Source organism: Colias eurytheme, chromosome 7, assembly GCF_061535395.1.
Source record: "Colias eurytheme isolate Ceu_HAF_F1 chromosome 7, ilColEury1 Martin Lab GWU primary, whole genome shotgun sequence".
In the NCBI taxonomy this organism is placed as follows: Eukaryota; Metazoa; Arthropoda; class Insecta; order Lepidoptera; family Pieridae; genus Colias; species Colias eurytheme.
The window spans coordinates 10,623,300-10,751,206 of NC_142986.1; the positions used below are offsets into that span (position 1 = coordinate 10,623,300).

At 32.1% G+C, this 127,907-nt stretch overlaps 4 protein-coding genes and 2 non-coding genes across 6 annotated transcripts; 1 reads left to right on the forward strand and 5 right to left on the reverse strand.

Annotated features, from left to right (window-relative positions):
* Nucleotides 1–1,371: 1,371 nt before the first annotated feature.
* On the reverse strand, nt 1,372–1,443 carry TRNAP-AGG (transfer RNA proline (anticodon AGG)). The gene has a single exon. It is a non-coding gene; the product is annotated as a tRNA-Pro (tRNA).
* Nucleotides 1,444–4,463: 3,020 nt separating this feature from the next.
* TRNAP-UGG (transfer RNA proline (anticodon UGG)) lies at nt 4,464–4,535 on the reverse strand. The gene has a single exon. It is a non-coding gene; the product is annotated as a tRNA-Pro (tRNA).
* Nucleotides 4,536–14,610: 10,075 nt separating this feature from the next.
* LOC149907315 (uncharacterized) lies at nt 14,611–22,587 on the reverse strand. Its single transcript, XM_090103666.1, has 4 exons — nt 22,501–22,587; nt 19,699–19,876; nt 15,414–15,503; nt 14,611–15,061 (listed from the first exon to the last, which is right to left on the reverse strand). The coding sequence occupies exons 1-4, from the start codon at nt 22,510–22,512 to the stop codon at nt 14,925–14,927; spliced, it is 417 nt and encodes a 138-aa protein (XP_089959792.1). The 5' UTR covers nt 22,513–22,587; the 3' UTR covers nt 14,611–14,924.
* A 29,474-nt stretch (nt 22,588–52,061) lies between these two features.
* Nucleotides 52,062–59,793, reverse strand: LOC149907316 (uncharacterized). The gene is made up of 17 exons (XM_090103779.1): nt 59,650–59,793; nt 59,227–59,387; nt 58,717–58,848; nt 57,904–58,136; nt 57,562–57,782; nt 57,326–57,428; nt 56,962–57,089; nt 56,292–56,579; nt 55,990–56,151; nt 55,775–55,903; nt 55,186–55,661; nt 54,889–55,072; nt 54,237–54,432; nt 53,382–54,148; nt 53,024–53,216; nt 52,754–52,867; nt 52,062–52,498 (listed from the first exon to the last, which is right to left on the reverse strand). Exons 1-17 carry the CDS (start codon nt 59,725–59,727, stop codon nt 52,428–52,430), a joined length of 3,636 nt encoding a protein of 1,211 aa, XP_089959905.1. The 5' UTR covers nt 59,728–59,793; the 3' UTR covers nt 52,062–52,427.
* Nucleotides 59,794–62,728: 2,935 nt separating this feature from the next.
* Nucleotides 62,729–85,021, forward strand: LOC149907317 (uncharacterized). The gene is made up of 17 exons (XM_090103667.1): nt 62,729–62,838; nt 69,045–69,202; nt 71,550–71,710; nt 72,379–72,761; nt 73,029–73,249; nt 73,530–73,632; nt 74,135–74,262; nt 74,625–74,915; nt 75,228–75,389; nt 76,249–76,377; nt 76,519–77,003; nt 77,103–77,286; nt 82,288–82,483; nt 82,554–83,320; nt 83,423–83,612; nt 83,736–83,849; nt 84,908–85,021. The coding sequence occupies exons 1-17, from the start codon at nt 62,796–62,798 to the stop codon at nt 84,976–84,978; spliced, it is 3,786 nt and encodes a 1,261-aa protein (XP_089959793.1). The 5' UTR covers nt 62,729–62,795; the 3' UTR covers nt 84,979–85,021.
* A 4,730-nt stretch (nt 85,022–89,751) lies between these two features.
* On the reverse strand, nt 89,752–108,573 carry LOC149907318 (uncharacterized). Its single transcript, XM_090103669.1, has 17 exons — nt 108,425–108,573; nt 100,701–100,858; nt 100,312–100,472; nt 99,653–100,035; nt 98,530–98,750; nt 98,210–98,312; nt 97,919–98,046; nt 97,417–97,707; nt 97,071–97,232; nt 96,647–96,775; nt 95,939–96,423; nt 95,586–95,769; nt 95,289–95,484; nt 93,487–94,256; nt 93,034–93,226; nt 92,533–92,646; nt 89,752–89,935 (listed from the first exon to the last, which is right to left on the reverse strand). The coding sequence occupies exons 1-17, from the start codon at nt 108,465–108,467 to the stop codon at nt 89,865–89,867; spliced, it is 3,792 nt and encodes a 1,263-aa protein (XP_089959795.1). The 5' UTR covers nt 108,468–108,573; the 3' UTR covers nt 89,752–89,864.
* Nucleotides 108,574–127,907: the final 19,334 nt, after the last annotated feature.

Below are 127,907 nucleotides of genomic sequence, written 5' to 3' on the forward strand. Positions count from 1 at the left end.
TGCTGCGCGAAGCTCTACAGTCTGGTAGCTGGCTTAATCGAGGAAAATGGCGGCATACGCGCTTTCGTATAAACGAAACTTATACAAAAATGTATACAAAATGCATATTAATATGAAATGAACACACTCGGTACTTATATGTGGACGATCAAAAATAATGAAACTGTGATAGTGACGTGTGCTGTTATTTTCGACCGAGCTAATTCATGCATTTATTCGCGATGCTGTTCGCTCTGTGTGGACCCGCCTAAGCAGTAATTACGGACACATCAATCTGAGAAAAGAAAGCAATTATTAGGTTAATTTATAGCTAATAAAATATCGTAGAAATGTGGATTAATAGTTCTTTTGGTTTTATGTCTCGTATAAGCCTACAAGTTACCATCTAAAGCTAATGTACATCTGATTAACATTATAATTTATAACTTTTCATACGTCATGTTATTATTTGGTGTACAAACAATATATATTACGCCAATGGACACAAAATACAAATAAATATAAAATGAAGTGAACATTCAGTGAATTATAATAAAGTCGAAGCACGTACAAGGAATTAGATTCACACTGATTTTCAGTGGATACGAAACGAATTCATTAACTGAAGCAATTTAAACCAGAATGACTAAAAGCATAATATTATGTCGGTTCATTTTAGATCTATCAATGGGTATGTAGTATAAAAGAAAGTCGTGTTAGTTACACCACAAAATCTCTATTGGACACATTGGCAAAATTATGAAAAAGAACTAACGACCAGTCGAACCCGGGGAGAACGGCTAGCCTAAAATGCAATAGCCAATATCTTAATATCACAGTAGCTTTTTTTAATACCTAACACTTTTAAATTAAATTTGTTACAACCTTTTTTACCACAAGAACCTCAAAGCATACTAAAGTTTAAAATTTCCGTCTAATGTGTCCCTCAGCCCTTACCCATAGGGTTGACACGTTTCTTAAACTCGTGAATAATATATGCCCTTCTCAAAAACAGAACGAAATACGTTATAAACCCTAACTAGAATATGTAATTGGATACTCAGATGCCGAATATACAGGGAATAGAATATTTTCTAAAATTAGATTAGAAATATTTAATGTAAGAAGAACCATGTTTTATGTCGTTTCTTTTGATTTAATTATTTAAATTTTTTGCCTTTCGTTATTTAAAAATATAATAAAATTATATATTTAAAATATAAACAATTTTTTTTCTAGACAGATATATCTGCTACTGCTTATTGGAATTAACGTTAAAAATATTAGCCATTGTAAAATATGTATATTAACTACCATTATTTGTCTTCCATTAAACTAAGCATAAAGCCCCATCTATGTCAACAATGTAAAAAAACCAAAAAAAGGATATCCGGGCTCGTCCGGGATTTGAACCCGGGACCTCTCGCACCCTAAGCGAAAATCATACCCCTAGACCAACGAGCCGGTTGACATTACTTTGTAAATACAATTTCACATTATCACAAATACCTTTCACATATTACTCAAAATTACGTATTTACTATCCAATTACTAGCTTTCACCTGCAGTTTTGTTCACGAGTATTATCACTACATAGAATAAACAAAATCGCTTTCGGCCGTATGTGTCTGTATCTTTAAAATTAAGGAACAGAATTTGATGAGGTTTTTTAATAGAAATAGAAAGCGTTTTATTGGCCACCATGTAAAAAAAATATAAACACACAAAACAGAAAAAAAAGATAGCAATGGAGGCAAACAGGACTCCCCGTCAGCAAAGCAGCAACCATTATTTAAAATGTATTGCTGCACTGATTTTCAGAGGAGACCACGATAATAGATAGAGTTATTCAAGAGGAAGGTTTTAATAAATGATTTTGTAAGTTTTAGCGCAGCGCAGGAATAAATAAAACTACACATGCATGCATTCAACGTTTATTAATTCATCTATTAATTTTGTTTGACTTTAGCTTTGTGAATGCTCATGGGCGGCGGTGATCCCCTCATCAGGCGAACTTTCTGCTCGATTTCCACTTAAGGTGACCTACCTGGTCGATTTCTACTCTTTTTTTAAAATAAAACTAAAAAGAAGGGCTTTTGAATCGTAATAATGCATAGAAATTATTTACGACTCTATCAAAAATTTCCTGTAATTTTATAGCCCATTTATCAGTCTGAAGATTTCATTTGGTTTTGGTATAAAAAATAATAACTGACTCTTCTTTTAGTAAGCATAGTTTTTCCATTTACCACTATAGCAAATTTCATTAATATAATATTTTCGATTAAGGAAATGTAACTCTACCTCAGTACTCAGTAGGTAAGTATTATTTCTTTTTTTTATGCAATAGGAGGCAACAGAGCAGACGTGTCACCTGGTGGTAAGTGCTCCACGTCGCCCATATGTACGCACAGTGCCAGAGACATTGTGAGTATGTTGCCAGCCTTTCAGGTAGGAATATGCTCTCTTCTTGAAGGTCCCCAGTTCATAGCCGTTTGGAAAAGCCGCATGCGGCATGAGGGAGTTTGTTCCAGGTGTCTGTAGTGCGCGGGAAAAAAGATCTTTTCTAAATCTACAAAGATATTCTGGAGTAGTATATTATTTATTTATTCAAGTTATTTATTATCATTAAGACTTATTTTCTGAAATAAATTTCCGCCAGTTCGATCTACGGAACGCCACAAGGGCGGAATTCCATCTTGAAGGGCACATGGCCGCAAACCATTACGGAATTTCCTTGCGGTCGCCAGCAGCCGTTCCTTAAATGGCCCTTGTGGTCTTTAGGCTGATTGTACATGAGCGTTTTATAGTAGAGCAATAATTATAAGCAGTTAAATGAAACCGATTATAAATAATTTCGCAGAAGGAAATCTACTTATCATAAAATATTATAATCATGAATGTTTGTGTTCCTTCGTGGACTTTCGTTATTCTTTCAAATAAGTGTGATTTTTTTATGACACTAAACCGTAAACTTATAAATCCCATCAAAAACATCCTGTAAAAAACCCAAGTCTCGCAGCTCAGTCTTTCTACCGTCAAAAGTTGTGAGATCCATGTAATACCAAGTCGGTTAATCTATTTAGTGTCTACTTGAAGGACCTTCTGTCTTAAGTTATTACATAAGTTATTATCATGCCAATATTAAAAATATTTAACGTTTTAAACAAATAGATCGACTTGGACATCGCTGTGTGAGTGACAAAATTTAGAAACTTTAACAAGTTGTCATTCTTAAACTACTGGTTCAAATTGACTGAAATTTTAAATATTCCGTGTTTATACAATGCCGGATTAGTTACTGAAGATTCAGGTTTCTTGCTTTATCCACAACCAAATTATAGGGGGTCGAAAAAGGCCCGAATTGCTTCGAGAAAAGGATGGTACGGCCGTGCCGCTTTTTTTTTGCTCGACTTGGCGGGGGCACTGCCGTGCCCCCAGATCGAACTATCGTACCTACATCATAGCGCTTCGCTTCACTACTAATAAAATACTGGCTTACGTACTTACATAAAAAATGTGTGATGTAAAAATATGTTACTACCTACATGAGTTTAATTAAAGTTATTATTTTTTTTTAGAAAACGCTGCGTTTCGTGTAAAAACGCCTAAAGTTTTGTTGATTAAAATTTCTGTTTCAATTAAACACAGTGGTTTTGAATTTACAAGAATTAGATACTTCCTTAATAATTAATTATAATAATACTTTAATAATTTTGTTTGCTGAATTCTTAAATAATATAAATATTTGGGTTTACCTATATTATATATTATTTTATAAGACAAGTCAGGTTGGGTTTATCTTATATCCTATTTTCTAAGACAGGTCAGTCAATTAAAATATTTATAAGGCTCTATTGCACGCCTCGCGAAGCGTTGAGGTGGGTACTACTGTCACTTCGCGCAAAACATCTGATTTTTCAAACTTAAAATGTCTTTATGTATCATACATTGCACTTGTAAGATAATACATACACACACATATTAAGAAAAAACACTATTTTTAACATTCATGATATTTTTGATGTCTTTTTTGTTATTTAAACTAGTTAAAAAACAGTTTAAAAAAGTTCTGTCTTGGACGTCCGTGTGTCTGTATGTGCGGAGGATTTTCTTGTTAACACGATAGCGACCGAAATACTTTACTAATCGAGTCTTTTTTTTTCTCTTACGCTTGAGTATGCTCAGGAATAGAACCCTTTCATTTTTCAGGGTCTGATTCGATGTGGTTTAATTGTTATTAAATAAACAAAAATAATAATTATTAAAAAAAATTATGAGGCGTGCACTTTTGGATTTTCCAAATTATTTTAATCTTGACCACTAAGCGTCACTTGCAAAAGTGTAAAATGAGTCCGGAACTATTATTGTTGTATTAGCCATGAGAAATAATATAATGATCAAAACGCAGCCTCCTAAAATTATTCTCTGTTATAATATTCAGAATTAATTTCTGTTATAAAATTGACACAAAAAGCATATCCGGGCTCGTCCGGGATTTGAACCCGGGACCTCTCGCACCCAAAGCGAGAATCATACCCCTAGACCAACGAGCCAGTTGACTTTCAATCAAATTAATATGCTATATTTTTTACAATATTTTCTCAACTCATTATAAAAGTATTACTAGCTACCCCCCGCGGTTTTACCCGCAGTGCTCCGCACTCCGCTTCCCAGTGCATTTTAGTTATAGTAGAGCAAATTAGAATCTAACCTATTTATTGCAAAATAAAAAACAAAATAACGAGGTTAAAAAGAGAGAACGACTAAACCAAACAAAGCAATACTGTATCCTGAAATGTCTTCTCTTTGTCTTCTCAATACACCAAATACACCATAATTAACATGTCAAGATATCGAATAATAACAGCATCTAATTCAAAACGTAGTATTATTTGAACACTGCGCAGTTTCCTATACAATATCAATTAAGAAGACATTACAAGCAATTAGAGCTTTCTGATATTGGCAGATACATTAGGACCGTTTGTTTTGGCAAAGTTTAAATGGTTAGACAATAGATTATAGAAAATTATGGTAATATCACTTGTTTGACATTGGTATCAACTGTTGAGATAGGACTAATACTTTTAATGGTTCCTAACACTAAGAAAGTCAGCTGTGGTTCTCAGAAGTAGGCAATTTTCTTATTAAAGACTAGCTGCGCCCCGCGATTTTACCCGCAGTGCTCCGCTCCTGTTGGTCTTAGCGTGATGATTCTGAGTCTATAGCCTTCCTCGATAAATGGGCTATCTAACACCGAAATAATGTATTTATTGTATGTATTGTATGTAAGTGTATGTATAAATATTTATTATAATTATTATCGTATTTATGTATTTATTTATTTCATTATTTTTATGTATTTTATATTACTATTAGTAAGTAGTTAAGTACTTATGTTTGCTTTGTATAAGTATGTTTATTTTGTACGTTTTTCAATGTGTAAGTATTGCCTTATTTTTGCTCACCCACATCATATTGTTAAATTTCCTCTGATTGTTGGGTTGCCTGGTAGAGATATAGACCTAGCGATAAGGCCGCCCTTTGCTGTTTCTGTAGTATTGTCTTTGTTATATGTATTTATGTATTTTCAATGCAATAAAGTAAAATAAATAAATAAAATAATTTTTCAAATCGGACCAGTAGTTCCTGAGATTAGCGCCTTCAAACAAACAAACTCTTCAAGCTTTATAATACATATTAGTATGCAAGATGAGATTTTCATATTAGTAAGAAAAAACATAACGTAATGTAACTATTATATAATAATTAATTTAAACCTTTTCAATATAACAATATTTAAACAGTTTAGTTTTAAGTAAGTATACGTCAAACGTGGTCAAATTTTTAAGATTTGTGTTATAACACCTGATTACACAGTTTGATTAAACAATTGGCTTATACTTCTGTTACAATTATAATTTTCTAAAAAAAAAACAAAATCCCACAAATATTTTATAAAACGGGATTTAGACTAGGTACACGATAAGTTACATTCTCAAAGGTTACAAGTTTAATACATCTTATGAAGTCGCGATTTCTCCTGGGGCAGAAATTCTATTCCTAATTCCTACAGCATTCCTAGAGCTTCCCTGGAGACCCGCTAAGCTGAGACTTGGTATTAAAGTATTTCAGATTTTAAATCAGGTCTGTTATATCTTTATTCGTATAGAATACGTTTTATAAATGAATGAAAAAATAAATGAATAATGAATGTGGTTAGCGTCATATTTTTAAGATTAGTAATTTTGGGAGTGATTTTGTCAATCTTTTAACTTATCATGGCCATATATGGTTATATATTTTCTTGTATAAGTACTTTACATTATTCAAAATTAATTTAAAAAGCAGAGCGACGATGAATGGTCATTTTTTTCACATAACAATAACAATTTCAATTCACATAACAATTTAGTGGAAACCATTATGGAAGGAAAGGTGGATGAAAATTGTGAAAAAGGGAGGCCAAATTAAAGAAAATGCATGCATTCACCTATGAAAAAGAAGATTTATTATATAGATCTCATTTCATAAATTGTGTTAAAAGCTCATGTCACATTGCTCAATAGCATTGCTCAACTTTTTCACAATGTCTTTAAAAATATACCGAAAAATGTATCGATATAGGTACTTAAGAAATTAGCATAAACCTGACCTAAAAGACAATATCACAAGCGACAGCTCACATAAATTCGTATACACCACTATCTATATAGCTTGTCTATACAGGGTGCAATCGTTAAGTGTGCACAGGCGATTATTCCGTAACTATTGCAGATATCAAAAAACTTTAAACTGATATTGAAAGTGCTGTACCTAATGAGTAAAATGACAATTAACTTTGAAAATTAAAACGAGAAATATCCAAAAATGCAGCTTAGTTACTATGAAACGCTCCCACTTAACGATTACACCCGGTATAGTTCTCCGTCTTGACAACATAAAGTCAGGTTGCGGAAAAATGCAATGCATTTTGGCAGCTTCACTGCTCTGGTAAGCTGACTTGTGCTCATCTTATCAAGCTTCTGGTATTATAGTTTAACCTTCGTATCTTTAGATAAAGTATGTTTTATACATTACTAGCGACCCGCCCCGGCTTCGCACGGGTGCAATGCTGATACTAAATAAACTACAGAAAAACTGTGAACGTTGTATGTGGTTGTATATAAAAACATAGCGGCCCGGCGCGGCGCGGCCGGCCGGTACCGCCGCAAACGCTACGTCCCGCAATTTTTAAATCTGTAATATCTTCGAAAATATTCACTTAAATCATACGGTGTAAAGTGCCATATAGATCTATATTAAATGAACAATGTATTCAAGGTATTTAATTGGTTAAGGATTAATGCTGTATTGGTGAAAATCGCTTCGAAAATTAGCTATTATTTGTCGTAAAAAGTAAATGACAAAAAAATGTTATTGTGGGTTATCCATAAGAGATAGACATATACCATCGCGGACTTTTCTGTAGACATTTTCAATGTGTATAATACTTAGTACATTATTTTGATAAGACTCGTAGGGTTCAGCCTGCGTTTGCAATATAAGCGGAAACAATCTAATTTTTTACGACATCACATTAGAAACCTCAAAAATAATAGTACTTCTCCACTATTTAATGGATGTTATTATACATATAAACCTTCCTCTTGAATCACTCTATCTATTAAAAAAAACCGCATCAAAATCCGTTGCGTAGTTTCAAAGATTTAAGCGTACAAAGGGACATAGGGACATAGGGACAGGGAAAGCGACTTTGTTTTATACTATGTAGTGATAGTGATATAAACTCAAACTCAAACTCAAACATTCATTTATTCAATTAGACTACTATTTAGTAGCACTTTCGAATCGTCATTACATAAGTATTTTTAACATTTACCAACTTTTTTATAGGTACTTGCAGTTTATTGGGATTATAATTATTTTATATTTGTGGGTGTGTGTTACTCTAGGACTCATCAGATATACCTAACTAGGAAATATAATCCATACTAATATTATAAATGCGAAAGTAACTCTGTCTGTCTGTCTGTTACTCAACCACGCCTAAACTACTGAACCAATTTGCATGAAATTTGGTATGGAGATATTTTGATACCCGAGTCCCGACATAGGCTACCTTTTACCGTTATGGACATAGGCTACCTTTTATTGCGAAATATGTACCACGGGCGAAGCCGGGGCGGACCACTAGTAACAAAATATAGCTCTATTCGTCTTTTCACTACATTACTAGCTAATACATCGGAAACGTTAAATTTCGTATTGTGAGAGACTGGTGCCTGAAATAGGGTTCAAAAGATGATTCACAAAAGGGTACCTACAAGTTAACAGCCCCTCCCATGTACCGATAACAAACTGTATACAATATACGAATAAATTCAGATCGATCTGATGATATTCGCATACAAACATAAACTTTCAAAATGCTAGTACGTAGGTAAGCCCGAAAAACTTCGTATCTGTAAACATTTTCTTCACGGTATTTTTATTTACAACAAGCGGTCCGCCCCGGCTTCGACCGTGGTACATATTTACGTTTTCTCTACATAAAAACCATCCTCGTACTTTAAGGAATATAATAAAAAGAGAATTATCGAAATCGGTTCAGCCGTTCTCGAGTTATGCGCTTACCAACACATTTTGCGATTCATTTTTATATATAAGAATATTTGATTCGTGTATTTATATAGTAAGCTGTCATATTATATGTATACACATGTATAAATTTGTCGCAGGTAACAAACTTTTAGTATATCGATTGAACATCATGTTCCTGAGTCCTTTGAACTCTAGAGAAATATAAGTAGGTACATTATGGTAGCAAATCAACAAGAATAAAATAATATAATTACATACATATGTTTTATAAAATTCGCAGCGTTGTCTTTCAGTATCCAGAAAGCTATATAAAAGTCTTGTATATTTTTCTCAATCGCATATAATCAAAAGTCACAGTATAAAATGTAGAGTTACGCCAAAATAATTCACAAACTTCACAATTACTTCACTATAGTAGGGGAGGCCAAGAGGGGATTTTGGGATTTACTCGAGCGCGTCAGATTACTATAAGGGACGGTACCTTAGCTATTCATTAGTACCTCTAGTCAATATGAGCAGTTATGGTTGGTGGGTGCGCTCAGGGGCCCCGCTGGAAAATTTGAATAATCCATAATTCCCTAAGGTTGAGCTCGAATCGTCAGATTAGCGAAATGGGGACTTCTTATATTGTAATTAACCCCCCCATATATTAATCTGACGCGCTCGAATAATATTACTTTAATTTTTTACCCTTTCTTCATAGCGATTAAATCGCCACTTAAATCGTCAGATTAACGTATACTTTTTTTCAGTGACGTCCTGGAGCATGCAAAATATCAATATCTAACGCGCTTGAGTATTTCCAAGCCAATTTTTTTCCTTTTTAAATTAAAAAAAATCAAAAAACCCTTCCCTACCGCTAAAAGTGAAAACATTATAGGACCTTTTTTTCTCGGTATGGTCTAATCTACCAATTCTAATAGGTTCCCGTGACGCTCGAGTAAATCCACATTTAGCATCCTGGGCTCCCCTACTACTACTTCTTACGTATATTGTGTATATTATATAGCATACCTCTAAATGAAATAAATAAAATATATCAGTAGAAAGACACGCTCATCGTTTCAACATTAATAAAAAGTAGACCCATAGAGCTGAAATCTTGTTAAATTTAAATATATTCAACTATTGTATTCAGACGCTGATATCTTCATTGTGTCGCCGACAAAGGCTTTTCAGGCATTCCCTTTGCGCCCTAAATACTAAATTTACAATAAGGTGAAACGTGTTTATAGAAAAAATATTATTTACATAATATATTTCTTTGAAATTGAACTCACCTTGGTATGAATTGTGCTACCTAACAAAACACGGTGGGTGAAAAGAATATTAGTAATAATATAGGTATTAATAATATAGGTATCAAGAGAAACAGCAAAAATAAGCATATTTTCAAAATTTAAAATTTTCTGCCGTTTTGTAAGTAGGGACGTACTCCGAATTTCAAATTTTAACTAGCAAGCAACCCTTATATTACTAAATACAAATACAAATACTAATAATACCTAATACCTAGGTAATATTATATTTATATGTAAGTAAAAATTATAAACGACACAACGTTTGCCGTTCATTCTAACTATCAATACCTCAAAATCCCCAATTCCTTTCCGTACCGCGTTATTTTCGAAGGGTTCACAAAGGGCCACTTTTATAATATCTTCTTTGAATATTTAACATAATAATCTTTTGTAAGTATACATTGGTAGAATGCTTACCCTTATCCAGAAACACGCAAAATATTCCACTATCATAATATCTAAAGTTAACCAGTTTCTATATGATAACAAAAACAACCCGAGCTTTTAAGGTAACTTCGTATCATTTGGAATATTTTTACGTTTTTGCTAGGTACCTATTTTTTTATTTTTTACTAGATTGTTAGAAATTGAGTGTGGTGATAGTTAGGGAAAAAACAGCACTTTTCCATAGATTACTGTTAAATAAATATGTTTGGTTTTTAAGCCTTAATGGAATCAACACATATTTTCAAGATATAGATGTAGTATTTATTACATATCTAGTAAAAGTTTGTCTTCTTTTTATAAGATAAAAAAACCCACAAGCAAAGACGGTAAAAATACCTAGTTAAACAAAGGCACAGAGTATATTACTTGACATTTATAAATCACCGCATTACACGTGCTTTTGTTCACTTAATTAAAATTAAGATTAATTCTTTACGGCAGGTAAAGGGTTGTAATATAAATGGCTGCCGTTCTTCATGACATACATTATTTACAGTTTTAAATAACTTCTGCTCCATATTTTAAAGTGTCACTTTGTGGGTAGCTGTATTATATACAATTTTAGGTCGTTAGAAATTGGTCTGTTTACGTAACTATGTTTTTTTTCTTTAGAGGTAAACATGTAAAATATGCTGTACCTGTTAAATAGGCGTTATATTTTTATCAAACAATGTGTTAATGATTTCTTTATACTTTATAGTATAAGATACATGACTAGGTATTAATTCTACCTACCTTGTGTAAATGAAAATGAAATGTATACGTGAAAATTACCTATAACCCTGAATTAGGGTGTGGCCATATCCTTGAAGATAACAAGGAGGAAATAAAAGGATATTTACTTTAAAATCATCCAATGATAACAAAATTTGATCAAACACGAATGAATGAATAGGGACGTAATTTGTATTCCCTTTTTAAAATTTGTTAAAATTTGTGTTTTCCTAAAACAATAGGTACTCTCCATTTCTTCTCTTCTTATGTTTGAAATGACTGAGTAGGTTATATTTTTTGTTTTGAATAATCACAATTGTACAAACATTAATCGATCTAGATTAAACTAACGAACACCAATTAGTCTAATATTAACAAGCACACATACACAGATATAGGTCACACACACACATGTATCGGTTTATTGGAAGAGGTTCCGCTGTACTGGCGAAGACGATAGAGGTTTAGAGTTTAGGGTGGCTCCTAAACACGCGTTAGAATAAGTATTTATTTATTTTACCAAGTATAAATATTTGTGAAGTAGTTAAATTATTAAACGTATGAATTTGATCTTGCTATGGGTGAAAAGTGAAATTATTTAATATGAAAAAAAAAAATATGCAGATTTTATTTTAATCTTATTGTCTATTTAGTGTGTGTTTACGTACTAGTTTAGACACTAAAATACTTATCGTCGTTTGTGTTTCAATTCAAAATTTTGAATTGAGATATTCATGGAATAACAGGCACATACGAGTCTATGTGTATCAGTTTCTCGGATGCGTAGAAGTTTGAATGAATTATCAATCAACAGAGTTTTCTTTTGAAGAGTTCGCTGAGGCCTGAGACAGCGCCATTATTGCGTATTAATTCTAGTGAAGAATGTTTCTGCTAAATTTGTGTACAATATGACTAGAAGCCGTCGTAGAAAATGCGAAAAATTACTTATGATTATTTCTTTCTACTGTTTCCGAAATACAATCTCTTAAACTCGTTACTAACTTACCAACGAAATTGTATTTATTACTGATAATGATAATTCTTCCAATAAACGCTTGTTTTATGGCCCCAATGTCGTGTAGATGAGATGTCGTGAAATGCATTCATCGCGACCACAAGCTCGCTGTGCTGTTCCAATATGTTGCACGGTTCAGCTTTCTGGAGTTACTCGCTACATTATATTGTACATATGTGTTATAATATTATTGTAGTTAACATTGCAAGGGAAAAAGTGCTTTAGCAGGAAAAATGTTATGGTCATTTGAAAATATATATTCATTTTAACACGCCTACGTTAGTTTCACCTTTGTATATTAATGACACTTTTCGAACGAGTTGATTTTGACCGTCTTTAAAAGTACAGATATAGATATTATACATTTTATACTCTTCATGACCCACCATTTATGATCCACATAGTTACTTAAAAAAAATATTTTGATTTGTTATTCTAATGGTTATTCAGCTTTACATATTTTTGAGATAAGGTGCAGATAAAGGCAGTCAGTCTATAATTAGTGGTGAGTGTTGTCATTTTTACACTAAACGGACGATAATAATTCAATCACTCAATACAAATGTAAGTATATATTTAGTTTAGAAACAACGAAAAATTATCCGAATTTAAACAATTAGACTCCTTTCAAAAAAAACACCAAATAAAAATAACTCGCTATAAAATTGTTTCTCACTTTAGTAACATGCAAATTATAAAAATATTTCAAAATTTGCGCGATCGGCGATACGAACTTACTTCAAAGCTCTATTTGCCTTTGTGCAGTTCAATACTTTGTACAAGAATATTGTTGTAGTTAGGATAAGTTTCCTAACGATACATATATTATTGGAGCTAGTTTGTTGTAGCAAAAATGTTGTAACGTATTATATACTAGCACTTTATAGCTAGCTTTTGCCCACGACTTCGCTCGCGTTACGAAGTATTGTTTTAAATTAGGTATCGTTTTTTTTATTAGCACCTTGGGGTTAGAATTGATCAAAATCCTTTCTTAGCGGATACCTACGTCCTAACATCTACATGCATGCTAAATTTCAGCCTGATCCGTTTATGTTATTCAAATACTGTAAGATCCTGCATAATCCTGATATTTCTTGAGAATATATTTTTTTATTTATTAGTTAGTTAGCTAGTATTTATTTACCTTAATTTACAATTAAGGGCTGATTTTTCAAACTTATTCGTCGTATAATGTATAAAACTACTATTTTAAAAACGTATTCTAATTGCCCGTATTTGACAGTTTACGTGACATTTTAATATTATCGTGTAATACTTTATTGGACGGATATAAGTTTTATCCAAGCATTGAAAAATCTGCCCTTAGTAAATCTACAAATTATAAACAGTTAGATATCATCCTAATCCAACCAATAAATCTATTATTTGATACCCGTTGATTGTATTTGCGCTATAAGTTGTGTTAACACCACTTTCTTTTATATATTTTATAGATTTCGTACATTAACAAATCTTAAGCAAATCCATATATATACAGTTAGTACATATAAGACCATTAATTATTATAATTATATTATACGCGGCGTGAAGAGCGACGAAGTAACTAGGTTATCTCAAGAGCCTGGAGCTTAGTCATTTCATTATATAACTTGCCAGAATGTGCTTTTTTTATAAGTAGGACTGTTTGTGTAATCTTGGTACAGTGGTGTCTAGTACTGGGTTCGATTCCCTGTGACAAAAAAAATCAGTTTAATAAAAGGGTAAAATATACACCTTACTTTTTATAGCAAAGAAGTAAAGTTGTCCATAAAAATTTTGATTTCGATTTCGCATCATAGGTAAAAAATTAACTGTATTATAAAACTTTCACATGAATTTCTATTGTAGCATTATTTTTTCAGTTGCACTTGCAAAGAAACGTCCAACATGGAAGTTTTCAAAGTTACAGAATTGAGCATTTACATACATAAACTGTATGTACATTTCACATATCTAACAATCAATCTAGTTTCTAATTAAATCAATTTATATCAGGACATCGGATCTAAACTGCATTCTATTAAATTATATTGTAATTAATTGACTAGACATGACATCGTCGGATTAGCAGCTAATATCATTAATTGCTTTACTGTTGTATGCCATTTCGTGTATTCAAGACAAAGCCTTCATAAAGTCAAACATACAAAATTAGAGCAATTAATAATATTAATTTTATGCAGTGTTCATAACGCACTTATCTAATAAAAAAAAATTATGAAACTAACATGAATATATAGTTGAGAAGCTAAAAAGTCAGACTCGGTAAGTATAGATAATGCCTTAAAAAGACTCCACTAATTTCTACTACAACAATCGTAATGAAATAGGCTTATTAAAATTTATTTTTCTACGCCTTTCATTATGGCTCTGAATTTAGCTCTACTATTTGGATTAAAATTTTATTTTTCAATGTTTTATTCAGTTCTATTAAATCAATTTTGAAACTTAAATGCAATCTTAAACTCAGTAAGGTCCAGAAAAAAGATTAGTCAATAATTTAGTGGGTAAAAATATATGAAAATAAATGAAAATAAAATACCGAAATATGTATAGATAGCATATTTATTACATATTTACAAAGTTATACATAAAATCATTGTACAAAATATCACAAAAGGGGAGTTGTGAAGATGTTGAAATGTCATGGAAAGCTCTCCCATAGAGTATTTGAAATGAACACAAGTTATAGACTTTAAACACTAGATGGCGCTGGTAATACTCTACGTTTTAACAGTATTAAAATAAGAATTTAAAATAGCCTTATTTATGAAGAATTTAACATTAAGTAACAAATCATAAACAGTAGAATATTCGAAAGTATATATCAGCGCCATCTAGTTTCACAGCACGGTTATGGCTCAGTGGTAACCGTAGCCGATACCGTGACCGTAACCGCCGTAACCAAGACCGGAGTAGCCGGAATAACCGGAGTAACCGACCGGGGAACCGTAGTAACCGCCGTGGCTGCCGTAACCGCCATATCCTCCATAACCACCTGGAATTAGACACAAACGATTAATATAAATGTATAAAAAATAATGATCGTGTTATTGTTGCAAGTGAAGGTAAAACATTACGAACTTCATGGTTTAATCCTCAAAGGTAAAAAAACAAATTCGGTTTGAAAATATAAGTTGTTCTAATTTGTAAGAAAATACATTTATTCATGTGGATACGAATGCATATAATCCATCACTTACTTTGGTTGAAAATCGATGAATAAAACAGGTTTAATTAACAACATAGCTACCAAATTATGCCTTAGAACAAAACACGCTCACAAACATTATGAATGACTTAGTATAGGTAGGTTAGGTAGTAGTATAGGTATATAAAATTATAATTACCAAGGCCGGAGTATCCACCATAACCGCCATAACCGCCAAGACCGCCGTAACCGTGAGAGGTGGTGTACCCAACCTTGCTTACGACTGGGACTGGAATAACAATTAAAAAATACAATTGTGTTAAAATGTTTATTGTTATCATAGATCTGTAGTTAAGGATGTACGAATTTTTGGTGAAAATTACGGTTAAACAACTACTCTTTGACTGACCGGTTGGCTTGGTTGGTAGTGGCCCTGCCTTCCAAGCCAGAGGTCGTGGGTTCGATTCCCACCTGGGGCAAATATTTGTGTGATGAACATAGATGTTTGCTCTGTGTCTGGGTGTTAATTATCAATATAAGTATTTATTTAAAATTTATATATGTATGTTTATCAGCCATCTGGTTTCCATAACACAAGCGAAAGCTTAGTATGGGATCAGTTTGTGCCGTGTATGAAAATTTTCCTGAAATATTTATTATTTATTATTTACTCTTGAAATAAAATAGGTACGTCACATTACACTGAGCGAAACGAAGGAATAAACATAGACATTATTGTACTTAAAGTTAATTAATCGTAATTCTGATTATCGAATTACTTTCGTTAATTATCGCTATTAAGGCGCTCATCGGAATATGTCTCTATTTCGACGAATTATAGATTGAAATTTAGCCATAAACGACATTCTAAAAGAAAAATGTCACCTCGTATTCTATTCCTAACTCGATCAACTCAAGTAACTTTATCCGAACCGAAAAGAATTAGAATAATTTATTCCAAAAATGTCGAACAAGGAAAGTAACCGATAAAGTCCATAAAAGATTCAAGTCAATTTAGAGTATTTTAAATCGATTTTCATTATAATTTGGTCGAAAAAGACGTTAAATTTTTTACAAAGATTCAATCTCAAACCGGAATTAGGAATGTTTTATTCAAATACTTAGGTACTAGCACTTCTCAGCCCTTTACTTTTAAACTTTTTTAATCAATGCTTGAACTAATCACTATTTTGTTTCTTTTCTCCTTATATAAAATAGCACGAGAGTGAAGGAGACGAAACACCGTTTAAATTAATGACATCCATTTTTGTAATGGCTGCCTTAATTGGTAATCATTTATTAAGCTTCCTCTTGTTTGAAGGTTTGATCACTATGTATAAGTAATTAATTAAAAAAGCAGGAAGAGATGCTTCTTAATTATGATCGTCCTCGCCAAAATGAACTCATAGATTGTATATAGAAGATTATATAAATATGTCTCAATTGTAATAAAAACTATTGGTCATTGGTCAGTGACCACGCTTCACGCATCAGCGGTACATTGTCAATGCTAAGGTCAAATCAAATCTACAAAAAATCAATTTAGTTGCATGATTGCAATAAGTACGTACCTACTTCCGAGATATTTTTTAAATTGTTTTGTATAAGGGCATTATTTTTATGTCTGCATTAAAAACTCATAAAAGTATCAAATGCAGGGAGTGAATTTTGATAATATTTTACGGACTATAGCATAAATAACTAAGATTTTGACATTTTGAACAGTGAATTCACGGATTACATTTAAACATCCAATCCCTTTATTAAAATTGCAAGCTTAATTTTGATATTATCTCGTAAAAACATGAAAATTTCAATTTCATACTTGTTAAGTATGTAGATGTTTGGAAAATTAAAAAAATTCCAAATAAAACTTCTACCTGCTGTAAACTTTCGATATGAAACTGTTGAATTTTTCATTACTGTTGCTTTAGGATTCTTGTTGTTACAAACTGAATATTTTTCTTGTGGTATTCAAATTATAAGAGATACACAAATACAATACTTAAATAATAAAAAGGTGGGAATTTTTTGCTATCTTTTTAAGTTCAACAGTCTTAAATATAGAAAGAGGTCTTATTATGAACTATTTTCTATAATTTACTTACCTATAATAATAAATATCTGTTCTTTTTAATAGCAGTAACAGTAAGAGGAATTAATTTTCGTCTTAATTCCGTACCGAAAAATACTTCACGCTTTGTTGAATAAGTACAAAATGTTTTCTTAGAAATTTAAAAATTACAGATACAAAAAATTCAATAAATGTCCTTCAAATCCCTTAACGAAAATATAAGAAATATAATAATTACTTTTTGTAGCGATTTTTTTTTATTGATTTCTAACTAGCGATCCGTCCCGTCTTTGTCCGTGGTATTATAATATTATAAAGCCTATAGAACTCTCAACTCAGTAATCACTAATCACGTACATATCTAATGACGAAAGATTTTTTTAAAATGGTCCATTACTTCCTGAGATTATCGCGTTCAAACAAACAAACCCTTCAGGCCTTTAGCTTATTATTAGTAGGTATAGATGTAATATTTAATATTGTTGTATTGATAATTAATTCAACTTATAAACACCGTCATCTACGGCTGATTAACATAAAAAGCAATGTCCCTTGACAATTGGCGTGAGCAATTATTCTTGCCCTCACGTAAATTACAGCTATAAGAAATAACACCGGGATATTAATATAATCACTATGTGTATGTGTGTCAAGGGTGAGTTTCCCACGTTAGTATTGACGGTTGAATTTAAACTGTTGTTTGTCGTATGCGTATTATAAAATGTGTACTTCTTGCATTTATTGTCTGACAAATGAGTCAAATTGTTTTGCAAAGGTCTCAGGGATTGTCTGATAAAGACTCAACAATATTTTCCCGTGAAATTCTCAGCTTATACCAATTTTGAACTATAGTATAATAATTATGTTAAGAATGCTTTAAGTCATCTACTTGTATCAATGAGTCCGTTAAAACCATATATTATAGTTCTGAAAATTATTTGCTGTAAAAAATTATTGGTTATAAGAAAATATATAGGTTCCAAAACTAAGTCTCCATTTAATACGTAAAGATCGCAAGCGCAGATCTCACAAATAACACTAATTCTAACCGATCGGAGCAAGACATTTTATTGCAAAATGCTCCTCTTTGTTTCCAATTTATACGACAGTTTGAGCTTAATCGGTTCCTAGCTTTGGATTTAAGGGTAACTATGTATTGGCGACTAATCTTCTTAGTTATTGGAAGGCTATTTAATTATTTATACACCAATGATTATATAAATTTAAATAGACCTCATCAAATGAATAATAAAAACCTAACGATAAGATAATGTCTACAACAACAATCAACATCCAATTTATTTACGTCGTTCTCCTTATACTTAATTCCCATCATATTTAACTCAGCTATAGGCTCAGAAATTTATCTTTAAAACACATACTTGTAGCACATACACTAGTCTTTAATATAACAACATGATCGATGATCTTTAATAGTCCTATTAGTTGTGATTAAACCTAAATGCGCCCATTAATAGTAATAACCACTAATTTCATCAATTACGTTCTAGATTCTAAATATTTTGTAACTTTAGATGCTATGTTAGACTAATATTAAACAATTTTCTGTGCTCTTGATAAATATCAATGTCAAGATACGTAAATACGTATTTTATACGTACATTAAAAAAAGGCCGTGAAAAGGAATTTAAATACATGTGGCAAAACGACTTTTAAATTTGCAATTTTCACATAGTCGTTCGCGTATAAACAGCCTGTTTGCTAAAACGTTATTGCTTTTAATTGGCAATGAATAAAATTAGTAGTTCGTTAGTGTTCGCAAATCGAGGAGTTGAATCGATTCTAAAGGATTGTTATTTTAAATGAGATCTACGAGATTTAGCGATAGGACTTTTGGGTGCTTTTGTATTGGATTAAGTATCTATATTTAAATATAAGGAACCCTATTGTTTGTAGACATTTCGTACATTTTCTTATTCATGCTTTGAATTAAACAGGTATACTTTAAAATTATGAACACTACTTAACCGGTCTCTAGTCGATACTAAAAAACTTAGCATATGCAATTTTTTTACTATGACCACAGACTAATAATAATATACTACGTATCTATGACATAATCAAGTCAACCACAACAACATTTTTAATGCTTAAACTTTTATGTTGTTTATTATAATTTTTACCGTTAATCAATAGAGTTACGAATTGATTCCCTATACCTAATATTTATTGAACGATTATCTTAACATACAAAACGGATTACTTATAACTTCTTATAGAACAGTCCTTATATTAACAGAACGTTTCTAGTTTAAGAGTACATAATGTGTAATTATTCTCAAAAGTGTATTAGTTACAAGTGAAAAATTGTTATTAAGTATTTGTGATTACACGTACTTTGGCAAAATAAAGGTTTATATTTTTTCTTACAGCACAGTAAGTTTCTTACCGGAGTATCCACTGTAACCGCCGTAGCCTCCGTAACCGAGACCGCTGTAACCGCCGTAACCGCCATAACCTCCGTAACCACCGTAACCGCCGTAACCGAGACCGCTGATTCCGCGCTTCTCAGTCTTTTTGGCGGCATCTTCAGCAGCGACTGCTGCGATGGCAAGAGCGGCTACAATCTGTATTGGAAAATATTTATTAAAACAGGAAAGATGGGATTTCGGTTCTGACTCTATGACGAAATGTTTGAAATTTTAAAATACGATGTAAATGTATTCATGTACTTTTTATAAGATTACCTTAATGTAGTAAAAGTTGATTTTGTTAATACTTAAAAATGTACTTATTATGATCTTATGAATTATGGTGTAACTAATATTTTTATTGAAATAAATAATTTTAATTTGAACGCGGAGTTTTTTTCTACATTTTTTCTTTCCGCTAAACTTTTAAGCAGTGTTTTTGAATAAATTTAGATCAATTAATTTAGAAATATATATTCTGATGTTGAATAATGTATCTATTTAATTACCGATTTTTCCCCAAACATAGAGCCAAACCGGTACTACTAACAAGTCATTCGTCTTCAAGCTCAGTTGAGTGAACTAATTATATATTAGTTTTTTGAAATGGATATATTATGGTCATTTAGTTATCTGTTACTCACATTGTGATAAATGTTTTGATTTAATTTAATGGTATTTTTGTTTATGATTATTTATTTAATGTTTTATGGTTAATCCAGTTATGCAATAAAATATGTTGAATTAGTTTTCATTATTTCTTTGACATTTGTGTTTATCTGTCTATATGTCTGGATCGTATCAATATTTTACCAACAATACAAAAAATAGACGAAAGAGGTATCATTTTTTTTTTATTTCAATACCATTGAAATCGATTGTCCGGAAAATTGTACGTCTTGCACAAAGTAAGCCTTGAGTTTTCCTATCGCAGGATATCCTTTGAGTAAATACAGTGTTTTAGTATTTCCCAAGCAGCCATTAACCATTTTAGGGCACCTATTCAAACTAACATTTGTTACACGACTTTACATGCCACTTTATTCATTGAGTGGAATATTTCTTAACGTTTCCTTTTGAGTTGTTTTTAGGGTTCCGTAGCCAAAATGGCAAAAACGGAACCCTTATAGTTTCGTCATGTCCGTCTGTCCGTCTGTCCGTCTGTCCGTCTGTCACAGCCGATTTACTCGGAAACTATAAGTACTACAGTGATGAAATTTGATGGGAATATGTGTTGTATGAACCGCTACAAAAATATGACACTAAATAGTAAAAAAAAGAATTGGGGGTGGGGCCCCCCATACATGTAACTGAGGGATGAAATTTTTTTTTTCGATGTACATACCCGTGTGGGGTATCAATGGAAAGGTCTTTTAAAATGATATAAAGTTTTCTAAAAAACATTTTTCTTAAAGTGAACGGTTTTTGAGATATCAGCTCTCAAAGTCGTAAAAAGTATGTCCCCCCCCCTCTATTTTTATAACTACGGGGTATAAAATTCTAAAAAAAATAGAGGTGATGCATGCTAATTAACTCTTTCAACGATTTTTGGTTTGATCAAAGTATCTCTTATAGTTTTTGAGATAGGTTGATTTAACTGTAATTTATTATATTTGCTGCTACGGAACCCTTTGTGCGCGAGCCCGACTCGCACTTGGCCGGTTTTATTTGTTTCTATTATTTCCCGAATTAGACGCTTTAGAAAACTTTAAGACTGCATTTTTGTAACTAAGTAAGAATCTCATTTTCGTAAAGTTTAATTTTTTATTATACCTGTCTACTTTTAAATTAATTGAGAACATGACGTTTTGATTAAATTATGCTGGATAAACAACCTTAAATTTTGGCCTAATTGAAAAACAACATTAATATTATTCAAAAAAAGCAATAAACGATTTATATCCGTTTACATGTTGTTTATATTTTTAATTTTTAGAGTACTAAAGTCTTTTTAAATATTCTCCTAATTTTATGAACAATTCATTTCGGAGTTAATTATAATGTAATATTTTGCCTAATAAAGACAGTTAAAAAATGTTTACAAAATAATCAGCCACGCATAACTTCCTACTATAAAATAAAGAATTAAACTGTACTTTTATTGAATGAGATTTTAAAATGTTAAAGCAAATACTTTACAAGAGTTTATTAAATTATTAATTTTAATGTTAATGTCACAAGTAAATGGTTTTTTTTTTTAATTTTACAATTATATTATAAAAAATCTAGTTATTATAGATTTTTTCTGAAAAAATCATTAAATCGATACTGATTAATTACCATAGAAGTATTCCTGTAATTATAGCAATTAATACAAATATATAATAGTTAGATACGCTAGATAATGAACTTACAATAGCAATTGTTACAGTTGCTACATCTTATTGTTTGAAAGTATTCGTGTTATTTACAATACCGCCTTCACTTCGCTTCGCTTCATTTGTAAAAGTACTAATCAATATTAATAAGTTGGACTTTGACAAATTTTGACGGATTGCAAACGTTTTATTTTTTCACCAAACACAATTTTTTATGTAATTTTAAGGATCAATTATTTTTAGGTTAAAATGGAAAAATATTTATGTTTATTATTTTGTAGGATTTAAAAATTTAAAGTTAAAATTAAGTTGTAATAGTCCGAAATATAAAATGAATATAATTTAGAAAAAATAAACTTATGATTATTATATAATTATGATTGATAAATTATTATCGATCTATCAACTCTATCAAAACTAGTAAATCCATATCCAAGGTGGTAAATAAACAAAAATCCTTACCAGGAATTTCATGTTGTCTGTATTTTCACTGTCAAGTGACTGATGCTTAAGCAAGTTATGTAGCGCTTATATACTACGGTATGGGCATTCCTTCAAGGTCCAACTTATTGTTATTATTTCAGTTTGTGGGAACTTCGGAGTTTATTACACTTAAAGGTTTTAAGGTCCAGAATAGTTGGGGTTAATGGTGTTATAAAAGTATGTATTTGTAAAATGTAGGAACCTAGCTGTGGGATGTTTGAATATTTTTTGGTGGTAAATTTATATGTTGTTTATAGAATTTTCAAAAAAATGGATAGTGTTTTTTATGATACATATTCTTAATTTTTTATATATTTTTAATTAGAAAATGTTATTAATCACACATAAATAAACTTTTATTCGTTTAAGTCAGGATTTTTATTGCGTAATTTGCGTTTTTTTGTGAAGCAAAATATAATATGCCTACATAGAACATCATTGTGGAATTGTCCAATTTTTTAATTATTAATAAATTAAAACCTATAATTATTGTTTTTCATTTTCATTCACTCATGTTGTGCAATATTTATTTACTTGAATATTGCAATAAAAGTAGACCTTATTATTTTATTATCTAATTATTATAATTAATAAATACTTTGACTTAAATATTATATTATAGCTGTGATTTATTATCGTATAGATATAATATAATATTTATAAATATAACAATAAGTATAAGTTTTATTCTAATTTATTATAAAATGAATACTTTGGGTTACAACGGTATAAATTAATCGAACAAACTTGATAGACATTATTTTAAAATATAAATAACAGTAAATTATTTTAACACCATGATGTAGGCAGACTCGTATATATAATAGGTAAATAGTACATTGACCCCTTTTGAGGTATGGGGCTGATGCATTTCATATAATTCACAAATCGATTATAGAAGAATAAAGAAAAAGAATAAAGGGACAAAAGGTATCTTACACTACTTTCTTCAAATAAATAATCTCTGTTTTATGTTAAGTTTGTTTCGTAATATTTGGGAAACGAACCCAGTAATTTCTTTTTCTGCATCTTTCTCCGGGTATAATTAAGCCTATGAGAGGATGTGATGATGTTTTTGAATATTAATTTTTTGTCTATGCCATATTATTTCAAAGATTGGCTTTTTTGTGAAAGAGTTACAATCATCCGTATTTATTGAAATGAAATGAAATGAAATGTATTTCATACAAACATACATTTATCTGTCCTTAGAACCATGCTCACAATCTTTAACGTTTACGTTTACGTTATTATTATTTTAATAGATTAGGACACGAATATAAAGAGAATAGAGGTCACAAAAAATAAAAATGCGTTCCTTCAGGAAATAAAATATTTTTACTTAGGTATTATAACCATAATAGGCGTGTTTAAAATATATTTAGTAACTATATTATCAGACTTAATTTTAAATTTATCTCCATTAACGGTTGGTTGCCTCTTGCTGTATGAAATTTTGAAATTAAGGCATGCTACAACGATATGAATGTTCTGACCTGCTCCTTGCAACAATGGTTAAGTGTTGTAATAAAAATAAAAGTATGAATAATTACGTATTTAATTGCAGAGAAAATAAATTAAAATAAACATTAACTATATCATTCATGTAGGTTTATAAATCAGACCGGTTGTCTATTTACTGGACTGGCTAAATAAATTTAATTTAGCCAGTCGCGCTAACCACACGCGGCTTCGCCCGCTTTGTCTCAAACCTAATAAATTAAACACTAAAACCTTCCTATTGAATCACTCTATGTATTTAAAAAATCCGCATCAAGATCCGTTCCGTAGTTTTAAAGATTTAAGCATACAAAGGGACATAGGGACAGAAAAAGCGACTTTGTTTTATACTATGTAGTGATAAGAAAATTTTCTTCTTCTTCACTTTCTGAAATGGTAATTCCCAGTTAGAAGAAATTTTTAATAATACCTACTGTTTTATTTAAATTTTACAAGTACAAGTATTTATTATTGCCTCATAAATTGAAACACGACCTTTTCTTACGAGACACAATATTTTTTGTATTTAATGTATTTTGAAAATGGTTTATTTATATTTTCCTCATAAATAAATGTTTCTTGGTTATATAATCAAAAGGACATAAATCATAATTTAATGCACAAAATTGGCCAAGATTTAAGTGACCCAAAGTGACCTTATGTACGTGAATGAGTTGTATGAACTTTAAGTTTTTGTGCAGGATCTAAATCTAGACATCATTTATTACCTGAAGTCTATTAGGCCTATTATGAACTTCTCCATAAAAAAATATACTGATCGAATCGAGAGCCTCCTCCTTTTTTTTGAAGTCAGTTAAAAATGACTATAAAAGATAATAATTGTATTTTTCCTTGCATTAGAGTTCAAAAATAGGTCACAAGTTTTGACTATGTATATATGTAATGCAGTCATAGGCGAAATATATATAAAATACATTTTTTTCTGATGATAAACGTGTAAATTAAGTTCCAATTTATCAAAATATGTACCCAATTTTAATCAAACCGGCTCGGTAATTTTTGCGCTATTGAAAAATAAACTGGGCGACACCTTAGCGGCGACACACATATTTTAATCTATACATATATATATATAAATGAAACCCGTTTCGCGTTGTCACGGCATCACTTGTGAACGGGTGGACCGATTTCGATAATTCTTTTTTGGGTGTCTCATAAGTACCCAACGATTTCAAAAGCGTGTCTAGACTAGCCGGCGCAACTGATGGGAGCGGTGAGTGCGGCATTAGCTAGCGCGTTCCAAGGATTTTTAGTTGCCGCCATGTCGTTCACGGGAGAGCAACGCGGTTTTTGCGTTCGCGCCTATTTTTAAAACAATATATCGACGGCGCCTGTATCGTCTCAATTATCGATTGAGGCATATTGATGAAACGCCCAGCAACTCTACCATACTCTCATGGATCCGGAGTTTCAACACTACCGGAAACACAACAGGAAGCAAGAAATCTGGGCGCCCAAGAAGTGTAAGAACGGATGAAAACATTGAGTTGGTGGCAAGTTCGGTGCGACGTCAACCTCAAATAAGCATTAGGTGGCCATGCTACGCAACTTTTTCGAGCCAGAGCTTCAAGAATGTGAGCATTATAATGTCAGGACATGGTTCCAACAGGATGGAGCCAAATCCTATACAACTAACCACTCAACTGAAGCCCTACACCAATTGTTTCCCGAAAAAGTCATTTCAAGAAGGGGTGACATTGAATGGCTCCCCAGAAGCCCGGATTTGACGCCACCCGATTTTTTTATGGGGGTATCTGAAGTCAAATGTGTATGAAAATTCTTCGCAAACTTTGAACGACTTGAAGACCAACATCGGAGAAAAAATTGCGTCCGTAGATAGACCTCTTCTTCAGAAAGTTTTCAGAAACTTTCACCAAAGACTCGAAGAATGTCGGCATCGTAATGGACGCCATCTCAACGATGTAATCTTCAAAAAATAAAAATTCCTTTTGTTTTCTATTAAATTTGTCAATATTATATTTTAAAACCAATAATTAGTTAAATTTTTTGCATCATGAAATCGTTGGGTACTTATGAGACACCCTGTATTATATTCCTTGAAGTACGAGGATGATTCTTATGTAGAGAAAGCATAAATATGTACCACGGGCGAAGCCGGGGCGGACCGCTAGTTTTTAATAAAAATGATCTTTCATATTTGAAACGATTTGACTATAACTTTTATATTAGTGATAGAGAGAAATTGATATATCGTAATTTCCATAATATTTTATCACAATAATGAGATATAGAGAAAATATTATCATTTTCTATACGCTTTCAAAATATTAAATACATACATAAATTTGGTGAACGCCGTAGTAAACATTGTTTTTAATTGGACAGGTTTTCATTATTTTTATTACGTAAAAAATTATGTAAAAGATCTGTTAAGTAGTACATATTGGAGTAATTGGGTAACAAACGTGCATATGTATTGTATCGGTCTTGTCATTTCAATTAATCGATAAAATTGTGTAGGTATGTACGTTTATAAACTCTGATATTATGCTGTCAAGAGTAAACGGCTTGATGAAAATTGACTCAAAAGGTTTATAAATTTAACTAAATAATTTAGTTAAATTAACTACTCTGCAAAAAATGGGAATGGGCTTCTTTTGAATTTCAAGTTTTCAAAATTTGGCCATTTTTTTATTAGACAACTAGCTCCTCTCCCGACTTGGCTGGCTTCATCTAAAACCTTATAAATTATGTACTTAAACTTTCACAGAGAATCACTCTATCTATTAAAAATAAACCCATCAAAATCTGTTGCGTAATTTTGAAGATGACAAACGGCAGAAAGCGATTTTGTTTTATAGTCCGTAGTGATGATATTCTACGTATGAGTTTCCCATAATATTGACGACTTCTATCAAACCTAGCCATACCGCCAATCTCCGATATCCATACTTTACCAGCAACTCATAATTATACCGCGTCGCAGCTAAAGAGGGAAATTGGTCAACATCCTTCGCCGGAAGCAATCAGTGGTGTTATATTTCGACAAATCTTTAGATCAATTTTCGTATGGCATGTGAATGTTTTTCTTGAAGGACATTATGTTGGTCAGTTAGTACCTATAGCATGTTGAATGGATATTGCTAATTCACTAGTATATGAATGTCATAGGCTTTATAGTACTTAAGCCCTTTACTATGGCAATGTTACTGCTAATAATATAGTACTTTAGTAGGAAACAATATTCTATATTGTATAATAATAATTACTCTGTGATTTTGGTGTACGACGCACTAGAATTAGCCTATACAATTTATATTTATTTTTTACATATGTGATATATTTAAAGATTTCCTAGCTAGCTTTCCATTGTTATAATTTCACTTTATTTTATTTAACCACTGTACCATGGTTCACTGTGTAACACAACTGTTAATTAGTATGATCGATCGGAATTATTTCACAGCAATACTAAGTAATGCCACAGTCCACAGATAATATAATACAGGTAATACTATAATAACAGGTATAGGTAATACCTAGGTAATAGTCTAGTATAGTGTATCGTAATAGACTCTAGCTTGTAGCAATCCTCTTACTGCATGTAATTCCGGGTGAGATATATTATTACGTATCCTTTGATATTAATTAAACTAGTTGTGATACTGTTTTCGTTCACATGGTAGAATTAAGTTGAATAAGGGCCGATTTTTCAATGCTTGGATAAAACTTATCCGTCCAATAAAGTATTACACGATAATATTAAAATGTCTCGTAAACTGTCAAATACGGGCAATTAGAATACGTTCTTGAAATGGTAGTTTTATGCATTATTCGACGAAAAAGTTTTATCCAAGCATTGAAAAATCGGCCCTAAAATAAATAATTAATAATAATAAGTTATGAAACATATTGTTTTTACATGTAAATTAAAAGTAACATGAAACACGACTCCATTTTTTGCGGACAAAATCTTTGGCCAAATTTCATGAAATCTAAGAACACATGTCACCTTCCAGCTAAAAAAAACTAAACTAAATCGGTTCATCCGTTCAGGGCCTATGATGACACACACACACAAAGAGACAACAAGATTTTACAATAAATTTCAACACCAGCAAATAATATTATGTAAAAAATATCGATAGCAAAGATCCCCATTGATAAAGCAGTAACATTATAGTTTTAATGTCATCCAAATAATGTTTTTTTTGCTCTTTGACAAAGTACAATGATAAATTACACACTTTTTAATTGTCTAAAGATCACGTTCTTTCTTTCTTTCTTATGTAAAATAGCTTGAGAGCAAAAGAGTCAGACTACTGTTTATAGTAATCTCAAATTATTTTTTGAGATCTGTAGTTGAGATATTATAATCTTATTAAAAAACTAAAGCCTAATTTAAGCCTGTGAAATAAATTCCAACATACATTCTAAAATAATTGTTATAACTTTATGCAATACAAGAAGAAGCTTCTTATTTTAATATATTATTTGCTGGTTATTTACTTCATCAAATCACACTCTATAACAAATTGAACATCAATAAAGTAATTATTTTTCGGGCACGAATTTATTTATTTAGAACTTATTCGTTTCTAAGAAAAATACATGGGTATTTATTTTAATAAAATTTAACATTAATAAGCAGCCAATATAAAAGGTATGTAATAAAAAAACTAGGTTTTACAAGAACGTATAAAAACCTAAATTGTAATTTTTTGGCCCTGATTCTTAGAAATGTCTTAAATTTCATAAACCACGAAGCGAATCATGCTCCATATTAATTTTTCCCTCTAACTTTTATTAATATAATACGGATGCCTAATATAAAGTTTGAAATTGCCTCGTGTCGTGCTTAGTGTGTGTTGCGAAGAGATACTAGGTTCAATACAGGTGAAGTCAATAATATCTATTATATTATTTAAAGTTATAGAAATTTACTCTACAATTTTATAATAAATTTCATGTATTACATAATTTTATAAAATAGGATATGAATGAAATTTTAAGCGATATTTTAAACCATTTTAATTTACATAGAGCTGTTGCTCCTATTGACTTCTTAGTGTGATTTCAATATATAGCCTTCCTCGATAAATGAACTATCTAACAGTAAAATATTTTTTCAAATCGGACCCGTGGTTCCTGAGATTAGCGCGTTCAAACAAACAAACTCTTCAGCTTTATAATATTAGTAGGTATAGATTGAGAACCTAACAAACTTGCAAACTTCGTCATTTATAACATAAATTAACAAGTAAACAATAATAAAGTAATATAACATTGGATTTGTTTGTCAGTACGTCCCCTTCATTACCTCGGAAACGAATCGACATGATTGAACGCATATAGAGATGATTTATGATGTAAAGTTATAGGCCACATATTGCATTATCATCTATTCTGTGTTCTGTTATTTTATTAATTACTATTTTTTGTTACAAATGAACTAAATAACTCCCACATTTTAGAATTATTTTACGTGCAAAACTAATATTTACCTTGTAAGTATTATTCTTATTTGTATCCAAAGGCATCAGGGTCGTAAAGTATTAAATATATTTCTATACTAGCTTACCGCCCGCGGCTTCGCCCGCTTTGTCTAAAACCTAATAAATTATATACTAAAACCTTCCTCTTCAATCACTCTATCTATTAAAAAAAACCGCATCAAAATCCGTTGCGTAGTTTTAAATATTTAAGCATACAAAGGGACATAAGGACATAGGGACAGAGAAAGCGACTTTGTTTTATACTATGTAGTGATTAGGTATTATTTCATTTCTATTTGACCTTTAATATAAATTAAATATTAGAGAAATCAGGATGAATATAGATTTAGACCATGACTTCGAGCGCCTGTTATCAGGATAAAATCATTTGTAATTCCCGAACATAACTTATTAATCTACTAAAATTCATCAAAATAAGTTGAGCAGGTTTTGTGTGAAACATAAACATGTTAATAGTCATTCGTAAAATATGCAAGTTACCGGAATAAGGAAATAAATGTGGCGTAAAATGTGTTAAACTATTTGTAAAAATATGCAGGTTTAAAAATAATTAAATATCTCTTGAATAACATTGATTTTTATCAATAAGGCCGCCCTTTTTAGGTATGCATTCTTATTAAAAACTCCTTGCCTTTTGTATCTTTAGTTGGTTAAAGTTTTATTAAAAAATATTGTGCAAACAAAAAACTCAACTGATATAAATTAATGAATTGAAAAGATAAAAACAAGTGTCAAATTTGTCAAAATAAATACTTTATGAAACAACATAAAGCGGTACATATCAGTTATTTTATGATGTTACATAAACGCAACAAACAGCGTTTGAAGATAAAAAAAATACTTATTTTTGTCCTATGAGAGTGAAAATTATTTTGTTTGAACGCGCTATTGTCAGGAACTACTGGGTCGATTTGAAATAATTTCTCCGAATGAGAATTATATTATTATGTATGTTTTGAGTTTTCCCTGAGTGCTTAGGGCGGGGCGGACCGCTAGTAGATACAATTATAATAACACAAGAACTCTATATATAATATTATAATAGCCTAATTTTAATTAGGCTAATATAGCCTAATATTAATTTGTAGATTTAAATCGGTCAGAAAAACTATAATTATGTAGTTGTTAATAGAAATTATTTTTCAATTCTCCAAGTTAACAAGTTCTGTATGTTAATCACTTAATTACTTAGATATGATCTTGATTCAAAAATAACTAGTTATTACCTAAACAAGAAACATTAATTTTTTGGTTGATCACAAAAAAGGATATGCTTTGGTTATTTCGTAAACCAATTGCTTAAATCTGTATTATTTTGATTAATTACCTTTATAGTCAGAGAGCTGACTAACATATTTTTCACTTGCAATAAATAAAATGTCCTATTTGTTATGCGTACTTTTAAACGTAACTATTTAACTTATATTTTTTAGGATTTGTGCTGTTTAAACCTGTATAAAAAGATCTCATAATCTATTTATATACACAGTTTAAAGTAAATAAATTAAAATAGTTTTTATACTTTAACCAGTTCTTTTTTTAGTCGGGTAAAAATAGCCTGTGTTAACGAGTATATTTGTGTATTATGTTACTGTGAATATCCGATATTATTCTTTAGCCTTCTTTTCACATTAAGTAAGAATCATTTCTCTGATTTATTTATTCATTGGGTTTCCCAACGTTTGTTTACTCTTGGGATAAAAACAAAATCGCCTATGAATCAGTATTCTGATCAGTTGCATTGGTGGTTTTCAAAAACGGTTCAGTTTCGGAATTTAATTCAAGTAAACAAACAAAAAACTTTCCTCTAAGTATATACCTATGTATATTGTATAGGTTAATTATTACAATGTAAATAAAAATTAGTATTAATTATTAACTATTTAATTTACAAGGCATAACCTAGCTATTTTAGTATGCTACCTACCTACTAGCGGTTCGCCCCGGCTTCGCCCGTGGTACCTACATGTTTAAACTATCCTATCTCTCAAGTTGGATCGAACTACACATGGTGTGCGAATTTGATTATAATCGGTTAAGTGGTTTAGGAGTCCATTGAGGACAAACATTGTGACACGAGATTTATATATACACTTTATTTCAAAGTATCATCCAATCAAATCAGTATCTGTTATTGATTCACAGTCGACCACAACTTTATAAGCACGTCGCACAAACAACCAAAAAAAATCAACCACAAAATACTAGTAATAAAAAAAATTCAAACAGTGTATCTATGTCGCCTCTATTACCTCAATTACTTAGTCTATGGCCTCAAAGAGCACAGATTATGCAACAACATTGACAAAACCATAACAATGAGTAAGTGTGTAAATAATTAGTCCGGCCTCACTTTTTGTGAGAACCAAGTGTTTGTCGGTCAATGATACACAAACACACAAAAAATATATAGATTTCACATAAATTGCCCCTTAGGGTTACGTGACATGGCTCTATTTATTATGGCATAAAGACTTCTTACGTTATAAGTTATTGTGTTTCGTTTATTGTTGTTCCTATAAATATTTATGTAGTCAAATTCTTTTAATAATAATAGGTATTCTGACTTCTGATTTCAGACAGGGTCATAAAAATGTATCATTAGAAATACTCTCTACATTATCTATTCTAAAAACTTATTAGTTAAATAGTTACACCCAATATACTTAAATATTAGCTTTTCATGTAAGTTCGTCTGTATGGAAACGATTAAAAATTGACAATTTAATAAGACATTTTTAAAAAATTTACAGGAATAAAAAAGTTTTGCGTTCGAGATTAAATTATAATTAAGTTAAGTTTAGTTACATTTCTATTAAGTTAGTTTAAATTTTAAGGTCAAACATTAAAAAATATAAGCTAGGTATTTAATTTACCTACGGATCCTTGAAACAAAGAGTGCGATCGCGCTTGACTGTTTTTTATTATATCAGATGTGATGGTTCGTTTGTTATAAAGCACTAGAGAATGTAATTATTATATTATTTAAAGCTTATCTTTAAATAATATAATAATTACATTCTCGCGTACGCGTTGAAGTGCGTATAATTTTTTGTTGTTTCGATATGTTTTTTTCCTAATTTTTATTTGTTATACTAAATTATGTTCTTGTTAATGATATATTAGCTTGAACCCGTGACTTTTGGTCCGGGAGCCAGCAGCAGATTTTATGACCAAGTTCCTCTCAAGCGGTAATTAGTAAAATGCATCAAAGTATAGTATTATGAAGCCTCGTGAACGTCAGCTGGAGCTCGGTTGGGGGGAAGAGCGGTTGTAGCCTCCCGTATCAGCTGACGGTTTTTCCACCAAGATACAGCCAGCTGACATATATATTTATCCACAGTTACATATACGCTATCATCAGGTAAATTTTTAGCTGAGAGGAAATGAATGAATGAATGTATTTTTTTTCCTATGTGCGTGGGAGGCTACAACCGCTCACCCCCCCAACCGAACGCCAGCTGACGTTCACGAGGCTTTATAGTACTATACTCTCATGCGTCTGACGAATTATCTCTTGAGAGGAAATAGTTAACCAAATTTGCACCTGGCTCCCTAACCATTTGTTCGTTTCATAACCGTGTTTATTTCGACTATAGTCTATCTCCGTCCTTTTTTAGCGCACGCATGAATGTTTTCTATTATGTACCTGTTATTTATAACTAGCTGCGCTCCGAGGTTTTACCCGCGTGGCTCCGATCCTGTTGGTCTTAGCGTTATGATAGCCAATAGCCTTCCTTGATGTATGGGCTATCTAACACCGAAAGAACCGACAAATCGGACCAGTAGTTCCTGAAATTAGCGCGATCAAACAAACTCTTTAGCTTTATAATATTAGTATTGATTGAAAATGATATTGTTGTGTTTTCATGTGTGTTGGAATAAATGATTTCTTTCTAAACTTTTCCTATAAAATTCCCTTTTAAAGATGTACTCTTATAAAATTTAAAAGGCTATTCGTATACGTCTTATGAATGGCTTCGGCTTTTATCGAATTGAAATAGTTTGGTCTTAGTACACGCTATCTTAGCGGTTAAGAAAAGAGCTCCTCAGAACAGGTGGGTTTATCTAGTAAATAGTGTTTACTTTGGTCTAAGTGCTAGTAGATTCTTTAACTCAGTAACTTATATAACTTTGGATGTTCGTAAAAACGAATTGGTATAGTGAAAGAATCGAGAATAGGTAAGGTACTTAATATATTTAAAGTTTTACATGAATGCAAAAGTTATTTTTGTCTGTTTTTCTATGAAGTAGTGAACCCATTTTGATAAATTTTTTAGCAGATATTGATTATAATTTACTACTTTAGTACTTATATCTTACTGTGGGTATAATATGTTCGATTTTGTAAATAAAACCAATAAAATGACTGATGTTAATCGAACTTCATTTGAAAGTTGTTTTCATCATTTTGCAAGTAAAAGTTGTTATGGAAACAAAACATATTAATGCCTACCGGTGTCGGTTGTGAAATAAATAAATAAATTCAGTTCAGAAACTGTTTCATAACCTTAGTTCATAACATACAAAATGTTTTTAATTTCTCAACGATTCGCACTAGCTTCTTAAATGTGTAACATTGCTGAGTCTACATTCGACACCATGATCCCGTTATTTCATAATGTTTTCTTTATTCTGGTATTTTACCCAACTGCGAAGAAGAGGGGTATGTTTTCAAGTATACGTAAGTGCGTAAATAGCTTGTTTGATTAGCTTGAAAGATGGCGTGTGTTAAAATTTTATAAGGTAGAGAATTCATTGTGACAAGAATACATATTATTATGTTTTAATTTTGCAAACATCAAAGCAGATTTTTTTAATAACATACTTTCCCTTATTTAAGGAGCTTAGTACACAAATATGTCACTTCTTTATGACTTATATCCACAAAAATAAGACGTAAAACTGTATTTTCTTACAAACATAAGACCCATTAACCTCGACAGTCTGGCCTAATCTGACATCGTAAGTGCTAAAACACTACTTAAAAAAACCCCAACTTAGGCCGCACAATTATAATATACATTTTCACTTTTGCTTTTGTAGACAATTTGTTGGTAGAAATGTATATAAAATTCATAGATAAAAAACATTTGTCTTGCCTATAGAAATTATAAAGAGGTTAGATTTAATTATAGAGTTTGAAGATATCTGTTTTAATTAACAATTAGAAAAACTGAGAAACTATTAAACCCATTATGAAAATCCTTTCACCTTTTGAGTGTCACATATTTCTTTGTTTTTATCCCGACTGTCTGTGTTGCACCAAAAACTGCATAACGACTGCGTTCTCTTATGCAATTTTAAATACTTACATCACCTAGTAAAGTATACATAATAGTTTAAGTGGAAAATCAGATCCTTACAAACAGTATGAGGTATACTGCATAAAAGACATGTAAATTACGGTCACTTAGCTTTTTCCCAGGTTCAGTTCAAATGTAATAAAAACGCCTAAACTCATTACCTAGCTAATTACTATATCTTAATCATTTAAACCACGTTTAACTAACCTTAAAATCACGGAAGGTCGTTTGAAAGGATTTAAAAATGTTAAACAGACGGTTAGAATTACAACATAAGTTAACAGTACGTTGATTCACATTAAATAGCTAATTGTGACTTAATTACGCATATTGAGGTTTCTTTGTTTCTATTTCGTAACATAAAGAGGTTTTTCTTACACTACTACGTCAGAATTGCTGTGTCGTGTTAAAATTTTATTGATACATAAAAAGCATTTATTTTTCTTGTTTTTTTTTTCAGGAATACGAAGAATTGTTCCCATTCTTGTAACTTCTCCTAAACTTAACTTATAAGAACCTTGTAACAAAATTGAAATAAAAGAATGTCTTAAATCTTTTAAAATCTCTACAATTATACGTATTTGCTGCATCAATATTAATAATACCTATTAATTATGCAGATTGCATTTTGAATAATGCACTAGGTACAATAAAATATAATATAAATAAATAAATCGCTGAAGTTATTAAATTACTCTTACTATTATTCAAAAAGTATTTTATTATTCTTATACAAGACTAGCTGTGCCCTGCAGTTTTACCCACTATGCTCCGCTCCTGTTGGTCTTAGCGTGATGATATATAGCCTATAGCCTTCCTCGATAAATGGGCTATCTAACACCGAAAGAATTTTTCAAATCGGACCAGTATTTCCTGAGATCAGCGCGTTCAAACAAACAAACTCTTCAGTTTTATAATAATAGTATAGATTAGTATAGATACAAAACAACCAGATAAATGTATGCGCCATACAGCTAGGTTTATAGAAAGGTGTATTTTCCAAGATTTCACTTCAAATTAAAGGACACTACAAGCTGTAACAAACCGCTTAAGTAATTATATAAGATAAAGAAAATGTTATTTTATGAAACCTGATGTTTGTGTAACTTTTCTAACATTTTTCTTTCTTCCTTTAATCTGTTTTTAATTTACGGTTTACATTATTTTTAGCTTTTCTTGAATAGAAAGATGTTAACAAAATACAACACAGGAAGAAATAACTGAAATTAAATAGGTACAGATTCATCACTGAACATTAAATAAATGAAACCGTCAAAAAAGTATACAATCAGTCATTACCTACCTTGTAAATTATGTAAGTCATAATAATTAAAATAAGTGTGGTAATCAGGTAAAAATTCAATTTATATTAGCGATCATCCATTCACATAGTTAATAACGAGCAGATTGAAAATTGGCATAGGATGTAAAAATATCCTTTTATTTAGCGTAGTCCATGTTTATGTAATAAACAGCTCATTTGTCTACTCTCACAAATAAAAAGATACAGAAAGAAAGTTGTTGCAAATTGCATTATAAATTCCTTCTATCTTTTAAGGAGATCTTCCAATTTTGGTATCAGCTCCCCCAAAGGTTAGACAATTGTACCAAAGTTCATGGGTTAGAGACCACTGCAAAATATATTGTTACGCATACAAATGGGTTTTCAGCAGTAACCTTGTTAGTTGTATTTTTTACAATTACCAAATTTATGATACCTACTTACAGTTCTATATTCCTGCCAAAAAAACGAATCATATCTATAACCTCACTCATCTTAAATTTCAACAGAAATATATATTCAAGTTCTAAATAATCTTATCTCACTCATCATAAGCACACTTCTATACAAAACAATACACTTTATAGAGTCTATACATCAATGACTTACAAGCTACCGAAACAGGGAAGCCAAAAATCCATTAATCTAGACGCAATTGAATTACCATATACATTAGCCCGATGCCTTTCCAATTTTAATACTAAATTAATATTCATTTGAGGTCCAGCCCTTAAAGCACTTCCCCAGATTGAAATGGATTACATCAAGCTGCTGAAACACAAATTAATTTCTTTGTAGATGTTTTATTTTTGCTTAATTTTACATCCGTTTGTCCTTGACGATCTATTTTGGATATATTTTTATAATTATATTTCCCCATGTTTACACGTGGAGAAAATTACATGAAAATATGGGATAAGCATTTTCCTGAATCTTAGTATAAAAATATTGGGAAATAGATGTTATTACACTTAAGTCTAGCTTTAGGTTTTCACAAAAAGTTTCATCATGGTTTCCTGGAAGTGGTATTTCACGGCTGATTGTGTATAATACTCTATAGGTATTCTAACTAATTCCTAATTCCGAAACGAATTTTGAAACTCTTTTCACAATATTTTCCGGAAGGGATCATAATCTTGAAGACAACAAGAAAAATTAAACAACTGGACACAAATGCACAGCTGCCCGTCTAATTCTGGGAAAATGTTATTATTGGAATATATTTTAAAAATTCTACATGCTATTGTACACATATTATTTTGATATATATCTGCATTGCTTAACAAACAAAATGACAGATAAGTCTATTATATATACTAATATATAAAGCTCAAGAGTCTGTTTGCTTGAACGCGCTAATCTCAGGAACTACTGGGTCCTATTAAAAAAAAATTATAGCGTTAGCCCATTTATCGAGGAAGGTTATAGGCTTTATTATCACACTAAGACCAACAGAAGTGGAACAATGTGGATAAAACCGCGGGGCAAATTACAAAGAACACTCTATCGAACTCTAACTCAAAACTCAAACATCTAAAATTACTATATAGATCGCAAATACAAATAGCAACTAAACAAAACATTTTCAAACCGAAAGTACACCGTGAGTCACTCATAACAATTACATTGTCAAGGCCACGATAAAATATAACTGCTCAATGAAGCGAAACATAACGTGAGAAGTTATTACACCAATTATGTTGTAGGCTTTTCCGTAGACAATATTACAACAATTATTATTGTCATTTGTTACTCTGATTCATTCACTGCGTAGTTTATTATTTTACTTATTGTGTAACATGAAAAACCATGACTGATGACTGCAACTGGGAATATAGGTACCAAGATAATATAATTTGTATTAGAAATAATTAATCTAGTTAAAAAAATCTTAAACTCATAAAATTATTGTATTTTAACCGATCCTTGTTAAATGTACAAAGTTTGAATTAAATCTGCCGTTTAAAGTGGGTCAAAATCGAGTCTAACATACAAACATACAGGTGAAGCTAATAAAAGTGTGATATAAGAAACACGACCAATGGTAATTTATTTGAATATTATAATTATTTTGCTCTTGCCTCTTGCTGATAAATCTAACAGCTCAAATCTGTTTATTTGCTCGGGAGGTACGATGCTACTAGACATAAAACTAGCTGCTGACCGTGTTTTTCCGAAATTTCCACAAAAATAAATCTATTGTTATACGATTAGTATAATTAAACAATAATACATTGTTACAAATTAAGATTCACATGCATTTTATACAGCTAATAATACGCGATATCACATTTATTATAATGTTATTCAATTGTTTATAAACCTTATTTAATCCTCCTTTAACCCTTAATAAGCCATGGGGATATTATTTTCCCACCTCGGCATTGCCCACAAATTAATTATTATTTTTTGTGTTTTTAAAGATACGGTAAAATTTAAGGAACCCACCTTAAGATAGATAGTTCTTTTAATTTTTTTCTAGCAACACTTCTTTCTAAACGTCAACTGTGAATGTCGGTAGACAATCGAAGTAAAAAGTTCATTAAAACGACCGTTTTTTCCCGAAATTCAAGATAGTTTTTGGATCTACGCCCAGAAAAATTCCTGTAAATAAGCAATTGTTTATAATTCGTAAAGAAGAACGTGTTATTTATCAAATATAAACAAAATAACGTACGAAAGCTGTTACTTTGGGTTATTTTTTCTAATTTAAAAAATGGTGGGAAATTAATACCCTGTAGCCGTGCATGAAATCTTCAAGTGGGAATATATTTCCCTTTATCCTGTAAGGATACCAAGTAGGTATATAAAGTAAAAAGTTGAGTAAAGTAAAAAGTAATTTAAAAATTCATACATATTCAATAAATAATAAATTTAATGATGCATTTTTATTTTTTGTCCCTGTGTTAAAATCGACGAGTAAAGGCGCGGGCAAAAGCGGCAAAAGTGGGAGATTATTTCCCACATGTATGTTCATGGATATAGGGAAATAATTTCCCACAAAACATAACTTTTAATGGTTATAGGGAAATAATATCCCACCGCCAAAAAACCTATAAGCTACCCAATATTTTACTTTTTAATATTTTACTGTTAAATCTCGATATAACCCCGTACTGATGTATTAAAATAAACTTGTTTGAAGTCATGGCCGATTAAGGGTTAATTAATATTGCCAGGATTTCCTATAAAAATAAGCAACCTGTGAAAGTCCCTTGTAATTATACTCATACTTGTAGATAATTAATTAACGCTAATTACACGAAACAATAGAATGTTTTAGTGGTTTTCTGCTAGAGGTCAGCCTAAGGTCATAGCATTATTACCACGTATATTATACATTTATAAACGTAGTAGTTGCAGTTGACACACGTAACGTTATGTGCAAATGGAATATTTTTTTATTATTTTTGCAACATTTTTTCGTTGATCGTAGTGAATGGTATTGATATGCTTTATACATAACTCAAACATTTATTTATTCAATTAGACTTCTTCTAGAAGCACTTTTGAACCATCATAACATATTTTTAACATTTACCACCGATTCGGAAATCAGTATTCATACTATTTCTACTCCTGTTTTGTTATAACTAGCCGGTCGTCGCTGCTTCGCCTGGGCTGACCCAATAACACTTCATAAAATAAAACCTATGTGACTTAGGAAAAACGAAGCTTTCACTTTCAGCCTGTGAAAGAATTTTTAAAATCGGCCAAGTACCTAGTTTTTATGTGAAAATATTTCAAACATACATACAAAATCACAAATTTTTGTTAAGTTTAAACTCAAAGTCAAACTCAAAACTAGCGTATAAACTTAGTAAAGTATACTAAAAATAATTTTATGTATGAAATCAAGGCAATTTTTATAAGTATGTACTTCTTTTTCCGCAAACTTAACGAACGGCCTTGAACCTGCAACCTGCGTGTAACATACAACGCACCACTGAGTCGTATGCTCTAATTCTGTTGTATTATAGACCAAAGGTTTTAAAAAGTATTTACGATTGGAAGACCCTTTAGTCCTATTGTTACAAAACCAAAGTATCATTTTTATCTATTTATCTCTATAGTAAGTAATTAATAAAATTAATTATTATACTTCTTGGATCGGCTTGACATATTTTATAAAATTTTATATGATAAGGTGTTACGGAATTACTATAATATTATCAATGGAACTTTGGTTCGGTAATAGCAAGCAGAAACACGTTGACTCTACATTTTAACAAAAAGATTTTTTTTTAGATAATGCAAGCAAAAATATGCAGTCAATTTTATACAATTTTCAAATATCAATATCACTATCTACTAGATACTTTATAGTTTATACCTTAATAATACTTAATCATTTCAATTTTCTTTAGCTTTATTTATATGTCACTTTAAATAACATTCAATTCAGTTAAATCATTAATTCTTGAAATATGTACCTATTTGCAAAATTTTCTCAGTTTTTTTTTATGAAATTCCACGAACAACGTGAATACTGCGTATGCGGAATTATCAAGACAATGAAATTTATAAATACTTAAATATAATAATAATTGATGTTGAATGATAGCTCTATAAATATCTATAATATTATTACTATTTTAAAATACTATACGTAATAAATGTCTGTTACGCTTTTACGATTAAACTACAGCACCGATTTGGATGAAATTTTGAATAAACGTAGTTGAATATCTTAAACGAAAGTTACTATTTTTTATACAACCCTAAAACATTCAAAATAGAAGAATAAAATTAAAATGCGGTTATTGTCTGGATATAAAGTACCTACGTAAATAATTGTATTTTTCCATTATTTAATAAATCCTATTACGAATAAGTATTTAAAAACAGGTTCAGAAGATTTAGACTCAATTTTTTGTCATCAATAAAATATTTTTTATATTATATCCTACTACAGAATACAGATATACTTAATAATTACATCGAATAAATGAGTAGTCATTTATTCGATGTAATTTACATCGAATAAATGAGTAGTCATTTATTCGATGTAATTTATACAGAAGTTTTATTGCTCTACATAATAATTTTCCTCATAAAGTAGCAAATAATAATTAATTATTATTTTGCACGCTAAGAGCGTAATAAAAATTATATATCGTAAATTTACAATTAAAATTACATCAATCTTTTACAAAAAAGAAAAGTCATAAAAACTAGGTATATATAAGAAGATTTAAGTATAATACTATGTAAGTATTGTATTGCTGAACGAGAATTAAAACTATCTTCTACCTACAAAATCATCCATATCTGTGCAGCCGTTTTTGAGACTTATATCAAACATACCCAATTATGAAGAATATTGAGTGTTTTCTGTTATCAATTTCATGATATTTTCTGTTTATATAGTAAATTAATTTTATAATTTTATTTCATAAAATTATACCTATAATTACCATAAATAATACCAGGAAGTAACTATCAGTAACAGATTCGATGATCCAATAATTAATTAATTATTTTATATACGTTATAAAAAACAAATTAATATAATTATTAAGTAGTAAAATTCCATTCGTATGTAATTTATGTTTTAAATAACATTTAGTGTTTTACCGCTCGAACCTTGGACCTCCTGCCTTAAAAATCATATTATGTCATCGAAATTATAATGAAGGCTAACAGAAGAACTTTGATTTAATTAATTAATTACTTATATAAAATCTCATAGCAATGCGTAATCGTCTTTTATGTATTTTGAAGATATCCAATATGACATAAATAATTAATATATTATTAAAATGGAGCATTCATAGGAATGTTAGATACATAAAAAATATAAAATAAAAAAAATAATTTATTTTCCGATGATGAATAATATTCTTTACAGAATGTGAACTACATTCTTTATGCTGTTACTTCTTATTATTTATAAAAAATGTAAAAAATTGTATCAACAACCATTCGATTTTAAAATTTTTATTTCAGTACTGTTAATGTTGTGATTTACTTTCAAATTCAAATTCAAATTAATTTATTTGCCAAATAAACATGGTATACAGAGAATGGTATACAATGAACATGCTGGAAAACTCAATTGTTAACAAATTGAGTTTTCCAGCATGTTCATCCGTTATCAGATGCAAATAATTATATTTTATACAAAAAAAAGGTGTCACTTAATTTTATTAATTACTAGCGGTCCGCCCCGGCTTCGCCCGTGGTACATATTTACGTTTTCTCTACATAAAAACCATCCTCGTACTTCAAGGAATATAATAAAAAAAGAATTATCGAAATCGGTTCAGCCGTTCTCGAGTTATGCGCTTACCAACACATTTTGCGATTCATTTTTATATATAAGATTTATGTCACTTAATTATAAATCTTATCTTCTTCTTATATATAAAAATGAATCGCAAAATGTGTTGGTAAGCGCATAACTCGAGAACGGGTGGACCGATTTCGATAATTCTTTTTTTATTATATTCCTTGAAGTACGAGGATGGTTTTTATGTAGAAACGTAAATATGTACCACGGGCGAAGCCGGGGCGGACCGCTAGTAATATAATAAATAGATGTTTCTTTCTTTCTTCTTTCTATATTATGTAATCAGTAATTGATAGCTTTTTACTTATGTTTTATTTGTTTTATTTATGTTTTCTAATCTAATTATTCAAAATTTTTATAAATTTTGAATTTGTTTTATTTATTTTAATTTTAAAAGCCATAAAACAGCGTCAGATCTTCACCAAGTGCCTCTGCGATAGTTGAGACACAAGGGAGCGGGGTGTAATCAATGGTGATCATTTCCCATTTCATCACTCGCTGTTCAGTCGAGTCAGTTAAGACCCTCCTGATGGCAATTTGAAATCGATCGCGGGGTCTTCCACGCAGGCCTTCACAGGCCTCGGGGTAACTGTTCGGGGCGACGGCCCCTTTCAGTGGTGGCAACGCCGCCTGCAACTACAGGCGGGGCACTGGGTGGGACCTAATGGTCCGAGGTGTCGTGTCCGGGAGGTGTCCTGCTGCAGTGCGATCGAGCCCGCGTGGTATTGCGGGCGATCTGCTAGCTGCTGCAGGGAGGAATGTCCGTGGGTGAAGCCACCCGCCACTTAGCGAGGTCGAGCCCGCCGGCAAGGTGCCGGGGGGCGCCCATCAGCCAGCGGCGAGGAAGCGGTCGTGTCCTAGGAGACTAGGTCACGTGGTAGGCCTCTTATGTCCGGCGGTCTCCGATGGTATGGCGCGATGCCCTGCAAATGCTGGGATCGCGCTCCGTCGGCGCGCGCGAACATAGAGGAACTCAGGCGACGAACGAAGTCGTCCAGGCTCTCCATGCGCAGGTCCCTGGAGATGACCTGATTCCGTACGAAGCGTGGTGCTCCGGAGATGGTGCAATTTGAAATTTCTAAAGTCAAACATAATATGCTATTTCAAAAACAAAACAATAGCGCGATGTAAGAGGAGGCTAGTGCCATCTAGTATTAAAGTTGGAACTAATATGAGCTGATGCTATATAAATAAAATGTGGTAATGAGGTCACACATAAATCGGTGATAATATTAAAAATATCACATGTGTGTTATTGAATTAACACTAAACTAAGCAGTTGTTTATATAATTATATTCTAATTTTTCTAAATACTTACATATTATCCACGCCATTATATTTTTTATAAATTATTATACAAATAAATTTATTAAATAATATAATATAATAAGCACATAAATTAAGCGCTAAGAAGCTTGGAATACTCTCCAAAGTGGCAGAATTCTTCACACCGGAACAGCTCCTAAACCTTTATAAAGCTCAAGTTCGGTCAGGTGTGGAGTACTGTTCCCACCTTTGGGCTGGTGCAGCAAAATACCAACTTAGCGCCTTGGACTCAATTGAAAAACGAGCGATTAGGCTAATCGGGAATGAAGCCCTTACCACCTCGAAACTGAATAGCTTAGAACATCTTCGAAAAGTGACTATTTTGGCAGTGTTCTACAGGATTTTACCACGGTGAATGTGCTGAAGAACTGCACAACCTGATACCCGCTTCTCCCTTTTATCACCGGGCGACTCGACGCCGTGCTGGTCTCCACCCCTATATGTCATCGACATTCCACCCATACGCACTAAGCGTTACGCTTCATCCTTTCTCGTGCGTACCAGCAAGGAATGGAATCTTCCGGCGTCCGTGTTTCCCGATAATTATAATCTGGACTTGTTCAAAAAAAAAGTGAATAGGCACTTATTAGGTCAGCATGCTCCCGAATTAAAAAAAAAATATATTTCCTATCTTGTTTTTTTTAGCTCACGTTCCCAAAAACGATGGTTTACTCCTGCCATGCATTGATTGCAATTGTTATTCATTTATATTATTTTTACATAAATAAAGTGATTATGCATTAATGTCTACCAACTTAATTTATTTTCAGCAGGTACATAACACATAAATTCCATCAAAATAGCAATGTAAAGTTTCGACGGAATTGCTCTTTAATTTTTGAAGGCGTAATAAATTAAGAATTTAGACATTTTTTTTTCAGATTTATAATGTGTACAATAAGCGCTCATAGAACATTAAACGAGATAAATAAACGTAAATCTGGCCTACTTACGAATCATGTACTTAGAAAACCTTTTTCCGGACTTCAACGAGTTTTTCAATAGTAATTCGATTTTAGCTCGACTTAAAATGAAAACAAAGGCACTGTCATATTTAAAGAGTCTCTTAAGTTTGCGTGAGTTGCCTTCGAGTTTCCAATCTAAAATTCTAACAGCGAAATGGGCGAATTATTTGAGTTGCAGTTCAAAAACCGTCTTGAATACCACTCCGATATGACTCCTACTATGTGATTTCGTTTTAATCTCACTTTTAATCTCACCTGAGAGAATTGCATGACGATTATACACCAATTTATTATTCTTAGTCTAAAATATAATTTTGAGGGAAATTGCTGAGATGTAGTGGCAATGTAGTTGGAAAAATAGAGGTAGCGTAGAAACGTGTACAATCTAAACTATGTAACTATCATGATCAATAACAGCAACTCACCACAATCGTTATCATTTTTAATCGGCATCCCTAAGTCTACATTATCAATTCCTAATGTATTTTCTTTTTCTTTCCTTGTACATACTACATAGTTCTGTGATATTATATCAACTGATACTCTTTTGAAACAACAAAGAAATGAGTTTTTTTTTGTGTGGTGTCTCTCAATGTTAGCCAGAAGGGCTTCTACATTTTAACGCGGACGCGGGGGTGAACTGAAGGTTCACCCTGGTAGCGACATGCACAAGGGCGTCCCCCCTTGACGGGGATCACGAACCTCGGCTTGAGCTGTCGCTTGAGAGGAGGAGGCCAGAGGGCCCTAATCGGACGGGAAATGAGTTTGTTGTTTTGTATGTTGTTCGTCTCGCAAATGAGCCTAATGTGAATCTAGATTCGAGTTCCATTAGTACATGTTCTAACCTCGTCGCGAATCTTAAATTAAGTTGGTGTTTGAGTTACCTGTTGGGCCGGTGCTCACTCCTGACACGTAAAGCCTTTCTAAATTAGATTTAAACTCGCGGTGGGCTTTCAACGTTTTTGTACCAATTGTTAATGTTCTTTTATTTCCAAAAGTTTGCTGTTTAGTTTGTTAAAGGGATTTATTTATGAGGTTTGTGAAGTTTTACCTGATAGGGGCACATGCGAGTGTAAATGTGTTTTGTATTAAGTTTTGTTTTACTCAAAAAGTATCTAGTTGGTAAAGGGAGAGGTCGTGGGTTGAATTTCGGGTTGGGTAAAAAATTAGAAATTAGATAAGGCTTGTCTGGGAATAAGTTCCTTATGAAAACGCCTCTACCTCTTACCTGTATTATTCTTTATCTATTTCTTCAAATTAGGTTGTTAATATAGAATCACCCATACAGAAATTACGAATTAGTTGTGGCTTAAAAAATCGTTATCTATAAACACTTGCAAAATTCACACAAAACGGTTATGAGTTTGAGTTTATTTCGTAATATTATTAAACAAAATAATAGCCATATTCTAGGTAACAAATGCCAGTGAAGTAGACCTAATTAACTCGGCAAATAATTTAGTAAACTACTTATTAGACTAGATTGGAGTTGGCCAAATATGTAGATGTTGAAACAACTCACAAATTAGTTAAATTACGTCTACCTTCATTTGAAAATTAAATGAAGTTCCACAACTAACTGTAGATTAAGTATGATTTCATTAACTACATTAATATTATTGGGATTATAATTTTGAATGTAATCTAATATAGTTTTGGAACACTAACACTTTAATTATATATTGACTAGCGGTCCGCCCCGGCTTCGCCCGTGGTACATATTTCGCAATAAAAAGTAGCCTATGTCCTTTCTCGGGTATCAAAATATCTCTATACCAAATTTCATGCAAATTGGTTCAGTAGTTAAGGCGTGATTGAGTAACAGACAGACAGACAGAGTTACTTTCGCATTTATAATATTAGTATGGATGTGCTATTTATTAAATAGGTTTGAAGTTGGTGCCGAACATTAAGCACTTAGTATTAAGCCCGTGCACCGACATCAAACCTTTTTAATAAATAGCACATATAAATAATATGTAGTAAATAATAATGTCAAATCTTTTTTATGGTACGGGAGCTATTAACGTTTTAAAAAAAGTCATTTTAGTATAGTTGGGTTTTTGATATACTGTTTCTCTTGCTATTTCGGTTAGAGTCCGCGCTGTCTGGCTGGCGGTAGTTGCGTTTATTAGTGCGCACAGGAAAATATCCGTAATTTAAAGTCATTTATGAACGCGTAATTTTTAATCTTTTGCCTTTAGATAGATCCATCAGACATAAATTTGTTATTGCAAGACGTTTTTTTTTCCGTTGCCATACGCAATTTTTTATTTCAAAATCATAAAAATGTCATCGAAATAAGTGAAATTACATCAATGAAAATTAATCCTCCGTGCGATTAGAGTTTTTTGTAAAAAATTAAGCTCTCCATGCGATAAAAGCTTTTTGTGAAAGTTAAGCTCTCCGTGCGATTAGAGCTTTTGTGAAAATTAAACTCTCCGTGCGATTAGAGCTTTTGTGAAAATTAAACTCTCCGTGCGATTAGAGCTTTTGTGAAAATTAAACTCTCCGTGCGATTAGAGCTTTTTGTGAAAATTAAGCTCTCCGTGCGATTACAGCTTTTTGTGAAAATTAAGCTTTCCGTGCGATAAGAGCTTTTTGTGAAAATTAAGCTCTCCATGCGATTAGAGTTTTTTGTGAAAATTAAGCTCTCCGTGCGATTAGAGCTTTTTTGTGAAAATTTAGCTTTCCGTGCGAATAGAGCTTTTTGTGAAAATTAAGCTTTCCGTGCGATTAGAGCTTTTTGTGAAAATTAAGCTCTCCATGCGATTAGAGCTTTTTGTGAAAATTAAGCTCTCCGTGCGATTAGAGCTTTTTGTGAAAATTAAGCTTTCCGTGCGATTAAAGCTTTATGAGAAAAATTAAGCTCTCCGTGCTATGAGAGCTTTTTGTGAAAATTAAGCTCTCCGTGCGATTAGAGCTTTTTGTGAAAATTAAGCTCCGTGCGATTAGAGCCTTTAATGAAAATTAAGCTCTCCATCGATTAGTTTTTAGTGAATATTAAGCTTTCCGTGCGATTAGAGCTTTTTATGAAAATTAAGCTCTCCGTGTAATTAGAGCTTCTTGTGAAAATTAAGCTCTCCATGCGATTGGAGCTTTTTTGTGAAAATTAAGCTTTCCGTGCGAATAGAGCTTTTTGTGAATATAAAGCTTTCCGTGCGATTAGAGCTTTTTATGAAAATTAAGCTCTCCATGCGATTAGAGCTTTTTTGTGAAAATTAAGCTCTCCGTGCGATTAGAGCTTTTGTGAAAATTAAACTCTCCGTGCGATTAGAGCTTTTTGTGAAAATTAAGCTCTCCGTGCGATTAAGAGCTTTTTTGTGAAAATTTAGCTTTCCGTGCGAATAGAGCTTTTTGTGAAAATTAAGCTCTCCATGCGATTAGAGCTTTTTGTGAAAATTAAGCTCTCCGTGCGATTACAGCTTTTTGTGAAAATTAAGCTTTCCGTGCGATAAGAGCTTTTTGTGAAAATTAAGCTCTCCATGCAATTAGAGTTTTTTGTGAAAATTAAGCTCTCCGTGCGATTAGAGCTTTTTTGTGAAAATTTAGCTTTCCGTGCGAATAGAGCTTTTTGTGAAAATTAAGCTTTCCGTGCGATTAGAGCTTTTTGTGAAAATTAAGCTCTCCATGCGATTAGAGCTTTTTGTGAAAATTAAGCTCTCCGTGCGATTAGAGCTTTTTGTGAAAATTAAGCTTTCCGTGCGATTAAAGCTTTATGAGAAAAATTAAGCTCTCCGTGCTATGAGAGCTTTTTGTGAAAATTAAGCTCTCCGTGCGATTAGAGCTTTTTGTGAAAATTAAGCTCCGTGCGATTAGAGCCTTTAATGAAAATTAAGCTCTCCATCGATTAGTTTTTAGTGAATATTAAGCTTTCCGTGCGATTAGAGCTTTTTATGAAAATTAAGCTCTCCGTGTAATTAGAGCTTCTTGTGAAAATTAAGCTCTCCATGCGATTGGAGCTTTTTTGTGAAAATTTATCCTTCCGTGCGAATAGAGCTTTTTGTGAATATAAAGCTTTCCGTGCGATTAGAGCTTTTTATGAAAATTAAGCTCTCCATGCGATTAGAGCTTTTTTGTGAAAATTAAGCTCTCCGTGCGATTAGAGCTTTTTGTGAAAATTAAGCTTTCCGTGCGATTAGAGCTTTTTTGTGAAAATTTAGCTTTCCGTGCGATTAGAGCCTTTAATGAAAATTAAGCTCTCCATGCGATTTTATGCGGTTATCAATTCGGCCGGTATATTTAGTTAAGGCGTGATTGAGTAACAGACAGACAGACAGAGTTACTTTCGCATTTATAATATTAGTATGGATAAGCTTCTATACATACGATTCGACCTATTGAGTTGCTGTAATAGATTTATTATTCTTGACAATAATTAAGAATTTATCATAAGTACAAAATTTTCGACAAATATTATGTTCCACCGCATTATGTTTAGTGGAACTCAGGTGAGAGTCTTCAGAGTGAGTCCAGTGAGACGAAGAAATGAAATATTACCAATATTTAAATGAATATAGGTTTGTTTGTAGCTGAAGAATTTAGCGTATTCTTTTTCTCACCCATCCCAGTCCTTTCTTTTATTCTCAACGTCAATTATTTCCTTATCCCATACCTATAAAATTCGGCAAAGCATTTGCAAAAGCGAAATTCCTTTGCAAGTAGTCTAGAATCAGATTTAAAATATTCTATCTACGCTTGTATAATATGTGCCCTTGCTATCAGGTGCCCCATCACTCATCATCATCAGCTCATTTGACAACTACATAAAAATAAAAATAATTCAGTTGTGAAACTTTTCTGGCAAGATTCATAGATACCGACCAAAATCGTCGCCTTACTCCATAACATGGCGGTATTGCCATGACGCGACCTTGAAATTCTACTCTCAACGTAGCTACCTAAAGATATTTCACTTCAAACAGTGAAACAAAATGTAACACATTTTAAAGTAAACTCAATGTGGTTTCTATCTGAAGGCTGAATTTGTTCGGAACACCGCGGCGTCATTTGTTCAGTAGGTTAATGAGTCGGTCCCCTACATATTAGGAATAACATGTTATCCAACCCTTCCCATTCGTTTAACGAGATTACACTGAGGGGGAGGTGCTCCATAAATTGCGAAGATTTATCGCTTATAGCGGCCTACCTGATCCTTCTATCGTGAATAGTTCAATAAGTATAGGTAACTTGCTGAGTAAAGAGGAGCAGAATGTCGTAGAACCACATACTACTAAATAGTTACTATGGTAGAACTGAGTTATGCTTGATAACCTGATTGCAGCTGTGACTAATGATATAACTGTAACTTAAACGGCAACTTTGCTATTAAAAGTCTATTTGCATGAATTGTGGTATCAGAAATTCTAAAATTTATGTAAATAAACTAAGGATGTTTTAGAATAATGTAAGTACCTATATTTCTTTACTGCATAAATGTGTTTCATCCAAATCATCAATTGAAAGTAGAACTAATTCATATAACACATTCAGAAAGTTTACTGTCTGATGTAGATGAAGTTCTTTTATAAATAGTATTGCAAAATAGAAACGTAATAAATGTTATAATAATGTCATGCAACGAATAAGTAATTGAGCTTAATATTTTATATCAAATCATGCAATGATAATGGATAAAAAACATATTGAATCATACCACACAACTCAACCACATCCAATTTTCTTAAAATAACCCAAAAAGTTCCCATATAAATAGGTAAACGAAAAAACATGACTTGCATGAAAAGTTTGACGCATTTCCAAGCATGTCACGCAAACATGTCACGATATATTCAGTTTCTGTGTTTATTGTTTATAAATTTTGCATTTTGTTATGACTATTTAGATGTGAATCCACATTACCGTGTCCATAAAGTACCTAAAAGTTCTAACACAGATGTTCTGGATGGATTTGAGGATGGTGACCAAAATGAGAGGACAAATGATAGAGATGAAGTTGCAGAAATAGATATAGCCAATTTCATTCAAAGTCCTGATTATGATAGGATAGGAAATAATTACCAGTTTGACGAACAGTTTAAGAGGTATGAGAGCAAAGAATGCAAAGCAAATCGTGTAATAAATAGATGTAATGCATAAGAATAATATTATAATGTATTATTTATCATTTTGACTACTACTAGGAATAATACAGCTTCTCATTGCGCTTATTATTGCTCTTTACGAGAATTTGAATGCAAATAAAATATAACTTATTCAGCAAAATAAATTATAAAAATATAAAATTTGATAGCTACAGTTATGGAAACTATAACTACTTTGATATAAACTAAGTAGAAAAGAAACACACAATTCACTTAAATTTGTAATCTTTAACTTTTTCTTGGTTTTGTTTTATTAATCTGTTTATATTTATTTTCAGAGAAAATCCATCTAATAAAAATAGTTTTGAATCCTTAGTTGACGCTAGCTTAGAAGAATATGACGATAAAGGCCAAGAATATAATAATATTGATAATGATGCGTTGGAAGAAAGTTCATACAATACAAAATCAAATGAGCATAAACAAGCCAACAATCCACACAAACTGAACAAGCTTATAAATAATAAAGAAATACTTAAGTTCTACAACGATAACAGGCATCTAGAAAAGAAATGGTAATATTTTCTATTGCTAAACTACATTGTTGTTTTTGCATCCATAAAATGCGTCTTTAGTATACAAATTAACTGAACTACCTATAGAAAAAATATTTGAAATGAATATTAGAAAATGTACATCAAATTAAATTTATATTTTTAAATTACTTGTAAGATGCATACATGTTCCTAAAGCTATGGTTAAACTTAATTACTCATATTTTACGATAGAATACTACTACCCAATGATATCAAAACTTGTATTAGTAATGCAAGATACATAATTTTTTTGCAGTGCGTTCAAAAATATGAAGATCCCGTTTTTTTCCCATGACCAAGCAAGGACCTCATTGGACGTTCCCTTAGCAACACCCAAGAAGAACAAGAAACGAAAGATTTTCAGTTTCAGTTCCAAAAAACATAAAACCGAAATGCATCAAAAATCTACAACCGGTTTAAGTACGACTACGATTAAAACGGAAGAAAACACGTTCATGAAATTGAACAAGAGATCGTATATTGAAAAAATATGCCCGCTTTGTAAACGGAAATTTATCAAGCGAAGATCGAAAGCACAGGAAAAACAAACAAATAATATTATTCATAATAGCAGACAATATTATCAAAACAAAAAGAATTCAGATGAAAATTATAACGATAAAACCGAAATGAAACATATGTTTAAAGATACAGACTCTGAGAACTTAATGAAAAAGAATAAAATATTAGACCGAGCGTATTCAGATTTTGAAAGAGATTAATATAAATTTGAATAGTTACAAAGAGTGGAATTATGTAATCAGATTTTCTTAGATAATTATACAGGAATAAGTAATTGTGAATTAGATGTACAAAGTTTAATAGTTATTTATTTAGTAAAGTTATTTAAACGGTTTTGGATTTTGCTCTCCTGTGTCGGTAAAGTACTTTACTGTTTAGGGGTAAGTATTAATTCATCATTTGTTTTACGTACAAAGAAATAAGGATTTTAAGATTTTATTTACAGCTTATAAGTTAATAAGTCATAGAAAAAAGTCTGCTGCTTTCACAAGAAGCCAGAATTGTATTTTTGAAATAAACTGCTCACACCATTTACTCAGTGTACACTGTTGACTGTATATAGCATAATACAGAACTAATAATATTTAAGATCTTCCATTTTGGTACAAGTCGCCAAACATATTTTCTCAACAGTGAATGGACCATCTGTGAACACAAAGAAAATATTTTAAACATCATAATAACGTTCGCGTATGCGAATTAATAAATAAGTAGGTAAAATTCATAAAAGTATAAAAATTTGTATTAATAACAGGAAAACTGCATAATATATTATGAGCGTGAGTTTCTCTTAAATTACCCGACAGCGCCAAATATGATGCTTATGTTTCTAAATCGTTCCTAAACATACATCCATAATTTTACAATCTTTTGCATTTATAATATTCGAAGGTTTCTCACCTATTTGAAACCAGTGATTTGATGGTAAGCCAGAGTCACTCCTGGCTGAGACGATTGCTTCACGCATAGCAATGGGAATTACCACTGACATAACTGTGGATGGTTCACCAGTCGCTATAAAACAAAGTCTTGTGTAACCAACAAGCTATATGACAAAAAGGATAAGCAAAACTGTGCTTTAAAGAAGAGTTAAGTTCAAATTATGGTATGGGATCATATTATAAAAGAGTGTTATTTTTTATAAAAGTATCACTATATTTTATGAGGTACCTTTAGATCCAAGAACTATATCATTGCTGTATGATTTCGGCCTGAAGTAAACTCTGAAATCGACTGGTATATCTCGAGCTTGAAGAATTTTGTAGTTCCAAGTGCGATCCGATAAAAGCTCCCCAGTTTTTGGGTCATAAATTAACTCTTCTGTTGTGTAATATCCTACACCCATTATAAATGCACCCTCTAACTGTTGAGTTTAGAGTCTATTTACCAGTTCTTTAAAGGTATAAATAATATCAATCATATCAGTTAATAATAAAAAGATTTTCATGAGTAATTTAAATTTAGAAATGCTGCCAACCTCATCAATTTTATTGATTAATAATACCGTTGTTATAATGTATTAACTCACCTGTCCAATATCTATATAAGGACTAACGCTCCTCCCAACGTCTTGCATTAGATCTACTCTGATTATAGTCCATTCACCAGTCAACACATCTATTTCAACTTCTGCCAGAGTCACTCCATAAATATCCAAATTTTGAACATCAGACGTATTAACAAACCCATGTGCTTGTAAGTCTATACCTCTATCGAATGCTTCTTTGACAAGTTCTTCCCATGAAGGGTTATTCAACTCTTCTCTTAATGGTTGTAATCTATTAAGTAATTCTTTGCAAGCTCTTTGAACGCTTAATGCTATCATTTGAGATGTTGCACTACCAACTGTAGGCGAGGAATTGGGAGCAATTACGGTATCGCTGGCTTTAACTATAATTTTGTCTATCGGTATATTCAAGAAATATGCGCACACCTGAATTATCTTTGTGTTGATCCCTTGGCCAATTTCAATTCCACCATGAGCTATAGCGACTGTTCCGTCACTTTGATATACCGATATGTTAACATCTGCGTAAAATGGATTCACTGAATTCCATTTCATCAACACAATTCTTAAACCGCGCTTTTTCCATCTGTTTTCCTTGTTATAGGTATCAACTATTATTTTCCTTTTTTGATAATTTGCTTCAGTTTTCAATTTTTCAACCATTTCAGTTAAAATGGGTTTGTGTTTTTTGTCTAAATTTGCTAATCGTATCTCCACCGGGTCTAAGTTCATTTCATAAGAAATTCTTTCCAAAATGATTTCATTTGCAGCAATGCATTCCAGAACTCCTGATATAAACAAAGATATATTAAAATATTTTATAGAATAAAGCTTATTAGTGGTTCATGAACACTGATCAAATAAATATGTACTTACCTGGAGATCTACAGTAAGTATTCGATGCTTTATCAGTTACGGAATTAAAGGCTCTGAAATTCCATTTATCCATGGGGTAACAGTTACTATAGCATTCATATGTGGTTAATATTAATGGCTCGCTAACTATATACCCGTTGTCTTCATAAACATCAAAGTTTACGTATTGTATAATCCCTGTTTTGCTAACGCCCACCTGATGAAATATTTTCACATATACATTAGAATCTATGATTAAAATGGTAAGTGTTCGATGCATCGTAAATTGCAAGATATTGACTTATGTTGAAAGTGTAAATAAAAGCCTTCACCAGACAAATAGAGCAAGTAAAGCTGGCAAACACCTTAAAAATTTTAAAAAAAATGTGTGCGTGTACTAGTGTACACACGTACGAAGTGAAACTTCTTTATGACCTTATTTTTCAAAAAATCATTTACTATATGTAACTTTACAGAAATACGTCGAATCACGCGTGGTAGGGATAAGAAAAAGATGGCGCGTAACGGAAAAATGTCACGCATAACGAAAAAATGTTACTTTTTTTTTCCAACCCCGATAAAGAAGTTTCACTTCAAAAACATTGCAATGTTCCAATGTTTGTTAATAATTCGTATAAACTTGTTAATAATTGTAGATTTAACTATACATTACCTCATAATCAATGGAAGATGAGAACCGTTTTCCCACAGTTCTCATACTTGTCCGTAAAGGTAGAACAAATCGACAGGGACGATTCAACAAGAAGGCAACTAGGTTACAAGCAGCTGTCACTTGCAATTGTCTTGTTGCCTTCAAACCAAATGCACCTCCAACTCGTTTAACAGCTACATCGATTCTAATTAAAACAGTCCGATAAATATATATAATCACATGTAAAGGGAATGTAATGTTCTTATAATCTTAAGTTAAATTAAATTATTATATTATTAAGTATTAAAAAAATTATACCTGTTTTGATCAATATTCAAAACCTTTGCTGTCATAATTTGGTCATAAGCTGTACATTGAGTAGCAGTTCGAACGGCAAGACCTTCTTCAGTAGGCCACGAGACACAAACTATATTTTCATAACAAAAGTGGTATTGTCCATATAATGTGTTTATATCTTTAATAACTCTTGCAACATCACGTCCTTCTCTAGTAGCGGGAATATTATTAGCAAGAGTAGTTTTAGTTTCATCATTTTTAGTTATTTTAATATCGATTATAGGTATCTTGCTATAACTATAAGTAATGGCAACTAATTCTGCAGCTCTTTGTGCGATATACTTAGTTTCGGCAACAACAATACCAACCGGTTGATTATAAAATTGTATATCACCGTTGCTAAGGAGTACTTCTGGATCTGAACCCTCATTAACATAAAATAAATTCATTCCTGGTATATCATCTGCTGTGTAAAATGCTATAACACCTTTAAGAGCCTGAAATTTAAGTCTCTTTAAACAACAGACTGACATATTATGTTATATGATATAGAAGTTAAATTAAAATTATCATTTCCTAACAGGTTCTAGTAAAATATAATCATATCTACCAAAGCTTCCGATGCATCAATTTTATTAATTTTACCAAGTCCTATAGTACTTAATACAAAAGCAGCATAAATTTCCCCAGGAATCGTTGGAATATCTTCAGTGTATTTGGCTTCTCCTGCACATTGTATCTAAATAAGAAGACCAATAGTATTATAACAATTATCGTTAGTACAGCAAATTTATAATTATACATTGTCCAATATAACGTACTTACCAACCCTTCGACTTTTTGTATAGGCTGATTGAGAGGCCATACAGAAGGGTCCGTATTAAAAAATTGTTGACCATTTGAAACAGGACGTGTATCATACAAATTTAAAGCACCAGATTGGTATTTCTTATCTAATATAGTTGTTGGACACAGATGCAATAGACTCTGGAAAATAAGAAGCTTATAGAAATAAAGTAACTTAATGTTCAAATTTAAGTTTATTTAACTTTATCACAGAATTAATTTAGATTACGTTTCTAGCAATTATCTTCACTACACCTGTAGGTGTAAATGTATGTACGTACTTTGTAGAAAACTCCAATGGCAACTCTTTTTCTATACTCCGCAGAACCTTCCAGAAGTGATTTTGCGACGACAATTTCGTTAGACAACACTTTAATTGCCCCTTGCAAAGTTTCATTGGTAAACAAATTCTTTCCTACCAAAAATGCTTCAGTTTTCGTGGCTCTTGTATATCCAGGAGTCAGACCAGTGAAAACAATTCTGCTACTTTTCACTTGGTTCAAATTATTTAAAGTGTAAAGAAAACCCGCGTTGACCATGGCATGTGCGTTTTGAGCTCTGCGCCTAATCTTGAAATCATGAAAGCAGTCAAATAATGGTATTGCTCTTTATTTTGCTATTTCTATTAAATTAATTTAAAGCAATGTATTTTTCTCGATAAATAATATTTTGTTCATCACATAATTTGTGTTACTTTAATTTCATCACTCTGATTTCTTTGTTTAAAAGCATATCTATGAATATTATTAGGTGGTTTTCTAATCTTCTTATATATAAAAATGAATCGCAAAATGTGTTGGTAAGCGCATAACTCGAGAACGGCTGATCCGATTTCGATAATTCTTTTTTTATTATATTCCTTGAAGTACGAGGATGGTTTTTATGTAGAGAAAACGTAAATATGTACCACGGGCGAAGCCGGGGAGGACCGCTAGTTTACAATGAATTTACCTTGTATGTGACAACGTGATTCTCCGTATTAAGAGGGGGAAGGAGAACATTGTATATTATTTTGCTCCTCATATTTGTTTTTAAGAAGTCGTCAAGTGAAATTATATTTTTAACACCAGCGGATTGCACTGAAATAATTTGAAAATGTATTTGGGTTTCTTTAAGATTTAAAATGCACACAAGTTGAGATAAAGTCCCTTTCACTCTTGTATTATAGATACATCTAATTTTTATTGTGATATTTCAACTAAGGTTTTATTTATAAAATGGATTTTAATGACCTCCAAATAAATACATACAATAAAAAACAAATCGCTTTTAATATAACTTAGACTAACGACAAGTAGAAAAAGGGCTCACTGACATATTGTTATCTCGGCTCCAACTGTTTGCAAAATAAGAAATACATCGGAAGTAAATTCTGGATCTTTGTGTTTGAGCATTAAATTACCAGCGATAGTTCCTGTCTGAAACGAAATTGAAAATATCCAGTTGTCTTTATTTTTCTTATAAATAAATTTATCTATATATATAATAACTATGAGTTATTCATAATACTGCCACAGTTATCAAAACTATTTTAAAATTTCTGTTACTTACATTTCTGACTGGTATATGGGCAACCAATTTCAAGTGATCGTTTAACACTCTAAGATAACCAAAGTATTCGTTCTTTGAAACTGTATCAAATATGCCCATCAATTCTGTCAGCGTATTTCCAGCCCCAATTATTAAGTTTTGATCAAAATAATACCCTTTTAATTCAGTTATACCACTAATATCTATTAATATTCTTGGGTATTCAGATATTGGAATTACACCTACAATAAACAATGTGCATAGAGAATTACATATATCGATATTAATTAATTTAAGGACTAGGAGCAAATAAATCAGCTTAATTGTTCATAATTATATCAAAAGAAACATTTATTTCCTTACCTTTTCCAGTATTACCAGCAACAAGCATATACGAATCGTCACCTTTATCATTTAAAATACTAAAAACATCAGCCGTAGTATTAACTTTAAACCATTCTTTATCATCCTTAAGTTTAATATGAATAATATTTTCCAAATTAGATTTAGATACATAACACCAGTCATAATCTTCACAAGTATTTGAGCATTTATCTTTGCATAAGTGTAAATCTTCAATGTCGATTCCTATTTTTAGGGTTCCGTAGCCAAAATGGCAAAAACGGAACCCTTATAGTTTCGTCATGTCCGTCTGTCCGTCTGTCCGTCTGTCCGTCTGTCACAGCCGATTTACTCGGAAACTATAAGTACTACAGTGATGAAATTTGATGGGAATATGTGTTGTATGAACCGCTACAAAAATATGACACTAAATAGTAAAAAAAAGAATTGGGGGTGGGGCCCCCCATACATGTAACTGAGGGATGAAATTTTTTTTTTCGATGTACATACCCGTGTGGGGTATCAATGGAAAGGTCTTTTAAAATGATATAAAGTTTTCTAAAAAACATTTTTCTTAAAGTGAACGGTTTTTGAGATATCAGCTCTCAAAGTCGTAAAAAGTATGTCCCCCCCCCTCTATTTTTATAACTACGGGGTATAAAATTCTAAAAAAAATAGAGGTGATGCATGCTAATTAACTCTTTCAACGATTTTTGGTTTGATCAAAGTATCTCTTATAGTTTTTGAGATAGGTTGATTTAACTGTAATTTATTATATTTGCTGCTACGGAACCCTTTGTGCGCGAGCCCGACTCGCACTTGGCCGGTTTTATTTCAACACTAGGAGCATCAGAAGCGAATTTTTTAAAAGCGTCCATTATTGGTCTGTATCCCGTACACCGGCACATGTTGCTGGCTAGAGATTCTTCTATTTCCAACATTGTAAGTGGTTTAGATTTAAGAAGACTGTAAAATTGCATCTAATTTAACAATGATGTAAAGATAAATAGTCATAGCTTTTATTACACACTAACGTATGCTAAATCTACTTTTCTTAAGGTTAATTAAGTTAAACGCGTTTAAGGATAAAAAGACTGGAATCCGAGAATTTCTATATAATATTTGTATGTATGGATACAAGTTGCTGTTACAATTAAAGAAAAAATATGTGCCAACCATAAAGCGTTAACACACACATTTGCAGTATCTACAGTGTGACTGTCAAAACGATAATTTTGTATGGAGTGTCCGGGGTGTGATATTATCTTAAGTTAAATCTACGAAATATACGTTTAATACTACAACGATTGCCAAAAAATATTCCCAAGGATCAAGATGACGTACCTATACATAGCCATAATCCATCCAGGGCTACAGTACCCACACTGAGTGCCATTGTTTTCGGCCAGTGTCTTTTGCAAAATGTGGTAACCCCTAACTCGGTTACCGATATTCTCTATTGTTGTTATTTTCCAATTATGACAGGATGCTATGGGAACAAGGCACTGAAAACGTTACTAAGTATTTAATTACGGTTTAAATATAAAAAAATTAATGCAACATTTAATTTAAAAATACAGTCATTTTAGATGTTCAAAATTTAACACGTATTTTTACTAACACGTTTAAATACACAAAAACATGCTGTAAATAATGAGCAATTTCAATGGTCACTGATCTTCTTTTCCTTTTTGTTTGAAATCGGTTAAAAAATACAGGTAAAGCTTAATAGCTTTACCTGTTTTAATAAACCATATAAGAACTTACAGAATTAACAGATTCCTCGGCACCTCCAGGGCGTATGCTGCTGACGATGCAGGCGCCACACCCTCCTTCCAGACACATGTACTTCGTTCCACGCAGTTCCAACGTGTTGCGAATGTAGTCTAAAAGCGTCGTGTTGGAACTCACTTCGCCACCAACTGTTCGAATCATTTATTTATTAAAAACTTTTTTATCCAGCTGATTTAAGGAACTTTGTGTTATTCGAAGAAATTTCTATTTATTGTTACCTATATTTTTTCATTAATTCCCCGTTTCTATTAATTGTATCATTAGGTTCGATTAAATCTATCTCCCGAAACTGTGAACTATTATAAATTATTACCTTTAATTTTGTCATTTATTTTATTAGGATATTAAAATAAGCACCTATTAATTAAACACAAATTTATTGCATAAAATATCAACCTACCGGAACACTCCACACCATTAATGGTAAAATGTATTGTATCCATGTCTGCACTCCAAAATATTAAATTTCACACTGCATTTTTTTCAATTTACAACTATTATATACAGACAAACACTTTCATTATTGACTTATTCAATTATTTTTGTATTCAGTATCGCGAGTCATAATTTTTATTAAATTAACTACGATAAGAATTTAATGGAATAAAATAAACACATAATAATTATTAATAGATCTAGTTCTATGTAGGTATACCTAGTCATTAGCTAAATAAACGAACTGCCTAGAAATTCGATCACAGATGGCCGTGTGAGAGAATTATAAGAGTAGTAATTGTTATGTGGCTATTACCTTCCTATTACATTGTACTCTATGGTGTACAACATAATGTCGATATTGAATTGATATGAAATGCGTGGGGTTACGGGCCATGCTATGGTTTTTAAAATAACTAAGTTTTATTCATTATATCTTAAATTAGATCTGTAAAATAGATTATAACGAGACTTATACTGGCAGATAAACATAATATATTATGTATTCCTGAAAAAAAATTTATTTAAATTAAATAAATTCGTAGGCTTTAGTGTGTCTATCCAAATTTTTGTGATAATAAACCTGCTGAATTATGTAAAACGGTTAAAAATGAATTGTAATCTTAAAAATTAAAATACATATATTCAGTATGCATATTAATACTTAGGTAATTATTTTAAACTAAATATTAAAATTATACAATTAACGATTACCTACCTACTGATGATATATTTTTATGATTATAAATATTTTTTCTGTGCCGATTGTTGAAATATTTTTAATTATATTCTGTAGGTTTTTGTAAAAATAGTCGTGTTAGTTATGGTTACCCCATAATATTATAATATGTATTACCGATTACATTCTAACTACGAACTAGAATTTTTGGTGTGATAGATAAAATAATTTAAAAAAAAGAAGGGTTGCACTCCGGGAGTGCCGGCAGAAGTGAAAACTTGATTATTAACGTTCAGCATGTTTGATATTTTGGAATGGTATCCGTCTTACGTATGGAATATAAGGGCTAAAAAAAAAAACATCCGTCTTACGCTTTTTCGATCAGGCCACGTGTCCTGACGCGAGTTTAAGATTTTATAACCAACGCCGCTAAAGAAGTTTTCACTTCAAAAAAGACGGGTTGCACTCCGGGAGTGCCGGCAGAAGTGAAAACTTGATTATTAACGTTCAGCATGTTTGATATTTTGGAATGGTGTCCGTCTTACGCATGGAATATAAGGGCTAAAAAAAACATCCGTCTTACGCTTTTTCGATCAGGCCACGTGTCCTGACGCGAGTTTAAGATTTTATACCCAACGCCGCTAAAGAAGTTTTCACTTCAAAAAAGACGGGTTGCACTCCGGGAGTGCCGGCAGAAGTGAAAACTTGATTATTAACGTTCAGCATGTTTGATATTTTGGAATGGTATCCGTCTTACGCATGGAATATAAGGGCTAAAAAAAACATCCGTCTTACGCTTTTTCGATCAGGCCACGTGTCCTGACGCGAGTTTAAGATTTTATACCCAACGCCGCTAAAGAAGTTTTCACTTTAAAAAAGACGGGTTGCACTCCGGGAGTGCCGGCAGAAGTGAAAACTTGAGCATGTTTGATATTTTGGAATGGTATCCGTCTTACGCTTTTTCGATCAGGTCTTGATCAGGTCACGTGTCCTGACGCGAGTTTAAGATTTTATACCCATTACAGAAAAAGTGCTCAACGCCGCTAAAGAAGTTTTCACTTCAAAAAATTGATTGTCTGTAAAGTCGGTTTACTGACGATAGTTGAACGTGACAACGGCCGATTGTGCTTCTTTGTCGCTCGTTCCGCGCTCTCGCTTGCACTTCAAGCCTTACATGGAACGCCTCCGAGCGAGGTAACGCCGCATGAGTCATGTTTTTTCGTGCGTGTAGCCGGCTATCGAATTATAAGACGTTGTCACGTCAAAAAATCCAAAAACCATGTTTACATTGCATGGGCGTAGCCGGGACGAGCAGCTAGTTTCATAGTGCAGAAAAAATAATTTTTATGATATACATAATTGTATAGCGGCATCTATGGACGAACATCAGAACTACTTTCAAGAATCAATAGGCCGAATCATATGTTTATATAATTAATATTGGTAATATTGCGCTAGATGGCGCTGATCTTAATTTTATTTAAAATTGTATATATAGATAGCGCCAGCTATAAATACTGTTTTTAAACAGTATTTAATCGTAATAATTGTCTTATTCGCTTTTTATATTCTACTTCTTGTTTTTGTTATATCCATTATTAGGTTTCAAGTAAACATTCATTTTTAAATATAATACGTATTTTAAAATGAACCTAACTACGTAATTATTTTACTAACTAACTTAGTAAGTATCTATGTCTGACACGAAACTACTATAATGTAATAGTCGACAAACAAACAAACAAAACATAGTTTAAAACAAATACTTACAATGCTATTGGAGAACCCAAACTCCCACTTTTTATATTTCTCTATTCAAGCTACTTTTCGAATCCAATTCTTACCAATTATATCATTTTTCTTCCACACTTTCTTGAAATTTACAAGAATATCACCTTACACCATAAAACTGCTATAAAAACAATAAACATAATATTATCACCTAAGTAGTGGGGTTAACATTAAGTTACGCTCACTAAGTAAGTGCTTACTGTGTTGTGAAGACATGGACCGTGTTAAGTTTAAAGTTAATGATATAGAGCACACCGGTATGTTAAGTTTTACATATAAGTTATATTTACTTGAAATTACGAGAGAAAGTAGCACGGTTAGAGATTATATTTTACGATGTCTCTCTCTCTCTCTGCTAATTTTTAACCGAATTTCAAAAAGTAGAGTAATAATTTCATGTAACATATTATAATATCTATAGGTAATATCTATAATATTCTTTAAAAAATGTGTGTCTGTTGATTTGTGTAGTCGATTAAAATAATACTGTCCATTTAAGGATTTTTATTATTATTAACTTCAAAGATACCCAAGGATTTTTATTATTCAACTGCCAAAATTTGAATAAAGACTATAAAATATGTGCCAATTTTCACTGATTTAAATATGTAACCAGCTTTTGCCCGCGGCCTCGCTGGAAATCGCATTGTAAATCCATACTTCCACCATGTATCAATGGACTAGCCTGTAAATTTTTTATTAAAGTCGGTCCAGAGGATTAAGAGGACTTCAGTGACATATACACGCATAACGCACATACTTATAGGCATATTAATTTAAAAACATAGAAAGAGCAATTCGACTTTGAATCGGTTCGATTTCGAATTTGTTGCGAATTTAAAAAAAAAGTCAATATATTATTAGTTATTATTACTATCTACATGTACTTACAATAATTAAAATTGATATCAAAAAAACATACCTCTATAAAAAATCAATAATTTAAAACACTTTTATAGATATTTATCAATACAAGTAACAATATTACTTTTTTGAATTAAAAATGTTAGAAATGCAAAACACCTCTAATATAAATTACAATATTTTCGCTACCTATCTGTTTGTTTAATACCTATATGGAAACATTGAAAGTCTGAGGAGGCATCTGATACTATATTATAGTTATTAGATACTATAATCTATTTCTTAACATTATAAGTTTATAACTGTGAAGAGTTTGTTTTTTGTTTGAACGCGCTAATCTCAGGAACAACTGGTCCGATTTGAACAGGAGCAGAGAGAGCAGAGCAATGCGGGGCACAGCTAGTACTTAAATTATATAGCCTATTAAAATTAATTATTGCCATTTAGAAATTATAATATAATATAGCCTGTTGCATTCAGGGATAATGTAGCTTTCTTCTGGTGAAAGGATTATTTATATCGATCCAGTAGTTTCAAGTTTATTCGCTGTATACAAAAATGCAATTAACTCCTCTTTATAGAAAAATTTAGCAACAACATTTTAGTGTGTGTTTTCAATAATGAATGTCTTTGCAAACATGGTACTTAAGGACTTACCTAAGTATATTTTTTCGTATTGATGTCACAAAATATATTATAATTATCCTCATTTGATAACTTAATGGCAGTTTAATTGTTTCTATAGTGTAGGTGTTACACGAGGTATAGGTACTAATATGGATGAATTCTGTTATGCATGTATGTATTAGTATTAGAACGATCTTATCTACAAATAAAATTGGTAGTTAGCTCTCAAATAATGACCGAGCAAATAAAAAAAATCTTTCAAATCAATTATTATTCAGCCATTGGTTTTGATAATTAAAAAAAACATACTTACTTTCAAATTCTTATCAGTAGAGACAATCTTTGTATTCCACGAATGAATATCCAAAACTAAGAAAAGAAATATTAAAAAAGTATCCAAAAGGAAAGTTACGTTTTGTCTCCAGAATGGGCTTGTTTTAAAAAGAGTCAATGAATATAAATATCTTGGCCATATACTGACATCCGACTTGAAGGATAATGCTGACATAGAGAGGGAGCGTAGAGCGTTGTCGGTCCGTGCGAACATGGTGGCCAGGAGGTTTGCTCGTTGTTCCACTGAAGTGAAATTAACACTATTCAGAGCATATTGCTCTAATTTCTACACGTGCAGCCTCTGGTATAACTATGGTCGTCGGGCATACAATGCTCTATGTATTCAATGCAACAACGCATTCAGAGCGCTGATGGGGCTGCCTCGCCACTGCAGCGCATCAGGGATGTTTGCTGAAGCTCGGGTAGATTGCTTTTATAGTATAATACGGAAGAGATGTACATCTCTGGTGCGCCGGGTGCGGGGCAGTACCAATAGTGCTCTAAAAATGATCGCAGACAGATATGACTGTGTGTACTTGCACCATTGCGAGCAAGTACTTTGGGTCCTTTGGGAGGCTTACGTGGGGACACAGGTCCAACACGCAGAGGCCCTTTAGAGAATTTTAATGTGTTGTGGGACACCAGCCGCAGCCTGCCCATGACTGCACTATAGAGATACAGCCCTGGGCAGTCCGCGGCCGATGCAGGACTATTGTAAAATATGGGAATTAAAAATCTGGGTTATGGAAGGAGGTGTTCAGTGGATCGGTAGGTTGGGTCTATGGGGACTATGGACGTCTGCCTTTTCAATATTAAAAATTGAAAGTGATGGCAGACGGTGACTCGCCAGCTCGGTCGATGGGCTCCCAAAAAGGTTACCGAAAATGGCAACAAGGGGGCAACATCAGCTGAGCGGCTAGGGGTGTAGAGAGGTGCGGCACCGGTTTCACTATTATTATTATGTTTATCTTTCTGTTTAAAGATCTCGGCTCCAATTGTCGCCGGGGTTAATGGTGTTCACGGGCCTAGGCCAAGTGAGCATCATTTTCGTCTACTATGTGTGTTGTGTGTATCGGTGTACTAAATTGGTCCGTTTGTAGAAATTTTCTCGTTATCCTGCATGTGTTTAATATGACGGCTTTTTGTAGTAAAATGAATAAAGATTTTGGGAGATCGAGTGATTTTACGGCTTGATGAAGTTGAGTTGGTACTATTCTATACTATAGGACTATGGGGATGATTGAGACTTTACGAAGATTCCACATACGTGTAATCTCATCTTTTAGCTCTAGATATTTATTAATTTTGTGTGATAAAGTTGATTGGATGTTGTGTGTGTTAGGGATGGCTATGTCTATTAGGTATGCTACTTTATTTACTTTGTCAATCAGGGTGATATCCGGTCTATTGTAATGTACTGTTCTGTCTGTAAGTATGGCTCTATCAAAATAAAGTTTGTGATTACAGTTTTCTAAAATTGTCTCGGGGATGTATTTGTAATATGGCACTAGTGTTTTGTCTATAAGGTTGTGTTTTATAGCGAGTTTTTGGTGTATTATATTTGCAATCTGGTCATGTCGATGCTTATAATCTGTTTGAATATTATTAAAATATAAGAAAATAAATTTGAAGTCGATTAAGCATAACAAAGTAAGACTTGCAAGCAGTATGTGGTTGAGGGAAAACGCCATAATTAGTAGAAACTAGAAAAGCCATAATATTATAATTATAAAAGTAGGTACTTAAAAGTATAAACCCATTTACAGGACAATAATATCAGTCTAGTCGGAATAAGATTAAAAAAGCTTACTTTCATTAGACTATTACATCAAATACTATGTGTACCTATATGATTTATTTATTGTAATACTAGCTTACCGCCCGCGGCTTCGCCCGCTTTGTCTAAAACCTAATAAATTATATACTTAAACCTTCCTCTTGAATCACTTTATCTATTAAAAAAACCGCATCAAAATCCTTTGCGTAGTTTTAAAAATTTAAATACAAAGGGACATAGGGACAGAGAAAGCGACTTTGTTTTATACTATGTTGATGTATGTATATTTTTAAGAGGTCGCTCGCAAATGAATAAAAATATTACTTGTAAATATTATTTAAAATATAATATAATATTTGCCATATAATTAGTTAGCATAAACAAATAAATCTTTCTTGATATAATAATATGCCATGCACTAATAAATACTTACTATTATTTTAAAGTCTTACGAAATTTATTTTATTATACAGGGTGTCCCACTGTTGGTATACTAAGCTCAAAGGAGGTTATAGTTTTGCATACGCTGAGTACGTAAAAAATAATTTAAAAAATCCAGACGCATTTTTTTTCAAATAGATGAATTTTTAAAACTCTATGTGTACACCCAAAACAAGCAACCTGCCCAACTTTGCCACCAGCACGTGAGCTATCGTTTAAGATTAAGTTTTCATAGACAAAATGCTCATATTAGAGAAGCAGTATATGCCGGCTGCGCGAAGCTAGAGAAGAAAACATGGATTTTCAGGAAAAATTTAGCAAAAAATTTTGGACCCAATTTTTTTTTTTTAAGTATTTTTTACGTGATCAGTGTATGCAAAACTACAAGTTCCTTCGCGCTTAGTATACCAATAGTGGGACACCCTGTATATTACTTATTTTTATTATTATATTCATTTCATTAAATAAATTAAATTTACCTACCTACCTATATACCTTACTACCTTATGTATAGCTATACAATAATTACAGATATAGGTAATTTGCTAAAAAGTACCTCCTTTATACCTGTAATAATATAATAGTGTATAGTAATCAATGGATAAGAAACAATAAAAATGTAAATATTGAAAAGTACCTAACAAATTTGCATTCAATTACATACACTGTTATCAAAACCTACTATTAATAACTAACTGCGCCCCGCGGTTTTACCCGCAGTGCTCCGCTTCTGTTGGTCTTAGCGTGATGAGCCTCGATAATTGAGCTGTACACCGAAAGAATTTTTCAAATCGGACCAGTATAAGTAATTCCTGAGATTAGCGTGTTCGAATAAAAAACAAACTTTACAGCTTTATAATGTAATAGATAGGATAAGCGATATTATATATGTATTTTTATTGCAGTCCACTGAGCCACTAGCTACTGATATTTCCTCATAATTATTAATGTTTTAATTTACCAAATGATTTGTTAGCACTTCACGCGAATACACGCATGTACCTATAATTTACTTTTTGTACACGAAATATAATTAACAAATTATTTAATAAATCTTGTCTCTACATTGCATTGACATTTTGTAATATACTAGCTAGGTGTCTGACTATGACTTTGCTTGTATTGTGTGAAGGTAATAGAGGAACTACAGTTTTATGAAATGTTTTACACATGTTTTACACGATTGTGTGGTTCAATACTTATTATTTACTTAGGTTCCTAAAAACTAAGGCTTTTAATTTGTAGTGTTAATCACGTTATTGTAAATATAGCATTAGAATAAGGACACTGTTTTAAATATAAAATATTAAATGAATAATAAATGCAGCATACGATCTTCGGTTATAATTCATTTATAAGTAGATAATACAGAAGTAGGTATTATAGGATTTTTATTAAGTTTATAGTTTCATTATTTACATTATTCGCTAAAAGCATCATGCCTTAGTTTTTTGCATTACATAGCAGAACTTTTATTAACTTTATACTCAAATCTAATAACATAATCTTTAGAATCGCGTCTTCTATAATAATACATACGTAAGTAATATAAAAAGTGCATTAAACCAGTTTAATTTTCGGTGCCGTGATCTTGATTTACAACCGGTCTAATAACACGACTCTGGTATAACTGTAAATAAATATTTCACTATTAAAATTATTATGAAACTGACATAGCAACTCTTTTAATCTTTTCAACAGACTTCCGAAAAGGAGGACTATTTTGTAGGATTTTTGCCCCAGAACTACTTTACTGGGTGAACAGAGTTCCATTTAAATTTTGTCCAATTCAGACCATTTGAAGGCGTATAGTTTTTTATCATAATTATATAAAAATTGGTCATCTATCTTACAACCAAGCTTACAACCAATATTATGTCAATAAATGTAGTTTTACATAGTAATATTATTTGAATTGGAATAACTTAACCTGATGTAAAATATTAATATATATTTTTATGATTTAGGGTCAATCCTCAGATATGTGTGTCATATTTATTGCGAAATAAATGTCTAGAACCCAAATTATTCGATTTCTGCCAAACAAAAACACGTTTAGGTCGTGAAGTTACGAGGCAATTTCGTTAAATACCTGAAAGCACGTCTTGAATGTCAGAAATCATGTCATATTATGTTTGAATTGCTCGGGGCCTAGGGTCAAGTCCATTTTACCACGATGTTTTTCTTTTATCCGTATTAAAAATGTTGTATCCTTTTTCATATTTTTTATGTGTCTGTGATATAAGATAAGCTTCGTACCAAATTTCAAGAATTTGTGTTCACGGGGAGTAGGTACCATGCAGGCTAAGCATGCAGGTTCTGATTCCCTTGTTGTCTTGACAGATAGATAGACAGACACACAGACGAACAACAAACTCCTCTCTTATAAGAAAAATAATAAAGTAACTAAAAATTTCCCAGTCGGGTGCGAGATCAGCTCAGACGTATCGCTGCTGGAGTACCTCCGCAGATGGCTGGAGCTGCGCGGCACCAAGTACATGTGCCAGGAGGGCGGCTGCGGCGCCTGCGTCGTCAGCGTGGCCAAGTACCCTGGCGCTCCCACTGAGGCTGTTAATGCTGTAAGGATATTAGTACATACTTCTAGTTGGAAGCGACATAATCTCGCCTTTTTGCAAGCCTTTAACTTCATCATAATCATCATCAGCTATGTTTCTACTGCTGAGCCACGAACCATGTAGGTATATGGGTATAGGCCAACCCTTGTATATGGGTATAAGCCAATAATCCACTACGATGGTCATGTGCAGGTTTGCAGATATCACATGTCGTCGAACTTTTTGATTCTTCGACTTGTCGTTTTCTCTTGATTTTTTCCTTCGTTACAAGCAGTGGTGATGTCACAACAGCAGACAAATTGCAAAATCAATCTATTTTCTGCACGCTCGCCTGGTCTCGAAAAATAATATTATAGTAGGTGCGACAGCGGCTTTTAAACTAGTTGTTAAATAATCATTTACCTAGTTGCAAAAAGATAGCTCCACCACCGTAGCATGCTTTTCATTAATAAAACAAATTACAGAATGCCTTAATAATAAAAAACTCATTAGTTGTGTATTCCTGGACATGACAAAAGCTTTTGATTTTGTTTGTCACAAAACACTGCTGTCTAAGTTGTCATGCTATGGAATAAGAGGTAACGCCTATAATTGGATTAAAAGCTATCTAGAAAATAGACAACAGTGCGTGGAAATCACTAAAACCATTAAATCCCACCAAAAATCGTACAGGTCGACATATACATGCAACAATTATGGTACACCACAAGGCAGCATATTAGCCCCCCTCCTATTTTTGGTATACATTAACGACCTACCAGACGCAATAAACGTAGATAGTATACTTTTCGCAGACGACACTACGCTTATAATAAAAAGTAAAAATAAGGAAGACTTAGAAAGGGATACAATTAAAGCTCTAGACGACGCTATAAAATGGTTAAAACTAAATAATCTCCAAATTAATATGACTAAAACAAATATAATTAATTTCCAATCATACAATACAAACTCACAACTTGACATAAATTACAAAAATAATCAAATGACTACTGTTAATGAATGTGTATTTTTGGGTATAACACTAGACAAATTCTGTAACTGGAAACCACACATTGCAAAAATTATAAATAAATTAGATCGTTTTGTGTATGTGTTAAGAAAGTTGAAACAGACAATTAATTTAGACGTCGCCAAGATCGCTTATCACGCATACGTATCATCGATACTTAGATACGGTATAATAATATGGGGTAACTCTGTTGCAATACAATCAATATTTAAAATACAAAAAAAATGTATTAGAGCAATGTGTGGAGTCCATTTTATGGATAGCTGTAAGCCACTATTTAAAAAATTAAAAATCTTGCCTTTGCCATGTCTGTACATTTTAGAAATATGTTTATTCGTTAAAAAAAATATTAGCTTCTTTGATAAATATGACAAAACAAATAGCACACGACATAGAGAAAGATTGCGCTTACCTAAAATCCGCCTTGCGCTATATAGAAACAATGCGTATTGCATGGCAATCACTATTTTTAATCACCTACCAATAAGTATTAGGGAATTGACATCGAATATTTTTAAAAATAAAGTATATAGACTGCTACAAGCTAAAAATTATTATAGTGTTAAGGAATACTTGAATGATAATGACATTAATGTAATATGAGTTTTAATATAATTTAATTGTAATTTTTGTATGTATTTTGTAATTTATTGTCTTTTTTTTTTGTTGATTGAATGCATTAATGTGTAAAGATATTATTGATAATTTAATATATTTTAATTTGTACTTAAAAAAGAAAAATTTTTGCACGCCATTTACAATGGCAGTATATGTGTATAAATATTGTATATTAACACCTTTGTATGACCATATACGTGCAAATAAACTGATTTGATTTGATTGATTTGATTTGCAACTACCTCTAACTAGTGAAATCGCGAAAAAACGGGCTGTAACCTTAACCATAATAAAAACAAAGCATCAATGTAATTTTCTTTTTAATGACAGATAACGATTTATGTGTAAATAATTAATTACAAATACATATAACAATTTAGACCGGTTTTATTCATCACATGACATTTTTTACTAACATTAATTACGTAACAATTCATCAAACATTTCTTTGTATCATTTTTTTTTCTCCATCTGTATAAAACAGGAGCGTGGTTGCCGGAGCACACGTGTAAGAAGTGAAACTTCTTTGGCAAAATTCAAAGATACCAAAATCGTCGCCTTACTCCATGACGTGACGGTATTGCCATGACGCTACCTAGAAATTTTTACTCTCAACGCGTCTAAAGAAGTTCCATTTCAAAAATGAATGGACCTACTGGAATGAACACCGTTACAAATAATTTGAATATCCAAAATGACAAAAGTATCGTATCTTTTCAGTGTTTAGTATCAGTGACATCATGCCATGGCTGGGAGATCACTACCATCGAGAAGGTCGGCAACAAGCTGGTGGGGTACCACCCCCTACAGAAGGCTCTCTACGAGAACAATGGATCGCAGTGTGGATATTGCAGCCCTGGATGGGTTATGGCTTTGTATAGGTAATTTAGTAGAGGTAATTTAATAGAGCGTAGCACCGAGGGGTCCTGGGTTCGATTCCCGGTGGAGACGAAGAAAAAAAATGTCTCGGTCTAGTAGGACACAGAAGGCTGATTTCCTACTTGTCCATAAAGAAAATCGATGAGTGAAACAGGTGTATAATGCATCTGCCCCTTACCCCACTTGGGCACATAGGATTTCACTTACAGGTAATTTGGTTTTGTAAATTTAATTGTAAATCATCTATGCTTACAAGGTGTGATCGTTGCTAAACGCCTTTTTTTCACTCAGAAATTGTGAAGTTAAAACAAAGTTTTTTTTTTAAACCGGTTCAGTAAGTTTATATGTTAAGTCGATACAAAATTTAAAATTATAAACGTTGCTCTTTATAATATTATTATGAGTGTGAGTATTATCAGTACAGACATAATCTGCGTTATTGATGTTTTTTCCTAAAGTATTTAGTACTTTTTTGATGTCTGCATATTAATTGCAGTCTGAGTCATGGCATCTGACATTTAAAGGTAATGAAATGCACAAAAGGCAAGTTACCTATACCTCTTCAAAATTATTAACTAGGGTTCATTAGTATTAATACTCACTGGTAAAGAATTTTTATTCTATCTACCTTAATACCTTTTTACATCTGATACATTTTGCATAATTCTAGCCTCCTAAATAAGAAGAGTATGACCATGTTGGAAATAGAACAATCGCTAGCAAGCAATGTCTGCAGATGTACTGGATACAGACCTATAATCGAAACATTCAAGAAGTTTGCCAAAGATTCCCCTGATCCTTACCCCATACTTGATATAGAAGAGTTGAGCATTTGCAAGAAGACAGGAGAAATCTGCTCCAAAACCTGTGATGAGTCAGAATGGTGTGTTGTATCTAAAGATGATATTAATGTTCAACAATCCAGTGTTATTCATATCAAACTGAGTGATAACAGAGACTGGTATAGAGTTGAAGATATAACTGATGCGTTTAGAATTCTTGATGCTCAAGGAACGGACTCGTATATGCTGGTAGCTGGGAATACTGCTAAAGGTAATAAAGCTATTCTATAAGTGATAATGTTAAATGTTCCTTAGTTTGATTTGACTTTTGTTTTGTTATTATTAGATCTGTTATTACACGTTTTGAATCTATTAATGCTACCAGAAAGTGAATTATGGTAAAACATATTATTATTATAGTTTGAAAAAGTAGAAGACAATGCTTAAGTATCATTTCATAAATTCAAAGAGCACTTTGTAACTTTATATTTTTTTGCGATTGTAACACGCTATTAATTATATGTTATTTGTTTTCTAGGTGTATATCCCATACTGGAATATCCTCGTCTTCTAATAGATATTTCAGCTGTAGCATCTCTGAAAGGTTACTACATGGACCAGAATCTTGTGCTCGGTGCTGGAAATACGCTAACTGATGTTATGGACATATTTGACGATGTAGCTAAAACTGATTACTTCAAATATTTAACGACATTCAATGATCATCTGAAATTGGTTGCGCATATACCGGTAAAGAATGTAAGTATCGTTTAAGTTATTAAAGACGACAAAGTGTTTAATGAAGAATTACTACTGACTTATTTGTTAACAGAACAACTTATTAATATTATCGTTCTTATTTTGTATTGTTTTTGAAAAAACAAAATTTGGTAAAGTAAATATTATGCAATGGCATTTTTCTCTTTTTTCATTCATTGCTTATTCATGTAATATTTTCTTTCATTTGTCCATTTTCGTAGTTGAATACGTAGAATTAGAAAATATGGTCATTATTTTAAACTATTAAATTTGATTATAGATTGGAACGGTAGCTGGGAATCTAATGATAAAGAACAGACACAATGAGTTCACGTCTGATGTTTTCTTGCTATTCAATACAGTAGGAGCTGAATTAAGCATATGTAAGTATTTCTTCAACTTTCTTCAAATGGGATAAATTGTATAATCTACAGTGTTTTTGTTCCCACTACAGGAACACAGTTCAACTATGATTTCGGGATTTAACTCATTTGTGTGCAAACGAATGAAAATTTAGTTTATTTTTTTCCAACCTTCGTCTGATTGATTCGATTGGAAATGGAGGCCTGAATTACTAAGCCACCTCCGTTGTTTTGTTGTAATCACTTTTTCATTTATTTACTTACATGTCATAACAACTGTATCAATAATTAAAAGTTCAGGGTCATCTTTTGAAAAATATTCTTTGTACAATAATAATAATTATACGAGAAATCTGACAATGTGTTCAAATATTGCTAAAATGTTCTATACTCTTTTTTTAATTATTCTTATTCAAAAAAAATAATAACTTACAACAAACATATTGATTAAGTACCTAGCACTTTTTTGTTAAAAAAATTTACACAAAATAATGGTTTTAATCTATTTTTTTCGATTTTTTAGTAAATGACCGTGGCAAGGTCAATAAGATAAGTATGCAGCGGTTTTTAAAAGAAGACATGAAAGGAAAGGTTATCCTCAATGTTCTGTTACCTCCATTGAACGATCAAAACAAAATTGTAACTTATAAGGTAAACAATGTTTTCAAAATTGTATTTATCCTTCTACATCAAATACACAACATCAGAAATGTTAAAACAATATTAATTAAACTTAGACATAGATATTGAAAACACTGAACCAATTTATGTGAAATTTGGTAAAAAGATAGTCTAGAGACGTGAAAGGAAATAGAATAGATAGTTATAATGTATATAATCCCACGGGAACGGGACCTGTGTGAATATTTATTTGATTATTATTCGATTATTCGCGGCTGAAGTCGCGGGTGAAGATAATATTATAAACTATTTATTTTAACCAAAGATATAGCCCAAACTTGATAAATTACCTCATCTTTCAATATAATATTATAAAAAGAAAAAAATTTCAGATAATGCCTCGATCCCAAAACGCTCACGCTATCGTACATGCTGGGTTCTTATACAAAATAAATACCTATGACAATAAAGTATCAGATTGTCGTATTGTATATGGCGGTCTTTCGACAGCATTTATCAGAGCAAATCTAACTGAAAGATATCTCATTGGTAAGAAACTGTTCACAAATGAGACGCTACAAGGTGCAATTAGTGTACTAGATAAAGAAATGGTTGTGACTGAGAATCCTCCTGAACCGTCTGTGGAATATCGCAGGAAGTTGGGTTTAGGTCTGTTTTATAAGGTAAGCTAATCATTTTATATGCTAATGAGGTTGATTATAAGGCTTGTCGTAATTCATTACGTCAGAAAGTAATAGTAATACCTCCTAATTTTAAAATGAAATACTAAAATAATTGACGATTTAAAACTGATATATTGATAATCACTTGTTATGTTGCAAAATTGTATCTATCTTATGAACAAAATTTAATTTCTTATCTTAAGAAAATTCACTAGTAAATGTTTTAAATGGAACACAAGGAAAAATTGCGTATCACCACAATTTTTATACAAAATATGACAATCTTTGACGTAAAATTTCTTTTTATTTCAGGGCTTACTGTCACTCTGTCCACCAGATACATTGGCTTCTAAATACAGATCAGGATCTGTAAGAGTTCGGGAATCAAGAGGATTATCTGATGGAAGGCAAATATTTGATACGAACCCATCGCTATGGCCGCTGAACCAGCCTTCTCCGAAATTTGATGGTCTGGTAAGATACAGAAATGTTTTGATGGTCTGGTAAGACAGATAGATATGTTTTGATAGTCTGGTCATATTTACAAATAGATTGTTTTAATGATTGTTTAATGTTGCATGCTGTATTTGTCTATAAGTGTGTATTACATTTACGATATATTATTCTAATAAATTGTGTTATTTTCTGAAATGTAAACAAACGTAGTAACACAATAAAACAATATTCGAATGGTCTGTTAAAGATTGTATTGTTTTAATTGTGCGTAAAAAAATAACAAAAGCCTTAATGTGCCTCACGTGATGTAAACACATGTGGGTTTGACGTAGTCACTGTATAATTAATATTAAGTACGCATTTTAGATAGTATATTATCAATACGGTATAGTCAAATATCCATTATTCTATCCATTATTTATTGTTTTGTATACGTTATTGCATATTTACAGATAAATTATATTTTAATGGCTATATGTAGATATGATATGCTATATGAATATACTCAAACGAAGAAAGATTTTTTATATTTTAATCATTCATGTAGGTATCTAAGTATTGTTAGCATTTAATGAACGAATTAATTAATTTTTGTTTAACTGCTTTCCAATAGATCCGGTGTTTTATAACGTCAATTATAGATAATTGAGGTCGTGTACAGGAAATTATAGCTAATTTGTGAACACTACCAATTTTTATTGGAATTATCGCAGACGTTTTAATTTATAAGGTTCAAGTACGAACACTTTGAAGATAACTAATTATGACAAATATTAAATACTGCTCGAGTTTCTTGCCAATTTATTTACAGGAAATGTCTTTATGATATTGAGCATCCAGCACATATTATTTTCAATTATATTAAATGCTATTTCAGGTACAATGCGCGGGTGAGGCAAAATATACGGAAGACATTCCAGCTCTTCCGAAAGAAGTATTCGCTACTTTTGTTCTAAGTACTGTGGGTTTGGGAACAATTGAAAAGATCGACGCCAGTAAAGCATTAGTGAGTGAAATACTTACGTTACTCAAATATCTAAGCCTTAATACTAGAATATAAAATTAATTTTAAATTTTTTGTGTATAGAAATTAATACGATGTTTACTTTTAAAACAATATTATTAATACCTAATGTTTTTTTTTCAGGCAGAACCAGGTGTCATAGCATTCTATACTGCTTCAGACATACCTGGCCAAAACAGTTTCACACCAGCGCCGAGCACGTTCTACACGGCTAACGAAGAATTTCTATGTGAAAGAGACGTAAAATATTACAACCAACCCGTCGGAATCATCGTTGCTGACACACAACAAATAGCTGATAGAGCCGCGACTCTCGTCAAAATCACATACACTAATGTTAGGAAACCAGTACAAGATGTTAAAATAGCTAAAAACGATATAGATCGGAATACACTATTCTCATCTTCAAATGCAACTAAAACAGGGAACGATGTAGTGAAAGTAATAAAAGGAGAAAACACGTCTCGAGGACAGTATCATTTTTGTATGGAGACTCTTGTTTGTGTAGCACATCCTACTGAAGATGGGCTGAGAGTGTATCCAGCAACGCAATGGATAGATGCAGTTCACAGAGTGGTATCGAGAGTGTTGAATATTCAACAAAATAAGTAAGTACTTCATAAAAAATTCTATGAAAAATAAGCGAATTCACCAGTGCTTGAAACTGTACTGTTTTCTGGACTAAATCTTTAAATATTTTATTTCAGGATAGATGTTGCCGTAAGTAGATTGGGTGGTGCTTACGGATTAAAAATATCACGATCTAATCAAGTAGCAGCGGCTTGCAGTTTGGTGTCACATAAATTAAACAGGCCATGTCGGTTCATTCAATCACTAAGGACTAATATGAGAGCTGTTGGCAAAAGATTTCCATGTTCTACATCCTTTGAGGTATTTTTTTATCAAATTATACTAACATTTTCAGTGATACTTATTTCTGTAATCAATAGTATGTTTTCTTTATAAAAATGGATAAATTGTTCTAACATTCACATTAAATTAATCTATACATATAATAAAATCGTAGGAAAGTCAAAACTGTACATTGAATATTTTTTTAAAAGAATACATAATCCATGATCTATAATCGATATAGAAGCCAAAAATATAGTTTTTAGAATTTTTGTCTGTTTGTCTGTTTGTCTGTTTGTCTGTTTGTCTGTTTGTCTGTATGTTTGTCCGAGCTAATCTCGAAAAGTACTGCATAGATTGACTTCAAATTTTGCATGAATATTACTAACAGGTCGTGTGAGGTTTTTTTAAACATATTATCATGCTATCACCTCCGGGGGAGGAGCTGTGAACCTTTACTTTTCTTACGTATTCCGTGAACTACGACAGCGTACAATCTAAAGACTCATGTTTAAATGTTGTTTTTGAGTAAGCCACGCTATTATCTAGCTTTACACTATAAAAACTACGTCATTTACGTAATTTGGGCAGAGAAAGTGTTTAATGAATCTTAGTACTATAAAGACAAATTTGATTCAGCGCCATCTATGAGATTTCGTAAAAATCAAATCAATTTACATGTTAACACTACTGAACACAATGTTAAAAATTAATAATTTAAATATAATTATGTTATTTATTTATTTAACTGTTTAACCCATAATAAATCTTCCCTTCCCTATAAGGTGCGCTTATATAATTCGTGTGAATATACTACATTTTTAAAAGTGAGGGTAGATGTATATTATTTTAAGTCAAACTAGACACCATTACAGTTAATCTAATATTGATTGTGTTCATTGGTTACATTTTTAAAAATCTTCGTGTTTTAATAATTCTCTCGGGACTCTAATACAAAAAGGTTAGTTCGTTGATAATTATTATTCCTTCATCATTTACATGTTGTTAGTAAAAATATGCTTTGACTGTTAATACTTTTGTTCAGTATTTATCTGTATGATTATTGCTTGGTAATTAATATATTTTCATGTCGTATACCTAATTATAAACATAAGTGTGATGTGAAACTAGCTGGATTTATTTTTACACACTCATAGTCTTATATTTTGTGTGTTAAAATAGTATTAATAGTGTAAATCATAATATTTTTTCAAAGTTAAAAATATTTCCTTTTTTCTGATGGTGTTGCCATCGAATTAAACCGCGCTGTCGTTTCGTTCACAAAAAGTCATGTTATTAGGACCGAATATGTAGCCGCCTCAACTTACGGAAACGAGAGTAACCTGCGTTGTCTGTTAGTTATTATATAGTCGAATTTAACGTTACATGGAAATTGGAATCTAAATATATGTATACCTACTTATATTAAATCTGTAGAGGTCAATTCTGCACATGAAATATATTTCCTAAATAACTATCACGAGGTGATTAGAGATCGACATCGACGTCAAAAATGTTTGTCCGTCTGTCTGTCTGTATAACCGTTATAGAAACAAAAACTACTCGACGGATTTAAACGAAACTTGGTACAATTATTTTTCATATTCGTGAGCAGAGCAGCAACTCCATTTTTAAGCTTTCGTCGCGTGTGCGTTCTTAATGCGTGTATCTTAATGGTTAAAGCTACACAGAAATCAAGTATGAAAGAAATGTTCTCCATATTATATAAAAAATATCTCCCGACATCATAAATGTCTATCTTTTATGGTTGAGCTTAGCTTTCTGATTATATTTGTCTACTAGCTGTCCCCGCGACTTCGTTCGCGTGGAATAGTGACTATGGGACCTATGACCATGGGCTCAGGGTGGGGCAACAATAAAAAATCATTTTTATTTTCATGCTCCCACTCCCGCGCCCACTCGCACTCCCACGCCATATGCCACGTTCAGTCCCAATCCCACGCCCACGCCCACTCCCCTTCACAATTAGTACCTACCAGATCAAAGCCAGGGTAAGCGCCCCACCCAGCCCCACCGTGGCTACGCCCATGCTGAATTACTATTTAACATACAATTATTGAGTAAATACGTACAACCATACTGTACTGTTGTACTACCATAAATAATTAAAAGAATTGTTATTAAAATTTCTTACTAAACTGAGCTAAAAAACTTACGTACCAAATTATTAAAGAAAATCAAGAAATGAAATGCCTAACCTATACCAAATAGTTACTACATATTGTAATTAAAAATTATGATTAGTATATAATATCGAAAATCAAAAAAGAAATGCCTAACTAATTCTACGTAAAATTTCTTTTAAATTATGTCATATTATTTTTTAGGAACCAGGGGGGGGAGAGGAGCAAATTCTATTTCCTTCCTTTCTTAAACGGATGTTTTTAATAATCTATGGTGTAGCCAGTAGCCACTGATCAGCTTAATCGATACTCAGTTTTTATCAAATCCAGAAACAAATCCAAATTAGATCTTTCCTGTCTCACGCACGTAACTAAAGGCTGAAGAGAGAGAGAGCACGTAACTAAACCGTTTAGACGAAGAAAAGTGTATAGAAAAAGGAATAAATAATTTCATAAACTTCCCGACGATCTTTAAAAATAAATTATAACTTTCATTTTTTTCATTCCCACTTTTACCCCTATGTAGGTATAATAAGTGGATGAACCAATTTTGATACACTTTATCTAAGAACCAGCGTCGGAAAATATTCTGCCTAACAAAAAAAAACCGCATCTAATTCGGTTTACCTGTGAGCCAGCTACGGTGCCATAGACAGACACACACACACACAGAAATACATAGCGGTCAAACACATAACACCAGTCTTTTTGCGTCGGGGGTTAAAAATATAATACGACATAATTTAAAGGACATTTTATGTGGAAAATTTACCTATACACCAGGGTAGATAATTTTTGAAACAAAAAAAAATCGCAGTAGGATGAAACCCATTAGAAAAGGATATGATAAAAATGTAAGGAAAAATAAATTACGGTCAATCGGAGTTCGGGAAGTGGGAGGGGGGGAGCTTTTAAGAGAAAAAAATGGTTTCTCTCGATTTCTCGATAATAATAACACCTGCTAATTTTTTTCTACATATTTTAATTGTACAGACATCACTTTTCCACAATTTTATTATATGTATTGATGATGATGATTGAGATTATAACACTCTTAGTCCGTTTTAATTTTTATTCACCCGCATCAGTGCCACCTAAAAAATCTTTATATATCGAAATTCGAGCAAAGTTAAGAAAATGAGAAATAAGAGTTCTCAAGGATCGTTAGAGATAAGAGGCTTACTATTGACCGAAACCAACATGTGTTATGCCGAACCTGAAACCGCTTCACAACGAGAATTGCGGCTCACAGCTGACCGCGAACGGCATGTACTATCCTGTGAGACCGAAACCTTCACTGAGGGTATATATAACGTCTCACAGCTGATCGCAAATGGCATATTGTACTATCCCGTGAGACCGAAACCCTCACTGAGAGGGAATTACGTCTCACAGCTGATCACGATCGTCATATTTTATCTCGAGAATTCTGAAACTTTTACTCAATATGAAGACCGTTTGACAAATAATAGGGTGCACCATAATATTATTCGATCTCTCGAAGATGAACATGAGCATAAGCAATGACTAGAGTAGGGACGCGAATATTACCATTATTTGAGACAAGAACGATTAATAAGTTTGTTTAATGAAAGATTAAGAATTGAAACTATTGGTCTCTTTAAACGGACGAATAGCGAGAGGCCCGTCTTATTGCAGACAGATTTCGACATAGTCTTAATGACTTAGAGGTAAACATAGAAGATCAATCTACAAATTCGGTGGTGTGGTCCGACAAAATAATATAAAAGTGGGTTTGCTTATAACCTCACAATTGATTACAGATCATCTTCTGTATAGGCGATATTAACGTAGTATATTCTTTTTGTAATGCTTTAAAGTGGAGTAAGGAGTCGGCTTTCGTTTGAAGATACGCCGGAACCTTTGAAATCACTACTTTTAAGTTTTAGAGGAACATGTGCAATCTAAACAGTTCTTAGACAATATTAGCTCTTATAGTATTGCGTTTTAAATGATCCTTTGGTGCTCAACAATTATTAGATGCTCCTTTCATTCTTACTTTTAAGATACAAGGTCAAGTTTATCATTTGATCCCTTTTGCCTGAAGGCCAACCTAAGTTTCTTTAAATATATTTTGTATTCGACTACGACGAATAATCGAATACAAGAAATCAATATTTCTCGAATTTAAAACTGAACTCATTTCACAATTTTAGAACATGTTAATTCATCAGGTTAATCCGTATATATGCGTTTTAAATCGACATTAGAAGCTTTTCCTCAAGATGGTGATATTAATATAAAATTGGTATAAATGCCGATAGACGGAAGTCTATCAGCACTCAGGAATTCCCTGAGCGTGTTATAACGCCCAGGCCGCAGTATTACAATTTTTCCGTAGGGCGACGAATGTATTTTCGCATAGCAACGGAGGGGAACTCGTGGGGGGTAAAGTGACGCGGGCCACGTACCACAAACATGTTTAGTTTGTGGTACCGAGCGCGAAAGAAAGTCATCGTGTTTTTAGTAAAGTTACTATGTAAACTAACGTAATTTATTACTTAGGTACATATTCTATAATGGTGCGCTCAAACTGTTAATCTACATTTAATTTAGATTATTATTTTAATTACTAAGAAATGTAGAATTTAAATCACATTCATTCATGTTTTCCTCAGATATTCGATGTCTATGATTTTCGATGATTTTAAGATTTTCTTATCAGAGTATTCAATTTTAATGTAGTTAAATTTTATAAGAGACAATTAAGAACATTCAAAAATAAAGTGTCACGTATTTTTTTTAAACGACGAATGACGAAAAACGACCGAATCGCGGACGAAGTCGCGGGCAACAGCTAGTCAAGACATAAAGAGCGATAATTGTTTAAATTGTTCCTATTATTAAAAACGAATAATTCCTTAATAATCTTTAGGTCGGTGTAAATGCACAAGGAGCAATACAGTACAATAATTATAACTTATATGAGGATAACGGGTACATTGTAGACGAACCATTAACGATGCTTGGTGTTGACGTTTTCTATAATTGTTACGATAAAGCTGCCTGGAATTACAAATCCTACGATACCATCACAGATTCAACTTCTCATACATGGTGTAGATCACCAGGTAAGAATTCTTGCATTGGAAATAATGTATTTTTGGTTGAGCAAAATAATTACTCGTTTTATTTACACAGGCTCCTTAGAAAATATTGCAATGGCTGAATTGTTGATGGAAAGAATAGCATATGAAATGAATCTTGATCCACTTAACGTTCGTCTCGCCAATTTGGACACAGAAAAGCATAATGATATCAACGAACTGCTAACCACACTGAAAAATAATTCCCAATACGAGGACAGAAAAGTTACCGTTGATAAATTTAATTCTGAGAATAGATGGAAGAAGAGAGGATTAAGACATGCTTTCTTAAGATGGACTCCAGCCGGATCGCAATATTTTGAAGTGAATTTATCAGCTTATTTTGATGACGGTACGGTTGTTGTTACACATAGCGGAATCGAGATGGGTCAAGGAGTGAATACCAAGGCTGCTCAAGTGTGTGCATACTACCTCAATATTCCTGTAGAAAAAGTACAAATTAAACCTAACGATAATGTTATATCACCCAATGCCTTTGCAACGGGTGGAAGTATAACTTCTCAAAATGTGGGAATTGGTATTCAAAGATGTTGTGAGCAATTGCTGAATAGACTAGCACCTATTAGAACGCAAATGGATAATCCAACGTGGGCGGAATTGATAAGAAAGGCGTATGATAATGAAGTGGATTTGCAATGTCACGCTATGACGGGTATGGCTGATGTACAAAATTACAATATATATGGAATAACTCTTGCAGAGGTGGAAATTGACGTGTTAACAGGAGAGTGGAATATAATACGAGTAGACTTGATTGAGGATGTTGGTCGTAGTGTGAATCCTGAACTTGATGTTGGTCAGGTAAAACTTACATTTCATCGATTTAAACATTTTGTTGTCAGTTATTTACCTCACTAAAATATTGATTACATCGAAGCTGTAATTTGAAATGTTTCAAAACAGGTTGAAGGTGCATTTGTAATGGGTTTAGGGATGTGGACTACAGAAGAATTAGTATATGATGACACTGGAGAACTGCTCACAGATCGAACCTGGACCTACTGGGTTCCACAAGCGAGGGATATACCACAGGACTTCCGGATATATTTTAGAAAGAAATCCTTTAGTAATGACGTTATTCTTGGAGCTAAAGGTAACTAATATAGTGAATTTGATTGGCGTTAAGATTAGTTTGTTTTAATAGTCAGAGTCTATTTAGAATAAAACTTCTTTCGAACATGCTAAAACTTCCGTTAATAAAAATGTATTTTTATAGCTACTGGAGAGCCAGCTACATGTATGGGGGTAGTTTTGCCTATCACTATGAGGGAAGCCATCGTGGCGGCCAGGCTGGACTCTGGGTTGCCTAGCAACCAGTGGTTTGATATAGGTAATTTCTTCTTCTATAAATTTCTATTTTAACATCGATAGACCGGGAGATACTGACACAAAATTTCGAGTCATTTGTGACAGGATGGCGGTTCTACAGGGTTCTTAGTACGCAATGACAAAAAGAAAAATGATGGTGTGAACGCTGGTACCGGCGGCTTAGTCGCGTGGGCGTTAGTCGAACTCGTCGGAAAATAGCGAAAGTCAAACGATTTGTAACAGTATGGCACTTATTTTTCCTGGAAGTTTGAGGATCAAAGAATATAAATACAAAATTTCAAAGATCTAGGTGTTGGAAATCTTCACTTATATAAATTAATACTAAATTAATTTTTCAAGTATGACAGCACTTTTTCCCCCTACTAGAAGTATGGCAAATATAATAATGGTCACATTTTATCAAATACTCTCCAAAAATCCAAATGCAATACTGGTACAAAAAGTTTGGCGAAATAAAATTTTTTTGCAGTTTTTCGGCGGTATGGCGACCATTTGGAATCGTCCGAAAAGTATGGCATGGCGATTTTCGTAAATGGCTGCACGACGATGGTTACCTGTGCAAAAGTTAGCCTGGTACAAATGGTTGAATAATTGTTTTATTTAAATCAACATATTCGCGTCGGTATGGCGGGCTGTAAGTCACACCGGAAAAGTATGGCATGACACTACCGCCTACTTCTTTTTTATGGGCTATCGGTAAATACTAAAATTTTTGTGTTACAAATCGTTTGACTTTCGCTATTTTTCCGACGAGTTCGGCTAATGCCCACGCGACTAAACCACCGATACCAGCGATCACACCATCATTTTTCTTTTTATCATTGCGTACTAAGACCCCTGTAGAACCGCCATCCTGTTACAAATGACTCGAAATTTTGTGTCAGTATCTCCCGGTCTACGATGTTATTGTGATGTTTTTTTTTAATTTAATATAGAAAATATTATTTTGAAAGTTCATTGATGAACTGATGATTTAAATTTTGATTTCAAATTGAATTTTAAGTCTGTATCGACCAATAATAATAATTACGATGCAATAATTGAGGTATTAACTTTCAGATGGCCCATATACTGTGGAGAAAATATGTCTATCGTGTGCTACCAGAAAAGAAGATTTTAAATTTTATTAATGGATTGGTTTTATGGTAAAATATAATAAATTTTTTGTTGTTGTTGGTACATTTTTATTGATCTCTATTTTTTATTTGTTACAAATGCGTCTTGATTATTCTAAGATCTTTGTTTGTCAGATCAACTGGATACGACACACGTTATGCCAAGATAACGTAATCTTCTAACGAATTTATATTTATACAAAATATCTTTATTCATTAAAAATGTTCATAATTTTCCAAAAGATAAACTTTTCAATTTTACTTTCGTACGTAGAATCTACACAACTACACATACGTTTTTTCATTAAAATATGAGTTAGAAAACAATAAAATCCAACGGAATGGCTCTATTTCAACAAAGCCGGTACTATTTCCGGTTTTCGGTAGCAATTTACGTTCATATCCGGTCCCCTCTTCCTTTGATGTTTGAACAAAATATTATATTCGATAGAAAACTTTGTTCGTAATACATTGAAGCTTTGAAACGGTAATGTTTGGAATACAGGCTAGTAAAGGGCGCAATGGATTGCGTTTTTGGGTTATAATAATTTCATGTACTCTATCATAATCAAAACAATATTATCTTGTTGTCTATGTTATTTAGTTGACAATACTTAATTGTGTACAAGGATCAATTCTATAAAATGATATTCTTAAGATTAAAGAGCTTTTGAGTTAATATTTTTAAACATTTCAATATTCATTCATCTTTTTAAATTTAATTTTTGTAACTTTTATCTGTATTTACTTTTTATTTCAAAACAGCAATGCAAACAATGAGAAAGAGTATCCATCAATAAGTTTAAGGAATAATAATTTTTGATAAATACGACGCTGATCGATGTTTGTAAAGATAAACAATCAAATTACAATAATATGCATAGTTCGATAAACTTTAGAATCAAAATCTGAGTAAAAATACAACAAACACATACTTGGCTTCCAATGTTGTGTTGCTGCCAAGTATCTTGATTAAATCTTACAAAAATCTTAAAGTTCAATATATTCTTCGTGTTCCTGGCAATTGTGTCGACAACGTTAACAACAAGACGCATTCATAGAAGAGCACAAATACATATTATGTCCTGTGTTATTACAGTCAAAAATTAATATGCTATACATATTTTAATTGGATGCAACTTGTCATTTACCATGATTATTAATTTTATTTTTATTTATTTGTATTTATTTATTGCCGGGCAGTATTGCCCTAGTACTTATTCCAGTGTTAGTAAAACTAAAACTTTTAGACAGAAACTAGGTGACAATAAATAAATTATTTTGGAAATTCGCTAATTACTTAAGACGACAAAAAGAAGAGGATGTAACTGGTAGGTAAGTTTAGTATACTAGTCTAGAACCATTAGTATGTATAGTAGGTACCATTATTTTTGACTAACAAAATTTTATTATACCTACTTCTCGCGAACGAAACGGGCAAACTATTTCCTTTGACGACGCGGTTGGCGCAGTGGTAAAGTAACTGCCTACTGAGCCGACGGTCCCGGGTTCGATCCCCGGTCAGGGCAAATATTTGTGTGATGAACTCAATTATTTGTTCTTGGGTCTGGGTGTTATTATCTATATATGTATTTATTAAATATTATATTTATCGTCGCCTAGTACCCACAACACAAGCGTTAATTGAGCTTACTGTGGGACTAGGTCGATTTGTGTAATAATGTCCTATAATATTTATTTATTATTTATTATTATAAGACCATTGAGTTACTATGTAGGTACATAAGACGGCGTTAATCAAAACTAATGATTGAAATGGATAAATCCTTATTGTATCAACCGGGCTCAGTGGGAGCAGAACAATCTTTTATAAGGAAATAGAAACAACCCTTGTAACAAGATTCAATCACAAGAAATCCGGTTGCTTATTGTTTCCACGCTTTCATATTTTTGCTCAACTTGTGCTGAAAAAGTATGTGTGTTTTATTGTAGGTGTTATTATTTTCTATGTATAGTATAAATTGGTATTAATGTTTAGCTATCAGATAATTTATCTGCCTTAGTATCAATGATAGTAATAATTTTCTAGCTCTAAAGCAACGCTAAGGCGAAAGAAGCAGAATCGATTCCCACTCGTTATAATATTCGTTTTAATTATATCTTTACATAATATAAATCTTAAAAAAATAAAGGTCACGGTAGTCTTCAAACTGATAACATACTATTTTCTTTTATTTAGCAAATCTCAAGCTTTGTAGCTTTGCAATCTCAATAAAAGACTGGCTCCTAAGTTCCTTATTATTTTTCCACAAGGCTTACACTCTCAATCGACGCCATGAAGGCGACAGGAACAATATTTCAAACTGGGGAATATTTAAAAATTCTCAACAAAAACTTATTCGAACTTTTAATAAAACGCAACAAAGACGAAGCGAAGCGAGCGCGTTAAAGCGAAAAATCAGTTTCATTTTGCCTTCACCTACAGAATAAACGGCACTTTAATATTCCGTAACGAGCGTTAAGATTAAATATTCTTTGCTAATTTTAACTCTGTAATATCTTGCAGTTAAAGTGTACTTAACCCTATCTTTTCCCTGCCAACTAATATTAAAAACGTGAAAGTTTCTAAAGGAATGCACTCCACCTGTATTGTGTTAGGTCTTTCAAAAACAGGACAAATAGTAAAGCCCATTCGACTATAAAATCATCGGCGTAATACATAACTGAACTTTTATAGGCGGATAATAAAATTAGTATCGACGTTAAGGAGAAAATAAATGTGTTTTAGAAAGACATATAACGCAATTTTTATCTAAGTAATACCTAATGAGAAAGTTTCAGATTATATATAAACTGTTTTTTGTAAGATAATCAACTATACTAGTCACTGGCACATAAAATATACTGTACTTACTGGCTCAAACTCATGAATCTCTGCTCAGCTGTTCTATATAACCAGATATGTAGGTATATTTGATGTTAATATTACGACCCTCGATTCTATTATCATCCTTCTATACATAAACCAAGGATCAGTCGTAAATCAAATTTTATTTCATCCCTCAAAGGAGAGACCGGAAATAATGCAAATCGCCAAAACCGGAAATAGAAGCTCGTTATGTTGAAATTAATCCAGTCTATAATATTAATTATATTACTAACCCCGGTTTTACCTTTGTTAAATGGGATAAATAACATCCCATGTGGAAATTCAAATTATAAACTAGTAATAGACTAACTCCAATGTAAGTTATAAGTTATAAGTAAAGTTGTAAGTTTGAGCAGTGCGGGTAAAACCGCGGAGCGAAGCTAGTTATTTATATTGATAGGATTTTTAGGGATTGTTTAAATCCATACAAATAAATAAATAGTTTGGAAAATCCAAAAGTGCACGCCTCATAATTTTTTTTAATAATTATTTATTAATTATTATTTTTGTTTATTTAATAACAATTAAACCACATCGAATCAGACCCTGAAAAATGAAAGGGTTCTATTCCTGAGCATACTCAAGCGTAAGAGAAAAAAAAAGACTCGATTAGTAAAGTATTTCGGTCGCCATCGTGTTAACAAGAAAATCCTCCGCACATACAGACACACGGACGTCCAAGACAGAACTTTTTTAAACTGTTTTTTAACTAGTTTATATAACAAAAATGACATCAAAAATATCATGAATGTTAAAAATAGTGTTTTTTCTTAATATGTGTGTGTATGTATTATCTTACAAGTGCAATGTATGATACATAAAGGCATTTTAAGTTTGAAAAATCAGATGTTTTGCGCGAAGTGACAGTAGTACCCACCTCAACGCTTCGCTTATGAGGCGTGCAATTTTTCAGTCCCTGTTAATAAATTAAAACGTATTTCTTTATATACCTAAGTTATTACAAGTGGTACTGTTGATGTTGTTCTTTTAAAAGGCATATGAAAGTATTTAGGTAACCAATTATAATTATTTATCATTGCGAGTTGGTCGCTTTTAAAGTTGATACTTTCACTTGCACATACCTGTTTTATAAAGAGTGACTTTTAACCTTTTATATTTTCGCACTTAACATTTTTTTAAGTCAAGACTCTTAAACTTTTGATATATAGTAGATACTAGATTTCCGCCCGCGGCTTCGCCCGCTTTTTCAAAGGAAAACCCGCATAGTTCCCGTTCCCGTGGAATTTCCGGGATAAAACCTATCCTATGTGTTAATCCAAGTTACCCTCTATATGTGTGCTAAATTTCATTGTAATCGGTTCAGTAGTTTTTACGTGAAAGAGTAACAAACATCCATACATCCATACATCCTTACAAACTTTCGCCTTTATAATAGTATTAAGATATTAAGATTATGTAGGTAATCCATATAATATAATCCTATCTTACTTGCCATTATTGAAACAACAACTTTCCATCAAAAATAATTGTAAATTCGAACCAAAGTTCCCGAGACTAGCGCGTTCCAACAAAGAGATATTCACATTATTGATGTTTTTTAACCGACTTCAAAAAAAAGGAGGAAGTTATCAATTCGGCCGGTATGTTTTTTTTTTTATGTATGTACACCGATTACTCCGAGGTCTCTGAACCGATTTACATGATTCTTTTTTTGTTCGATGCGAGATGGTGTCGAATTGGTCCCATAAAAATTTTATTCGGATAGGCCCAGTAGTTTTTATTTTATGAGCATTTTTGTCTGTATATTTGTAAATGTTGCAAGTGCAAGTTTGAAGTCGGTTGTTTTTAACGCAGTTATCACTTGTTTTTTACCATAGGTTAATAATAACAAATAAGGTCTGGATAAATGTGGGAATAAATTCAATAAAATACAAACAACTTGAAAAACATATTTATTTTATTTTCATAAACTTTACAGTGTCGTATAATTTTAGACACATGATATCATATCTTAACAACATTTAATTAACAAACTTAAACTTAACTAAAATTAATAGAACTTGAAATCTTCTTTTCTGGTGGCACATGACAGGCAAATCTTCTCTAAAGTGTATGGTCCATCTGAAAACAAATTCATTATCGATACTGAAAACATAATTAATGCGAAAGTTTGTATGTTTGTTACTCAATTGCGACAAAACTGGCATTTTGATGAAAGTATTTGTAGTTAGAGAAAAACTAAATCGCGGGACAGCTGATTGTATTCAATACATCTATACTATCTATAGGTACTTCTATACTAATATTATAAAGAGGAAAGGTTTGTAATTTGTATGTATGTATACGTATGGTTTTCACGCATAAACTACTGAACCGATTACAATGAAATTTAGCACACATATAGAGGGTAACTTGGATTAACACATAGGATAGGTTTTATCCCGGAAATCCCACGGGAATGGGAACTATGCGGGTTTACCTTTGAAAGCGCGGGCGAAGCCGCAGGCGGAAATCTAGTTTCAATATAAAATGTACATTACGTTATTTTTGAATGAGATTATTATTCAATAAAAATTCTTCATTTCATTAAAAAACTGGTCCCAAAGCTTTTGCATTAAAAAAAAGTCTACCGAATAATCCATACTAATATTATAAATGCGAAAGTAACTCTGTCTGTTACTCAATCACGCCTTAACTACTGAACCAATTTGCATGAAATTTGGTATAGACATATTTTGATACCCGAGACAGGACATAGGATAGGTTTTATCCCGGAAATCCTACGGGAACGGGTTTTTCTTTGAAAACGCGGGCGAAGCCCCGGGCGGAAAGCTAGTTAAAACTAAAACAACGCTGGAAAAAATACACATTTACAATTACGTCCCTACTAAATAAGTTCATAGATCGTTAACTGAATGTTAATGAAATGAAAATTAATATATACACTAAATTACTATTTTATAGGTAATCAAAGTAAAGCCGTAATATATCATGTGATTATCATACAAACTAGGATTTGCATGAATTAATTAAATTGGTACGATGATCAATGATGCGATATTTAATTTGATACAAATAACTCAATTGTACGTATGACACATTATATTCGCATGTAATTACAGCAAAGGGTTTTATTATTACATTAATTCTGAGTAAGCTTAGTTTTGGATTCAAAATAACGTATTTAACCCTAGAAAGATAATCATATTGAGTAGTACGGGAAAGATAGTCATGCGTCAAATTTACGCATGTTTTTTAATTCGCTCTAGGTCAAGGTATATTATTTTTTTTCCATAAATTGTAAGTTTTTATATATTTACAGTTATATTAGAATAATTAATACTACAGATAATTTATTTATTATTATTTTTACATATATAAAAAGACGAAAACATTAAACGTCTGCATTAAATCAACAATTCTTGTAACACGTATTGTTTCTTATAAAAACTTACTTTTTACCACAATTATTAGACTTTTTTATATGTTATATAAATTTTGTAGATATAGATATATGAAAAATTAGTGACAAACCACTTTAGGACATATCGACGTATGCTCACAATATAATATAACTATGTTACATTTTTTGCAGGACGCATTTGCCTTTCGTCCTATTTCAGACGGACATAAGTATAGTAAATACGTTTTTTTACTGAAGCTCTCCTCAGTAATTTCTTACGATGTACCAGATACTTCATTTGGCAACAAATTGCAGATATTATCACGCAAATATCTCCTCAAAGCTGGTGATTCTAAACCCCCACGCATAAACAAAGAAGACAGTTCCATGCATCTGTATTTCACGTTTTTTTCACTCGGATGTTTTTGTACTTTGTTATTAACATTGTGGCTTTAAATTTAATATGCAATATGCAGGCAATTTTAATGATTCCATAAAATAAAGCCATTGGCCATCTCATTGTCTTCCTACTATAGGACACCAGGGAACACATTCGGTCTAATGCATCTACTCCGCCTCTTGCTTGAATGTAATATATCATGTTTGCTTTGTACCTCATCACGAAAAGCTTCTTCTGTGTCACTTTACTCGTCATCTTCAATTTCATGGTCCTCCTACCTCACTATCGGAATCTTCACAGGGACCTTCATCGCTTTGCATAAGAGCGGCCAGTATACAATATTCTTCCAATTTTCTATCCCCAATTATTTTCTATATTTGCTTCAATATGTATAAACATAAATTTATAACATAAATTACAATATACAGTAATAATAAGCTAAAAATATTCAAACTACCATATAATTCAAAATCTTAAAAGTCACGGTAAAGATAATCATGCGTAATTTTGACTCACGTAGTCGTTATATTTCAAAATCGGTTAGATTAACTTTATTGATATGTATACCATAGGATTTCTCTCAGTGAGTTATGAAATGTCCTAAACGCACAGTTATGGATTCGCGACATTTAAAAAGATACAGCTATATTTCGAAAACGCGTGAGTCATTTTGACGCAGACTATCTTTCTAGGGTTAATCTGAAAATATAAAATCAACATAGTCTGTTCTAAACTTAATATGTACGTTGTTATTATACAAAACAAGGACAAAACTGCGTAACATATTTTAATGTCATTCGATTTTCTGAAAATTTTTATCCATGCAGCAAAAGTAGATACTATTGATTAATATTATTCAATTCCTACAGATCATACACAATAATTATAGACGAAATAAAAAAAAGCAAAGATTACCTATATTAAACCACTGGTTGCTAGGCAACCCGATTTCTTGCCTGGCGGCAACAATGGCCTCCCTCATTGCTATCGGCACTACTACAGACATGCAGGTCGCTGGTTCACCAGTAGCTGTAAAAAAATAGGATAAATTTAAAGCATACAAAATGATTGTATTAATTCTAAAAGGTCAGAAGATTATTATTAGTAGAACTTGATCTGGGAGACCGGAGAAGACAACATTTACCTGACTATAACAATTTATTATATTGGAATGCTTGGAATGTATCAATCTAACAAGTCCTATCGATTATCCATTTAGGACAAGTAATTGTTAGTGTACAAGGATCTTAATGAAAAGGTAAGTCCGATTTTTATGGCAGTAAAAACTTTTTGTAAGCAGCTTTTAAATGCAATGCTGAGTTAAATTAAATTTAAAATCGCATCAAATCTCTTAACACAAGTAATTATGAGATAAATAAATCAGACGTTACTATATTTTAATTCAAAAAGACATACCTTTTGCACCAAGTATAACTTCATTACTATAGGATTTCTTTCTAAAGTAGATCCTGAAGTCCTGAGGTATGTCCCTCGCTAGCGGAACTTTGTAATTCCAAGTTCTATCGGTCAACAGTTCTCCAGTGTCTTGATCGTATTTTAACTCTTCGGTTGTCCAATATCCCAGACCCATAATAAATGATCCTTCAACCTGTTAATGATTTTTTTTTGTCAAATTGTGTTTTATTATTACTTGCAATACAGTAATTACACCATAAAGTACTTATCAAAAATTCAGTTACAAAATATTAGAGTATATTAGAGTATATTTAGTGTTTTAATAGTATTGTTTTATGAAATTAAAATTAACTTTCTCGTCAGTCAATACATCCATTCATTAATTTAAATTGCATAGAAAGAGAAACTGTTCAGTCGAAGATTTTGTGAAATCAAAAATGTTGAGAAACATACCTGTCCAACATCAATTTCAGGATTCACACTCCGCCCCACGTCTTCAATCAAATCTACTCTTATTATATTCCATTCTCCTGTTAAAACGTCGATCTCTACTTCAGCTAACGATATTCCATATATATCATACCTTTGAGTATCAGCTATGCCTGTTGTAGCATGCACTTGTAAATCCACTTCGCTTTCAGAAGCTTTTTTTATTAATTCATTCCACGTTGGATTGTCCATTTTAGCTTTGATAGGTTCTAATCTTGTTTGTAATTCCTCACAACACTTTTTAATACCAATTCCCACATTTTGTGTTGTGACACTAGCACCCGATACAAAAGCGTTCGGGGAAATAATGCTATCGTTTGCTTTAATTTGCACTTTTTCTATTGGCACTTTCAAATAATATGCGCACATTTGAACAGCCTTGGTATCTATACCTTGACCCATTTCAATACCACTATGTGTTATAACAATTGTACCATCGTCAACATACACGGATAAATTAACTTCCAAAAATGGAGATAGGAATGGTGACCATCTTAAAAACGAATGTCGTAATCCTCTTTTCTTCCACCTGTTTTCTGAATTAAATTTGTCAACAGCAACTCTTCTTTCGTCATATTGAGAGTTCGTTTGAAGTGTATTTAATAGTTCCGTGATATCTTTAGCATAGTTTACTGTATCTAGATTTGCCACACGAACATTGATTGGATCTAAGTTCATTTCGTATGCTATTCTTTCCATCAACCATTCAGCATTGGCTAAGTTTTCTAATGTACCTGTTACCATTTAATAAATAAATTAAAAACGTACCTACATGTAATATCTATACTAATATTATAAAGAGGAAAAGTTTGTAAGTATGTATGTATGTATGTATGTATGTATGTATGGTTTTCACGCAAAAACTACTGGACCGATTTCAAAAATTCTTTCGCCATTAGAAAGCTGCATCTTTACTGAGCAACATAGGCTATATTGCATTTTCAAAAAAATTAGAGATCCTTACCAAAAATGCAATAATGTAACCCAAGGTTTAAAAAAAATCCTCAATAAAACTTCTGTCATCGCGTGCGCTGCGGAATCTATTGAAGATAGAACAAAAAAATGTTCTACGGTATTATAGAATGGATCAATATCTACAAGAAAGTCCGCGATACCATATGTCCATCTTCAGTAGTTATGTTACTACAACAACTTTTTTACGTTTTCAAAGTAAATAGAAGTGCCGACAGTAATCAAACCATGTTATCCATACATATATATTAATCCTTATCCCATTAAATGATGTTTTATTATAGACTGTTTCAATACCAGCAAAATACTTTTTAAATGAAAAGAATTGGATATTCCATTCAAAAGATATAACGAATTTTTAAAAGTGTCAATCTACAGAAAATAGTAGGTATACTGTTCGAGCAGGCCGTAGTGCGGTCACGACTCACGGAGGAATTCTACCAATATGCGTCTTGACGGAACACAGTGGGGTTTTCAAGTTTTGGTCGGTAGGAATCCGACATAACCCACGGCCCCGGAGTCCGTGGGTATCTATGAAAGATTTCCCCACTAAAACAAAAAAAAAAAAAAGGCCGTAGTGCGGGACGGGGTAAAGGTGATTTTCATGTGATTAAAAATTAAACCTATAGTCCGACCTATATAGTAGACTTTTCACTGTAACGATATCGCTATCTATGCGGGTGAAACCGCAGGGCATTGCTAGTCGTTGAATAAAATTATGTGATGCTAATTACCTAAGCATTGTCTTTCATCATCTTTGTTGGATATTAAAAATAAATATAATATTTACTTACCAGGTGATCTGCACCATGTATTAGATGTTGTGTCCGTGACTGTATCATATACTTTAAAATTCCAAGGAGATTTATCGTAGCAATTGAAATAAATATCAACTCCAAATAGAGTAAGAGGTTCATTAACTACATATCCATTATCTTCATAAAGTTCCATATTATTGTATTGTATAACTCCTTGTGAATTAACAGCAACCTAAAATTGTTCAGTTGGTCTTTTAATATATTTCAAGACCGCCATCTTTATAACTTGAGTATCTATTGTACTAATTATTATTTTCAACAAAAATTACTTACCTCGTAATCATTCGAACAAGGCAGCCTTTTGCCAACCGCGCGCATGTTTGTTCTAAGAGATTGTATGAATCGACAAGGTCTGTTTAATTTATATGAGACTAAACTGCAAGCTCCTGCTACTTGATTTGGTCGAGATATCTTCAACCCATAAGCACCGCCAAGCCGTCGAACAGTTACATCAATCCTGTAATGGATACATAACATATTTTCGCATTTACGAATCTAAATAATATTTTTGTCCCTTTTTTAACAATCATTAATCGTTGAAAACCATATCGTCATTGCTTTAAACTCTACCACTGTTTGAATATGATATTATTTGTTATATAACTATATTTAATGGACAAACTTACTTGTTTTGTTGAATTTTAAGTACTCTTGAGACTATTTTATGCACTGAGTCTATCCACTGTGTAGTAGCATACACTTTTAGCCCTTCTTCTATTGGATGTGTAACACAAACCAGAGTCTCCATACAAAAGTGGTACTGTCCATATATAGTATTCTCTCCTTTGAACACTTTGGCTATATCAGCGCCAGGTTTTGTAGCGGTAGCAGAAAAAAATATTTTATTTCTCTTTGGATCTTTTTTCGCAACTTTGATATCTAGAACAGGTTTTCTCACATTAGTGTATGTAACTTTGACGAAATTAACAGCTTTATTGGCTATATCTTGTGTTTCGGCGACAATAATTCCGAGAGGTTGGTTATAATATTTAACCTCCTTTTCACATAAGAGCTCTTCGTCGCTCATGAATACAATATTTGGTCCAGGCGTAAAACTGTTTCGACCTGGTATATCTGAAGCTGAATAGAATGCTATTACTCCTGGCTCCAGCTGAAAAGGTTATATATAAATTAAAATACTTAAAAGTAATATTTTTCGTTATTATAATCATAAAGATAATATCTAAAATGTAATCATAATAATGCAAGTCGATATATTGCCCATACGTTATAAATGTAACATAAACATAGTTTGAAACTAAAGTCATTAAATTCTTTAATTTCTTATAATACTAGCGGAAAACTAAGTATTATAATAAAGAATTTTCACTCACAAGAGCCTTACTGGCGTCAATCTTTTGAATAGTTCCCAGTGCAACAGTTGATAGAACGAAAGCAGCAAACACTTCTTTGGGAAAAGAAGGCATGTCATCTGAATACTTTGCTTCACCAGCGCATTGCACCTAAAAATTCAAACAATAATATAGACCATTAAAACGTACAAACAAAGTCTAAAAGGTATGAGGATGAAGATGAGTGAGTATATTGAATTTAATATTAGAAAAAAATCTTTACAACTTTATTACAGAGTTCTTCATCAACTGCTTAACGTATAAACTTGACGACATGTATTTGACTTGACGATATAACTGTAAAACTGTATTAAAAGTAAACCAGATTACAAGATCTAACCTTAAAAATATCACAGCATTAATATTTTAAATTGAATAAGTAACACAGGTAAAGTGCAATACTTACTAGTCCATCCACTTTCGGCAAAGACTGGTTGAGAGGCCACAGCGATGGGTTAGTCTCAAATATCTGCTTGCCATCTGATAGAGACCGTGATTCTCGAAGTCGAACGGGTCCAGATTTGTAATGGGCTCCTAAAATTTCTGGTGGACACAGCGACATTAAGCCCTGAAACATTGTAAATTTTGTTTAAAATCTAGTTGCAAATAAATACAATAACACTAGACATAATTAATTGTCAAAGGAAGAAATATGAAGAAATGTGTTTCAGGTAATTATGACACTGCTTAAGTCTCTAGAGATCTTATTGTTTCAGTGGTAGAATTGATACAATTGAATTTGAAAATCTTACCTTATAAAATAAACTCAAAGCCAATTTTCTGCGATATTCTACGGACGGTTCAGCAGGTTCTTCAGTCACTACCATTTCATTGTCCAACACGTTAATTGCTCCTTGAAGGGTTTCATTTGTAAATAATCTTCTACCAATAAGATATCTTTCAGTTCGAATCGCTCTGATGAAGGCAGGTGAAAGACCACCATAGACTATGCGACAATCTAATACTTTTTTGTCATAGGGATCAATTTTGTATACGAATCCTGAATGAACGATGGCATGAGCGTTTTGGGATCGAGGCATTATCTGAAATAAAATATTAGTAGGTAGTTATTTTTTTCAATTATGTAAGGAGAATTAATTTATTAATTAATTTTGAGCTCTGTATCCATTTGGATTTTGGTATATTTTTTTTACTCTAGGGGCCGGTAAGTATTTACTCTGATTGAATAGAAATTACAATAGATTTATTTTATTAGCATATACGAGAAATATACATTATCTAGAAAGAACTTACCTTATAAGTAACTATTTTATATTCATCGTTCAAAGGTGGTAACAAGACATTCAAAATAACTTTCCCATGCATGTTTTCTTTTAGAAAATTCTGCATACTAATTCTATTTACAATACCGTGATCGTTTACTGAAAAAAAATACATTTCACTTGAAATATTGATTTCACTATCCAAATAAAATTTATTGATATTGTAAACTTAACCCTAATGTTATTTACATACATAACATCGATAGCTTTGGCATATTTTTGGTAAAATGAATATGATTTTTTTTATTTTATAAATACTCACATATACTTAGCTCGGCCCCAACAGCATTAAAAAGTAAGAAGACATCAGAATTAAACTCGTTGTGTCTGTTTTTTATCATTAAGTTCCCAGCTATCGTACCAATCTATAAAAACATAAACATAATTTATTGGTTTTTTGTTTATAAAATTTTGTAATAGGTAAACGGTCATCTTGCAGATAAAAAAATTGTATTTGGTACTTTAAATATTGTTTAAAATTTTTGTACTTATTTTATTAATCATTAATCTCAATCAAAAACATTAATCTTTTCACTCATCATCCCTTTCAAAAATAGTAACATACAAACTGAATTCACTTACATTCTTAACCGGTATATGCGCGACCAAATGCAAATGGTCATTGAATATCTTCAAATACTTGAAGTAATCCGTTTGGCACATTCTATCGAATATCTCCATGACTTCAGTTAGCGTATTACCAGCTCCCACAACTAGGTTCTGGTCTAAGAAGTAACCTTTTAGAGACGCCACTGCTGATATGTCTATTAGGAGACGAGGATATTCCAGAATGGGATAAGCACCTGAACAAAATACATTCAATCTTTAAAAAAATACTGGCAACTAATCTAATCGGTAGAGGAAAATGGTATTTTGAAACCTTTTAGAATAAAAAATTTATAAGAATTTTCATCTCTCTCCTCGCCTTGATCAAAATAGAGGATTACCTATATTATCAGACAATTTAAATTTTAACTAGGTTCATAAAATACAAAATAACATGAAAAGATTCGTTGGCATTTACCATTACGTGTTCGGTTATAGGCTGCGGTTTAATTCCGCTGCAAAAATGCAATAGCCAAGAAATTAGCGCTTGGTTTGTGGAAAAAAAAAGTCTAAAAGCAAACACTTCGTGAGCCTAATTTGTGTTCTTGATGTAACTGCGCTTTAATAGTTTTCATTAATTGAAATCTCTCGTTAATAATTCTACTCTAATTCATAATAATATAATTCATATTTACAATACTGTGACTAGTTTCGAAACTTTTCGTCAGGTAGCTGATAAAATAAAAGCACAAAAGTTTATGACGGAAATCGCAAATAGACAACCACAGAGTACTGAAACACAGAGTTTATTAAATCAATTTCAATTTCAATTTGTTTCATTTGTTATTTAAACTGCAATTCTACGGAACATTTAAATTACAGAGAGCGTATTAAACTCTGGCATATCAAATATTTAAACTGTTTGTAAAATTGGTAGAAATTAATATAAATAAGTAGATTATATTTTTATTCCGACAGCTAACTTCTTCAATCACATTGTTAAATACATATAAAATCAACAAAAAATATTTTAAGAATATAATATTAGATCGGATACTCAAATATCTATTTTGAACAAGAATATTGGCAGATGAAATAAATTAAATTTTGTGCAAATTTTAATTTAGTGATATATATTTAATATTGATATCTTGCCCACCTTTTGCAGTATTCCCAGCTACCAGCATATACGAGTCTGTTCCATGAGCAAGAAGAATCCTAAACACATCAGTAAGATCTTCAACTCTATACCAGTCTCTGTTATCACTCAGTTTGATATGAATAACATTGGATTGTTTAACATTAACATCATCTTTAGATACAACACACCATTCTGAATCATCACAGGTTTTGGAGCAGATTTCACCTGTCTTCTTGCAAATGCTCAAGTCTTCTATATCTAGTATGGGGTAAGGATCAGGGGAATCTTTGGCAAACTTCTTAAATGCCTCTAATATGGGTCGGTATCCAGTACATCTGCATGTATTACTGGCCAACGATTGTTCTATTTCAAGCATTGTCATTGGCTTCTTCTTTAAAAGGCTAGAATAATTAATAAGGGATTAAAAAAATACTTCGAAGTAATGTTTCGATCAATGCAGATGGCTTTTTTAAATACACAGGGATTTTAATTTATGTCACAATTTATATACAAAAATTAGAAAGCTCAATCAATTTTTTAACAAAATTTCCAAAAAATGAAGCCTTCGCTTATTAGTGTTATTAAAACGGAATGAATTTTAACATCATATAATAAGATTTCTGTTTCCAAATCAAAGGTAGTGATAAAAAATTGGATTGTGATTACATCAGAATTACCTGTACATCGCCATCACCCACCCGGGGCTACAATATCCGCATTGTGACCCATGGTTCTCATAGAGACACTTCTGTATTGGATGGTATCCTTTCAGCCTGTTGCCGACCTTCTCGATGGTTGTGATCTCCCAGCCATGGCATGACGTCACTGATACTAAACACTGAATTCATTAAAATTAAATTAAATATACATAATACATATATCATAATACATAGGTCATATGTGCATCATACATCATCTTATCGAAGCTCAAAATACGCTATACTCACGAGCATAAATGATTGCCAAATGTTTATGGAAATAATTTTGCACCTTATTCGAAGTTATTATATTAGGGTGCTTTTCAACCAATAATGGGCGAGAATGCACCCGTAAATGTCCGACTTACAGCATTAACAGCTTCAGTGGGAGCGCCAGGGTGCTTGGCCACGCTGACGACGCAGGCGCCGCAGCCGCCCTCCTGGCACATGTACTTGGTGCCACGCAGCTCCAGCCATCTGCGGAGGTACTGCAGCAGCGACGTGTCCGAGCTGATCTCGCATCCAACTGGAAATTACTGGTACAAAATTAGCAAACGCATAACCTTACAAACAGCGTCTGACCATGTCGAACACAAAACATTTATAAGAAAGTTTAATTTTTATCAAAAGCAATGCTCAAGAAAAAGATCTGATAGCCTCCTTATCTAACCGAATTCAATAGTTTTCGTGGGAAGGTCAAATTTCACCGGGCGTAATTATGCAAATAAGGATAGGGTGTCCGACAAGGTTATATTTTAGGTCCGTATTTTTATTATTCTTTGTTAATGTTTTTCTTTTTTTAATGTGTATTATTTGTTAACAACCCCTGCTTATTTTTAAGGTAAATAGAAACCACGAGTTTCGAAGTATGAGTACATTGTAATTTGTACTTTCCATAAAGAGTTAAACAATTACGAATTTCTTCTTCTTTTAAAATTTAAGCAAGATTATATTAATGAGGCAATAAAACATTAATCATAATAATTAAAACATGTTCTTCGTCAGAGAAATTTTAAATAAAAATGTAATTATCGTATGCCATTTACGTAATTCGATTTTTTTAAGCCATTTTTAATTCATATTAAGTTTGCGAAGCTAAATTGCTTATCATTATACAAAACACGTAAGTAACAGTTTTGTTAGTTAACCAGTTTTTAATATTATGATTACGGCTCTCATATAAATTAGCAAAATGTTAACATTATATTTTTTATATTATGTTTTGTATTTATTAGTGTTTTTATATAATGTGGTGAATCTAACGGTGCATTAGCATCAAACGAACATAGAGCTAGAACTGGAGCAAGACCATTCTTTCGTGATCTTTTAGTGTAAAAAAAAATTCGTGTTCAGCGTTGTTCAGAATTTAGAACATTGCATAGAATCTTATCGAACGCACGTAGAACAACTACGCCTGTTTACACTAAAATAATTTGACATACTTAGGTTAGAATGAGCATTCGCTCGATTGATATAATGCACCGTAATAAAATTATTTTTCTAATTCTTTTCCGTTTCTTAATTAATATGCTTCGTTAAAATCCTTTTATAACGTATAGAATATCCATATTACTATTGTGAATTGAAATTCGTCTAGTATTCAAATTAATTGTATTAATTGATAATAAATTAATTACCAATAACATATTCTGATATAATTTATTTCCCTTTTATGTCTGTAAGTGCATCGTACTTCGTAGTATCTATGTATTTAGTAATCTCTATTGCAACGGTTAGGCAAACATAAATTCCTCTGTAAGTGATTCGTTTTGTAATATTTTTAAATGAAAGTTTTTACCCATAACCTCAATCTCATACGATTTATTAATACCCACTGCATTGCTAAATAATTTGGAAAATCCAAAAGTGCACGCCTCATAATTTTTTTTTAATAATTATTTATTAATTATTATTTTTGTTTATTTAATAACAATTAAACCACATCGAATCAGACCCTGAAAAATGAAAGGGTTCTATTCCTGAGCATACTCAAGCGTAAGAGAAAAAAAAAGACTCGATTAGTAAAGTATTTCGGTCGCTATCGTGTTAACAAGAAAAAGGATCCGCACATACAGACACACGGACGTCCAAGACAGAACTTTTTTAAACTGTTTTTTAACTAGTTTAAATAACAAAAATGACATCAAAAATATCATGAACGTTAAAAATAGTGTTTTTTCTTAATATGTGTGTGTATGTATTATCTTACAAGTGCAATGTATGATACATAAAGACATTTTAAGTTTGAAAAATCAGATGTTTTGCGCGAAGCGACAGTAGTACCCACCTCAACGCTTCGCTTATGAGGCGTGCAATAACTGCAAATGCTTATGCAAATGTAATACTCTTTCACGAACAACCCAAAAACATGATTTTGCACCAGATGTTTTTTGACCGTTCATTTCTTCAAGCAGACGCATCTATTGCCTTTATTGGAATGTTTGAATACTTAGTATATGTTTTTAAATTATTCATGTATGTCTTTTTAAATATAATTTTTCGATTTTTTTTTTCACGACTTCCTACAAAAGTATGGAATTGCTTCTAATCGACTGTTATAATTTCATACCAATTCTTTAAAAGACAAACTTGGAAATTAAAGAAAAAATTAATCAGTGTAAATACAGCGAAGTTTTTTTTATAAGACCGTACTAAATTATTAAAAAAAACCATTCGCATCTAACTCAATATGTAGGTAATCTTATTTCATGCATGAAGTGTTTCTGCTATTTTTGATTTATTTTCTCAATATTGCCTATATAAAAAATGATACTTTAAGCACTAATATTGCCCAACTCTTAACACTCCGATACACTTTTGAAATAGAATAATCATTAATAAATAATGAATAGATAGGAAGTAGATAATTACACATACCAAAGTAATAATTGGGCAATTGCAAGAAATTCAATTCACACGAATTGGTAGCAATTATATCGATTTCTTTATCGCAAAGTAATGTTTTGGAGGACTACTGTATTTTTGGATAGTCTCATTTGATGATAGGCAAAATGTTTTATTAAAACGTCATTAGATTATCTGGGAATAACACACCTATATAAAACTAAAACGCAGGTGAGTTACATAGCTAAGGATAAAGGAATAATAGACTTAAATCACATTTGTTCATTAGACTATCTATAAGATTTTTATACAATAACACTAGCGGTCCGCCCCGGCTTCGCTCGTGGTACCTACATGTTTACGTTTTTTTTCATAAGAACCATCCTCGTACTTCAAGGAATAGATTCCGCAGCGATGACAGAATTTTTATTAAGGAATTTTTTACACCTTTGGTTACATTATTGCATTTTTGGTAAGGATCTCTAATTTTTCTGAAAAACAATATAGCCTATGTTGCTCAGTGAAGATTTTCAACATTAGAAAGCTGCCTTTCTAATGGTGAAAGAATTTTTGAAATCGGTCCAGCAGTTTATGCGTGAAAACCATACATACATACATAATTACAAACCTTTCCTCTTTATAATATTATACAGTTTCTGTTTTAATTACTTCGCAAATTTGAAGTGACATTTTCCATGTTTTTCCGGACATTTTCACGCATTTTCCGGATATTTTCCGGGAATTTTCCTGGCATTTTCCGGACATTTCCCTGACATAGCCTGTAAATGTCTGGAAAATCCCCGGGAAATGCTCGGAAAATCCCCGGAAAATGTCTGGAAAATCCCCGGAAAATGCCAGGGAAATGTCCGGAAAATGTCTGGAATACATCCGGAACAACCGTGGAAAATGCCTGGAAAATGCCTGGAAAATATCCGGAAAATAACCGGAAAGTGCCTGGGAAATGCTCGGAAAATGCATGGAAATTTCCGGAAAAACCGTGGAAATCCCTGGAAAATGCCTGGAAAATATCCGGAAAATGCGTGAAAATGTCCGGAAAATATCCGGAAAATGCCTGAGAAATTCCCGGAAAATAACCGGAAAATGCCTGGGAAATGCTAGGAAAATGCGTGGAAATTTCCGGAAAAACCGTGTAAATGCCTGGAAAATGCCTGGAAAATATCCGGAAAATGCCTGGGAAATGCTCGGAAAATGCGTCGAAATTTCCGGAAAACCCGTGGAAAATCCCTGGAAAATGCCTGGAAAATATCCGGAAAATGCGTGAAAATGTCCGGAAAATATCCGGAAAATGCCTGAGAAATTCCCGGAAAATAACCGGAAAATGTCTGGGAAATGCTCGGAAAATGCGTGGAAATTTCCGGAAAAACCGTGGAAATGCCTGGAAAATATCCGGAAAATGCCTGGGAAATGCTCGGAAAATGCGTGGAAATTTCCGGAAAAACCGTGGAAAATCCCTGGAAAATGCCTGGAAAATATCCGGAAAATGTGTGAAAATGTCCGGAAAATATCCGGAAAATGCCCGGGAAATGCTCGGAAAATACCCGGAAAATATCCGGAAAATGCGTGAAAATGTCCGGAAAAAAATGCCACTTCAAATTTGCGAAGTAATTAAAACAGAAAACCAAAAAAGAAAAAGAAAGCTAAAATCTTTCATATTAAAATAATGTATAAGGGATATTCATATTTCATACTTAATGTATGGGAGGGTTTAAAGATAATTTTTTTTGATATTTCTCGATTTATTTTTAAAAATTTATTGCGGCCATTTTACTCATTAGGTTAAGTACTTTCGATATCAGTTTAAAGTTTTTTGTTATCTGTAATACTTACGGAAAAATCGCCTGTGCACACTTAATCGTATAGGAGCTACCAACGTTGACAAGAGAGCATTTTAGTATAGTTGGTTCTTTGATATACTGTTCCTCTTGCTATTTCGGTTAGAGTCCGGGCTGTCTGGCTGGTCGCAGTGGTTGCGTTTATTTATTTTAATTATCATTAATTAAATTATTTTCCTGAACTTACTTACTTACTTAACTAGCTCTGCGACCCAAACAGAGTCTTGGCTTCCGACACGAGTTTACGCCACTTTCCTCGATCGCGCGCAGTTTTTATTTTCCTGAACTATTCCTCAAAAAATAATGTAGTCTTATCTCTCTAATAAATTAAATGGCTGCAATATGTAAATGATATGCAAAGTTTTTGTTAAATATATTAATATAAAGTGCGTTGTGCGTGTTTATTACCTAAAAATTTATTATGTATCTATGCAATTTATTGAATTATGTCATTAAATTGAAGCTGGTATCAAAATTAGTCGATATTAATTGTTAATTGTTCTGATTAAGAAATACTTTACAGTATTGGAATACAGAAATATAGCTATAATTAAAGTATTATTTTAAATTGTTAACTATGCTCCTACAACTTTGTAGGCATAGTTGATAAAAGCCATCTCTTTCACATAGCTACAGGACCATGTTGAAAAAGTTATTGGTCATTTGAACCACCAGGTGACCTATCTAGAACGATATAAGAGCATAAAAAAAAAGATGGATTGCTCTCCGGGAGTGCCGGCAGAAGTGAAAACTTGATTATTAACGTTGAGCATGTTTGATATTTTGGAATGGTATCCGTCTTACGCTTTTTCGATCAGGTCACGTGTCCTGACGCGAGTTTAAGATTTTATACCCATTACAGAAAAAGTGCTCAACGCCGCTAAAGAAGTTTTCACTTTAATAATAATAATAAGATTCAGCACTATGCCGTCACGTCTTGTAAGCTGTCCAACTGAGTGCAGATGAGAATTCGAAAGTACAGGTAGAGATTTTTTCCCCTTGTCTCCATGATTTTTGTACGGCGTTGCGGAATAATGGATTAAAAGCAGTATTGAAATAGTATGATAATCTCTTTAATATACCAATCATGTACAGATATCGCCCTTGGCATTGGATCTAAGTATCTATTAAAAAGTTATCGAATATTTTTAGTAATTAGAAGAATAACACGCCTTGGCACAAAAAAGTGATTTCGTCGTATCCACAGCACGTAATTCGTCAGACATTTATATTATAATCCTTTGCAATTGCAAATGTATAAGTACAAAAAAGTTGTTCTTGCACAATTTCTTAACCAGCCCTAATAGCGCTAAATGTACAGCCTTATATATCTACATTATTACATATATTTTTCATTTATATATTATTTATTTCAATCTGAGTAACCCTATTATATTTAAATATTATGTATGTACAAGTAAGTTTATAATTATCTACATTGTCTGGATTGTCAATTTTAACTACCTATATAAGTATAACATTTAATCACCTATTGTTTCTTTTTTTTTACGTTTTAAATTATGTATTAGCTCCTAATTTAACCACCCAGAAGACCGTTCTGATGCTCCAAGCGTAGCAAGTCGAGGGGACTACTGAAAACCGGCGCCTCTCCTCTAATACGGAGAGGCAAATGCTGAGTAGTCCACCTAATCACGAATACGATATTAAGATATTTGAATGTATTTATTGTATTTTAAGATTTTTTTTTTTTCCATGTAAGTGTTTAGTTATAAGTCAAAATTTGTAAAAGTATTTGTGATTAAACGTATTTTCTTTCTTTCTTTCTTCTTTCAAATGTCACAGTGACCCCAAATTGTATATGTCGCAGTTATCTGGTTGAATCTGCTATTTGATTGAATGGCTACAACGTCTTGACTGAACTTTTATCATAGTGGTTGGTTTGGAAAACCGACTGGGTTAGGTTTGTCGTTTTTTTTAACTACCCAATAGTAGGAGCCCCGTGAAGCAGCCCTCTGTCAGCTCGCAACCGTCTTCTTGTGAACGTTTGGTGAAAGTAAATTCTGTCGTCATTCAATGAACAGCACGTAAATTGAATGACTACAGAATTTACTAAATAATTTCCATAAATAAGTCATTCAACAATATGCCGAGCGTTGTCTTTTGAAAGGCTGTGTTACAGTGCTAACTAGCTGGACGTTGAGTGACATTTGTTAAATAAACGTTCGGCCTAGTCATTCAATTGAATGTCATAATTAAATGAACGTGCAGGTCATTCAATCAAATAGCAGATTCCACCAAATAACTACGACATTTACATAAGGTCAATACCTCGCACAAAGGTTCGGTTATTTTTTTGGAAGCTTCTTAGTATTCAATTGTTTTGTTACATTGAATAAAACCCGTATCTAATTTATTACCTGACGCTTTATTGCAATAAACTTAGTAATTTTTTTCTGTATATTGTATCTTATATATTTGTAACTAATTAAAGAGTGAAATAATAAACCTATTATTTTCCTAATTATCATCCTAATCAAGCTTATGCAAATATATTCTATGTCTATGCTAAGTTATACGATTCAAGAAACACCTCTCCAGAATTGTGAGCTAAAACTATTATACATAAAAATTGCTATTAGTTAACAATACCGTTCAACCCTCATATAGATACTTATTATATTGAGCCATCGTGTATTGTATTATTAAGTAACTCTATATTATGCTCTTAAATTGTGTATGTGTGAATGTAACATAAAAAAATTGCAGAATTTGGCTACCCCGGATAATCTCATGTCAATGTAAGATTATTTATCCACTAAGGAAACCTTCAAATAGGCTATTCGTATTTTTTAAAACTCATTCAAAATTATAATAAAGGTTTTCACCGCTAGAAAGCCACGTTGTCTGTCAGTGAGTGTAAGGCTGCATTTTATTCAAAATAGTAGACATTTTAGAAAATATTTCAATATTTCTTTTATTTTAATTAAGTGAAAGAAAGAAATAATTCTTTCGTTTTTTATTATTTGTAAAAAAAATGGATGTTTCCTTTCCGTAAAATTTTCTATCTCCATCATTTAAAGTACTTTTCCAACAGCGCCTTTTCCTATTAATTAACTTAAATATCAAATGTTATTCAAGTGCAATGCTTCTCTCTTTCATTGAAAAGCTTTTGAAAGGTGTCTCATAAAAATATAGAGAACTAAAATATTAATTCAATATTATTTTAAACCCACAGAGAAATGTTATAGATTATTAAATAATATAAAATTTCTTACTAAACTTTGCTCAATAAGATCTTAAGCTAAATATGAATAACAGTTACATAACATACAAGTTTGCTTTCCAACTTTGCATGTGCTACCACATAGGTACCATGTAATATTATACTAATATATAATACTAATAATATAAATAAACATTTAAATACAACATACCGGTATGTTCAACACCATTCACTTTAAAGCACACACGATCCATGTCCTCACATAAGAAATAAAACAATCTTAGTGACTGTTAAACCGGTAAATGATCCCCACTTATGTATTATATAAACGTTTGGTGCTTAAATTTATCATGTTCTTAATAGTACACTATTAACACTTATCTGTATTTTACACTAGCTGCGCTTGGCGGTTTCACCCGCGTGGTTCTGCTCATGTTGGTTTTAGCGTAATGATATATTATATAGCCTACAGCCTATAAATGGGCTATCTAACACCGACAGAATTTTTCAAAACGGACCAGTAGTTCCTGAGATTTTTTTAGTCTCCTACTGGCATGGGGTTGAATTAAACTTGCCACAATGTCTAGTTTGGTACAAAATTCAAAACGCCCCGAAACGCAATAATCTATACTAATATTATAAAGCTGAAGAGTTTGTTTGTTTGTTTGTTTGAACGCACTAATCTCGGGAACTACTGGTCCGATTTGAAAAATTCTTTCGGTGTTAGATAGCCCATTTATCGAGGAAGGTTATAGGCTATATTTCATCACGCTTCGGGCAACAGGAGTGGAGCCACGGGGGTGAAACCGCGCGGGGCAGCTAGTCTATAATAATATTTTAAAGTTGAAGAGTTTGTTTGTTTGAACGCGCTAATCTCAGGAACTACTGGTCCGATTTGAAAAATTCTTTCAGTGCTAGATAGCCCATTTATCGAGGAAGGCTATAGGCTATATTATTACGCTAAGACCAACAGGAGCGGAGCCACGCGAGAGAAACCGCGAAGCGCAGCTAGTAGAATATAATATTACTAGGTACTAGTATTGTAGACACCTCCTCCTGCTCAATCTTTATCAACCGACTTGGAAAAAGGAGGTTCTCAATTTTACTGTATTTTTGTATTTTGTGTTTGTTACCTTGGTGCTTTCGACTGGGTGAACCGATTTCGATGATATTTTTTTTTATTTGAAATCTAGCGCCTTCCGATTGGTCCTATCAAAGCTTTATCCAGTTCTGACGATTTGCAGGCGTTTAAGTTTTTTGTTACTTAAAAAGAATTATTTTAGTTCAAGAATAATTATTTTGATTATTATGATAGTGGTATTTGCTTGGTATTTGGTATTGGTTCAATGACAAAATTAGAATGGCCGTACCAATGACCTACGAAAACCACTTGTCATATAAACAGCTTGATATGACAGGTTATTTTGTTAAATACATAATGAGCCATCCTCACAATCGGCAGCGTTGGGCGAATAGAGGCAATCACGATAGCGCCTACACTACTCTACAGTCTACTGTAGATTGGCCGTCATTGTAGAATGTTTGTTCGTAGTCGACGTAATGGCAAACATTGACGATCATTTGTTGGGCCAGCGCTGCCCATTGTGTAGACGGCCCATTACAAGTATTGAACTTGCTACAGAACGAGTTTGACATATTATAACAATATTTATATCTAACAAAATCAAAACGGAACTGTTTCTTTGTCCATTTATTAATAACAGCTGGAACATAACTTATTTATATTGTTAAGCGTAAAATATATGTTAGATTCCAAACATAAACTTACATAAATTAAAAAAAACAACCCTACTCTATCCCTATCTATATGTATAAGTATTTAAGGCGTTACCCGGCAATTTCGACTATGTTCAACCTCTATAAAGTCTGGTACAACATAAAGCACAATACCGAAAAAAATATATAAAATAGGATGGTCTTTGATCTTTAATTGCTCGCGAGGAATTTTTCCCAAAGTTAATAGATTTCTAGAAAAAAAATGTGCCGTGGTCATCGATTTTTCCGCAAATACTCTATAAACTTCGTAACCTGCTGACTTAGAGCTCTGAAAATTTTATGTTTAATAAATTATCAGTTACACAACAGTCTCTGACGAGGATTTTTTGTTTCACTGATTGGTATCTTTTTAAATACAAAATGCGAGGAAAAAAGAAGGTGCAGCGGGAGAGGTTTGAGATCCGTCAAGTATGGTCAAGGTTATTAGCGCATGTATAAGCCTTAAGCGTAAAATATATGTTAGATTCCAAACATAAACTTACATTAATTAAAAAAAAAAACAACCCTACTCTATCCCTATCTATTTAAGTATTTAATTAAAAGTTACCGTTGCTAAAATAACGTATCGAACGTATTTTCTCTTTATGAACATTAAGTATAATATTTTTATGACACTTAATTTTAATTTATGTCACTTAATTATAAATCAAATTTTATTATTTTCATTATCATTAGAGCGTATACGCACTATGCGGGTAGCCGCATTGCGGGTAGCCGTCCGGCTGACCGCAAGCACAATTATGTACGTAATATTAATTTCTATGCGCACTGTGCGGTCTGCGGTAGCCGCATCGCAGTGCGCATAGAAATTAATATTACGTACATAATTGTGCTTGCGGTCAGCCGGACGGCTACCCGCAATGCGGCTACCCGCATAGTGCGTATACGCTCTTAGAACGTATTCAATTTTTATTTTACGTATTTACGCACAATAACTAACATTATATTATGTATTTTATATACACTATATATCTGATGTCAGTAACGATAAAAATAATTTATATAAAACATACACCGCTACCAATGATACTATAAGCAAAAAGGGGTAGATAGGTTATAAGGTCGAAATATGGCTAATTAGCCACAATATATTTGTCTCATTTTCGCTCACAATAGTTGAATAATGCCATCCTTCTTTGACGTCTAATCGTAAGTGCGTTTAGCGTTAGTGTCCCGTTTTTGAAGATTAAATGTTGTGCTGGTAACCTGACTACAACCTTTTCACTTATAACATCACTGACTACACAAAAATATCTTACGAAGAATCTGCTAAGGGATTGTATATTTGCTTCTACAGACTATAGCATACAATCCATTCCCATTAGTGTCTAACGATCTCTATAGATTGGATATCATCTCCGACTCGCCGGCAAATTGACCACAGCTTCAATGCGGTAAGATTGACTCGATAGCTCTGGTTGTTCTTTTCAATCAGTTTATGTGGTAGTTTTGGATGATTTTAAAATATTATAATATATCGGTAAAAAGGTAAAAATATAGTAGGAAATAATATGACTAGATGATATTATAAAAGGTATAAAAAGTACATTTTTTACGAGGATAAAAGGACACAATTTAACTATTTTTTTTGTCGATATAAACACAAATATGTACTTGAATGTGATTTTTTTTATTCACTAGTTTAAAAATACATTGTTAGTTGTTACTAAGTGGATAAGGTATTTATTATTTTCAGTCAACCCGGGATAAATTAGTAGGGAGTAGGGACGGCTAGCTTGTTTTGTTTAATGGAAGAAGAAGCATATTAATATACCCTATTAGTTCCAATACATTTTCATAGTCATTGTTCCTAATCAAAATTTAATCAATAAATATAATAAGAATCGCAAAATGTGTTGGTAAGCGCATAACTCGAGAACGGCTGAACCGATTTCGTTATTTCTTTTTTTTGTAATATTCCTTGAAGTACGAGGATGGTTCTTATGGAGAGAAAACGTAAACATGTAGATACCACATGCGAATCCGGGGTGCGCTAGTACTAAATATTGTTTTTCATTTACCAAAATGACCTTGTCGCATACAGGTAGAACAATTTAACGGTATTTGAGTAGTATTCATTATGACAATTACGTTTCTATGTGATGCAAAAAAGGCCTATTATCACGTCTTTAGCAATTCTATTACATGAATTATTTACATCTATCAAGTGTTGATTACACCCCCTACAAAGTTGCGATAAGTGTTTTTCCTTTACAAAATTAATTAAATATTTTGCGTGATTGAACACGCATCCGCTGTTTCTGACATGCATCAATATTCTTCATTGATTTATTATTAGGTTAACACAATTATAGGCTTAGTTTCGAGTTTCAGTATTGATGGTTAAATGGATCTTTCGAGATGGTTCGAGATTTGTCTATCATGCGCAAAAATTTTATATCTACATATAATAATATATGTATTTGTGTCTTTTCTGTTGGTAAAATTAAATTATTTTTCGCTTTAACGCGCTCCCTTTGCTTTTGTTAAAGTTCGAATAAGTTTTTGTTGAGAATTTTAAATATTCTCCAGTTTGGAATATTTTTCTTGTCGCCTTTTTCGCGTCGACTAAAGGGTAAATATGGGTAAATAACTCGCAATTCCCTAAAGTAGCAAAAGAAACGTGTAAAGTACATCTTTATAAGTACCTACCTATTTTAATACATAGTCTATTATGTCTCCTTGTAGATATATTAGGTATCCTGTTCCTTCAATTAAGGATCGCGATGATAAATGTGTTGTGTATTACGTGCAGTGGAACGCAGGTAAGAGATTATTCTTTCTCTATCTCTAGAACAGATATTAAATGATGATATACTAAGAATCTAAAGAAAAAGGAATCAACAAAATAAGCTGTTTTCAACGATATTAAAAACTTAAGTGACCATGTATTTTCCTTACGATTTTTCTTATGTTTATTTACTAGCGATATCTACAGATATGGTAATTTAATTTAAACGTACGTTTCAATATTTCTCTTAAACTATCATAAGCACTCATTTCCATAACTCACGAATCCATTGCCATAAAAACTGCCATAATCCAATAGAACCAAAGAACCACTAGTACATTAAAAAGGCACAAATGTTCAGAAATCACAGGTGCAGAACAGAATATACCTGAATACCTATGACCTAGAAAGCTTCAGTTCGAATCTCCCAGGAGATGACAGGACGAGCTCAGATCGTGCACCTTGATTTTCTATTCACTATGAACACAGAATCGATTTAGAGACAGGTGATTTGTTTTCAAGTTTCCATTGTTGAATTACTTCTGATTGTGTGTTAAATATCACTTAATTCAGCGGCTTTTCCCTTCATATGCCTTCACATTGACCATGATAGATAACTAAGCTTGACATATTATCAGCGCGTATTAAAAATATTCTACCGTAAAATATTATCGTGGAAGTCTATCAACAATGACGCTGCCGGCGCAACTAAAATTGAATCGAAATAAATGTCCGATGAAAATGTTTTCATTAAAAAGAAATATGTTTATGAATAGTTGCTTTATAGCTCCCGAGCTAAGATCTGAAATGACTAACTTAATTACAACAGAATCTACCCTCAATAATTGATTTAATATTAACAATTAACTAATAATATATCAAAAACATAAGAGCTCTACCATCATAAATAAGACTATGTGTGGGTGTGGGCTGTGGCACATTTTAATAAACAAACAAACATAATAAAAGCAAAAGACAAAGCCCATATTTGTTACATCTATCACGATTGAATTTTTGTCCACTTTGTACCTTTAAATTTGCATACAAAAGCGTTTGAAATATATCAATGCAATGTTTAAGCTTACACTTTACACAGAGAAACAACTCGATTTTATTTTATACATATTTTTATTGATTTTAAAGGCAAATCAATGATTGTTTTTATATTTATAGGATACACAAAAAGATAATACAAAATTATCAATTCTCCCGTTTAACTCAGTCCCAGTAGTACTTAAAAGACTTTTTAGATTATGCCGTATAAGATTCTGATAAAATTATAAATTATTATTTTGCTCTTTTTAAATTTTTAGTTAAAGAATTAAGTTTCACCGAGTTATTGTATTGTATTTTTTTTTTTTGCAAAATTCTTCACAGAAACATCTTGCTCTCTCATCTCTTCAGATATATTCTAAGCATTCATGAGAGTACTAATTTGTGAAAAGCAGCCTCGGTTATGAAGTGCCGCTATCAAAGTATGTAAATTTTGTTTTGCTGACCGTCCGCGGTGTAAGGGATAAGAGTCATTTTATTGCTCCTGTTTTGGAGAATATGTTAAAAGGAAATATTTCTGGTAAATTGGTTAAATTTTATAATACACTAGCTGCGCTCCGCGGTTTCACCTGCGTGGCTCCGCTCCTGTTAGTCTTAGGAGTCGTTAGTCGTGATGATATTATATAGCCTTCCTCGATAAATGGGCTATCTAACACCGAAAGAATTTTCAAATCAGACCAGTAGTTCCTGAGATTAGCGCGTTCAAACAAACCAACTCTTTAGCTTTATAATATTTCATTATTTATTTGATTTCAATATAGTAGTATAGATTACATATTATTAGTCCCTCATGCTATGATCATGATACATTATTTTATTAGCCGCAGTAAATTCCAACAGATTTATTACGAAACTCATACATAAATATCAGTGTTTTATAACACTTCAAGAATCCCGAGAGGACATTAAAAGAAGTCAAGACAAAAATTACAAGCCTTAGTCGTACTGAGGAAAATTGGCATAAATAATTTAGCTTCGAACAATGCGTACTTGCTGACTTTCGTATTTTCTGTTGAAAAATAATTACTGATTTTCATTTTAAAATGTTTGTAAGGAAAATTCCTTAAATGTTTTCCATTCTATGGAGCTCGAACTAGATGTAGAGTGATTTCACATATTTTAAACCATCGATTTTCGAAGGTGGGTCTTTATAAGTACTACCAATCTATACTAATAATAATATTATAAAGAGGAAAGGTTTGTATGTATGTATGTATGTATGTATGTATGCTTTTCACGCATAAACTACTGGACCGATTTTGATGAAATTTGGCACAGATAATCTTTAGAGTTAAGTCGACCCTGATAAAGAACATAGGCTACCTTTTATTGCGAAATATGTACCACGGGCGAAGCCGGGGCGGACCGCTAGTAATATATATTTATAATCTTACCTATAGCCTTCCTCGACAAATAGAGTATATAATATATCTATCAGTGAAATAATTTTTCAAATTGGATCGGTAGTTCCTGACATTAGCGCATCCAAGCAAACAAAATCTTCAGTATTATAATATTATTAGCATATATTATAATAATACGCTAAAAATTGTAGCAAAGAGACTGTCTTATGCTGAATATACCTACATAAGAATTAAACATAATGTGAACCTACTGAATAGAAAGTTGTAATCTAAAATGTTCCTAATCATCTGGGAGATAGAAAGACACTTATTCTTACATTAAATTTCAAATGAGCTTTTAGCGCTGATCTCTGAGGACCTATTTATTTCAATTAATATTACGAGATCCTACGGATATTATAGGCAAGTTCTCTTGTTTGTTTCGTGTATTAAAAGTTAATTATAAAAGATAATAATTTATTTAAAGATTTTGATGTTATATAAAAATAGGCAGATATAGGTAGAGACAGTAAATAAAAATTATTATTTTGATATTACCGATTAATTACATCAGCTATTATGCTTTTTAAGGGAAACACTGGTTTAGCCCGGTCATACATACAGACATAATTTAAAAAAAAAACTTTATTTTTGGTTTCGATACCGATTGTAGATCACGCCCCAATTATTCTTAAAAAAATATTCAATGTACAGTTTTGACTTCCTGCGATTTTATTATGTCTAGATTTTTCTTAAAACTTGGACCAAACAATAGCAAGAATCCAAGTAATAAATAACATAGGATGCATCCGACCGCAAAATTAGCGCCTTGTCCGCACCGACGCCGAAAATATTCTCCTCTTGCCTTTACAATTTATCAAGATGTTCTACGTGATTGTCCTGTCTGTTTGTCTGAATGCAGCTATCAAACGTTTCTCCCTTTTAAAAAGGAATTTTATGACGCGGAAGTTAGTAATTTTTTAAATTTGTGATTTATTAAGACGATTAAGGAGAAGATTAGCGTATTTTATAAAAGGATGATAAAGTTTTTAAATCACATGAAAATAAATGGAAAACGGAAAAATTCAATCGATATTATAATATTTAACTGTTTCTATTATTAGAAAGGGACATTAAATTTCTTATTTTTAGAAGAAATTTTTTTTAATAACGTGTTAGTTTATATTATTGCAATATGTTTGAGTTTGTGTAATAATTCAATATAACATAATGCTAAATATTATGGCATACCGAAAACTTGCTTGCTTAACATAAATGAAACTCCGAATACCGTGTTGTTGAAACCGCATTGCTCGGTTAATTTTGACAGGCGCTAGATTTTTCTTGCTTAAAATCCGGTGCAATTTGTCGGAATTTGTTGAAGTTTTAAAGAAATATTCACGAATTTCAGAAGGAAAATTTAATTCTACCGGCTACGAATTCAAGCTTAATATATGTTAAATGTTGATTATCGCCCCGTCCACTTCGACTTTATTAGAATTTCATTGAGGCGTAATTGCTATGCTAATTTTTGCAGGATCTGTAAATAATCTATTTAAGTGCTCTATTAGTGATAATTGTTTTTTTTTACTAGCTTTAGCCCACTTCTTTAGATTTACTCTGAATATTTTTTGTTAAAGTACATAGTAAAAATAAAATAATCATTGAATAATTACAGACTACCAAAAGATCTATTCAAAGTCACACGTAAATAGGTAGAGCCGTTTCAGAAATTAATTTATTGGTTAAGATCTTTTTCTATAATAATATTTAAATCTAAATTACGTTCAACCCATCCGTTCGGGAATTTAGAAAAAGTTTTTCATGATGAGATGCGTGCATGCCAAGTGCGTGCCGTCGCGTCGACCGTGAAATGACGTTTCCAAAAAGTAAGTATTGTATTGATAACACGCACAATGTATCTTATTAAAATTTAATAAATATATGTATGTATTAAACTTCGTAAAAAGCTCATTATAAAGTTGCATTTCAAGTCCTTGAATATGCAGCAATACAAGTTTATAAAATCCAAGTTTACTTTATTTTACAAAGGGAATCAGATTAACTCTAAAACTTTAAATCACGAAGGAGATATTAAACTTCTACACCAGCTCAAAAGTTTAAATATTTATTTTAGTTACAAACAAGCTTAAGTTAATTAAAATGATTCCGCAATATTTCAAAGATAACTTACTCTCAACATCTCTGATAAGGATGTATTTATGCATGAGCGAAGCGAGATCTCTATATTATGTGTTTAATTTGTTATAACTTAAAGCACTCAAAAATATTTTTATTTGCAGATGACCTTAAAATTCTGAGAACAATTAAATCAACCACCGATAGTACTCTTCTCCAAAAGGACATAAATTCTTTGGCAGAATAGTGTAAAATCAATAAAATGAAACTTAACTCAGAAAAATGTTACCATATACGATTTAGCAGACATAGAAGTAGAGGTATTATTGCACCCAGTTATCAGATTAATAATCATATCTTAGCAACAGTAGACAAAATAAAAGACTTAGGTGTTTATTTCGATGCAAAACTTAGTTTTCACGCTCACTTCAACCATATAATTAATAGCGGTTTCAAATTGTTAGGTTTTTTACTGAGAACTTGTAAAAATTTTAGGAACCCTCTCACAAAAATTACCCTCTTTAATGCCCTTGTTAGAAGCAAATTAGAATATTGCAGCGTAATATGGAATCCAAAATACAATATTCATATTAACAATATTGAACGCATTCAAAAAAGATTTTTGTGGCATCTTGCGTATAGTTGCAACGTAGCCAAAAAAATTCGCAGTTACTCAGAACGTCTTGATTATTTTAAAATACGAACACTTTATCAGAGGAGGAAGGTTTTGGATCAGGTCTTTTTACATAAATTGGTGAATGGTTCAATCGATTGTGTGTCATTGGTATCTCAGCTTAATTTTAAAGTTCCAGTCAGATTGCCTAGACATTCTAATAATATGCCGTTCCATACAAAATTCCACAAAAGTAATCTAGGCCATTATTCAGGCATTTCTCGCCTTACCAAAGAATATAATAATATAGTTTCTGGCAATAACAAGACTATTGACATTTTCTCAAACACTGTACATAAATTTAAAAAGGAATTGCTCTCGATTGAACCTTTACCAAAACCCAGTTGATCAAATGTAGTTTTATTTTAACATTAATTAATTGATTATTTTGCCGTCAAAATTGGATTTATGTATTATGTATATGTATACTTTTTACCTAATCTGCAGCTAGCTGCAGACTGTGTGTCTTTGATTTAATGTTATATTAATTGTTAGTGGTGGTTGCCTATAATTGTGACAGCACTATGTCTACGATTGTTATTACTTTAATGCTTTTATCTATGTATCAGTGTATGTCATGTTGGTGATCCTTAATGAAATAAATAAATAAATAACCTCCGATCTCAAAATGTGTATTGAATGTTATCTAATATACTTGTATATTTTTTTAATTTACAGCAATACTTTTATACAGTATCACTTTATCGAGTGATTAATATTTTTCATAAGTAAATTTGCCTTCAGGACAAGAACAGGACAATTTTCACACACGGGACGATCTGATCCATACTAAGCTTTTGCTTGTGTTATGGTACCCAGATGGCTGATAAACATATATATAATTTTAAATTAATACTTATATAGATAGATAATTAACACCCAGACACAGAGCAAACATCTATGTTCATCACACAAATATTTTCCCCGGGTGGGAATCGAACCCACGACCTCTGGCTTGGAAGGCAGGGCCACTGCCAACCAAGCCAACTGGTCAGTCAAGCGTTCAGTGTGTGGATTCGATCCTTACTTCTACAAAAATGATGTGTTAAAATGCATTTTTGTACGCTGTATTTATTAATAAAAAAACATATTTAATGTAGCTTCGTACCATAATATTATGAAATTCTTTGTTTAATTTGGCATTGTGCCAATAGGCTAAGGAATTGTTACTTTATTTATTCACTTGATAATCTGTACCTGCATCGACTTAACATTTTTTTATTCATAATACTTAACAATAGTTATTTAGAAAATATTATAGGAAATAGGTCCACAAAAGTCTCAATCACTCTTAATAATTAAGAGTGATTGAGACTTTCGATTAGCCTAAATTATTTAGGCTAATCGCTCCGCTTATGCATCGAGCAAAGCCTTATTCACTTAACTAGTTAAATTGAAGTAAAATAATCCCAACAGAAGGAAACTTGTCTCTTTAAAAAACTCTCATACGAAAGAAATATCTGAATTCAGTTACAAAATTAGCATACATTAAGTGCACCAGCAAGAATGTCCTTTTTTATTTTTGCATCTTTTAGGAGTTTCAAAATATTTTTGAATAGTTAATTATATTAGTCGCACGACCACGTTAATTTGGTTGGTTTGAAATATATTTTGTTGTCATGAACAATATTTTGTATTCTTTACAATTTGCACCTCGCAGTTTCACATAAACAATACAGCTTATATTAATTACTTAATTAAGATGCAGCTTTTCAAAAATGAACGATTACATATTTATAGCGGTAACCAGACTTTAAGATTCTCAATCACAAACAAAACAAATTGTTTCTCCATTTTCTTCTTCAATTATACTAATAAAGCACTCCAGAACGTTCTACCATTATATAAAAGACCAATCATCTCTTAATTGAACTGTATTTCTCTAAAATTCTCAATGCACAAACAATTCAATATTTTCCCAGTATCCATTGAACATTTCTTCCATCTAAGTGCAATGATTTATGCAAGACACGCAGGGGAATTTGTCGAAACGATGTTTCGTTTCGTATAAAATATTAATGAATACAACATGTTTTCCAAACTCGGCTATTGCTCGTGAAAATAATTTCCTACGCGATCTGAAATTTAAGTGGATCAAGAGGGAAAAGAAACCGCGTCACCTGATGCTAGCTCTCTATTAATATTATGATGATTTGTATAAACTGACCCATACAGCATCATCTATTCTGTGAATTCTTTCCCATTTTTGAAAAATTTCTCCGAATTATAATACACTAGCTTTCCACCCGCGACTTCACCCGCGACTTCACCCGCGACTTCACCCGCTTTTTCAAAGATGAACCCGCATAGTTCCCGTTCCCGTGAGATTTCCGATATAAGATCTATCCTATGTGTCAATCCAAATTACCTCTATATGTGTGCCAAATTTAATTGTAATCGGTTCAGTAGTATTTGCGTGAAAGAGTAACAAACATACATAAACTTACATCTATCCTAACAAACTTTCGCATTTATAAGTAGGATAGAATATTAATAGACATGCCTTTTTTCTTTACTTTTCTATAAATACCAGAGATTGTAACGTAATGTTATACTCGTATACATGCAACCTATATGTATACAGTATAGCAATAGGCTTTTAGAATGTAGCCTATATCCTATTTCGATAAATGGACTCTCCATTATATGTGTACATACTATATCATCGCAATACACACAAACACTCTGAACAGAAAATGGCAACTACCGCATGTTAATACATAAATAAATTCTCTATTATAAGCATGACCCTGACAATTCAGTGTAAAGTTCTTTAATTTTAAATTCATCGTTTTACTACAGTCACTCTTTCGTGCAAAGATATACGGAACCCAACAAGGCATATTTACTTTAATATGTACAACTTGATAGTATGAAATGTGTCTTCAGCACCAGCTTAGCAGTAATGGACATTCCCATATCCTTATTTAGATATAACAAGTAGGCACTTCGGGAAAATTGGCATAAAGCGGAGACAAATAAGCCGCTGTCACATAATAAACGCTGAGTCACACGCCTCTGTTATAATTTTATGAACAATAAAGTCTACCCTGGGTTATAGGTTAGGGTTGGCAGCACTATATATTTTTAGAGCATCCTTCCGCATGGATATTACATGTCTTTATGTTTTTAAAATGAGATTTTTTTTAATATCAGTTTTTGTAGAGTTAAAAATAATAATTAGTCAATAAATTTAATTTAAAACATTACTAGACCGTATTTCACCACAGTGCGATTTAGTTGTAAACTCTTGCTGACTTAAATGGAGATACAACAGTTAATTCAAATGCAATGTAGGATACTTTATAAAAAAAATACTCTATTCGACGAGTGAAAACTACACATATAATTAATTATCATTAAATTAAAAAAAATCGAGAGAGAATTTTAATAAAAAAAATACAGCTGTGTTTTCTATATAAATTTTTAAAAGTAACACTTAGTGGCCCTGCTATTTTATGGAGCCAAGTAATATTTTGAATAATTAATTTTCTCAAAATCTTGGCAAACGTCCAACTATGAAAATCCGTGAGAAACTTTTATTTATTTATGATTGGCTGATAAAATAATACCCTACTTAATATTTAGAGAGCTTCAGTTTTACAACTCGTTTTTACATTGTGATATGAACTAGAACTCTAGTTAATCGACTAGACATCTAATAATTTTTTCCCGTTATTTATTGAGGTGTCCAAAAGTTTCTACTTACCTATCTATTCTGATGCAATTGTTATGTTATATCATTATAAATAACTTTATACGTGAACCACACAAACAATAATATACCAATTTCCCCAATAAAAGGGAATTCCAATAGCATAACATGGCAACCCTAACCCCAAAGTACTCTTACATGTACGCACCTCCCGAATAAAACGCAGCAATTATATAGAATTAGCCGGCAACGTCTAAAAACTTGGTTGTTTTATTATCTACATTCCCGGAGCGGTGATGCCATATTAAAATTTTATTTTTACGACCTGTTGGGTAAATTTTAATGAAAAGCGAAATATTTTAAGTGTACTGAGTTTAACTGCGCTACATTAAGCGTTAACCCTTTAAGGAAAAACATGTTGCTACGTTTTAAGTGTTATTTTACATTTCTAATTGGGCAAGTTTAATTTTATAACTGTAATTTTTTAACTAGATGTGTATTATGGGTTCTCACATAACTATAAATATATTATTATGGTTATTAAGTAGTATTTGGGTATTCCAGATCCAGTTTTTACCGAGATTTTTAATTATTATTCACGTAAAAAATTACATCATACAGATTGAAATAAGAAAGGACACTGCGAACCATTAAATATATCTGATATTTTTTTTAAGTTAACTACATTCTTCTTGTATCATACTTTTATTAAATCAAAAAAAAAACATTGAATTCGTCCTACATATTATTTGATATTTTAACTTTTACATATAATATGTCGCAATACATACAAAAAATGATATCTTAAATCATCAAGATAGTTGAATTAAAGCGATAGTCATCAAGCAGATTGTCATCTCTTTCATTGTTAATTTCATTAACGACTTCGCAATAACGTTTTTTAATTGGTTCAGATGATTGATAGATCTTGTGATTTATTCGCGTTTCAGTTTGCCCAAATATAACCACGCTTAAAGGCTATGTTTGGTAGCTCGTTCGATTTTGCTGTAGGTACATTGATATGTTGTTCATTGGTTTGCTGTTTGTGAACTGAAACTGTTTTTGTGGTTTAAATTTGTACCTGCAAACATACAGATACAAATCTATCATGTATTCGTCCAAGGATTTTTCTATATTGTGTATTTTTCTATCTCCTTCTATCGAGAGAGATTCTGGGCTAATTTACTTTACTGGTCAGACGATAATATTCCAAAGCGATATTGTATATGATATGGATGTTGAAAATAATATTAATCGTGTTGTTCAAAATGTATTTCAATTCGTTTGTAGTGTACAAACGAATTAAAAACATTTTTGGAACTTCCCAGAAGTCTTTTGACAAGTAGAAATAAAAACTAAAGTAGATAATATTCAACCGTGTGAATTGAACTTCTTTAGTCATCTATTAGGAAATATAACAAAACAATATTACAATAGATCTTATTACAGAAGCCTCAGTAGACAGTCTCCTGAGTGCAATGTTTATCCAAACTTTATAAAGACATGTATTCAATCATCTTCAGGCTAGCTACAGGTTTAGATATGAAGCATATAGAACTCAGGTTACCACACCCCTTTCAATTACGTATCACCAATGATTCATAAACTAAAGTTCACAGGAAACCGGACGTGTTTGAGCCCGTTTCGCTGACATAATGCCACCTGCTTAACCGATATGTAGTGAAAGTTGATCTTATTTTAGTGATTGGACTGTTACATTAGCGTATGTAATGGTTATTATGTTTGTTTTTATTTATTTGTGATGTGTGTACTAGTTGTGGATCGCGGCTTTATTCGCGGTACCTGTTAAAAGTAGCGTATGTGTTCAATTTAGACGATAATCTTTATTATCTTTACCCTGTTCTAGCTTAAAATTATTATATTATCATCATGTTACCATTGCAGGAACACCGGTTTCCCATGAGGGTGCAAGTCATAATCCACCACGCTGGCCAAGTGCGGATTGGCAGATGTCACATGTCGTTGAACTTTTGAAACTTCGCCACGTCGGTTTTTTCATGATGTTTTCCTTCACCCTTCCACCTTGAAATTACAACTCTGTTCTTGTTGGATAGTCTGTAGTTCTATACTTAATATTATAAAGCTGAAGAGTTTATTTGTTTGTTTGAACACGCTAATCTCAGGATATACTGGTCCGATTTGAAAATTATTTTCGGTGTTAGATAGCTCATTTATCGAGGAAGGCTATATATATCACGCTAAGACTAACAGGAGCGGAGCAATGCGGGTGAAATCGCGGGGCACAGCTATAATGAAATAATTTAACTTCAGTGGAAAGTTACAACCACGATATTCACTAGAGCTTAATACACAAACATAATTACGCAATTAATAATGTTCTTTTTAAGAAGTAAAGAATATTATAGCCGTGTGAATTGCACTACTTTTTAATATATTTGGAAACATTATACATAAACTTAGATTACAATAGATGACCCTCTGATCTTTGAAGCGTAGCTTAGAACCGTCTCCTTGGCTCAGTGGTTTACGTTACATTAGAGGTCCTGGGTTTAATCTCTTGACTCTTATAAAAAGTGCACTTAAAGTGCACTTAAATTTGATTGGTGATTTGTATTAAAAATGCATATGAGTTTCTACATTAAAATTATGATTTAAAGCCAATTACCTTGAAAAAAGTCTATGTTACTAAATAAAGATGTTACTTGCTAATGGACTCTCAAAATCGATCAAGTAGTTTTTGAATTTTATCGTAATAGATTATGATAAAAATCCTTCTTCTTTGTAATATTCGCTTAGAAAATTTTTAGTTAATAATTGTTGTGAAGCAATTAGCATTAATTTACATGGCTGTAACTTTACAGAAAATATAAACATATTCTTACTCAACAAAATATTTTCTTAAACCTTTTTTTCGTTCTAAAATGCAACCTCATATATTCATAACTTCATTCCATACAACCCAACCGGACAATTAGAAGTAAACGTCATGTTGACAAATAAAATAATTGCTACATAATTGCGTGATATTTAGGACATATGTGAATTATCTTGTCGAGGGACACAGGTTTCAAAACTTCAATATTATAACAAGGAATATAAACCACGTGTTCAGATATGAAATCCACTAATCATGGATTGTTATTAAAAAAAAACTTGTATACTATTAATAGTATAATGCTGAAAATTTTGTTTGATCGCGCTAATCTCAGGAACTACTGGACCGACTTCAAATTTGTTTCAGTGTGAGATTTTATCTTAACTAGCAAAAAGGTGCTCTATATATGGATAAATATGGATTGTATTGTGTGTTGTTAAAAAAACTTTTTAATTTAAATACTCTCTCCAAAGTAAACATAGTACCTAGTAGGTAGTATCGATATAACAGTTTTACGAGGCGATGTAAATGGCAAAATAAACTTTATCATACAACATTCAACCCACACCCTCTAACACAATGAAACTTTTCACTTACCACTGAACCATGGAGGAATCAAAATAAAATGTATGTAGGTGTATTCAGGTCGAATCAAACTAGATTTTTTTGCATTTGGGCCATAGTCACTTGTGACATTATGTTTATTACAATGCAATCAGTACGGCTAAAAATATTAAAAGTTACTATGTTACAGAATATTATATTATTAAATCAAATTACGCTAACTGTAATAGCCAATTTGAATTTTAAGTGAACATTAAAATTAAGGCTGGTTTACATACATCATGTTGTACCGAACAATTAATATTGATGAATTTTTATCAGCTCTAGCAAATGAGGCGGCATGAAACTCTATAGTTTCTGAACTCTACATCTCTTCCGTGTACTTTGTATGTATATTTTTTAAGTTATAAATAACGCTAAACTACGAATTTTGGTGCATTTTAGAAAGAACATAATTTTTGACAATAAACACATTATAATATTTACTAACACATTACCCACGGAAAGTTAAAAAAAGTACGTGTGGCACTCGAGGACTGCCACGGTAAAGCTATTGCATAGCATCGCATCGCTGTGCCGGTCGGAGTTGGGGATGTTAGGTTTTTTCGTTACGGAATTTTTACATTCGGTCGCTCAAAGTCTGAGAGAAAAGCTATGCAATAGCTTAAAATTATATTTTTAAATTAAACACACACTTCACTAGTTCCTGTTTTATTAAGTGAACTATGTGCTAAACTGTAAAATGCAATTCCATCAAGAGATTCTTAAAAGTCTTCAAATACGGCCATGCAAAAAAAATCTATTTACTTTCTAAAGCAATAAAGAAATTATGTAAAAAAATTATTATCTTAAGTGTTAATTAGAGAAAGGACAGTTAATTTAATGTCTTTTTGCGCACGTTAAATTACATAAGAGATGTCGAATGATAGAATAGTGCCTATTTAATCTAGTTTTTAGGGTTCCGTAGCCAAAATGGCAAAAACGGAACCCTTATAGTTTCGTCATGTCCGTCTGTCCGTCTGTCCGTCTGTCCGTCTGTCACAGCCGATTTACTCGGAAACTATAAGTACTACAGTGATGAAATTTGATGGGAATATGTGTTGTATGAACCGCTACAAAAATATGACACTAAATAGTAAAAAAAAGAATTGGGGGTGGGGCCCCCCATACATGTAACTGAGGGATGAAATTTTTTTTTTCGATGTACATACCCGTGTGGGGTATCAATGGAAAGGTCTTTTAAAATGATATAAAGTTTTCTAAAAAACATTTTTCTTAAAGTGAACGGTTTTTGAGATATCAGCTCTCAAAGTCGTAAAAAGTATGTCCCCCCCCCTCTATTTTTATAACTACGGGGTATAAAATTCTAAAAAAAATAGAGGTGATGCATGCTAATTAACTCTTTCAACGATTTTTGGTTTGATCAAAGTATCTCTTATAGTTTTTGAGATAGGTTGATTTAACTGTAATTTATTATATTTGCTGCTACGGAACCCTTTGTGCGCGAGCCCGACTCGCACTTGGCCGGTTTTATTAATGTTATAAATTGAGGTGACCGAATTGAAAATACATAAAATTCAAATTCAAATTGCTTTATTTGCAGAATGTCGAATTATAAAGATGTTTATAGGTACAGATAATATAGATGCTGTGCATACATGCTAGGAAAAATAAAATTTTTAGAAAATTATGAAAATATAATATGGATAATACCATGGAGAGGAAATTGGTTTGATCATCCTCATTATCTAGTTATGTACCCATTATAATTGTGAAATTAAATTAATTTATTCGCATGAAAAGTGGTGGGTTCAGATGTTCTAGTACTTAGCTAAAATCTATACCACGCTATTACATACACGCATTTCACAGTTCAAGGCTGTCAAACTGTTTATTTCAGAGGCATAAGGGTGCACTCACACACATCAGTCACCGTCAAGTCACCGATGACTGATCGGTGACGGTTCGTGTACGTATCCACAAACACCAGTCACCGTCATGTTGTCCGTCAGTCACGTCGCCGGTTTGACTGAATCATTGAACACATACATCAGGTTAGTCAGTGATTAGACGTGTGTCACGCTAGAGAACATGTAGCAATTGACGGTAGCACGACGCTGACTGAACTGAGACGTGACGGCACCGGGTGAGTGGGGATAAAAGTATGATACATGTATGGAAAGATTATTTGACGTGCCTGACCGGTGACGTCACTGATAGATTTCGTGCCGGCGACTGTCGTGTGGGAACAGAGTCATACTAGAACTATTGATACATATTTTTTTTTAATCCTGTCCGGTGACGTGCCGTGACGGTGACTGATGTGTGTGAGTGCACCCTAAAGGTGGTTGTGAGTATGATGGCTATGGTAGCGTTTAGCTACTATTATGTACTCTGTGGTTATGGATCACCATTCATTTTATGGATCATTCGGTTATGGATCATTTTAGTATTTAAAGATGAAAAAAAAAGAAAACTATAAATATAACAAATTAGACTTAGATGCTTCAATTTCGAACACACTATTATCATTTTTTTATATTGAAAATGAACTCCACAAAGGTTATACTTATAAATTTTATAAAAGGTCAAGGACCAACGTGAAATAGCAATTTCCCTAAAAGGTAAACAAATCAATCTAGACATAATATGCTCATACCGCAAAACGTTGCCAAGTTTATGAAGGGTATATGATAGATTAGAATACTGAGGACTATATTTCAAGAACCGTAAGAAATTTACCGTAATTTTTATTCAGTTCAGCAGAATAATACAAAATCTATAAAATATATTATGATTGTTAACTGGAGTGATAAAAAAAATCTACGTTAAGGGTATGTTTCCTTTTTTATTTCTTATGGTTTTTGGGTGATGTTATTGAA

Excerpts from the sequence above, each read along its gene's own strand:
- LOC149907315 (XM_090103666.1), bottom strand. Across the intron at positions 15,504-19,698 it reads CGGTTACAGTGGATACTCCG|TCCCAGTCGTAAGCAAGGTT; the intron begins GTAAGAAACTTA and ends TTGTTATTCCAG. Across the intron at positions 15,062-15,413 it reads TGGTGGATACTCCGGCCTTG|GTGGTTATGGAGGATATGGC; the intron begins GTAATTATAATT and ends GTCTAATTCCAG.
- LOC149907316 (XM_090103779.1), bottom strand. The coding sequence starts at position 59,727 with ATGTGTCTGGAAGGAGGGTGTGGCGCCTGCATCGTCAGCAGCATACGC. Across the intron at positions 56,580-56,961 it reads ATCACGTTGTCACATACAAG|ATTAGGCGCAGAGCTCAAAA; the intron begins GTAAATTCATTG and ends CATGATTTCAAG. Across the intron at positions 54,149-54,236 it reads TACTTACTGTAGATCTCCAG|GAGTTCTGGAATGCATTGCT; the intron begins GTAAGTACATAT and ends TGTTTATATCAG.
- LOC149907317 (XM_090103667.1), top strand. The coding sequence starts at position 62,796 with ATGGACCGTGTTAAGTTTAAAGTTAATGATATAGAGCACACCG. Across the intron at positions 71,711-72,378 it reads TGGGTTATGGCTTTGTATAG|CCTCCTAAATAAGAAGAGTA; the intron begins GTAATTTAGTAG and ends GCATAATTCTAG. Across the intron at positions 76,378-76,518 it reads TCGACGCCAGTAAAGCATTA|GCAGAACCAGGTGTCATAGC; the intron begins GTGAGTGAAATA and ends TTTTTTTTTCAG.
- LOC149907318 (XM_090103669.1), bottom strand. The coding sequence starts at position 108,467 with ATGGATCGTGTGTGCTTTAAAGTGAATGGTGTTGAACATACCG. Across the intron at positions 100,473-100,700 it reads CCACTGAAGCTGTTAATGCT|TGTTTAGTATCAGTGACGTC; the intron begins GTAAGTCGGACA and ends TAATGAATTCAG. Across the intron at positions 97,233-97,416 it reads CTTTGAGTTTATTTTATAAG|GGCTTAATGTCGCTGTGTCC; the intron begins GTAAGATTTTCA and ends ACAATGTTTCAG.